The following is a 135,544-nucleotide window of genomic DNA, read 5'->3' as shown; positions in this document are numbered from 1 at the left end:
GACTATGACTGGTCCACCTAGACATCTGGAGATGAAAGTACTGACTATGACTGGTCTACCTAGCTATCTGGAGATGAACGCACTGACTATGACTGGTCCATCTAGCTATCTGGAGATTAATGTTCTGACTATGACTGGTCCACCTAGCTATCTGGAGATGAATGTACTGACTATGACTGGTCCACCTAGCTATCTGGATATGAATGTACTGACAATGACTCGTCCACCTAGCTATCTGGAGGTGAATTTACTGACTATGACTGGTCCAACTAGCTATCTGGAGATGAATGTACTAACTATGACTGGTCCACCTACAGTAGCTATCTGGAGATGGATGTACTGACTATGACTGGTCCACCTAGCTATCTGGAGGTGAATTTACTGACTATGACTTGTCCACCTAGCTATCTGGAGATGAAAGTACTGACTATGACAAATGTACTGACTATGACTGGTCCAGCCAGCTATCTGGAGATGAATGTACTGACTATGACTGGTCCACCTTGCTATCTGGAGATGAATGTACTGACTATGACTGGTCCACCTAGCTATCTGGAGGTGAATGTACTGACTATGACTGGGCCACCAAGCTATCTGGAGATGAATGTACTGACTATGACTGGTCCACCTAGCTATCTGGAGATGAAAGTACTGAGTATGACTGGTCCACCTAGCTATCTGGAGATGAATGCACTGACTATGACTGGTCCACCTAGCTATCTGGAGATGAATGTACTGACGATGACTGGTCCACCTGGCTATCTGGAGATGAATGTACTGACTATGACTGGTCCACCTGGCTATCTGGAGATGAATGTACTGACTATGACTGGTCTACCTAGCTATCTGGAGATGAATGTACTGACTATGACTGGTCAACCTGGCTATCTGGAGATGAATGTACTGACTATGACTGGTCCACCTAGCTATCTGAAGATGAATGGACTGACTATGACTGTGATATGTGGTTGTCTCACCTAGCTATCTGAAGATGAATGTATTGACTATGACTGGCCCACCTAGCTATCTGGAGGTGAATGTACTGACTATGACTGGTCCACCTAGCTATCTGAAGATGAATGTACTGACTATGACTGGTCCACCTAGCTATCTGGAGATGAATGTACTGACTATGACTGGTCCACCTAGACATCTGGAGATGAATGTACTGACTATGACTGGTCTACCTAGCTATCTGGAGGTGAATGTACTGACTATGACTGGTCCACCTAGCTATCTGGAGATGAATGTACTGACTATGACTGGTCCACCTAGCTATCTGGAGATGAATGTACTGACTATGACTCGTCCACCTAGCTATCTGGAGGTGAATGTACTGACTATGACTGGTCCACCTAGCTATCTGGAGATGAATGTACTAACTATGACTGGTCCACCTACAGTAGCTATCTGGAGATGGATGTACTGACTATGACTGGTCCACCTAGCTATCTGGAGGTGAATTTACTGACTATGACTGGTCCACCTAGCTATCTGGAGATGAAAGTACTGACAATGACAAATGTACTGACTATGACTGGTCCAGCCAGCTATCTGGAGATGAATGTACTGACTATGACTGGTCCATCTTGCTATCTGGAGATGAATGTACTGACTATGACTGGTCCACCTAGCTATCTGGAGGTGAATGTACTGACTATGACTGGGCCACCAAGCTATCTGGAGATGAATGTACTGACTATGACTGGTCCACCTAGCTATCTGGAGATGAATGGACTGACCATGACTGGTCCAACTAGCTATCTGGAGATGAATGTACTGACTATGACTGGTCCACCTAGCTTCCTGAAGATGAATGGACTGACTATGACGGTGATATGTGGTTGTCTCACCTAGATATCTGAAGATGAATGTACTGACTATGACTGGTCCACCTAGCTACCTGAAGATGAATGGACTGACTATGACGTGTGGGTCTCACCTAGCTATCTGAAGATGAATGTACTGACTACGACTGGTCAACCTAGTTATCTGGAGGTGAATGTACTGACTATGACTGGTCCACCTAGCTATCTGGAGATGAATGGACTGACCATGACTGGTCCAACAAGCTATCTGGAGATGAATGTACTGACTATGACTGGTCCACCTAGCTATCTGGAGATGAATGTACTGACTATGACTGGTCCACCTAGACATCTGGAGATGAAAGTACTGACTATGACTGCTCTACCTAGCTATCTGGAGATGAATGCACTGACTATGACTGGTCCATCTAGCTATCTGGAGATGAATGTACTGACTATGACTGGTCCACCTAGCTATCTGGAGATGAATGTACTGACTATGACTGGTCCACCTAGCTATCTGGATATGAATGTACTGACAATGACTCGTCCACCTAGCTATCTGGAGGTGAATTTACTGACTATGACTGGTCCACCTAGCTATCTGGAGATGAATGTACTAACTATGACTGGTCCACCTACAGTAGCTATCTGGAGATGGATGTACTGACTATGACTGGTCCACCTAGCTATCTGGAGGTGAATTTACTGACTATGACTGGTCCACCTAGCTATCTGGAGATGAAAGTACTGACTATGACAAATGTACTGACTATGACTGGTCCAGCCAGCTATCTGGAGATGAATGTACTGACTATGACTGGTCCACCTAGCTATCTGGAGATGAATGTACTGACTATGACTGGTCCACCTAGCTATCTGGATGTGAATGTACTGACTATCACTGGGCCACCAAGCTATCTGGAGATGAATGTACTGACTATGACTGGTCCACCTAGTTATCTGGAGATGAATGTACTGACTATGACTGGTCCACCTAGCTATCTGGAGCTGAATGTACTGACTATGAATGGTCCACCTAGCTATCTGGAGATGAATGTACTGACTATGACTGGTCCACCTACAGTAGCTATCTGGAGATGAATGTACTGACTATGACTGGTCCACCTAGCTATCTGGAGGTGAATTTACTGACTATGACATGTCCACCTAGCTATCTGGAGATGAAAGTACTGACTATGACAAATGTACTGACTATGACTGGTCCAGCCAGCTATCTGGAGATGAATGTACTGACTATGACTGGTCCACCTTGCTATCTGGAGATGAATGTACTGACTATGACTGGTCCACCTTGCTATCTGGAGATGAATGTACTGACTATGACTGGTCCACCTAGCTATCTGGAGGTGAATGTACTGACTATGACTGGGCCACCAAGCTATCTGGAGATGAATGTACTGACTATGACTGGTCCAACTAGCTATCTGAAGATGAAAGTACTGACTATGACTGGTCCACCTAGCTATCTGGAGATGAATGCACTGACTATGACTGGTCCACCTAGTTATCTGGAGATGAATGTACTGACGATGACTGGTCCACCTAGCTATCTGGAGATGAATGTACTGACTATGACTGGTCCACCTGGCTATCTGGAGATGAATGTACTGACTATGACTGGTGCACCTAGCTATCTGGAGATGAATGTACTGACTATGACTGGTGCACCTAGCTATCTGGAGATGAATGGACTGACCATGACTGGTCCACCTATCTATCTGAAGATTAATGGACTGACCATGACTGGTCAACCTAGCTATCTGAAGATGAATGTAGAGACTATGACTGGTCCACCTAGCTATCTGGAGATGAATGCACTGACTATGACTGGTCCACCCAGCCATTTGGAGATGAATGCACTGACTATGACTGGTCCACCTTGCTATCTGGAGATGAATGGACTGACTATGACTGGTCCAACTAGCTATCTGAAGATGAATGTACTGACTATGAGTGGTCGACCTAGCTTCCTGAAGAGTAATGGACTGACTATGACTGGTCCACCTAGCTTCCTGAAGATGAATGGACTGACTATGACTGGTCCACCTAGCTATCTGGAAATGAATGTACTGACTATGACTGGTCCACCTAGCTTCCTGAAGATGAATGGACTGACTATGACTGTGATGTGGGTTCTCACCTAGCTATCTGAAGATGAATGTACTCACTATGACTGGTCCACCTAGCTATCTGGAGATGAATGTAGTGACTATGACTGGTCCACCTAGCTGTCTGAAGATGAATGTACTGACTATGACTGGTCCACCTAGCTACCTGAAGATGAATGGACTGACTATGACTGTGATAAGTGGTTGTTCCACCTAGCTATCTGGAGATGAATGTACTGACTATGACTGGTCCACCCAGCCATCTGGAGATGAATGCACTGACTATTACATTTACATTTAAGTCATTTAGCAGACGCTCTTATCCAGAGCGACTTACAAATTGGTGCATTCACCTTATAATATCCAGTGGAACAACCACTTTACAATAGTGCATCTAAATCTTTTAAGGGGGGGGTTAGAAGGATTACTTTATCCTATCCCAGGTATTCCTTGAAGAGGTGGGGTTTCAGGTGTCTCCGGAAGGTGGTGATTGACTCCGCTGTCCTGGCGTTGTGAGGGAGCTTGTTCCACCATTGGGGTGCCAGAGCAGCGAACAGTTTTGACTGGGCTGAGCGGGAACTGTGCTTCCTCAGAGGTAGGGAGGCGAGCAGATGAACGGAGTGCCCTTGTTTGGGTGTAGGGCCTGATCAGAGCCTGAAGGTACGAAGGTGCCGTTCCCCTCACAGCTCCGTAGGCAAGCACCATGGTCTTGTAGCGGATGCGAGCTTCGACTGGAAGCCAGTGGAGAGAGCGGAGGAGCGGGGTGACGTGAGAGAACTTGGGAAGGTTGAACACCAGACGGGCTGCGGCGTTCTGGATGAGTTGTAGGGGTTTAATGGCACAGGCAGGGAGCCCAGCCAACAGCGAGTTGCAATAATCCAGACGGGAGATGACAAGTGCCTGGATTAGGACCTGCGCCGCTTCCTGTGTGAGGCAGGGTCGTACTCTGCGAATGTTGTAGAGCATGAACCTACAGGATCGGGTCACCGCCTTGATGTTGGTGGAGAACGACAGGGTGTTGTCCAGGGTCACGCCAAGGCTCTTAGCACTCTGGGAGGAGGACACAAGGGAGTTGTCAACCGTGATGGCGAGATCATGGAACGGGCAGTCCTTCCCCGGGAGGAAGAGCAGCTCCGTCTTGCCGAGGTTCAGCTTGAGGTGGTGATCCGTCATCCACACTGATATGTCTGCCAGACATGCAGAGATGCGATTCGCCACCTGGTTGTCAGAAGGGGGGAAAGGAGAAGATGAATTGTGTGTCATCTGCATAGCAATGATATGAGAGACCATGTGAGGATATGACAGAGCCAAGTGACTTGGTGTATAGCGAGAATAGGAGTGGGCCAAGAACAGAGCCCTGGGGGACACCAGTGGTGAGAGCACGTGGTGCGGAGACAGATTCTCGCCACGCCACCTGGTAGGAGCGACCTGTCAGGTAGGACGCAATCCAAGCGTGGGCGGCGCCGGAGATGCCCAGCTCGGAGAGGGTGGAGAGGAGGATCTGATGGTTCACGGTATCAAAGGCAGCAGATAGGTCTAGAAGGATGAGAGCAGAGGAGAGAGAGTTAGCTTTAGCAGTGCGGAGAGCCTCCGTGACACAGAGAAGAGCAGTCTCAGTTGAATGCCCAGTCTTGAAACCTGACTGATTAGGATCAAGAAGGTAATTCTGAGAGAGATAGCAAGAGAGCTGGCCAAGGACTGCACGTTCAAGAGTTTTGGAGAGAAAGGAAAGAAGGGATACTGGTCAGTAGTTGTTGACATCGGAGGGATCGAGTGTAGGTTTTTTCAGAAGGGGTGCAACTCTCGCTCTCTTGAAGACGGAAGGGACGTAGCCAGCGGTCAAGGATGAGTTGATGAGCGAGGTGAGGTAGGGGAGAAGGTCTCCGGAAATGGTCTGGAGAAGAGAGGAGGGGATAGGGTCAAGTGGGCAGGTTGTTGGGCGGCCGGCCGTCACAAGACGCGAGATTTCATCTGGAGAGAGAGGGGAGAAAGAGGTCAAAGCACAGGGTAGGGCAGTGTGAGCAGGACCAGCAGTGTCGTTTGACTTAGCAAACGAGGATCGGATGTCGTCAACCTTCTTTTCAAAATGGTTGACGAAGTCATCCGCAGAGAGGGAGGAGGGGGAGGGGGAGGAGGATTCAGGAGGGAGGAGAAGGTAGCAAAGAGCTTCCTAGGGTTAGAGGCAGATGCTTGGAGTTTAGAGTGGTAGAAAGTGGCTTTAGCAGCAGAGACAGAGGAGGAAAATGTAGAGAGGAGGGAGTGAAAGGATGCCAGGTCCGCAGGGAGGCGAGTTTTCCTCCATTTCCGCTCGGCTGCCCGGAGCCCTGTTCTGTGAGCTCGCAGTGAGTCGTCGAGCCACGGAACAGGAGGGGAGGACCGAGCCGGCCTGGAGGATAGGGGACAGAGGAAATCAAAGGATGCAGAGAGGGAGGAGAGGAGGGTTGAGGAGGCAGAATCAGGAGATAGGTTGGAGAAGGTTTGAGCAGAGGGAAGAGATGATAGGATGGAAGAGGAGAGAGTAGCGGGAGAGAGAGAGCGAAGGTTTGGACGGCGCAATACCATCCGAGTAGGGGCAGAGTGAGAAGTGTTGGATGAGAGCGAGAGGGAAAAGGATACAAGGTAGTGGTCGGAGACTTGGAGGGGAGTTGCAATGAGATTAGTGGAAGAACAGCATCTAGTAAAGATGAGGTCAAGCGTATTGCCTGCCTTGTGAGTAGGGGGGGAAGGTGAGAGGGTGAGGTCGAAAGAGGAGAGGAGTGGAAAGAAGGAGGCAGAGAGGAATGAGTCGAAGGTAGACGTGGGGAGGTTAAAGTCACCCAGAACTGTGAAAGGTGAGCCATCCTCAGGAAAGGAACTTATCAAGGCGTCAAGCTCATTGATGAACTCTCCAAGGGAACCTGGAGGGCGATAAATGATAAGGACGTTAAGCTTGAAAGGGCTGGTAACTGTGACAGCATGGAATTCAAATGAGGAGATAGACAGATGGGTCAGGGGAGAAAGAGAGAATGTCCACTTGGGAGAGATGAGGATTCCAGTGCCACCACCCCGCTGGCTCGATACTCTAGGCGTATGCGAGAACACGTAGTCAGACGAGGAGAGAGCAGTAGGAGTAGCAGTGTTATCTGTGGTAATCCATGTTTCCGTCAGCGCCAGGAAGTCTAGGGACTGGAGGGTAGCGTAGGCTGAGATGAACTCAGCCTTGTTGGCCGCAGACCGGCAGTGCCAGAGGCTGCCGGAGACCTGGAACTCCACGTGGGTCGTGCGCGCTGGGACCACCAGGTTAGAGTGGCAGCGGCCACGCGGTGTGGAGCGTTTGTATGGCCTGTGCAGAGGAGAGAGAACAGGGATAGACAGACACATAGTAGACAAGCTACAGAAGAGGCTACGCTAATGCAAAGGAGATTGGAATGACAAGTGGACTACACGTCTCGAATGTTCAGGAAGTTAAGCTTACGTTGCAAAAATCTTATTGACTAAAATGATACAGTACTGCTGGCTGGTGGAGTAGGCTAGCTAGCAGTGGCTGCGTTGTTGACTTTGAACGTGTAGCTGGCTAGGTAACCTCGGTAGTTTCAGTACTACACCTTGTCATGATACAAAGCAACTTTGTAGCTAGCTAGCTAACATAACACTAATCAAGACGTTCCTTGTAGTGTATTTAGTTTCAACAATGCTGCTCGTCGGTAATAGTTGGCTGGGTTAGGAAAAATGGCGTCGCGGGGGACGGAAATAGCTGGCTAGCTAACCTCGATGGCTGGCTAGCTAACAATTATCAAGCTATGACAAAGACAACTAAGTAGCTAGCTAGGTAACACTGCACTAGTCAAATCGTTCCGTTGTAAAGTATTAGTATCTACAGCGCTGCTGGTCCACCTAGCTATCTGGAGATGAATGTACTGACGATGACTGGTCCACGTAGCGATCTGGAGATTAATGTACTGACTATGACTGGTCCACCTAGCTATCTGGAGATGAATGTACTGACTATGCCTGGTCCACCAAGCTATCTGGAGATGAATGGACTGACTATGACTGTGATATGTGGTTGTCCCATGTAGGCATCTGGAGATGAATGCACTGACTATGACTGTGATATGTGGTTGTCCCACCTAGCAATCTGGAGATGAATGTACTGACTATGACTGGTCCACCTAGCTATCTGGAGATGAATGTACTGACCATGACTGGTCCACCTAGCTATCTGAAGATGAATGTACTGACTATTACTGGTCCACCCAGCTATCTGGAGATGAATGTACTGACCATGACTGGTCCACCTAGCTATCTGGAGATGAATGCACTGACTGTGATATGTGGTTGTCTCACCTAGCTTTCTGAAGATGAATGTACTGACTATGACTGGTCCACCTAGCTATCTGAAGATGAATGTACTGACTATGACTGTGTGGTTCGTCCACGTAGGCATCTGGAGATGAATGTACTGACTATGACAGTGATATGTGGTTGTCTCACCTAGCTATCTGAAGATGAATGGACTGACTATGACTGGCCCACCTAGCTATCTGGAGATGAATGTACTGACTATGACTGGGTTGTCCACCTAGCTATCTGGAGATGAATGTACTGACTATGACTGGTCCACCTAGCTATCTGAAGATGAATGTACTGACTATGACTGGTCCACCTGGCTATCTGAAGTTGAATGGACTGACTAAGACTGTGATATGTGGTTGTCTCACCTACCTATCTGGAGCTGAATGTACTGACTATGACTGGTCCACCTAGCTATCTGGAGATGAATGTACTGACTATGACTGGTCCACCTGGCTATCTGAAGTTGAATGGACTGACTAAGACTGTGATATGTGGTTGTCTCACCTAGCTATCTGGAGCTGAATGTACTGACTATGACTGGTCCACCTAGCTATCTGAAGATGAATGGACTGACTATGACTGTGATATGTGGTTGTCTCACCTAGCTCTCTGAAGATGAATGTACTGACTATGACTGGTCCCCTAGCTATCTGGAGATGAATGTACTGACTATGACTTGTCCACCTAGCTATCTGGAGCTGAATGTACTGACTATGCCTGGTCCACCAAGCTATCTGAAGATGAATGGACTGACTATGACTGTGATATGTGGTTGTCTCACCTAGCTATCTGAAGATGAATGTACTGACTATGACTGGTCCACCTAGCTATCTGAAGATGAATGTACTGACTATGACTGGTCCACCTCGCTATCTGAAGATGAATGGACTGACTATGACTGTGATATGTGGTTGTCTCACCTAGCTATCTGAAGATGAATGTACTGACTATGACTGGTCCACCTAGCTATCTGGAGATGAATGGACTGACCATGACTGGTCCACCTAGCTATCTGGAGATGAATGTACTGACTATGACTGGTCCACCTAGCTATCTGGAGATGAATGTACTGACTTTGACTGGTCCACCTAGCTATCTGAAGATGAATGTACTGACTATGACTGTGATATGTGCTTGTCTCACCTAGCTATCTGAAGATGAATGTACTGACAATGACTGGTCCACCTAGCTACCTGAAGATGAATGGACTGACTATGACTGGTCCACCTAGCTATCTGGAGATGAATGTACTGACTATGACTGGTCCACTTAGCAATCTGGAGATGAATGTACTGACTATGACTTGTCCACCAAGCTATCTGGAGATGAATGCACTGACTATGACTGGTCCACCTAGCTATCTGGAGATGAATGTACTGACTATGACTGGTCCACTTAGCAATCTGGAGATGAATGTACTGACTATGACTGGTCCACCTTGCTATCTAAAGATGAATGTACTGACTATGACTGGGCCACCTAGCTACCTGAAGATGAATGAATGGACTGACTATGACAGTGATAAGTGGTTGTTCCACCTAGCTATCTGGAGATGAATGTACTGACTATGACTGGTCCACCTTGCTATCTGGAGATGAATGGACTGACTATGACTGGTCCACCTAGGAGAAGACGACTAGCCTGGTCCACCAAGCTATCTGGAGATGAATGTACTGACTATGACTTGTCCACCTAGCTATCTGGAGATGAATGGACTGACTTTGACTGGTCCACCTAGCTAACTGAAGATGAATGTACTGACTATGACTGTGATATGTGGTTGTCTCACCTAGCTATCTGAAGATGAATGTACTGACTATGACTGGTCCACCTAGCTACCTGAAGATGAATGGACTGACTATGACTGGTCCACCTAGCTATCTGGAGATGAATGTACTGACTATGACTGGTCCACTTAGCAATCTGGAGATGAATGTACTGACTATGACTTGTCCACCTAGCTATCTGGAGATGAATGTAGTGACTATGACTGGTCCACCTAGCTAACTGAAGATCAATGTACTGACTATGACTGGTCCACCTAGCTATCTGGAGATGAATGGACTGACCATGACTGGTCCACCTAGCTATCTGAAGATTAATGGACTGACCATGACTGGTCCACCTAGCTATCTGAAGATGAATGTAGTGACTGACTATGACAGTGATAAGTGGTTGTTCCACCTAGCTATCTGGAGATGAATGTACTGACTATGACTGGTCCACCTTGCTATCTGGAGATGAATGGACTGACTATGACTGGTCCACCTAGCTATCTGGAGATGAATGTACTGACTATGACTGGTCCACCTAGCTACCTGAAGATGAATGAATGGACTGACTATGACTGTGATAAATGGTTGTTCCACCTAGCTATCTGGAGATGAATGGACTGACTATGACTGGTCCACCTAGCTACCTGAAGATGAATGCAGTGACTATGACTGGTCCACCTAGCTATCTGGAGATGAATGCACTGACAATGACTGGTCCACCCAGCCATCTGGAGATGAATGCACTGACTATGACTGGTCCACCTTGCTATCTGGAGATGAATGGACTGACTATGACTGGTCCACCTAGCTATCTGAAGATGAATGTACTGACTATGAGTGGTCCACCTAGCTTCCTGAAGAGTAATGGACTGACTATGACTGGTCCACCTAGCTTCCTGAAGATGAATGGACTGACTATGACTGGTCCACCTAGCTTCCTGAAGATGAATGGACTGACTATGACTGTGATGTGGTTGTCTCACCTAGCTATCTGAAGATGAATGTACTGACTATGACTGGTCCACCTAGCTATCTGGAGATGAATGTAGTGACTATGACTGGTCCACCTAGCTGTCTGAAGATGAATGTACTGACTATGACTGGTCCACCTAGCTACCTGAAGATGAATGAATGGACTGACTATGACTGTGATAAGTGGTTGTTCCACCTAGCTATCTGGAGATGAATGTACTGACTATGACTGGTCCATCTAGCTATATGGAGATGAATGTACTGACTATGACTGTGATATGTGGTTGTCCCACCTAGCCATCTGGAGATGAATGTACTGACCATGACTGGTCCACCTAGCTATCTGAAGATGAATGTACTGACTATGACTGGTCCACCTAGCTTTCTGGAGAGAAATGTACTGACTATGCCTGGTCCACCAAGCTATCTGGAGATGAATGTACTGACTATGACTTGTCCACCTAGCTATCTGGAGATGAATGGACTGACTATGACTGGTCCACCTAGCTAACTGAAGATGAATGTACTGACTATGACTGTGATATGTGGTTGTCTCACCTAGCTATCTGAAGATGAATGTACTGACTATGACTGGTCCACGTAGCGATCTGGAGATGAATGTACTGACTATGACTGGTCCACCTAGCTATCTGGAGATGAATGTACTGACTATGACTGGTCCACCTAGCTATCTGGAGATAAATGTACTGACTATGACTGGTCCACCTAGCTATCTGGAGATGAATGTAGTGACTATGACTGGTCCACCTAGCTAACTGAAGATCAATGTACTGACTATGACTGGTCCACCTAGCTATCTGGAGATGAATGGACTGACCATGACTGGTCCACCTAGCTATCTGAAGATTAATGGACTGACCATGACTGGTCCACCTAGCTATCTGAAGATGAATGTAGTGACTATGACTGGTCCACCTAGCTATCTGGAGATGAATGCACTGACTATGACTGGTCCACCCAGCCATTTGGAGATGAATGCACTGACTATGACTGGTCCACCTTGCTATCTGGAGATGAATGGACTGACTATGACTGGTCCACCTAGCTATCTGAAGATGAATGTACTGACTATGACTGGTCCACCTAGCTATCTGAAGATGAATGTACTGACTATGAGTGGTCCACCTAGCTTCCTGAAGAGTAATGTACTGACTATGACTGGTCCACCTAGCTTCCTGAAGATGAATGGACTGACTATGACTGGTCCACCTAGCTATCTGGAAATGAATGTACTGACTATGACTGGTCCACCTAGCTTCCTGAAGATGAATGGACTGACTATGACTGTGAAGTGGTTGTATCAACTAGCTATCTGAAGATGAATGTACTCACTATGACTGGTCCACCTAGCTATCTGGAGATGAATGTAGTGACTATGACTGGTCCACCTAGCTGTCTGAAGATGAATGTACTGACTATGACTGGTCCACCTAGCTACCTGAAGATGAATGGACTGACTATGACTGTGATAAGTGGTTGTTCCACCTAGCTATCTGGAGATGAATGTACTGACTATGACTGGTCCACCTAGCTATCTGGAGATGAATGTACTGACTATGACTGGTCCACGTAGCGATCTGGAGATGAATGTACTGACTACGACTGGTCCACCTAGCTATCTGGAGATGAATGTACTGACTATGCCTGGTCCACCAAGCTATCTGGAGATGAATGGACTGACTATGACTGTGATATGTGGTTGTCCCACCTAGCCATCTGGAGATGAATGTACTGACTATGACTGGTCCACCTAGCTATCTGGAGATGGATGTACTGACCATGACTGGTCCACCTAGCTATCTGGAGATGGATGTACTGACCATGACTGGTCCACCTAGCTATCTGGAGATGAATGTACTGACTATGACTGGTCCACCTAGCTATCTGAAGTTGAATGTACTGACTATGACTGGTCCACCCAGCTCTCTGGAGATGAATGTACTGACCATGACTGGTCCACCTAGCTATCTGGAGATGAATGTACTGACTATGACTGGTCCACCTAGCTACCTGAAGATGAATGGACTGACTATGACTGTGATATGTGGTTGTTCCACCTAGCTATCTGGAGATGAATGCACTGACTATGACTGGTCCACCCAGCTATCTGGAATTGAATGTACTGACTATGACTGACTTTTCATGTTATTTTCCTGCTAACGTCTCCCTAAAGAATAAATACAAGTTATTCAGTATTATAATTCATTATATTCAGTGCATTCGGAAAGTATTCAGACCCCTTGAGTTTTTCCACGTTTTTTTTTTTTACGGTACAGCCTTATTCCATTTAATGGATTCAATTGTTTTTTCCCTCATCAATATACACACAAAATCCCATATTGACATTTTAATTTATTTATTTTTATGGGAAATTTACATTCACATTTACATAAGTATTCAGACCCTTTAGTCAGTACTTTATGGGACCGGCGGGACGAATTCGTCCCACCTACGTAACATCCACTGCCAGCCTGTGGCGCGATTTTCAAAATCTTCAAAATCCTATTACTTCAATTTCTCAAACATATGACTATTTTACAGCCATTTAAAGATAAGACTCTCGTTAATCTAACCACACTGTCCGATTTCAAAAAGGCTTTACAACGAAAGCAAAACATTAGATTATGTCAGCAGAGTACCAAGCCAGAAATAATCAGACACCCATTTTTCAAGCCAGCATATAATGTCACCAAAACCCAGAAGACAGCTAAATGCAGCACTCACCTTTGATGATCTTCATCAGATGACAACCCTAGGACATTATGTTATACAATACATGCATGTTTTGTTCAATCAAGTTCATATTTATATCAAAAACCAGCTTTTTACATTAGCATGTGACGTTCAGAACTAGCATACCCCCCGCAAACTTACGGGGAATTCGCTAACATTTTACTAAATTACTCACGATAAACGTTCACAAAAAGCATAACAATTATTTTAAGAATTATAGATACAGACCTCCTCTATGCACTCGATATGTCCGATTTTAAAATAGCTTTTTGGTGAAAGCACATTTTGCAATATTCTAAGTATATAGCCCAGGCATCACGGGCTCGCTATTTAGACACCCGGCAAGTTTAGCACTCACCATAATCATATTTACTATTATAAAAATGTCATTACCTTTTGTTGTCTTCGTCAGAATGCACACCCAGGACGTCTACTTCAATAACAAATGTTGGTTTGGTCCAAAATAATCCATCGTTATATCCGAATAGCGGCGTTTTGTTCGTATGCGTTCCAGACACTATCCGAAATAGTAAAGAAGTGTCGCGCTTGGCGCAATTCCTGACAATAAAATTCAAAGTATTCAATTGCCGTACGTCGAAGCATGTCAACCGCTGTTTAAAATCAATTTTTACGTCATTTTTCTCGTAGAAAAGCGATAAAATTCCGACAGGGAATCTCCTTTTCGGCAAACAGAGGAAAAAAATCCCAAAGGCGGGGCGGTCGGGGTCACGCGCATAAGCTAGTGTCTCTTGATGGGCCACTTGAGAAAGGCGATAATGTGTTTCAGCCTGGGGCTGGAATGACGACATTCTCTTTTTCCCGGGCTATGAGAGCCTATGGACGACGTGGGAAGTGTCACGTTAGAGCAGAGATCCTTAGTAAATGATAGAGATGGCAAAGAAGTTCCAGAAATGGTCAGACAGGCCACTTCCTGTAAAGGAATCTCTCAGGTTTTGACCTGCCATTTGAGTTCTGTTATACTCACAGACACCATTCAAACAGTTTTAGAAAATTTAGGGTGTTTTCTATCCATATGTAATAAGTATATGCATATTCTAGTTACTGAGTAGGAGTGGTAACCAGATTAAATCGGGTATGTTTTTTATCCAGCCGTGTCAATGCTGCCCCCTAGCCCTAACAGGTTACACCTTTGGCAGGGATTACAGTATCGAGTCTTCTTGGGTATGACACTACAAGCTTGACACACCTGTATTTGGGGAGATTCTCCAATTCTTCTCTGAAGATCCTCTCAAGCTGTCAGGTTGGATGGGGAGCTTCGCTGCACAGCTATTTTCAGGTCTCTCCAGAGATGTTCAATCGTGGCAAGTCCGGGCACTGGCTAGGCCACTCAAGGACATTCAGAGAATTGTCCCCAAGCCACTCCTGCATTGTCTTGGCTGTGTGCTTAGGGTTGTTGTCCTGTAGGAAGGTGAACCTTCTCCCCAGTCTGAGGTTCTGAGTGTTCTGGAGCATATTTCAATCAAGGATCTCTCTGTACTTTGCTCCATTCATCTTTCCCTCGATCCTAACTAGTCTCCCAGTTCCCTGTAGGGATGGTGGCAGGTTTTCTCCAGACGTGACACTTGGAATTCAGGCCAAAGAGTTCAATCTTGGTTTCATCAGACCAGAGAATCTTGTTTCTCATGGTCTGAGAGTCTTTAGGTGCCTTTTGGCAAACTCCAAGAGGGCTGTCAAGTGCCTTTTACTGAGGATTGGCTTCCGTCTGGCCACTCTACCATAAAGGCCTGATTGGTGGAGTGCTGCAGAGATGGTTGTCCTTCTGGAAGGTTGTCCTTCTGGAAGGTTCTCCTATCTCCACAGAGGAACTCTGGAGCTCTGTCAGAGTGACCATTGGGTTCTTGGTCACCTACCTGACCAAGGCCCTTCTCCCCGATTGCTCAGTTTGGCCGGGCGGCCAGCTCTAGGAAGAGTCTTGGTGGATCCAAACTTTTTCCATTTAAGAATGATGGAGACCACTGTTTTTTAGGACCTTCAATGCTGCAGACATTTTTTGGTACCGTTCCCCAGATCTGTGCTTCAACACAATTCTGTCTTGGAGCTCTACGGTCAATTCCTTTAACCTCATCACTTGGTTTTTGATCTGACATGCAATGTCAACTGGGGGGACCTTGTAAAGACGGGTACATTTGAAATCGGAAGTTCACATACACTTACAGTTGAAGTCGGAAGTTTACATACACTTAGGTTGGAGTCATTAAAACCCAGTTTTCAAGCACCACAAATTTCTTGTTAATAAACTATAGTTTTGGCAAGTTGGTTAGGACATCTACTTTGTGCATGACACAAGTAATTCTTCCAACAATTGTTTACAGACAGATTATTTCACTTATAATCTGTCTGTAAACAATTGTTTTGTCAAAACAGTCTTGTCATGCTCACACACGCAAAACAAGAAACAATCTCCCACTACACCAAACAATTACCCATATATAGGACTCTCAATCAGAGGCAACGAGAAACACCTGCCTCCAATTGAGAGTCCAGCACCCAAACCTAAACATAGAAAAACTAGACAGAATGCAGAAATACAACCTAGAACATACTAACCTATAACATACACCCAAAACCCAGGAACACAAATCAAACACCCCTCTACAACACACACAAAACCCCCACCATACAAAACAAACATCCCTCTGCCACGTCCTGACCAAAATAACCCCCCCTCGGTCCCGGGTCGCAATGCCGATGCCCCCCTCGGTTCTGGGTCGCAGGCCGACCCTCCTCGGTTCCAGGTCGCAGGCCGACCCCCCCCTCGGTTCCGGGTCGCAGGCGGGCTCCCTCGGTTCCGGACTCTCGAGGCTGGGCTGACGCACTGAAAGCCTGATGCGTGGTACTGGATGTGCCAGCCTGGGGACACGCACCTCAGGGCTAGTGCGGGAGCGGGAACAGGCCGAGTCGGAGTGTACGCACTGGAAGCCTGATGCGTGGTGCTGGTACTGGAGGTATCAGCCTGGGAACACGCACCTCAGGGCTAGTGCGGGGAGCGGGAACAGGCCGAGTCGGACTGGGTTGACGCACTGAAAGCCTGATGCGTGGTGCTGGTACTGGAGGTATCAGCCTGGGAACACGCACCTCAGGGCCAGTGCTGGGAGCAGGAACAGGCCGAGTCGGACTGGGTTGATGCACTGAAAGCCTGATGTGTGGTGCTGGTACTGGAGGTATCAGCCTGGGAACACGCACCTCAGGGCTAGTGCGGGGAGCGGGAACAGGCCGAGTCGGACTGGGTTGACGCACTGGAAGCCTGATGCGTGGTGCTGGTACTGGAGGTATCAGCCTGGGAACACGCACCTCAGGGCTAGTGCGGGGAGCGGGAACAGGCCGAGTCGGACTGGGTTGACGCACTGAAAGCCTGATGCGTGGTGCTGGTACTGGAGGTATCAGCCTGGGAACACGCACCTCAGGGCCAGTGCTGGGAGCAGGAACAGGCCGAGTCGGACTGGGTTGATGCACTGAAAGCCTGATGTGTGGTGCTGGTACTGGAGGTATCAGCCTGGGAACACACACCTCAGGGCTACTGCGGGGAGCAGGAACAGGATGTACCGGACTGGGCTGACGCGCTGGAAGCTAGGTGCGTGGTGCTGGTACTGGACGTGCCAGACTAGGGGTTCGCACTTCAGGGCTAGTGCGGGGAGCGGGAACAGGACGAGTTGGACTGGGCTGACAAACTGGAGGCCTGGTGCGTGTTGCTGGTACTATCTTCACCAGACAGCTAGCACGCACCTCAGGACTAGTATAAAACGCTAACTCAGGTGATATCATTAGGACACGCTCTGTAGGGCGAATGTCGTGCCTAATACACCAACACAGTAGCTCTCTCATCCTTTTCTCCTCCAATTTTCCCATCAACTCCTTTATAGTCTCTGTTTCTCTCACCTCCAATTTTACCTCGACTAGCTCCTGTTCCATCCTCGGCTCCGCCGATCTGTCCGTGTGCCTCCCCCCAAAAAATTATTGGGGCTGCCTCTCCGGTTTCCTCGCCAGTCGTGTACCCCGGTAGCGTTCCCGGTCCTCACCGAATTCCCCTTGCTCCTTACTCCGCTGCTTGGTCCATTTGTGGTGGGAGATTCTGTAATGGTTGTCGTCGGGAATGGAGGACCAAAACGCAGCAGGAATGTGGATGCTCATCTTGTATTTATTTTAAAATAAAGTGAACACCAAAATAACAAAAACGAAGAACTCACGAACAACAAAACAGTCTTGTCATGCTCACACACGCAAAACAAGAAACAATCTCCCACAACACTACACCAAACAATTACCCATATATAGGACTCTCAATCAGAGGCAACGAGAAACACCTACCTCCAATTGAGAGTCCAGCACCCAAACCTAAACATAGAAAACCTAAACTAGACAGAATGCAGAAATACAACCTAGAACATACTAACCTAGAACATACACCCAAAACCCAGGAACACATAAATCAAAAACCCCTCTACAACAGACACAAAACCCCCACCATACAAAACAAACATCCCTCTGCCACGTCCTGACCAAAATACTAAACAACTACTCCCTCTGCTGGTCAGGACGTGACAATGGCTTTAGAAGCTTCTGATAGCCTAATTGACATTTGAGTCAATTGGAGGTGTACCTGTGGATGTATTTCAAGGCCTATCTTCAAACTCAGTGCCTCTTTGCTTGACATCATGGGAAAATCAAAAGAAATCAGCCAACGAAAAAATTGTCGACCTCCACAAGTCTGGTTCATCCTTGGGAGCAATTTCCAAACGCCTGAAGGTACCACATTCATCTGTACAAACAATAGTTCATCTGTACAAACACCATGGGACCACGCAGCCATCATACCGCTCAGGAAGGAGACGCGTTCTGTCTCCTAGAGATGAACGTACTTTGGTGCGAAAAGTGCAAATCAATCCCAGAACAACAGCAAAGGACCTTGTGAAGATGCTGGAGGAAGCAGGTACAAAATGATCTATATCCACAGTAAAACCAGTCCTATATCGACATAACCTGACAGGCTGCTCAGCAAGGAAGAAGACACTGCTCCAAAACCGCCATAAAAAAAGCCAGACTACGGTTTGCAACTGCACATGGGGACAAAGATGGTACTTTTTGGAGAAATGTCCTCTGGTCTGATGAAACAAAAACAGAACTGTTTGGCCATAATGACCATCATTATGTTTGGAGGAAAAAGGGGGAGGATTGCAAGCAGAAGAACACCATCCCAACCGTGAAGCACGAGGGTGGCAGCATCATGTTGTGGGGGTGCTTTGTTGCAGGAGGGGCTGGTCCACTTCACAAAATAGATGGCATCATGAGGGAGGAAAATTATGTGGATATATTGAAGCAACATCTCAAAACATCAGTCAGGAAGTTAAAGCTTGGTCGCAAATGGGTCTTCCAAATGGACAATGACCCCAAGCACACTCCCAAAGTTGTGGCAAAATGGCTTAAGGACAACAAAGTCAAGGTATTGGAGTGGCCATCACAAAGCCCTAACCTCAAGCCTATAGAAATGTTGTGGGCAGAACTGAAAAAGCGTGTGTTAGCAAGGAAGCCTACAAACCTGACTCAGTTACACCAGCTCTGTCAGGAGGAATGGGCCAAAATTCACCCAACTTATTGTGGGAAGCTTGTGGAAGGCTACCTGAAACGTTTTACCCAAGTTAAACAATTTAAAGGCAATGCTACCAAATACTAATTGAGTGTATGTACATTGCTGACAGACTGGGAATGTAGAGGAAGAAATGAAAGCTGAAATAAATAATTCTCTCTACTATTATTCTGACATTTCACATTCTTAAAATAAAGTGGTGATCCTAACTGACCTAAGACAGGGAATTTTTACTCGGATTAAATGTCAGGAATTATGAAAAACTGAGTTAAAATGTATTTGGCTATCCAAATAATGTCCAATGAATTGAATTTAACACAGGTGGACGGACTCCAATCAAGTTGTAGAAACATCTCAAGGATGATCAATGGGAACAGGATGCACCTGAGCTCAATTTCGAGTCTCATAGCAAAGTGTCTGAATACTTATGTAAATAACATATTTTTGTTTTTTTATTTAATACATTTGCAGAAAATTTCTAATAATTTGTTTTTGTTTCGTCATTATGGGATATTGTGTATAGATTTAAAGAGGAATTATACTTATTTTATCCATTTTAGAATAAGGCTGCAACCTAACAAAATGTGGAAAAAGGGGGTCTGAAAACTTTCTGATGACAACTGTATTTGCATTTTCCACATTTTGTTACGTTCTAAAATTGATTAAATTAAATGTTTTCCTCATGAAAATACACACAATACGCAACATGCAACAATTTCAACAAATTTACTGAGTTCATATAAGGAAATCAGTAGTTGAAATAAATTCATTACGCCCTAATCTATGGATTTCACATGACTTGGCAGGGGCGTAGCCATGGGTGGGCCTGGGAGGGCATAGGCCCACCCACTGGGGAGCCAGGCCAAGCCAATCCGAATGAGTTTTTCCCCACAAAATGCTTTATTACTGACAGAAATACTCCTCGGTTTCATCAGCTGTCTTGTTGGATGGTCTCAGACGATCCCGCATGTAAAGAAGCCGGATGTGGAAGTCCTGAGCTGGCGTGGTTACACGTGGTCTGCGGTTGTGAGGCTGTTCGGACGTACTCCCAAATTCTCAAAAACGACCTGACTTATGGTAGTGAATTTAAATTTAAATTCTCTGGCAACGACTCTGGTGAACATTCCTTCAGTCAGCATGACAATTGCACGCTCCCTCAAAACTTGAGAAATCTGTGGCTTTGTGTTGTGTGGTCTTTTTTTGTCCCCAATACAATGTGCACTGTGTAATGACCGTGCTGTTTAATCACCTTCTTCATATGCCACACCTGTCAGGTGTATGGATTATCTTGGCAAAGGAGAAATGCTCACTAACAGGGATGTAAACAAATTTGTGCACCAAATTGGAGAGAAATAAGCTTTTTGTGTTATATGGAAAAATTCATGGAATTTTTTTTTTTTAGCTCATGAAACATTGGACCAACAGTTTACATGTTGCATTTGGCCAATAATCTAAAGTGTAATACATACATGCATACAAATACTCAGGCCAGGTTAGCTAACCATGGTAGCTAGCTTGAGTTTATATGTTTTGCAGTGACCTTTGCTCAATTGAATGTCAGCTACCATTAAAGCTACAATATGTCACTTTTTGGGCAACCTGGCCAAATTCACATAGAAATTTGAATTATAGATATGTCATTCCCATTGAAAGCAAAGCTAAGAAGCTGTAGATCTGTTCTATGTGCGCCAGTTCAATGCTTCCTTTTGCTAAGTTTCATTTCTGTCTTTTACTTTCAGTTTTGTACACCAGCTTCAAATAGATGAAAATACAGTATGGGTTATTGAACATATATTTCACAGCGGTTTAGGTGGTACAATGATTCTCTACATTTTCTATGCTTGTCTTGTCATTAGGTGAACTACTGGAATTTTTGAAATGGTGGAGCAATTGCTGCATAGTGCACCTTTAACTTACATAAAGCTACATTTAAGAGCTAACTTTATGGTCTGGTCTGATTTAAAGGGACAATCCGTATGTAAATTATATATACCCATTGATTCTTGCAAAGAAGAGTTTATAGAAGGAACGTCAAAGTTTCAGGCTGCTGCAGAGTCACTATGGAAACTCTAGTCTAGAGTGCCTGGTTAAATTGTAATTAGGATATTTTTTCTCTCCATGGTTAAAGTAGTGAGAAACAAATGGAATTGTTGTAAAAATATGTGAGTGTGCTTAATTTAGTATCATCCTAAATCGAAATAATAAATTATTTTATATAAGGCTAATTTTCCTATGGTGGACAGACCGTTTTACTACAATACACATGTAACAGTTGTTAAAGTACTGTGTGAATTTCACCAGGTTCATATATTAATGTCATGTTGATTTGTTAATATGCATGCCTGCATCCTGGGAGTAGGGGAGTGTGTACTTACATTTTGCCCTGCGTGCTCATACTCAAATCATGTTGATGCACAATGAGAGGAAGGCACGCTTTTTCTGTTGTCTTCAGAAAAGTTTGATTCTTTTAAGCACAAAGTCATACACACAGTGTTTTGTTCATGAATAATGTTGTATATTTAGAGGTTACTCATAAGTGGATGGTAATGTTAAGAGACACTTGTAACTGTGCTTTTTAGGATGATATCAACATTCTGAATGAAATTATTACATTATAATTTCTAAAGTGGAAGTTGTCAAAGTTATATTTGAGTGTTTCAGTGAATGGTTAGTGAAGGAGGCCCTGCTCTCTCGCTTCCCCAGTTGTTTAGTTAACCTGTTAGGGCTAGGGGGCAGTATTTGCACGGCTGGATAAAAAAATGTACCCGATTTAATCTGGTTACTAATCCTACCCAGTAACTAGAATATGCATATACTTATTATATATGGATAGAAAACACCCTAAAGTTTCTAAAACTGTTTGAATGGTGTCTGTGAGTATAACAGAACTCATTTGGTAGGCAAAACCCTGAGACATTTTCTGACAGGAAGTGGATACCTGATGTGTTGTATTACCTTTAAACCTATGCCATTGAAAAACACAGGGGCTGAGGAATATTTTGGCACTTCCTATTGCTTCCACTAGATGTCACCAGCCTTTACAAAGTGTTTTGAGTCTTCTGGAGGGAGATCTGACCGAACAAGAGCCATGGAACGATGATGGCCCATTAGACACCTGGCGCGCGAGTTCATGTTGGGTACCCTCGTTCCAATACGTTATAAAAGAGAATGCATTCGTCCACCTTGAATATTATTCATGTTCTGGTTAAAAAGGCCCTAATGATTTATGCTATACAACGTTTGACATGTTTGAACGAACGTAAATATATTTTTTCCCCTCGTTCATGAAGTGAAGTCCGGCGGGCTTAGATCATGTGCTAACAAGACGGAGATTTTTGGACATAAATGATGAGCTTTTTTGAACAAAACTACATTCGTTATGGACCTGTGATACCTGGAAGTGACATCTGATGAAGAGAATCAAAGGTAATGGATTATTTACATAGTATTTTCGATTTTAGATCTCCCCAACATGACGGCTAGTCTGTATCGCAACGCGTATTTTTCTGGGCGCAGTGCTCAGATTATTGCAAAGTGTGATTTCCCAGTAAGGTTATTTTTAAATCTGGCAAGTTGATTGCGTTCAAGAGATGTAAATCTATAATTCTTTAAATGACAATATAATATTTTACCAATGTTTTCTAATTTTAATTATTTAATTTGTGGTGCTGACTTGACTGCCGGTTATTGGAGGGAAACGATTTCCTCAACATCAATGCCATAGTAAAACGCTGTTTTTGGATATAAATATGAACTTGATAGAACTAAAAATGCATGCATTGTCTAACGTAATGTCCTAGGAGTGTCATCTGATGGAGATTGTAAAAGCTTAGTGCATCATTTTAGCTGGTTTTATGGTTTTGGTGACCCTGTCTTTGAATTGACAAAACATTACACACAACTCTTGTAAATGTACTGTCCTAACATACTCTAAATTTATGCTTTCGCCGTAAAACCTTTTTGAAATCGTAAAACGTGGTTAGATTAACCTGTTGGGTCTAGGGGGCAGCATTTGCACGTCTGGATAAAAAAAATGTACCCGATTTAATCTGGTTACTAATCCTACCCAGTAACTAGAATATGCATATACTTATTATATATGGATAGAAAACACTCTAAAGTTTCCAAAACTGTTTGAATGGTGTCTGTGAGTATAACAGAACTCATTTGGCAGGCAAAACCCTGAGACATTTTCTGACAGGAAGTGGATACCTGATGTGTTGTATTGACTTTAAACCTATCCCATTGAAAAACACAGGGGTTTAGGAATATTTTGGCACTTCCTATTGCTTCCACTAGATGTCACCAGCCTTTACAAAGTGTTTTGAGTCTTCTGGAGGGAGATCTGACCGAACAAGAGCCATGGAACGATGATGGCCCATTAGACACCTTGCGCGCGAGTTCATCTTGGGTACCCTCGTTCCAATACGTTATAAAAGAGTATGCATTCGTCCACCTTGAATATTATTCATGTTCTGGTTAAAAAAGGCCCTAATGATTTATGCTATACAACGTTTGACATGTTTGAACGAACAGAAATATATTTTTTCCCCTCGTTCATGACGAGAAGTCCGGCTGGCTTACATCATGTGCTAACGAGACGGAGATTTTTGGACATAAATGATGAGCTTTTTTGAACAAAACTACATTCGTTATGGACCTGTGATACCTGGAAGTGACATCTGATGAAGAGAATCAAAGGTAATGGATTATTTACATAGTATTTTCGATTTTAGATCTCCCCAACATGACGTCTAGTCTGTATCGCAACGCGTATTTTTCTGGGCGCAGTGCTCAGATTATTGCAAAGTGTGATTTCCCAGTAAGGTTATTTTTAAATCTGGCAAGTTGATTGCGTTCAAGAGATGTAAATCTATAATTCTTTAAATGACAATATAATATTTTACCAATGTTTTCTAATTTTAATTATTTAATTTGTGACGCTGACTTGACTGCCGGTTATTGGAGGGAAACGATTTCCTCAACATCAATGCCATAGTAAAACGCTGTTTTTGGATATAAATATGAACTTGATAGAACTAAAAATGCATGCATTGTCTAACATAATGTCCTAGGAGTGTCATCTGATGGAGATTGTAAAAGGTTAGTGCATCATTTTAGCTGGTTTTATGGTTTTGGTGACCCTGTCTTTGACTTGACAAAACATTACACACAACTCTTGTAAATGTACTGTCCTAACATACTCTAAATTTATGCTTTCGCCGTAAAACCTTTTTGAAATCGTAAAACGTGGTTAGATTAAGGAGATGTTTATCTTTCAAATGGTGTAAAATAGTTGTATTTTTGAAAAATTTGAATTTTGACATTTATTTGGATTCAAATTTGCCGCTCTTGAAATGCACCTGCTGTTGATGGAGTGCACCACGGGTGGCACGCTAGCGTCCCACCTAGCCCCAAGAGGTTAAGGAGATGTTTATCTCTCAAAGGGTGTAAAATAGTTGTATGTTTGAAAAATTTGAATTTTGACATTTATTTGGATTCAAATTTGCCGCTCTTGAAATGCACCTGCTGTTGATGGAGTGCACCCATAGAGGTTAATTTTCATTCCAATCTCCTTTGCATTAGCGTAGCCTGTCAACTATGTGTCTGTCTATCCCTGTTCTCTCCTCTCTGCACAGGCCACACAAACGCTTCACACCGCATGGCCGCTGCCACTCTAACCTGGTGGTCCCAGCGCGCACGACCCACGTCGAATTCCAGGTCTCCGGCAGCCTCTGGAACTGCCGGTCTGCGGCCAACAAGGCAGAGTTCATCTCAGCCTATGCTACCCTCCAGTCCCTCGACTTCTTGGCGCTGACGGAAACATGGACTTCCACAGAAAACACTGCTACTCCTACTGCTCTCTCCTCGTCTGACCACGTGTTCTCGCATACCCCGAGAGCATCTGGTCAGTGGGGTGGTGGCACTGGAATCCTCATCTCTCCCAAGTGGACATTCTCTCTTTCTCCCCTGACCCATCTGTCTATCTCCTCCTTTGAATTCCATGCTGTCACAGTCATTAGCCCATTCAAGCTTAACATCCTTATCATTTATCGCCCTCCAGGTTCCCTTGGAGAGTTCAATGGGCTTGACGCCTTGATAAGTTGCTTTCCTGAGGATGGCTCACCCCTCACAATTCTGGGTGACTTTAACCTCCCTACGTTTACCTTTGACTAATTTCTCTCAGCCTCCTTCTTTCCACTCCTCTCCTCTTTCGACCTCACCCTCTCACCGTCCCCCCCTACTCACTCATCTTTACTAGATACTGTTCTTCTACTAATCTCACTGCAACTCCCCTCCAAGTCTCCGACCACTACCTTGTATCCTTTTCCCTCTCGCTCTCCTCCAACACTACTCACTCTGCCCCTCAACCTTCGCTCTCTCTCTCCTGCTACTCTCTCCTCTACCATCTTATCATCTCTTGCCTCTGCTCCATCCTTCTCCAACCAATCTCCTGATTCTGCCTCCTCAACTCTCCTCTTCTCCCTTTCTGCATCCTTTGACTCCCTATGTCCCCTATCCTCCCGGCCGGCTCGGTCCTCCCCTCCTGCTCCGTGGCTTGACGACTCATTGCGAGCTCACAGAATAGGGCTCCGGGCAGCCGAGTGGAAATGGAGGAAAACTAGCCTCCCTGCGGACCTGGCATCTTTTCACTCCCACCTCTCTACATTTTCTTCCTCTGTTTCTGCTGCTAAAGCCACTTTCTACTACTCTAAATTCCATGCATCTGCATTTAACCCTAGGAAGCTCTTTGCCACCTTCTCCTCCCTCCTGAATCCCCCCCCCTCCCTCTCTCCGGATGACTTCATCAACCATTTTGAAAAGAAGGTTGACGACATCCGATCCTCGTTTGTTAAGTCAAACGACACCGCTGGTCCTGCTCACATTGCCCTACCCTATGCTTTGACCTCTTTCTCCCCTCTCTCTCCAGATGAAATCTTGCGACTTGTGACGGCCGGCCGCCCAACAACCTGCCCGCTTGACCCTATCCCCTCCTCTCTTCTCCAGACCATTTCCGGAGACCTTCTCCCTTACCTCACCTCGCTCATCAACTCATCCTTGACCGCTGGCTACGTCCCTTCCGTCTTCAAGAGAGCGAGAGTTGCACCCCTTCTCAAAAAACCTACACTCAATCCCTCCGATGTCAACAACTACAGACCAGTATCCCTTCTTTCTTTTCTCTCAAACTCTTGAGCGTGCCGTCCTTGGCCAGCTCTCTTGCTATCTCTCTCAGAATGACCTTCTTGATCCAAATCAGTCAGGTTTCAAGACTGGTCATTCAACTGAGACCGCTCTTCTCTGTGTCACGGAGGCTCTCCGCACTGCTAAAGCTAACTCTCTCTCCTCTGCTCTCATCCTTCTAGACCTATCTGCTGCCTTTGATACTGTGAACCATCAGATCCTCCTCTCCACCCTCTCCGAGTTGGGCATCTACGGCGCGGCTCACTTGGATCGCGTCCTACCTGACAGGTCGCTCCTACCAGGTGGCGTGGCGAGAATCCGTCTCCGCACCACGTGCTCTCACCACTGGTGTCCCCCAGGGCTCAGTTCTAGGCCCTCTCCTATTCTCGCTATAGACCAAGTCACTTGGCTCTGTCATATCCTCACATGGTTTCTCCTATCATTGCTACGCAGACGACACACAATTAATCTTCTCCTTTCCCCCTTCTGATAACCAGGTGGCGAATCGCATCTCTGCATGTCTGGCAGACATATCAGTGTGGATGACGGATCACCACCTCAAGCTGAACCTTGGCAAGACTGAGCTGCTCTTCCTCCCGGAGAAGGACAGCCCGTTCCATGATCTCGCCATCACGGTTGACAACTCCATTGTCCTCCTCCCAGAGTGCTAAGAGCCTTGGCGTGACCCTGGACAACACCCTGTCGTTCTCCGCTAACATCAAGGCGGTGACCCGATCCTGTAGGTTCATGCTCTACAACATTCGCAGAGTACGACCCTGCCTTACACAGGAAGCGGCGCAGGTCCTAATCCAGGCACTTGTCATCTCCCGTCTGAATTACTGCAACTCGCTGTTGGTGGGGCTCCTCCCTGCCTGTGCCATTAAACCCCTACAACTCATCCAGAACGCCGCAGCCCGTCTGGTATTCAACCTTCCCAAGTTCTCTCACGTCACCCCACTCCTCCGCACACTCCACTGGCTTCCAGTTGAAGCTCGCATCTGCTACAAGACCATGGTGCTTGCCTACGGAGCTGTGAGGGGAACGGCACCTCCGTCACTCCAGGCGCTGATCAGTCCCTACACCCAAAGAAGGGCACTGCGTTCATCCACCTCTGGCCTGCTCGCCTCCCTACCTCTGCGGAAGCACAGTTCCCGCTCAGCCCAGTCAAAACTGTTCACTGCTCTGGCACCCCAATGGTGGAACAAGCTCCCTCACGACGCCAGGACAGCGGAGTTAATCACCACTTTCCAGAGACACCTGAAACCCCACCTCTTTAAGGAATAACTGGGATAGGATTAAGTAATCCTTCTAACCCTCCCGCCCCCAAAAAAGATAGATGTACTATTGTAAAGTGGTTGTTCCACTGGATATCATAAGGTGATTGCACCAATTTGTAAGTCGCTCTGGATAAGAGCGTCTGCTAAATGATGTAAATGTTAAATTGCTTAAAACAGATCAGAATCTTTGGTTTAGTACCTGTCTGTGTATGTAATAAACACCAATTTGTAGTGGAACTAAGAACGCAGCTGTCATTTTCAGTCCACTGTGGCAGGAAAAAAAAAACATTGATGATGATTCGTTCAAATTATCCAGTCAAAACTTTCCTTTTTCTTACCTCGTCACAAGCCAAAATAAGGTTGTTTTGTTCCAATACAAACATAAACAAACCATTTATATAACTGGAAAATGCAAACGAACCTTTTAGTTTGTCTGCTGATGTTAGTTAGCTAGCTAGCGCCACAGCATCATTTAGCTGGAGTTTGCCTACTTTATACCTAGTCCAGATGTTTTTTATATATAATCATTATAATACTGTAAAATGCCAGCCAACGGGAAAACCAGAAGGAATGCACCCTCTTTTGTTGTTCAATCTGAGCTAGATTGACAGCGCTTTGACCCAATGAGAATGGGGGGCACCAAGGATCGCAGTGCGTCTGAATAGGGTCGGACTAATGCATCTTGGGGCACCTACCTCCATTCTGGCCATGAGGCTGAGATTCGTTTTTTGACAGTTAAAAGCAAATTTACTGCAATTCAACACATTTTACCAGTGCTTATGAAACTTGCATATGCTATCTGGGGGGCCCCAAACTCCAGGGGCCCCCAATCAATATACATTTTTTAAATATGTATTTTTATTTTTAAGAAATTGAGGGGGACGAATCCACCTGTTCTGAATATGGGGGGTGGGAGCAATTTTGCCTATGACGAAAACACACACACACACACAGAAGAAAGAGAGACAGAATACATATTCCATTCGTGTTTATTTTCTCTCTATCACATTTACATCACCTGCCTTATTTTCAACATCATCTTCATGACATCAAGTCATCCATCCACTCGAGGACATGTCACAGACAGACATGAGCAATAAAACAAATCACTCTTCTGCACCACACATAATGAGAGAACATCAATCAATCAACATGAACAAGATAATAAAGAAACAAAAATAAGGTCAGTTTCACTCCAGCCAACAATAAGGCTCAGTAAAGACATGGCACAGCAGGAGAAAAACATTTAGACAGATCAAAGACAGGTAAAACGGTGACAGAAAGACAAACGGATCAAAGACAGGTAAAACGGTGACAGAAAGACAAACAGATCAAAGACAGGTAAAACGGTGACAGAAAGACAAACAGATCAAAGACAGGTAAAACCGTGACAGAAAGACAAACAGATCAAAGACAGGTAAAACGGTGACAGAAAGACAAACAGATCAAATAGGTGTGTCGTTTACGAGTACGATAGAAGAAGAAGCACAGAGTTGAGCGGAGCTGCCATGGCGATGAAGATGAATTACATTTTGATGGAGATCCATTGGCTTTGCTGCTGCTGAGCTGTTGGGCTGGACTCAACAACATCGACATTCAAAAAGCAAACAAAGAATAGAATCACAGAACATATTTCAAGGGCTTGGTTAGCTTAATATACTGGGTAATGACTTGGGACTACAGTACATTTTGAAAGAGAAAGAGACAGGAAAAAATAGAACATTTAATGGAGAGAAATAGAGTAGGAGATAGAGAGGAAGTCACTGAAGTTATGACAGGGAAATGTACAGGTACGGAACAGACAGACACCGAGGCAAGCGGCCTGTTGGAATGGAAACAGAATCCTCAAAGGTAAAACCATGGAACTAGAATTCTATTTCTCTGGGTAACACACTTCCTCATTACATACAACATTACCACAAAAGATAATAACAACAACATGTATTCCGATAAATCCATATTTGGCAGGAAGGGAGACAGAAAAGGTAGGTAGCAGATTTTATGAATCGTGTACAAATCATTATGACTGCATTTATAGCACAGTCGATCACTCCATAGTGTATTATACGACTTGTCATAAGCATTCACAACAGCTCATGGTTCCTTATGACCACCTTAACAAATGCATTACCCCTTCATAAACATATTCATTATATGCATTACACTAAGTGGGAAGAGTGCAGTATATGGACCACTATAAGCATTCATAAAGCCAAGGACTCATTATAACTGCCTAAATAAACGCCTACATGCCAATAAATGCATTCGTAATAGATCACACACAGGTGGCTCAAAGAAAGGTAATCAAAAGGTCAAGTTAGTTCTTGTTCCAATTAAAGCATATCATTGCACAATGTAAGAAGGTGAAGCAATACTGCATGGTTGTGGTATAGATATGATACACAAGTGATAGGTCAACTGTTAGTGTGTATGTTAAATGTTTTTCGATACTGAAGTCAGAGTGCACTAACAGTTCTCTACAGGCAGTAGAAACTAGCCAGCATTACAACAAGAAAGAAAACAAGCTTTTCTTTTTGTAGGTTTAAAATTCATCAAAGTTTTTTCTCCCCTTTTCCCCTAAAATGCAATATACAAGTACGTACATGTTATATTCACTATAGCTTCTCAATTGCCCTTTAAAAAATATGAAGAAAAAAATATTCTGAGCAATTGTACCTTAGAAAGTTTCCTTTTTGTATAACAGAAAAACAACAGCATGAAAATAGCATCACGGTTCTCTTTACGTTGCATATGTACAGGAAAGCCCTGAAACTACAAATCCATATCTAATAATCGTCACTGCTTGACCCACTTCCTCTTTCAACACCTATCATAAAGCCCCAGTTCTCCAAACACACCAAATCCTTCCAAAGCCTCAGGTCTCCTAAAAACATTCTCATTTACAGCAACAACCTGGGGAATAGTTACATCGGGATGAATGAGCCAACTGGAAGCTGGGGATGATTAGGTGGCCATGATGGTATGAGGGCCAGATGGGGAATTTAGCCAGGACACCAGAGTTAACACCACTACTCTTATGATAAGTGACATGGGATCTTTAGTGACCACAGAGAGTCAGGACACCCGTTTAACTTCCCATCTGAAAGACAGCACCTACACAGGGCAATGTCCCCAATCACTGCCCTAGGATAAATATATATTTTTTACACCAGAGGAAAGAGTGCTTCCTACTGGCCCTCCAACACCACTTCCAGAAGCATCTGGTCTCCCATCCAGGACCAACCCTGCTTAGCTTCAGAGGAAAGCCAGCAGTGGGATGCAGGGTGGTATGCTGCTGGCAGGTAACAGTTAAATAGTGTTCCCTTTGCATTAGCCCTGGCCAGTGACCCATAAGGCCAATTTAGTGCAATAAAAAAATATATGCAGGTTTGTGGCAGGGATAGGGATGTGACTGAAATTGAGAACAATGGACTTGATTGGTCTGATGCAAATCAAAAGTATGACTGGTCAATCTGCTGCCAGTCGATTGGTGGAGAAGTGTCAGGTGCTTTGGCTGGGGGATGGATTGAGAGAGAGCTGAGCGGGTGTGTTTAAGTGCTCACTTCAAATCAAAATCAGACAGGAGTCCAAAATAGGAGTCAGTCCGGAAATAAAATCTCTTCTCTCTCATCTCAATAAAATTTGAAAAAGCCACTTGCCATTTATATAAAGGAAGACTAAACAAAATGTTTTTGAAAGCAGTGTATGAGTAGGCTGTGTAGGAAGCCCCATGTCGTTGAAACACCATGATTGATCTGTTCTGAAGACGACAACTAGCAACCATTGATAATGCTGGACCAGCAAAATATTACCACGTTAGGGCAGACTGCCTGAGATGTGACTTCAGGGGTCATCTTGGTGCCTATACACAATAAACAGGTTGCGGGGAAACCCTTACTCACAAAGTACCGTGCTGTACTACACTCTTAACAGAAAAGGTGCTATCTAGAACCAAATGGTTCTTCGTCCCATAGGAGAATCCTTTGAAGAACCCTTATTGGTTCCATGTAGAACCCTTTTGGTTCCAGGTAAAACCATTTTGGGTTCCATGTAGAACCCTTTCCACAGAGACTACATGGAACTCAAAAGGGTTCTACTAGAAAACAAAAAGTGTTCTACCTGGAACCCAACAGGGTTCTCCTATGGGGACAGCCGAATAACCCTTTTGGAAGCCTTTTTTTCTAAGACTGTATCCAGTACCACACTATTCCAGACAACATTGTGGGCCCCATTGGGCTGTGTACACCACACACAGAGAGAACTAGACATACAGGTTCAGAACGTTCTTATGGGGGAATCCAAGCCCCATCCCTGAAACCCCATTTCAACACCATCAGTGATGACCCAAAATAAAACAACCTCAAATTAAATTTCACTTCAAAATCTGTGTATATAAAATCTCCATGTATAAAAACATGTCTTTGTACAGTGCAAGTTAGTGCAATTTCTTTAGGTACATCATTTTTCCTCGTAATGTTATTTTCATTGGCACTTAGTGAAGTTTCTGACCATTAATTACCAGCCTACTCTCCACTCTGACCAGTGAGGTTCTGTAAGACACGGCTTCTCTCTCTGACAGAATGCCTGACAGCAAGGTTACTAGCCAACAAACATGACCCTATTTGTTGGTAATGGTTATCAAGGAAAAGACTGACATGGCATGTACGGGGCTCTATTAAATACGTATCGGGAAAGTTCAGCGTGACAGTGTAATTAAAATTTAAAGGCAACATTCCCTGTTAACAGAGATTGCATTCACTCAAACGCTGCATATGTCGGCTAAATCGGAAATTACCATTACGCAATCTGTAACGATTCAGTGATATGGATGAATAGAGCCCTAAAAACAATCCAGTTGGTTAGATTGTTTGTTTGTTGTACCCAAAAAATAGCAAGACATAACAGTCACGGCCAGCCGTCTTAGAATGGCCTTCTACCGACGTCATGTCAATTAGAATGTGTGACAGCTGAGAGCGCATGTGTTAACATGACAACAGACGTGTAAAACAGCCAAAGACTGGAAAGTCATAGGCTGTGTTCGATAGGACAAAAGACGCAATATATCATGGGTAAATTGTGACTGACTGATCTACAAATAATAATGAGTCGTTATTTATGATGGAAGGTGATTTGTAGATCAGTCAGTCGGCAGGCAGTTGCCTGCAGTAGTTTTGATGCTATCCAACACTGCCACTGACTGTGGCCGTCGAAACAAGTTCAAGGTGAGCTGAGGTAAGAGGCCAGGTGGCACTTCAGGATGTGCACGTGCGTGAGTGTGCGTAGGGCTCTAAAGTGCGCCCATAAACATTTTGCTGTGCGACCTGGATTTTTTTTTTGGGGGGGGGGGTGTACTGTGCTCCTATAAAAAAAAGTATCCTGAATAATAATTGTTGTAATGATCCGGCTTCGCAGTACTGTTGATTCCGAGTCCCCTAGTCGTTAGCGTCATGGTAGAACCATTACTCCAGACAAAATAGCTTGTTCTACCCCAGTTAAAAAGATCTGGCCCATATTATCAGCGCAGTTTTCTTTCTTTCTATAGCCTATCGACAGGACCGCAATTTACGTTAATAAACCACTTCGTGGGCCATTCGAAAACTACTCGCGGGCCCTTGACCATTTGTTTACACTTTGTTCAGTCATGTTACCTCATTGGCTAGTTAGCTAACAACCTGGTAACTTTACCAGTATATCCAAACATTTAGGGGCACAGAAAGGAAAAAGGATAGCTTCTTCAGGACATCAATGATCGTAGCACTGAATGATTGTCAGATTTCTTGCATGTCCTCATCACAAACCTGACGTGCTTAGAGACAGTGTACAATGTTCAATGTAATGCATCTCAATAGGAAAATAGTGATTTTACACAATGTAGAAACCTAACATTCCACGTAATTTCAATGACAGATATTTGTATCAACATTTGAGCTTTTATTATAAACTATCTAAACAGTGTTCATTTCTGGGGCACAGCATATGCTTCAAAAGTAGCTAGAATTAATATAGGCCCAATATAGGCTGCATCTCAATCAGTTAAACAATATATATCATCTGGTGCTCCTAACTTTTTATGTGGTGCTCCTAACTTTTTATAAATTGGGAGCACCCGTTAATTTAGAGTCCTGTTTGTGTGTGCATCCTGCTGATGTAACTTGTGTAATGGCTAGTAGTCAGTGTTGGGAGCAGAAAGAGAGAGAGCCTGTAGAGACTACATTCAAAGAGCTGGCAACAATCAAAACATTAGCTAGAGTAGAAAAATACATCTGTTTAAAAATATACATCTATATCTGCTCTCATGTCTGATCAGGAATCCAGGTACAATTCATGGGAAGCAAATAATGTTGATTTCAACGCCATTAGATACCAGTTAAAAGCTGTAACTGGGAGTGAGGGTTGAGAAGGACTGACTAGAGAACTAGAATGAGATTGTATTCTTTGTCTATGATGATACCCAGAAAATGAACTCTAGAGCTCTGAGTAGCCAGCAGTGCTACAGCAGAGCTTAATGTTGTTGCTGATAACTGTTATCAACAACAGAGCTGATTAATCAAAGCAAGACAAGACTTTCCAAACCCTGGTGATTACACTTTGCAACTACTAGTTGCATTGGCAACTGATCGCTGAAAACACATGTAAGAAATGAGAAGAAACACTCTAGTTACAAAGTTTACAGTGATCTGTTGAAAGATGTGTTGTTTCTGAAAGATGCATATCAGAGGTATAGAAAGGAAGAAAGGGAAATAGATATCTTGAAAAAGCAAGAATCTTATGAGTAGCTATGGATGATTTACTTCCCAAACAAAGTGATTAGAGTTTCTGAGTTGAATTCCCATAAGAGCATGAGATGTGTTATTCCATAACACTTGGATATGACGAGCGTCTCAATAAGCAGCATCTAAATTCTGAGCGAATGGATAGATATTCTGATTAGTTTTTCCTTTGGTAGACTTACTGCCCATTTCAAAAGAGTGACAGTTGAAAATCGAAAACGATCCATTCAAATAAAAGCCCCGAAGTTAATCTGATTTTAGTTATAAAACATTAACAGAGATGCATTGAAAGATGCTGACAAGAGAGCGGTATCAGGATCTTATAAACTCAAGCACAGTAGCTTCCGTGATACTCGGACCAGTAAAAAACAATAAGTTGAGAGTACATAATACCAAAAAGCTTATCTGAAATCTTCAACCACTCCCCTACAGTGAAGGCAGACAAAATTAGAAAATACAAAACAAATCGAAAAGGTTTTGAATAATATTTTTCTTTTTTTGATTACCTAAAAAGTCTCATCATTAGAAAGAAAAACAATTATTCCAAAGCCAAAATAATTTTTCTTTTTTGCCTTTTTCATCAGTTAGTGAGTTCAGCTGTCTGAGGACTAGGAGAAGCGAGCAGAGAGACCCCTGCTGGTCAGGAGGAAGCAGTGCGTGCTCTGAGGGGCTTCATCACGGAGAAACCCCCACATCTCCTCAGTGGAAGATGACACCTCATTGAAGCGCTGGCAGAGGAAGAGTCCATCCCAGTGATGTACTGAGGTTCAGTCAGTGAATCGCTGACAGGCTTTTTTCCAGCGGCAGGCTGTGCACCACATGTCCCTCTTCTCCATGCCATACACTTTCCGGCACTTTTTGGCCTCTCCACGGGGTTTCCTTAGCAACCAATACGATGGCACACAGTTAGACTTTACACTACAATACCATGAAGTTGATAAACACACTCACACAGCAAGGGTCAACACACATACTGTGTACCTGGTTCCTGGTGCTGGTTTGGGCAGGGGGGCTGTAAAGGGGGGTGTCTTGCAGATGGTGGTGTGTGTGTGAGGGGCTGGCTGTCTCTTCTCCCCGAAGCTCACCGTGCGGATGTGAGTCAACGGCCCCTGCAGGGGTAACCACAGGTCAAAGGGCATTCAACACCAACCAATCATAGCATGACAGTCCATCATTAAGGGTTACACCTAATGCGCTGAGATTTTCCTGACCATGTGACATGACCAGAAAGAAGTCTACGTAACTACGGATCTAGATCAGTGTCACCTCTCAGACCGTGTTATTCTTCACTCTGGCTATGTTAGGGCTGAACTGATTCTAGTTCAGCACTAAAGACAATATGTGTACATAGTAGACAACACTCCAGGGCTGGGAGGTAGAGGCAGAGAGAGGTAGAGTAGAAGGAGGAGAGAGATGGGCTAGAATGAAAGGGGAAAAGAGAAATTGAAAAAGAGGTTAGTTGGGGGTGGTAGGAGGTAGGGAGTAGAGAGTAGAGAGTTGAGAGATGGGGTAGTGATAAAAGAGAGAGATATGAGGATGCAGAAAGAGAGGGAGAGAAAGCAGCCTGCTCACCGTTAAGCCTTTAAAAATGACAGGAGGGGACTGCCAGGACACACTGATCCCATCCCTATTCCCAATCCCTTCATTCCCATCAGCCTGCTCCGAACACACAGGAATACTCACAGGAGCAGTGGCCTGGAAAACACAGTACCGCACCACGGTGAGAGACAGAGATGAGAAGGGAGAGAGAGAGAAAGAGGAGAGAGAGTGAGAGAGGGAGGGAGGGCGAGATGAGAGAGGGAGGTGAGGGGGGATGATTAGAGAAGAAGTGAATGAGTGGAGGTAGAGGGAGGTGAGGGGGGAGAGAGAGGGAGGTGAGGAGAGATGATTAGAGAAGAAGTGAACGAGTGGAGGTAGAGGGAGGTGAGGGGAGATGAGAGAGGGAGGTGAGGAGATGATTAGAGAAGAAGTGAACGAGTGGAGGTAGAGGGAGGTGAGGGGAGATGAGAGAGGGAGGGAGAAATGAGAGAGGGAGGTGAGGAGAGATGATTAGAGAAGAAGTGAACGAGTGGAGGTAGAGGGAGGTGAGGGGGAGAGAGAGGGAAAGGGAGAGAGAGATGAAAGAGGGAGGTGAGGAGAGATGAGAGAGGGAGGGAGGTGAGGAGAGATGATTAGAGAAGAAGTGAATGAGTAGAGGTAGAGGGAGGTGAGGGGAGATGAGAGAGGGAGGGAGAGATGAGAGAGGGAGGTGAGGAGAGATGATTAGAGAAGAAGTGAACGAGTGGAGGTAGAGGGAGGTGAGGGGAGATGAGAGAGGGAGGTGAGGTGAGGGGAGAGAGAGAGAGATGAGATGGAGGTGAGGAGCGATGATTAGAGAAGAAGTGAACGAGTGGAGGTAGAGGGAGGTGAGGGGAGATGAGAGAGGGAGGGAGAGAGAGATGAGAGAGGGAGGTGAGGAGAGATGATTAGAGAAGAAGTGAACGAGTGGAGGTAGAGGGAGGTTGAGCGACAAAGAATGATAATGAAAGAAAAGGGCGATAGATACTATGGAAAATGGAGTAAAATAGAGAAGGCCTCACCTAAAGAAATCTATTGATCTGACGTGCCATGTCATGTGCAGCTTTAAGCCTGTGTTCAACTCAGTTTCATGGACATAATGAACTAAACACACACAGACCAGGGGAACCAAAACATTATCTGTCATGCAGTAGAGGACAGCTACAGTACATGAAACTACTGGAGTCTCTATAGCAACAGAGAGTACCATAGCCATTGGAGAATAAGGTGGATGTGGGTGCACGTGTGTGTCTGACTGTTCTTACCTGGTAGGCGTGGTCAGTACGGATATGGCAGAGCGTGGAGGGAGCTGATTGGCTGAGCAGACTGGGGGCATGACCCTGCGGTCCCCTCATGACGATATGGGCGGGCTCAGAGCGGGGAACAAAGGCGGCGTGGGAGAAAGGGGGGAAGATGGGGGGAGGGCCGGTAGTGGTGGGGGAGGTGGGCGTGAGGCTGGACAAGCCCTCTGATAGGCTGTCCATGTTGACCTCGATCTCTGAGTAGTAGAAGTCCTCCTCCCCGTCACTGTAGTCCGAGTCACAGTTCCGCCTGCACCATAGGAGGGTGACATACGTGAAGCAGCTTCTAAGATTCAGCCGTACGTACGGGATACACATGGTATACACCGTCCAACGAAATGCTTACTTGCAGGTTCCTTCTCCATAATGCAACATCAATAAGAAATAATATAATAATATGAAAATAAAGAAATTGGCTCAGTAGAATAGAATAAACATTTTAGCATAAGTATAATAGAGAAAGGCACAATTTATAGTCCATTATTTCCACGTGTTTTGGGGAAGGGAGTATTTGAGGGGTGTTTGAATTGTGCATTATTTAGAAATCATAATACGAGTCTGGTAGCAGCAGTTGTAATGTGTGTGTGTGTAGCATGAATGTACAGTACCAGTCAAAAGTTTCAACACACCTACTCATTCAAGGGTTTTTCTTTATTTTTACTATTTTCTACATTGTAGAATAATAGAGAAGGCATCAAAACTATGAAATAACACATATGGAATCATGTCGTAACCAAACAAAGTGTTAAACAAATCAAAATATATTTTGATGACAGCTTTGCACATTCCTGGCATTCTATCAACCAGCTTCACCTGGAATTCTTTTCCAACAGTCTTGAAGGAGTTCCCACATATGCTGAGCACTTGTTGGCTGCTTTTCCTTCACTCTGCGGTCCACCTCATCCCAAACCATCTCAATTGGGTTGAGATCAGGTGATTGGAGAGGCCAGGTCATCTGATGCAGCACTCCATCACGCTCCTTCCTGGTCAAATAGCCCTTACACAGCCTGGAGGTTTGGTTAAGTGTGCCTTGAATTCTAAATAAATCACTGACAGTGTCACCAGCAAACCCCCACACCATCGCACCTCCTCCTCCATGCTTCACGGTGGGAACCACATATGCGGAGATCATCCGTTCACCTACTCTGCGTCTCACAAAGACATGGCGGTTGGAACCAAAAATCTCACATTTGGACTCATCAGACCAAAAGGACAGATTTCCACCTGTCTAATGTCTATTGCTTGTGTTTCTTGGCCCAAGCAAGTCTCTTCTTCTTGTTGGTGTCCTTTAGAAGTGGCTTCTTTGCAGCAATTCGACCATGAAGGCCTGATTCACGCAGTTTCCTCTGAACAGTTGATGTTGAGATGTGTCTATTACTTGAAATGATCCTCTGCAGTAGATGTAACTCTGGGTCTACTTTTCCTGTGGCAATCCTCATGAGAAACCAGTTTCATCATAGCTCTTGATGGTTTTTGCGACTGCACTTGAAGAAACTTTCAAAGTTCTTAACATTTTCCGGATTGACTGACCTTCATGTCTTAAAGTAATGATGAACTGTCATTTCTCTTTGCTTATTTGAGCTGTTCTTGCCATAATATGAACTCTTTTACCAAATAGGGCTATCTTCTGTATACCACCCCTACCTTCTCACAACACAACTGATTGGCTCAAACGCATTAAGAAGGAACGAAATTCCACAAATTAACTTTGACAAGGCACACCTGTTAATTGAAATGTATTCCAGGTGACTACCTCATGAAGCTGGTTGAGAGAATGCCAAGAGTGTGCAAAGCTGTCATCAAGGCAAAGGGTGGCTACTTTGAAGAATCTCAAATATAAAATATATTTTGATTTGTTTAACATTTTGGTTACTACATGATTCCATATGTGTTATTCCATTGTTTTGACGTGTTCACTATTATTCTACAATGTAGAAAATAGTAAAAATAAAGAAAAAACCCTGGAATGAGTAGGTGTGTTGAAACTTTTGACTGGTACTATATATGTCTGTGGGTGTGTGCGTGAGTGAGTGCTTGTGTGCTTAGGTGCGGAGAATCAGAGTAGGTGATCAGTCCAGTTCAAGTGTTCAGCAGTCTAATGGCTTGTAGATAGAAACTGTCTCTGAGCCTGTTGGTATCAGACCTGATGCTCCGATACCATCTGCCCGACCGTAAGTTAGTGAACAGCTTGTGGCACTGAGAAAATTACCTTTTAATGGTGTCAGACCAAGGCTCGGCATCTGTCCTCATGCTCCTAGACCTTAGTGCTGCTTTTGACACCATCAATCAACACATTCTTTTGGAGAGATTGGAAACCCAAATTTGTCTACATGGACAAGTTCTGGCCTGGTTTAGGTCTTATCTGTCGGAAAGATATCAGTTTGTCTCTGTGGATGGTTTGTCCTCTGACAAATCAATTGTAAGTTTCGGTGTACCTCAAGGTTCCATTTTAGGACCACTATTGTTTTCACTATATATTTTACCTCTTGGTGATGTCATTCGGAAACATAATGTTAACTTTCACTGCTATGCGGACGATACACAGCAGTACATTTCAATGAAACATGGTGAAGCCCCAAAATTGCCCTCCCTGGAAGCCTGTGTTTCAGACAAAAGAAAGTGGATGGCTGCAAATTAATCTTGATGGTTGTACAGTCGTCTCAAATAAAACTGTGAAGGACCTCGGCGTTACTCCGGACCCTGATTTCTCTTTTGATGAACATATCAAGACTATTTCAAGGACTGCTTTTTTCCATTTACGTAACATTTCAAAAATATAAAACTTTCTGCCCAAAAATGATGCAGAAAAGTTAATCCATGTCACTTCTAGATTAGCCTACTGCAATGCTCTACTTTCCGGCTACCCAGATAAAGCACTAAATAAACTTCAGTTAGTGCTAAACACGGCTGCTAGAATCTTGACTAGAACCAAAAAAATGTGATCATATTACTCCAGTGCTAGCCTCTCTACACTGGCTTCCTGTTAAGGCTAGGGCTGATTTCAAGGTTTTACTGCTAACCTACAAAGCATTACATGGGCTTGCTCCTACCTATCTTTCCGATTTGGTCCTTCCGTACATACCTACACGTACACTATAGTCACAAGACGCAGGCCTCCTTACTGTCCTTTGAATTTCTACGCAGAGAGCTGGAGGCAGGGCTTTATCCAATAGAGCTCAATTTTTATGGAATGGTCTGCCTATCCATGTGAGAGACGCAGACTCGGTCTCGACCTTTAAGTCTTTATTGAAGACTCATCTTTTCAGTAGGTCCTATGATTGAGTGTAGTTTGGCCCAGGGGTGTGAAGGTGAATGGAAAGGCACTGGAGTGACGAACCGCCCTTGCTGTCTCTGCCTGGCCGGTTCCCCTCTCTCCCCTGGGATTCTCTGCCTCTAACCCTATTACGTGGGTTGAGTCACTGGTTTACTGGTGCTCTTCCATGCCGTCCCTAGGAGGGGTGTGTCACTTGAGTGGGTTGAGTCACTGACGTGATCTTCTTGTCCGGGTTGGCGCCCCCCCCCCTTGGGTTGTGCAGTGGGGGAGATCTTCGTGGGCTATACTCAGCTTTGTTTCAGGGTAGTAAATTGGTGGTTGAAGATATGCCTCTAGTGGTGTGAGGGCTGTGCTATGGCAAAGTGCGTGGGGTTATATCCTGCCTGTTTGGCCCTGTCCGGGGGTATCGGCGGATGGGGCCACGGTGTCTCCCGACCCCTCCTGTCTCATCCTCCAGTATTTATGCTGCAATAGTTTGTGTGTCAGGGGGCTAGGGTCAGTCTGTTATATCTGGAGTATTTCTCCTGTCTTACCTGTGTGAATTTAAGTATGCTCCCTTTAATTCTCTCCCTCGCCCTCCCGGAGGACCTGAGCCCTGGAACCCTGCCTCAGGACTACCTGCCCTGATGACTCTGTCCACTGGGTCGTGCTGTTTCAACTGTTCTGCCTTCAGCTATGGAACCCTGACCTGTTCACCGGATGTGCTACCTTGTCCCGGACCTCTGCTGTTTTCAACTCTCTCTCTCTACCGCACCTGCTGTCTCTAACTCCGAATGCTCAGCTATGAAAAGCCAATTGACATTTACTCCTGAGGTGCTGACCTGTTGCACCCTCTACAACCACTGTGATTATTATTTGACCCTGCTGGTCATCTATGAATATTTAAAATCTTTGCCATGTACTGTTATAATCTCAACCCGGCACAGCCAGAAGAGGACTGGCCACCCCTCAGAGCCTGTTTCCTCTCTAGGTTTCTTCCTAGGTTCCTGCCTTTCTAGGGAGTTTTTCCTAGCCACCTTGCTTCTACATCTGCATTGTCTGCTGTTTGGGGTTTTAGGCTGGGTTTCTGTATAGCACCTTGTGACATCGGCTGATGTAAAAAGGGCTTTATTAATACATTTGATTGGGGTGTGTGGGGTCTTGATGATGCTGCAGGCCTTCATCAGGCACTGTTTTGAGTAGATGTCCTGGTTCGGTGGGAGCACGGTCCCAGTGATGTACTGGGCTATCTTCACCACACTTACGGTCGTGGATGGAGCAACAGGTAACAATAGTGTTATTAATAATAATAGTTCATAGTGTTACGATATATTCCTCAATGTTGATCGATGAGTCCTGGGTGGATGAATCTTTGAACATATTCCAATCAGTATTCTCAAAACAGTCCTGCAGCATTGAGTCTACCTCCTATGTCCAGCACCTCACTATCTCCTTGTTGGTGGCTCCCTCCCTTTCCCTAATGAAGGCTTATAATAACATTCATAGCACCCTAAAGATGCAGTGATTATACCGCTTCATAATACTCTACAGCTACATCAGTAAAGTGTTATGAACATGTTAATAAGGCATTATAACACATCATAATGAGGAGCTGTTCTGATGCTGTATTCTCTCTAACCAGCAGATGGCAGTGATACCCAGGGCCTCTGAGCCAAAGCCACTGAGTTTATGGACTTCATTGGTCATAGCCCTCACTGACTGACAGAGAGTGCAGGATAGCAACAGGAGGCTATAAAAACACCCCAGCAAAACCTCCTGATGTGTTGATATGCTTCCACCATCCACCCTGCATCCCTTTATGGTACTTTGTAAGAGGATACTAGACTAACAAACCTAATGACATAAAGAAGTCATAATAAACACTGAGAGCCCATGGAGAGGCAGAGCTACCAATGTAGCACATACTCTAAAATACTACCTCCTTAGTAGATATTTTGACAATACTTCAGTAAATTGAGTAAGGTGAACTGTATTATATCTGCTCTCTTATTGGTCCTCAGGAGACCTGTATGCAGTGATTGGTTACAACAATTACCAATTCAACTATTGTGATTGGATACCTATAGCAGTTGACCTATATCTTGCTCTATGATTAGTTGATTGGTGCCTTACCCCAGGTGGACGGTGCGGATGTGTCTCTGGATCCCTGAAGAGGTGCTGAGGACCTTTTCACAGTTCTTCCACAAACACTTCAGCATCACCTTCATAGAGTTCTGAAACACAACAGAACACACAACACAGTGGAGTCAGTGCTATTAGGGGGAAGAACAAGAGTGGGGCTTGAACCAACAACCCTGTGGTTATGGGGTGAGCGCACTACAACCTGTGAGAAAAAGGTTCAGATCTCTCCACTTACGTACATGGGGGCTACACGTATTCTACTATTATTCTAAGTGAGGTAAAAATAAATAAACTAGACCATTACATGACCTATGAGACAAGCAGGCCTGTGAACATAGAAACTTGAGAAGACAGGTTAGCAACACACACACACACCTCTCCCTCGCTGCTCTATATTGACAGATGAGATGCAGTGTCATAATGCCTAAATACATTTTTGGGGGGATGGCCAAGGGCAAGAAAGGGACCCTAATATTCACATGGTCATAATCTCTACAGTCTGCAAAGCACATTTGAGATCACAATTTGAACACCCACACTGTCACGTTTAACACTTCTTTAGTGTGTACTGTATGTAAGCCACAAAAATAGTGTTAAACAAAAAACAATCTAAGTGTCGATAAACTAATACCCCTAGAGTGCAACACCATGGGTGCTGCAAATTCCAACTTAAATTAACACTTTATTAGAGCTGATGCTATTACACATTCTCAGTGTTAGGGAATTAACACCTGTGGCGTTACAGTAACTCTTTTTTGGGTGTTGTTTTAACACTGTAGGATGTAAAGCCTTATTTGCATATTTATTTCCCTGGGTGCCTTTGATTGAATTTTAGAGGTACCTGTACCACCTATGACTGTGTTTGCTAGTGACAGACATGATTGTTGCATTCGATGACTTTCAGTCCTGTAGCCTCCAGTCACATCTACTCCTGCACCCCTCTCCGGCGCTCAATGGTGTACTAACCACCGGTCCTGGCAACCCATCTTTTACGCACACCTGCGTCTCATCATTAGTCACACCTGGACTTCATGACTCTCTGATTACTTACCCTTATATCACACTCTTTTGTTATCAGTTATCAGCTGGCACCACTGGGGGCGGCTATGAAAGAGGTCGTCTGCATTCTTCAACGTCTTGACATTTCCAGGGGGTGTCACGTCCAACAAGCGGAGGATTCTCTACCACAAGTCAGCACCCTAGCCCATCCAACAGTCTGCCCAGGTCAGCAATGACCGTTTGTCCCTCCCTTACAAATATGACGGGTCTCCCTCCAAATGCCTTGGCTTTCTACTCCAGTGCTACCTCCATTTCACTCATCAGATGGTAGCCCCCACCACAGATTCCAAGGTTGCCACGGTTATTTCTCTGCTGACCGGACAGGCGTTGGAGTGGACTACGGCCGTCTGGGACAGAGGAGGAGCTGGGTTCATGGCTCTGTTCAGGGGGGACTTCGACCATCCACTGGAAGGCAGAGAGGGGAGTGAGAGCCTACTCCAACTACAGCAGGATGACCCCGGCGGAGTATGCGCTCACCGTTCGGACAGTGGCAGCATCCAGCGGGTGGAATGAACCGGCACTCTGCATCCGATTCAGAAGAGGATTGCCCGAAGAGGTCCAGACGGAGCTGGGTTGCCGAGACAATCTTACCTTGGACACACTCCCCATGGCTGAGCGACGCCGTCGGAGACAGTTAGGGTTTGTCCCTATTTCGGCCAGGAGGGGCACCAGCTTCAACGGTGTCCGGTACAGCCCAATCAAGCATCACTTTCCACCAAACCTTTTTTAGTATCCATTTCACTGGCTGGCTGTCCCTCACCTACTGTTTGTACAGCTCTAGTGGATCCCGGTGCGGCGAGGGATTTTATTGACCAGGCCCTCGCCTCCTCCCTGCACATCACCTCATACCTGCGACCATTGGGATCTGGCACTATTACAGTGGTTCTTCCTGTAAAAGTTGCATCATACTGCAGCATACCTTGCAGGCTGCCGCAGAATTCTATGGGATGTCATTTAATTGTCAGCCATTGTTGCCATGAATGCTAGTTAGTGCTACGTTGACCACCAGAGGGCATCTTTGAGAAGCGTTTAACTTTTGTATTGGCTGTACTAGAGATATTGGCTGTACTAGAGAATTTAAAACCTTTTTTTGTAAGAACATAGTATATGGGATTAATTTTAAATTTAGCTTAATTAATTAGATTATTATTATGGTCTTTCTATTCCAAGAAAAACGAAACCCTCTGGGTATCCGCAAGGAAAATATGGCGCTGTACTGTTTCCACACCCTAATTGTAGGCTAACCAATACCCAAACGGAGATTCAGTGAAAATAAAAATCTCATTGATTTATCAAGACCAGTCCCCATGCTTGTCTCAGAGCAGCGCAGTGTTGACCTTTGAATACTGTCTTTTCCCCCTTCCACGTTCCAGTAAGCATAATCAGTGCTCTAACTCCCCCTCGCATTGACACAGTGACACAGGGTACCGTACTAAACCATCCCTCGCCGCTGGACACCCAGGTATCACCCACACCACTGAATCCCTTTCTGAGAAATACTGGTGGTCCACTTTGGCGCAGGACGTTGCACACTATGTCCACTCATGTTCAGTATGTGCTCAATCTAAATCTCCCCGGCACGATCCATCATGAAGACTCCTTCCCTTTCCCGTGCCTCAGCGTCCCTGGTCTCATCTGTCCATTGATTTCGTCACTAATCTCCCCTCTTCTGATGGTTACACTACTATTATGGTTGTTGTGGACAGATTCTCTAAATCCTGTCATCTTATTCCCCTCTCTGGTCTCCCTACCGCTCTCCAGGTCGCTAAGGCACTGTTATAGAAGGTCTTCTGGCACTATGGCCTTCCGGAGGACATCGTCTCTGACAGTGACCCTCAATTCACATCACGGGTATGGAGAGCCTTCATGGAGAAGCTGGGGGTCACGGTCAGCCTCACTTCCGGGTACCGGCCTTAGTCCAAGGGGCAGGTGGAGTGGATGAACCAGGAGCTGTGGAGGTTCCTGAAGAGTCACTGCTAGGACCAGCAGGGGGATTGGGCCCGGTTCCTTCCTTGGGCTGAATACCGCCAGAATTCCTTGCGACACTCCTCCACCAGGCTGACTCCCTTCCAGTGAGTTCTGGGTTATCAGCCAGCCCTGGCTCCGTGGACTCCAAGCCAGACCGACGCTCCTGCGGTGGACGAGTGATTCAGGTGCGCAAAGAGGTATGGAACGATTCCCATTTGAGACTCTAGCATGCCGTCCGCCGTCAGCAAGAGCAGGCAAATCACCACCGCAGTGAGGCTCCCGTGTTCCATCCTGGTGATCGCGACTGGCTCTCCACCAGGAAGCGAGCAGGCCTTTCTAATCGACCTGGCCCGGGTATCCTGGAAGGATATTGACCTCATTCCGTCAGTAGAGGATGCCTGATTATTCTTTAAAAGTGCTTTCCTCACCATCTTAAAAAGCACGCCCCATTCAAAAAATGTAGAACCAGGAACAGATATGGTTCACTCCTGACCTGACTGCCCTTGACCAGCACAAAAACATCCTGTGGTGTACTGCATTAGCATCGAAGAGCCCACGCGATATGCAACTTTTCAGGGAAGTTAGGAACCAATATACACAGGCTGTTAGGAAAGCTAAGGCTAGCTTTTCAAACAGAACTTTGCATCCTGTAGCACAAACTCCAAAAAGTTCTGGGACACTGTAATGTCCATGGAGAATAAGAGCACCTCCTCCCAGCTGCCCATTGCACTGAGGCTAAGAAACACTGTCACCACCGATAAATCCGCGATAATTGAGATTTTCAATAAGCATTTTTCTACGGATGGCCATGCTTTCCACCTGGCTACCCCTACCCCGGCCAACAGATCTGCGCCCCCCACAGCAATTTGCCCAAGCCTCCCCCATTTCTCCTTCACCCAAATCCAGATAGCTGATGTTCTGAAAGAACTGCAAAATCTGGACCCCCACAAATCAGCCGGGAAAGACAATCTGGACCCTCTCTTTCTAAAATGATCCTCCGAAATTGTTGCAACCCCTATTACTAGCCTGTTCAACCTCTCTTTCGTATCGTCTGAGATCCCTAAAGATTGGAAAGCTGCCACGGTCACCCCCCTCTTCAAAGGGGGAGGCACTCTAGACCCAAACTGCTACAGACCTACATTGGGGGGGGAAAGTATTTGATCCCCTGCTGATTTTGTACATTTGCACACTGATAAAGAAAGGATCAGTCTATCATTTTAATGGTAGGTTTAGTTGAACAGTGAGAGACAGAATAACAACAAAAATATCCAGAAAAACACATGTCAAAAATGTTATAAATTGATTTGCATTTTAATGAGGGAAATAAGTATTTGACCCCCTCTCAATCAGAAAGATTTCTGGCTCCCAGGTGTCTTTTATACAGGTAACGAGATGAGATTAGGAGCACACTCTTAAAGGGAGTGCTCCTAACCGCAGCTTGTTACCTGTAAAAAAGACACCTGTCCACAGAAGCAATCAATCAATCAGATTCCAAACTCTCCACCATGGCCAAGACCAAAGAGCTCTCCAAGGATGTCAGGGACAAGATTGTAGACCTACACAAGGCTGGAATGGGCTACAAGACCATCGCCAAGCAGCTTGGTGAGAAGGTGACAACATTTGGTGCGATTATTCGCAAATGGAAGAAACACAAAAGAACTGTCAATATCCCTCGGCCTGGGGCTCCATGCAAGATCTCACCTCGTGGAGTTGCAATGATCATGAGAATGGTGAGGAATCAGCCCAGAACTATACGGGAGGATCTTGTCAATGATCTCAAGGCAGCTGGGACCAGTCACCAAGAAAACAATTGGTAACACACTACGCCGTGAAGGACTGAAATCCTGCAGCGCCCGCAAGGTCCCCCTGCTCAAGAATACATATACATGTCCGTCTGAAGTTTGCCAATGAACATCTGAATGATTCAGAGGACAACTGGTGAAAGTGTTGTGGTCAGATGAGACCAAAATGGAGCTCTTTGGCATCAACTCAACTCGCCGTGTTTGGAGGAGGAATGCTGCCTATGACCCCAAGAACACCATCCCCACCGTCAAACATGGAGGTGGAAACATTATGCTTTGGGGGTGTTTTTCTGCTAAGGGGATAGGACAACTTCACCGCATCAAAGGGATGATGGATGGGGCCATGTACCGTCAAATCTTGTGTGAGAACATCCTTCCCTCAGCCAGGGCATTGAAAATGGGTCGTGGATGGGTATTCCAGCATGACAATGACCCAAAACACACGGCCAAGGCAACAAAGGAGTGGCTCAAGAAGAAGCACATTAAGGTCCTAGAGTGGCCTAGCCAGTCTCCAGACCTTAATCCCATAGAAAATCTGTGGAGGGAGCTGAAGGTTCGAGTTGCCAAACGTCAGCCTCGAAACCTTAATGACTTGAGATCTGCAAAGAGGAGTGGGACAAAATCCCTCCTGAGATGTGTGCAAACCTGGTGGCCAACTACAAGGAACGTCTGACCTCTGTGATCGCCAACAAGGGTTTTGCCACCAAGTACTAAGTCATGTTTTGCAAAGGGGTCAAATACTTATTTCCCTCATTAAAATGCAAATCATTTTATAACATTTTTGACATGCGTTTTTTTATTTATTTTTTTTATTCTGTCTCTCACTGTTCAAATAAACCTACCATTCAAATTATAGACTGATCATTTATTTGTAAGTGGTCAAACGTACAAAATCAGCAGGGGATCAAATACTTTTGTATATCTATCCTACCCTACCTTTCTAAGGTCTTCGAGAGCCAAGTTAACAAACAGATCACCGACCATTTCGAATCCCACCGTACCTTCTCCGCTATGCAATCTGGTTTCCAAGCTGGTCATGGGTGCACCTCAGCCACGCTCAAGGTACTAAACGATATCATAACTGCCATCGATAAGAGACAATATTGTGCAGCTGTATTCATCGACTCCTAGACAGTTCTGACCTAGAATATGTGGACAACTACAAATACCTAGGTGTCTGGTTAGACTGTAAACTCTCCTTCCAGACTCACATTAACCTCTTACATCTAGGCGTTCTGCTAGCGGAACCCCGTTCCGCCAGCGGAACCCCTAGCCAACAGCCAATGGGATCGCATAGCGCGAAATACAAAAACCTCAAAAATCCAATAATTTCAATTTTTCAAACATACGACTATTTTACAGCATTTGAAAGATAAACTTCTCCTGAATCCAACCACGTTGTCCGATTTCAAAAAGGCTTTACAGCAAAAAAATCTACTAATAATATGCATATTCCCGTTTCTGGGCAAGAGTAGGAACCAGTTTAAATCGGGTAAATTTTTTCATCCGGCCGTGAAAATACTGCCCCCTATCCATATCAGGTTATGAACAAATTCTTATTTACAATGACTGCCTACCCCGGCCAAACCCGGAAAACACTGGGCCAATTGTGCGCCGCCCTATGGGACTCCCAATCATGGCCGGATGTGATGCAGCCTGGATTTGAACTAGGGACATATAAACATTGGGTCCTGTTTTTTCTGGATCTTTGTAGAATCTCGACTGATTTTGAGTCACACAAAATCATGTGTTCTCTACTAAAACAATGAATTCACAGATAAAAGGGGAAACCTAGTAAGTTTCTGGTAATCTCTCCTCTTTCAGTAGTAGTAGTCTTCTTCATTGCTTCTTACAGGGCAGGTAGGGTGGGAGGTTCCTGGTGGAGAGCCAGACGCGATCACCAGGATGGAACACAGGATCCTCGCTGCGGTGGCAATCTGCCTGCTCTTTCTGACGGCGGACGGCGTGCTAGTCTCACGTGGGCACTTTATATGTAGATTGGCAACAAACTTTAAGGTGCTTTACCCACCACCAACTGGACAGGAGTGTGGACCTCAGATAATCTTTTAATCGCCCATGTGGGTATATGCTCCTTAAAACGAATGAGGAGATGTGAGAGGCGGGATTTAAAAAAAAAAATGTTATTTCACCCTTTATTTAACCAGGTAGGCTAGTTGAGAACAAGTTCTCATTTACAACTGCGACCTGGCCAAGATAAAGCAAAGCAGTGCAACATACAACAACACAAAGTTACACATGGACAACAAACATACAGTCAACAATACAATAGAAAAAATGCTATATACAATGTGTGCAAATGAGGTAGGATAAGGGAGGTAAGGCAATAAATAGGCCATAGTGGCAAAATAATTACAAATATAGCAATTAAACACTGGAGTGATAGATGTGCAGAAGATGAGTGTGCAAAGGAGCAAAATAAATAACAGTATGGGGATGAGGTAGTTAGATGGGCTATTTACAGATGAGCTATGTACAGGTGCAGTGATCTGTGAACTGCTCTGACAGCTGGTGCTTAAAACTAGTGAGGGAGATATGAGTCTCCAGCTTTAGTGATTTTTGCAGTTCGTTCCAGCCATTGGCAGCAGAGAACTGGAAGGAAAGGTGGCCAAAGGAGGAATTGGCTTTGGGGTGACCAGTGAAATATACCTTCTGGAGCACGTGCTATGGGTGGGTGCTGCTATAGTGACCAGTGAGCTGAGATAAGGCGGGACTTTACCTAGCAAAGACTTATAGATGACCTGGAGCCAGTGGGTTTGGCGACAAATATGAAGAGAGGGCCAGCCAACGAGAGCATACAGGTTGCAGTGGTGGGTAGTATATGGGGCTTTGGTGACAAAACAGATGGCACTGTGATAGACTGCATCCAATTTCCAAGAGTGTTGGAGGCTATTTTGTAAATGATATCGCCGAAGTCAAGGATCGGTAGGATAGTCAGTTTTACGAGGGTATGTTTGGCAGCATGAGTGAAGGATGCTTTGTTGTGAAATAGGAAGCCGATTCTAGATTTAATTTTGGAATAGAGATGCTTAACTGACTTGCCTAGTTAAATAAAGGTTAAATAAGTAAAATAATATCTCATGACAAATTGGCCTTCAACAGCAAGCTACTGTAGCTAGCTAAATGTCCATGAATGTTTCATGTGTTTCGACCTGTCCCCAAATTAATATAGTTTGTTCAGAGTTTGTTTTTTGATATTTCAACCTGCATGTCTGGATCGTGTCTGGTGTGGATGTACAAAATCAACACACGCGCGATGGCGCACACGGACGCATGCCCGGTCTAGTCAGCATGTTTGGCTTCTACTTCCATATTATACATACTATACACATTTTACAGCACAGTATATTTTACATTAGTTATCTTGTTTGTTTTTTTGTCCCACCCTTCAGCTCCCCGCAACCTCATCCATCTATCTCTAAACACCATCCAGATATAATGACTGCCAAGGTAGGGAAGATGGTTTCGATTGATAAATCGAAACCATCTAAACTGGAACAACCATCTCAATAACGGGTGAAATATGTCCAACCACTTACAGATTGGATTAGTTTAGGAAAATGTAATATATCTTTGTGTAGTATAAGATCAATTAATCAATCAATGCACATGCAGAAACATAGATATTAAAACAAACTATTCCAAAAAGCAACGTGCAACAAAGCATGATAATGAGGCCCCGCCAATGTCTTCTTCACTCTGTGACGGCACGTTCAAGCAGATCACACGCAATATGGGGATAAAAATTGTCCCACTTGCGCCTTACATGACGACTGCATGAACTTGCATGTGATCAAAGGTCATGCCGTTTTGACCTTAGTCAACTGCACATTTCTGCAGTTGCTCTTCACCAACTTCATCCTGCAGCCATCAACTGCATTGTGGGAGGCTCTATTGTCACCCAATCATTAAGATGTTTTTGTTTGACCCACACGAACGTGACCAAAGACGTGATTGAAACAGGAACCAACTTTGCTGTGATTCATGTACAATTGAATGTGATATTTGAAGCTCTCTTTCACCGATTGATAGTACAATGTATACCCCTATATTTACAGTTTGTGAGTGTGTGATATGGAGGTTGTGTGTTCATCTGCACATGAAAGATCTTAGACTTTATATCCACCAACCATTGGCATTTCTTAAAATACATCAACCCTGACCACTACAGGGATATTTTAAATTGACAAATTCAAGGTTTACTTGTTCTGATGGTCTGTAACAAAATGGTATGTGCCAATATTGCACTGATGCAGCCTTGACTAGGCTACTAGTTACTGCTAACCTCAGACAAAATTTTCAGATTTTTGCATACATGACAAAGTCCCACGTTTTGTTTATCAGTATCACACACTTCCATGTGCTTTCATGTAAAAAAAAAAGGATGTTTATCATCGAAGAAAAATAGGAGTCATGTGGACTATCGCTGTCATCATTGCTTCTCAATGGCACAGTGCTACAGGGGTTAACTTCCACTTGATAGTACACTTTAACCATGGGTTCGAGCCCCCCTCGCCACAAGCTTCTTTGTTGAGGAAAAAATAAATAGAACTGTTCACTGCCGGTCATTGATGTTCGATTCAAAACGCATGTGACGAAGTGGATCATTAAAATAATGAATAGCCTATAAAACACTGTAACCTTACTTGTACGTGTACACGTCCATATCATATGCAACAGCACTGTGTTTGTGTGCAAGGCTGAAGAAAGAGCTAGTTCCTTATTAAATGAATTAATAGTGCTAATGTTCTCACTGTTGGCTGTAGACGTCCATTTTCAACACAATAACAGTGCTTACATTGGGCAGGAGCTCACCAGGGTACCGGCACCTCAAATTCTCAAACACCTCTTATGAATATTAGCTCAAAAGTATTGTACCTAAATATAACCAGTACCCGCACCCAAAATGAGTAACCACACTTATTCTAGTCCAAGTCAAGCACTACACACTATCACAATACATGTAAATCAACATTTCTCAACTCATGTGAGATTCGAACCCTTGGATTAGGCACATTACACAGAGAGCAACTATTTCCTCACATGCACACTCTAATAAATGCTGGTTTAAAAACAACCCAGCGCTGGGTAAATAGTTGACAGAACGAAAATGGGGTTATTTTTGACCCAGCCAGTTGGGTCACTTAGTTGGGTTATTGAGCTATGATCCACCCGGTCAGATCAGAAGACTGGAGGCATGGCTTAGTAGGGGTGTGTTCACGTTCACACCAATCTGAAAGACACGTCCCCAATAGATCACGCCTCCTGACAATAACCTATGGATTTCATTAAAAAAGACCCATTTACTCTCCCGAGTCACCAAAAATAACAATCTGAAAGCCACGCACCTACTAAGCCATGCCTCCAGTCTTCAATCTGACCCGGTGTATCATAGCTCAACAACCCAACTGAAAGAAAACAACTGGCTGGGTCAAAATAACCCAACATGTTATATTTAATATTTACTAAAATTGGGTTGTTTTTAACCCAGCATTCTTTAGACTGCAGAATCTAAAAACATAGAGCTCTGTTTTTTTCAGACTTATTTTCTCATGCAGCATGCAGATCTCAGAGGTAGGCAGTGGAGGGGGAGATGTGTTTGGACCTGCATCAGTACTAATGACAGGTTAGTGGGCGTTGGCTCCCTCTTTATCAACAGCTTCCACAAAGGGAGGGAAAGAGGGATGGGAGAGAGAGTGACTTTAAAATACAAACTATAGAACCAGTTTATCAGCGGCTGATCAATTTAACCCTTTTAACAGTCTATATTCTTATGCAATCCATTATTCCTTGCAGTGAAGACATCACATGCAACATCTCGAATGGCACTGAAACATACTGTATTTAACACTCCCAACAGCAAATCTGCAGCGTTTCAACAAATAATCACAAATAATGCCCAAAGTGTTTTTCTTCCATCTTAACACAATCACAGCCTCTTATAGTACCCTACTCTACACAGTCAGATACACTGCAGCTACTCTAATGTATATCCAGACTTACTGCTGCCTGCAAATCAGGACTTAGTTACCGTAAATTCTGGACTATAAGCCGCAACTTTTTTCCCAGGCTTTGAACCTCGCGGCTTAAACAATGACGCGGCTAATATAGTCATTTTGTCACCCTCATCATGGCAAAGACACGGAGAAATGCATATGATGCAGCTTTCAAGTTGAAGGCGATTGATCTGGCTGTTGGAAAAGGAAATAGAGCTGCTGCACGGGAGCTTGGTCTTAATGAGTCGATGATAAGACGTTGGAAACAGCAGCATGAGGAATTGACTCAGTGCAAAAAGACAACTAAAGCTTACTGCTAATTTTTTATTTTTTGTTACAAGCCGTGTTTCGTTAAAGCCTGTGTAAAGTTCATTTGTTTCAATGTACCAGTAGGCACCTGCGGCTTATAGACATGTGCGGCTTATTTATGTTCAAAAATTCAGTGGGTGCGGCTCAGTGGGTGCGGCTTATATTCAGGTGCGCTTAATAGTCCGGAAATTACGGTAGGCCTCTGGTCTTGGCCTACCACACTGAATCACCACAGTAAACTAACTGCCTGTTAGGTTTTCCCAGGGCAGGTTTATATACAAGTCATCCAAACTGTAATGACTTTATCTATAGCCAGCTATTCATTAATAACCACACATGCATGTCAGTGCAAGCCTTATTCAGATGGCCTCCCAAGGCTTTGCATAATGTTGATTTAATGTTTACTGTGTGTCTAGCATTGCCTAATGTTCTGTCACATCTTTACAAATGAGGTTAGGCTGAAGACGGACGTGAAACATGAAGACAAGACATTACATTTGACAGATGACTTGACCAATAGAGTACAACAAGATTGTGCTCTAACACAGCATAATCATCATTCAGTTCAAGTGATGGGAATGCTATAATGTGTTTGTCCTATTCTGGTGAAGCTAGTCAGTGAGTGTAATCACATTATCTTTCAGGATATTGTATATCTATGGCCTGGCCTCCTGAATACTGTGTGATCTCATGTGTTTCAGCTGAAATGGACTCTGTTACCTCTGGGATAGGCCTACAGGCCAGTGTGTTGGACCTGCACACTCCTATCTGAGCCCATTCCAGTCTCCACACCTCTGTCCACACCTCTGTCCACACCTCTGTCCACACCTCTGTCCACACCTCTGTCCACACCTCTGTCCACACCTGTCAGTGGATTTATGAGATATTCTTCTCTTCCTCTCAGCTTCCTGCAGGTGAAGCCTCACACTCCCCCCTTTCACTCCTCCCCTTACAAACTCCCCTCTCCTCCCCAAGCTCAGTAGTCATTTACCTCCCCTCTCCTCCCCTAGCTCAGTAGTCATTTACCTCCCCTCTCCTCCCCTAGCTCAGTAGTCATTTACCTCCCCTCTCCTCCCCTAGCTCAGTAGTCATTTACCTCCCCTCTCCTCCCCTAGCTCAGTAGTCATTAACCTCCCCTTTCCTAGCTCAGTAGTCATTTACCTCCCCTCTCCTAGCTCAGTAGCCATTTACCTCCCCTCTCCTCCCCTAGCTCAGTAGTCATTTACCTCCCCTCTCCTAGCTCAGTAGTCATTTACCTCCCCTCTCCTCCCCTAGCTCAGAAGTCATTTACCTCCCCTCTCCTCCCCTAGTCATTTACCTCTCCTCCCCTACATCAGTAGTCATTTACCTCCCCTCTCCTCCCCTAGCTCAGTAGTCATTTACCTCCCCTCTACTCCCCTAGCTCAGTAGTCATTTACCTCTACTCCCCTAGCTCAGTAGTCATTTACCTCCCCTCTCCTCCCCAAGCTCAGTAGTCGTTTACCTCCCCTCTACTCCCCTAGCTCAGTAGTCATTTACCTCTACTCCCCTAGCTCAGTAGTCATTTACCTCCCCTCTCCTCCCCTAGCTCAGTAGTCATTTACCTCCCCTCTACTCCCCTAGCTCAGTAGTCATTTACCTCTACTCCCCTAGCTCAATAGTAATTTACCTCCTCTCTCCTCCCCAAGCTCAGTAGTCATTTACCTCCCCTCTCCTCCCCTAGCTCAGTAGTCATTTACCTCCCCTCTACTCCCCTAGCTCAGTAGTCATTTACCTCCCCTCTCCTAGCTCAGTAGTCATTTAACTCCTCTCCTCCCCTATCTCAGTAGTCATTTAACTCCTCTCCTCCCCTAGCTCAGTAGTCATTTAACTCCCCTCTCCTCTCCTAGCTCAGTAGTCATTTACCTCCCCTCTCCTAGGTCAGTAGTCATTTAACTCCCCTCTCCTCCCCTAGCTCAGTAGTCATTTACCTCCCCTCTCCTCCCCTAGCTCAGAAGTCATTTACCTCCCCTCTCCTCCCCTAGTCATTTACCTCTCCTCCCCTACATCAGTAGTCATTTACCTCCCCTCTCCTCCCCTAGCTCAGTAGTCATTTACCTCCCCTCTACTCCCCTAGCTCAGTAGTCATTTACCTCTACTCCCCTAGCTCAGTAGTCATTTACCTCCCCTCTCCTCCCCAAGCTCAGTAGTCGTTTACCTCCCCTCTACTCCCCTAGCTCAGTAGTCATTTACCTCTACTCCCCTAGCTCAGTAGTCATTTACCTCCCCTCTCCTCCCCTAGCTCAGTAGTCATTTACCTCCCCTCTACTCCCCTAGCTCAGTAGTCATTTACCTCTACTCCCCTAGCTCAATAGTCATTTACCTCCTCTCTCCTCCCCAAGCTCAGTAGTCATTTACCTCCCCTCTCCTCCCCTAGCTCAGTAGTCATTTACCTCCCCTCTACTCCCCTAGCTCAGTAGTCATTTAACTCCTCTCCTCCCCTATCTCAGTAGTCATTTAACTCCTCTCCTCCCCTAGTCATTTACCTCCCCTCTCCTCCCCTAGCTCAGTAGTCATTTACCTCCCCTCTCCTCCCCTAGCTCAGTAGTCATTTACCTCCCCTCTCCTCCCCTAGCTCAGTAGTCATTTAACTCCCCTCTCCTCTCCTAGCTCAGTAGTCATTTACCTCCCCTCTCCTAGGTCAGTAGTCATTTAACTCCCCTCTCCTCCCCTAGCTCAGTAGTCATTTACCTCCCCTCTCCTCCCCTAGCTCAGTAGTCATTTACCTCCCCTCTCCTCCCCTAGCTCAGTAGTCATTAACCTCCCCTTTCCTAGCTCAGTAGTCATTTACCTCCCCTCTCCTAGCTCAGTAGCCATTTACCTCCCCTCTCCTCCCCTAGCTCAGTAGTCATTTACCTCCCCTCTCCTAGCTCAGTAGTCATTTACCTCCCCTCTCCTCCCCTAGCTCAGAAGTCATTTACCTCCCCTCTCCTCCCCTAGTCATTTACCTCTCCTCCCCTACATCAGTAGTCATTTACCTCCCCTCTACTCCCCTAGCTCAGTAGTCATTTACCTCTACTCCCCTAACTCAGTAGTCATTTACCTCCCCTCTCCTCTCCTAGCTCAGTAGTCATTTACCTCCCCTCTCCTCCCCTAGCTCAGTAGTCATTTACCTCCCCTCTACTCCCCTAGCTCAGTAGTCATTTACCTCCCCTCTACTCCCCTAGCTCAGTAGTCATTTACCTCCCCTCTCCTCCCCAAGCTCAGTAGTCGTTTACCTCCCCTCTACTCCCCTAGCTCAGTAGTCATTTACCTCCCCTCTCCTCCCCTAGCTCAGTAGTCATTAACCTCCCCTTTCCTAGCTCAGTAGTCATTTACCTCCCCTCTCCTAGCTCAGTAGCCATTTACCTCCCCTCTCCTCCCCTAGCTCAGTAGTCATTTACCTCCCCTCTCCAAGCTCAGTAGTCATTTACCTCCCCTCTCCTCCCCTAGCTCAGAAGTCATTTACCTCCCCTCTCCTCCCCTAGTCATTTACCTCTCCTCCCCTACATCAGTAGTCATTTACCTCCCCTCTACTCCCCTAGCTCAGTAGTCATTTAACTCCTCTCCTCCCCTATCTCAGTAGTCATTTAACTCCTCTCCTCCCCTAGTCATTTACCTCCCCTCTCCTCCCCTAGCTCAGTAGTCATTTACCTCCCCTCTACTCCCCTAGCTCAGTAGTCATTAACCTCCCCTTTCCTAGCTCAGTAGTCATTTACCTCCCCTCTCCTAGCTCAGTAGTCATTTACCTCCCCTCTCCTCCCCTAGCTCAGTAGTCATTTACCTCCCCTCTCCTAGCTCAGTAGTCATTTACCTCCCCTCTCCTCCCCTAGCTCAGAAGTCATTTACCTCCCCTCTCCTCCCCTAGTCATTTACCTTCTCTCCCCTACATCAGTAGTCATTTACCTCCCCTCTACTCCCCTAGCTCAGTAGTCATTTACCTCTACTCCCCTAGCTCAGTAGTCATTTACCTCCCCTCTCCTCTCCTAGCTCAGTAATCATTTACCTTCCCTCTCCTCCCCTAGCTCAGTTGTCATTTACCTCCCCTCTACTCCCCTAGCTCAGTAGTCATTTACCTCCCCTCTCCTCCCCAAGCTCAGTAGTCGTTTACCTCCCCTCTACTCCCCTAGCTCAGTAGTCATTTACCTCCCCTCTCCTCCCCAAGCTCAGTAGTCATTTACCTCCCCTTTCCCTAGCTCAGAAGTCATTTACCTCCCCTCTCAACTCAGTAGCCATTTACCTCCCCTCTCCTCCCCTAGCTCAGTAGTCATTTACCTCCCCTCTCCAAGCTCAGTAGTCATTTAACTCCCCTCTCCTCCCCTATCTCAGAAGTCATTTAACTCCCCTCTCCTCCCCTAGTCATTTACCCCCTCTCCTCCCCTAGATCAGTAGTCATTTACCTCCCCTCTACTCCCCTAGCTCAGTAGTCATTTACCTCCTACTCCCCTAGCTCAGTAGTCATTTACCTCCCCTCTCCTCTCCTAGCTCAGTAGTCATTTACCTCCCCTCTCCTCCCCTAGCTCAGTAGTCATTTACCTCCCCTCTACTCCCCTAGCTCAGTAGTCATTTATCCCTCTACTCCCCTAGCTCAGTAGTCATTTACCTCCCCTCTCCTCCCCAAGCATCAGTAGTCGTTTACCTCCCCTCTACTCCCCTAGCTCAGTAGTCATTTACCTCTACTCCCCTAGCTCAGTAGTCATTTACCTCCCCTCTCCTCTCCTAGCTCAGTAGTCATTTACCTCCCCTCTACTCCCCTAGCTCAGTAGTCATTTACCTCCTCTCTACTCCCCTAGCTCAGTAGTCATTTACCTCCCCTCTACTCCCCTAGCTCAGTAGTCATTTACCTCCCCTCTCCTCCCCTAGCTCAGTAGTCATTTATCTCCCCTCTACTCCCCTAGCTCAGTAGTCATTTACCTCCCCTCTCCTCCCCTAGCTCAGTAGTCATTTACCTCCCCTCTCCAAGCTCAGTAGTCATTTACCTCCCCTCTCCTCCCCTAGCTCAGAAGTCATTTACCTCCCCTCTCCTCCCCTAGTCATTTACCTCTCCTCCCCTACATCAGTAGTCATTTACCTCCCCTCTACTCCCCTAGCTCAGTAGTCATTTAACTCCTCTACTCCCCTAGCTCAGTAGTCATTTAACTCCCCTCTCCTCCCCTAGTCGATTTACCTCCCCTCTCCTCCCCTAGCTCAGTAGTCATTTACCTCCCCTCTACTCCCCTAGCTCAGTAGTCATTTACCTCCCCTTCCCTAGCTCAGTAGTCATTTACCTCCCCTCTCCTAGCTCAGTAGTCATTTACCTCCCCTCTACTCCCCTAGCTCAGTAGTCATTTACCTCCCCTCTCCTAGCTCAGTAGTCATTTACCTCCCCTCTCCTCCCCTAGCTCAGTAGTCATTTACCTCCCCTCTCCTCCCCTAGTCATTTACCTCTCTCTCCCCTAGATCAGTAGTCATTTACCTCCCCTCTACTCCCCTAGCTCAGTAGTCATTTACCTCCCTCTACTCCCCTAGCTCAGTAGTCATTTATCTCCCCTCTCCTCTCCTAGCTCAGTAGTCATTTACCTCCCCTCTCCTCCCCTAGCTCAGTTGTCATTTACCTCCCCTCTACTCCCCTAGCTCAGTAGTCATTTACCTCCCCTCTCCTCCCCAAGCTCAGTAGTCGTTTACCTCCCCTCTACTCCCCTAGCTCAGTAGTCATTTACCTCCCCTCTCCTCCCCTATCTCAGTAGTCATTTAACCTCCCCTTCCCTAGCTCAGTAGTCATTTACCTCCCCTCTCATAGCTCAGTAGCCATTTACCTCCCCTTTCCTCCCCTAGCTCAGTAGTCATTTACCTCCCCTCTCCAAGCTCAGTAGTCATTTACCTCCCCTCTCCTCCCCTAGCTCAGAAGTCATTTACCTCCCCTCTCCTGCCCGTAGTCATTTACCTCCCCTCTCCTCCCCTAGCTCAGAAGTCATTTACCTCCCCTCTCCTCCCCTAGTCATTTACCTTCTCTCCCCTACATCAGTAGTCATTTACCTCCCCTCTACTCCCCTAGCTCAGTAGTCATTTACCTCTACTCCCCTAGCTCAGTAGTCATTTACCTCCCCTCTCCTCTCCTAGCTCAGTAATCATTTACCTCCCCTCTCCTCCCCTAGCTCAGTTGTCATTTACCTCCCCTCTACTCCCCTAGCTCAGTAGTCATTTACCTCCCCTCTCCTCCCCAAGCTCAGTAGTCGTTTACCTCCCCTCTACTCCCCTAGCTCAGTAGTCATTTACCTCCCCTCTCCTCCCCTAGCTCAGTAGTCATTAACCTCCCCTTTCCTAGCTCAGTAGTCATTTACCTCCCCTCTCATAGCTCAGTAGCCATTTACCTCCCCTCTCCTCCCCTAGCTCAGTAGTCATTTACCTCCCCTCTCCAAGCTCAGTATTTTAAAGTCATTTACCTCCCCTCTCCTCCCCTAGTCATTTACCTCTCCTCCCCTACATCAGTAGTCATTTACCTCCCCTCTACTCCCCTAGCTCAGTAGTCATTTACCTCTACTCCCCTAGCTCAGTAGTCATTTACCTCCCCTCTCCTCTCCTAGCTCAGTAGTCATTTACCTCCCCTCTCCTCCCCTAGCTCAGTAGTCATTTACCTCCCCTCTACTCCCCTAGCTCAGTAGTCATTTACCTCTACTCCCCTAGCTCAGTAGTCATTTACCTCCCCTCTCCTCCCCAAGCTCAGTAGTCGTTTACCTCCCCTCTACTCCCCTAGCTCAGTAGTCATTTACCTCTACTCCCCTAGCTCAGTAGTCATTTACCTTCCCTCTCCTCCCCTAGCTCAGTAGTCATTTACCTCCCCTCTACTCCCCTAGCTCAGTAGTCATTTACCTCTACTCCCCTAGCTCAATAGTCATTTACCTCCTCTCTCCTCCCCAAGCTCAGTAGTCATTTACCTCCCCTCTCCTCCCCTAGCTCAGTAGTCATTTATCTCCCCTCTACTCCCCTAGATCAGTAGTCATTTACCTCCCCTCTCCTCCCCTAGCTCAGTAGTCATTTACCTCCCCTCTACTCCCCTAGCTCAGTAGTCATTTACCTCCCCTCTCCTCCCCTAGCTCAGTAGTCATTTACCTCCTCTCGCCTCCCCTAGCTCAGTAGTCATTTACCTCCCCTCTCCTAGCTCAGTAGTCATTTAACTCCCCTCTCCTCCCCTAGCTCAGTAGTCATTTAACTCCTCTCCTCCCCTATCTCAGTAGTCATTTAACTCCTCTCCTCCCCTAGTCATTTACCTCCCCTCTCCTCCCCTAGCTCAGTAGTCATTTACCTCCCCTCTCCTCCCCTAGCTCAGTAGTCATTTACCTCCCCTCTCCTCCCCTAGCTCAGTAGTCATTTAACTCCCCTCTCCTCTCCTAGCTCAGTAGTCATTTACCTCCCCTCTCCTAGGTCAGTAGTCATTTAACTCCCCTCTCCTCCCCTAGCTCAGTAGTCATTTACCTCCCCTCCCCTAGCTCAATAGTCATTTAACTCCCCTCATCCCAAATATGTTTTTTACAACCTCTCTTCCCATTCCAAACTCTCTATTGACACTCTTCCTCCTTCCTCCCCATCCTCTCTCACCCCTTCCTCTTGGAGATGGGTGAGGGGGCTTATGGCTCTTCTTGATAATGAAACCACATTAATGTCTTGGAAGGTTTCCACTGCATAAAAAGACAGGGGAAGAAAAAAGAGAGATGGAGGATAAGATAGAGCGAGAACACACTCCATCATGCTCAGGGGCGTAAAGGTTGACAGACCTTGTTGTCTCAGGGCCAAGCCAGTGTCATAAGATCCTAAATTACATCGGAGCTGCGATTTGAGATCATTTTTCAGAGGGGTTTCAGAGGCCCCCTTGAATTAGGAAAACTGCACACTAGGGCAGCGATTCCTAAATCGATTGGAGCCACTGTTGGCCCATGGACAATTTTTTATGGATCGCAGCTTAGGGTTGGTTGTGGCTACAAATACTGTTCTTATCTGAAGGATCACAAGAAACATGTAACTGGACGAGATAAATCAAATAGCTGTGATCTATGAACTCCTTGGAGATAAGGAGATAAGTACGGAAGGATGTTCAGTAGCATTAGGATGAAGTCTTATCCTAAGCCCCTGACCCCCAGTTGTACCTTCCGCTTCCGGGGTATGGGGTCCTCAAACAAGAAGTGCGTGCTCTCTTTGACGTCGTCGATGACATTATCACCCTGGGAGGAGAGCGGGAAGCTCTTGCTGGTGTCGTTGGAGAGAGGCGGGGACGGTGTGGAGGGCACTGATTGGTCGCTGGTGTCCCAGCTCCAGTTGCCACTGGTGGAGCTGCTGTAGCTAGTTGACAGCACCTCCTTCCACCCTCTGCTGGCTGGCTCCGGAACTGCAGCTGGAGACAGAGGAGGGCCAGTCAGTACCATCAAAACCAGGGAGGCATTATTTCACTTTAATTCACTTCTTGACTTCATACAATAAAAAAAAAAGTCATAATGTTTTTTGCAACATTGTTCATGCAAAATTTGAATTGTGGTTTATATTGAATGTCCACCCATCCATAGGAAAACAGCCTGCCTCTCCAGCAGCGTTGGCCTACAAACCCCTCCAGTGCAATATGGTATTTTGACTGCTTCACTAATACAGATCCTTATACAGATCTTATAAGGCCATAATCACATTGCCTTGTGGTGAAACATAATGAAAAATAAAGCCTTCCAGCAGGATGAGCTGTGTGTTGGAGATGAACTCATATTAATCAATGACTGACTGGTCCATGGGGGCTAGTGTAGATGAGGAGGGACATAGTTCTACATGTTGTCTCAGGGGAGACTAATTATAAAGGTGAAATAAAATAAAAAATAAATACAAATTATGAAAAATGAATACATATTTGCCCTCTCTTCCCACATATTGTACAGTACGCCCCATCCCCTAATATTTTGTGGCTTTGCACATTTTAATTAATAACTGAACTAAACTGTGGAGATGGGGCCAAGAGGGGTTGAATATATGCTGTAGATTTAGGGAAGGGTGAAGAGAACGCACACAATGTTAATGACTGTTAGTCTACAACTGTTGTCTATGAAGCATGTGACAAATAGATTTTATTTGACTACGTTTTAACCACAATGGATTTCGGGCCAGGCTTACATAGGGACTCCTTTTCCAAAGGCACAATAACCCAGCCACACATAACCCTAACGTGTGTTTCAATACAGTGGCTATTTATACCAGCACTCATCTCCTCACCCCAGAGTTGTAACCAGAACAATAATGAACATCAGGTAAAAACAGATGTTGATTTAGTAGTACAATAGGTTTGTAGAGTTGCTTGCCATTCACTCCAAAAGATTGTCCATTTCCTGGCGTGAACCTATTCAAGTAGGCCTAATTAAATACATTTTGAATGTTACAAAACGATGTATTATTAATAGCAAGCTGGCTACAGCAGGCCACCGTGTGTAGGCTAATGAGCAGCCAGCTATCTAGCCAAATCTACATACCATACAGCTAAGTGAACTATCATCAGCTAACTTCAAATTAACTTGATATCTTGATGTAGGTCTATTTATCATTGTAAAGTAAAATAAAAATTCTCCAAACACATTGGAAGAGGGTAAAATGATTTGCTGCTCCAGCTGTCAGAAAATGGAGAGAGTAGGTGTACTATTAAGATAGTTTTGTTGACGTTGAGTGAGCGGTTGTTTTCCTGGCCCCACACTACCAGAGCTCTCATCTCCTCCCTGTAGGCTCTCTCGTCGTTGTTGGTAATCAAGCCTACTACTGTTGTGTCGTCTGCAGACTTGATGATTGAGTTGGAGGTGAGCTTGGCCACGCAGTCATGGGTGAACAGGGAGTACAGGAGGGGGCTGAGCACGCACCCTTGTGGGGCCCCAATGTTGAGGATCAGCGAAGTGGAGGTGTTGTTTCCTACATTCACCACCTGAGGGCGGCCCATCAGGAAGTCCAGGGCCCAATTGCACAGGGCGGGGTTCAGACCCAGGGCCTCTAGCTTAATGATGAGCATGAAGGGTACTATGGTGTTGAATGCTGAGCTACTGTCAATGATCAGCATTCTTACATAGGTATTTCTCTTGTCCAGATGGGGGAGGCCAGTGTGCAGTGTGAGGGCGATTGCATCGTCTGTAGTCCTTTTGGGACGGTAAGCAAATTGAAGTGGGTGACAGGTAGGGTGGAGGTGATATGATCCTTGACTAGTCTCTCAAAGCACTTCATGATGACAGAAGTGAGTGCTACAGGGCAATAGTCATTTAGTTCAGTTACCTTTGCATTCTTGGGTACAGGAACAATGGTGGCCATCTTGAAGCATGTTGGCCACGGAGAAGGAGAGGCCACAGTCCTTGGTAGCGGGCCAGGTCGGTCGCAATGTGTTATCCTCAAAGCAGGCAAAGAATGTGTTTAGCTTGTCTGGAAGCAAGACGTCGGTGTCCGCGACGTGGCTGGTTTGATTGCCTTGCGGAGGGAATGACTACTCTGTTTGTATTCGGCCATATTCCCAGTCGACTTGCAATGGTTAAATGCGGGGGTTCGCACTTTCAGTTTTGCGCGACTGCTGCCATCTATGCACGATTTCTGGTTAGGGTAGGTTTTGATAGTCACAGTGGGAACAACATCTAATATACACTTCCTGATAAACTCACTCACCGTCTTAGTGTATACATCAATATTATTCTCGGAAGCTACCCGGAACATATCACAGTCCGCGTGATCAAAACAATCTTGAAGTGTGGATTCCGATTGGTCAGACCAGCGTTGAATAGTCCTTAGCACAGGTACTTCCTGTTTGAGTTTCTGCCTATAGGAAGGGAGGAGGAAAATGGAGTCATGGTCAGATTTGCTGAAAGGAGGGCGGGGAAGGACCTTGTATGCATCCCGGAAGTTGGAATAACAGTGGTTGAGTGTTTTAACAGCGCGAGTACTACAGTCAATATGCTGATAGAATTTAGGCAGCCATTTCCTCAAATTTTCTTTGTTAAAATCCCCAGGTACAATAAATGCAGCCTCAGGATATGTGGTTTCCAGTTTGCATGAAGTTCAGTGAAGTTCCTTGAGGACTGTCGTGGTATCGGCTTGAGGGGGGCATATACACGGCAGAGATTATAACCGAAGTGTCACGTCCTGACCAGCAGATGGAGCTAGTGTTTTAGTTTTGGTCAGGACGTGGCATGTTTGTGTTGGGTATGTTTGTATTGTTGATTGGGACTTCCAATTGAAGGCAGGTGTGTTGAGTTGCCTTTGATTGGAAGTCCTATATAGGTGTGTGTTTTTCTTTGGGGTTGTGGGTGGTTGTACTTGCACTGCGTTTTGTATGCCTGTAAGACTGTCACTGTTGTGTTTATTGTTTATTCAGTGGATACTTTACTCTTTTTTTTTTTAAATTAAAATATGAGTATCCATATTCCCGCTGTGCCTTGGTCCTCTTCTCTACATGACAACTTCTGTGACACGAAGAAAATGAACTTGGACGGCATTGATAATATAAATAATATGGACGGCATTGAGTGTGAGGTATTCTAGGTCAGGTGAACAAAAGGACTTGAGTTCCTGTATGTTATCACAATTACACCATGAGTCGTTAATCATGAAACATACACCCGCGCCCTTCTTCTTCCAAAGAGATGTTTATTCCTGTTGGCGTAATGAACTGAGAATCCAGATGGCTGGACCGACTGACAGTATATCCCGAGAGAGCCATGTTTCCGTGAAACAGAGTATGTTACAATCCCTGATGTCACTCTGGAAATAAACTCTTGCCCTGAGCTTGTCAACTTTATTATCCAGGGACTGAACAGTAGCGAGTAATATACTCGGAAGCGGTGGGTGGTGTGCGCACCTCCTAATTCGGACCAGAAGATCACTCAGAGTACCTCTCCTTCGTCGGCGTTGTTCTGGGTCGGCCTCTGGAATCAGTTCAATTGCCCTGGGTGGTGTGAACAAAGGATCCACTTCGGGAAAGTCGTATTCCTGGTCGTTTTAGGGCCTTCCTCTGACACCGCCTAGTCCTGGATGGCAGGAAGTTTGGCTCCACGGATGTACTGGGCCAATCGCACTACCCTCTGTAGTGCCTTGCGGTCGGAGGCCGAGCAGTTGCCATACCAGGCAGTGATACAACAAGTCAGGATGCAACCAGTCAGGATGCTCTCGATGGTGCAGCTGTAGGAGAGGAGTTGATCCTGATTCAATAACCCTTACAGCTATTCTCCAATCACAACGATTATCCAAACATTCAAACTATCACTTTTTTTTCTCCACACAACATGTTGGTATCATTTTTTGTTTGTCCAGAAGAAACCAGTCTGTCAAAAGTTGCTAGCTCACGTCTAAATACATACTGCAATTCTACCCACAAAACCAATTCATATTAAATATTAATACATTAACTATTAATGTTATTTCCAACAACCAATGAGTTTTGTTTGTAAACACAAAATTCCATAATGTCAAAGTGGAACTATATTTTTTGAAATTAATAAAATTAATAAAAAATGTAAAGCTGAAATGTCTTAATAAGTATTCAACCCGTTTGTTATGGAAAGCCTAAATAAGTTCAGGAGTACAAATGTGCTTAACAAGTCACATAATAAGTTGCATGGACTCACTCTGTGTCCCAATAATAGTGTTTAACAGTGTTCAAACACAGATTCAACCACAAAGACCAGGGAGGTTTTCCAATGCCACTACTACATAATGCAATGAAAAGTACCTAGTGGACTAAACCCGATATGATGACTTGGTAGATAATGGAAATGGGTGGGGACAGATAAAGTGCGAGAAAGACCAAATGGGCCCACTACATACATACAGTTGATAACTATGCTCATGGAAATGGGAATACTTTGCACATGAACGGCCGCTCATTCGAAAGAATTGCAATGTACATATTTACGTGTGTATGTCTTTGCTGTCTCCCCGTTGAAAACACTCGATCCGTCTGGGGAGTAATTCGACAGAAAGTCTCTGGTTTGTCCACCAGAGATCAGTCTTTCGTAGTTGTAGCTCTGTTATTATGGTTACGTCAGACGTACCAATGGTTGATAGTCATTTAGAATGGATCTTTCAGAGTACCACCCGGTGGTTCTCGGTCGAGGTTACTAGACTAAAGTACTTAAACAGCTGCTGACTGAATGTCCCTATGTAGTCTTTATCTTCTTTTTTTGCCAGAAGTGTTTTTTATCCACTCTGGGAAAAGGGGGCGTTCCCTCCTTTTGTCGTAATGTCTCTGCTCATGTGGGTGTGGCCAATGACTTGGTTAAGACTTCATATGAAAAACAAGTCTCTCATTTAGAAGGCGAACATCACATCCTCTCACAAATAGTTTCATATTTAATCATATCAGTTCCCCAACATTGGATGTGAATCTGATCACTGGGAAATATACACATTCAAAAATACCGTTATGTTGTTCTACTGTCCTTAGTTACATCACCAATTAGTAATGAATTCAACGTGATTGTTCTTTAAGTACCCACGAGCTCTTCCAACTGTTTGAAATACAGAAATATTGTTTCATTGCCAAATCCAAAGTTTCTACACAGTATTTACAACCGGTCAAAAAACTGGTGCTGGAGAGATGGGGGTGGATCTGGCACCAATGATCCTCACCCAACAGGACAAGTATGACGGTGTCCTTCCTAACTCAGTTGCCAGAGAGGAAGGAAACCTCTAAGATTTCTGCATGAGGCCAATGGTGACTTTAAAACAGTTACAAAGTGCCCCCCAAGTGGCACAGCGGTCTAAGGCACCACTACAGCCTTGGGTTCGATCCCAGGCTGTGTCACAGCAGGCCGTGACCGGAAGTCCCATAATAAAAAAATACAGAAATATCGAATTTACTTAAGTATTCACACCCCTGAGTCAATACATGTTGGAATCACCTTTGGCAGCGATTACAACTGTGAGTCTTTCTGGGTAAGTCTCTAAGAGATTTCCACACCTGGTTTGTGCAACATTTGCCCATTATTCTTTTATGTCAAATTGGTTGTTGACCATTGCAAGACAACTATTTTCAGGTCTTGCCATAGATTTTTAATAAGATAAGTCAAAACTGTAACTCTGCCACTTAGGAACATAAACAGTCTTCTTGGTAAGAAACGCCAGTGTAGATTTGGCCTTGTGCCTTGTAAAATTGAGGTAGGACTCTGATTGTCTACTAACGTTGTCCCGGCGATGAGTGCCACGGTAACGGGCAGCTCCGGAAACAACAGACATGGTGATGTGTCCAAGGCCAGGCTGTTGGCAGGGTGAGGTTGGTTGCGGGGTAAACATTAGCTCGAGAGGTAGACACTAGAGACTGGCACTACAGACCTGAACCTCTGTGCATGTGTTTGCAGTCTTACCTGAGGCTGTCTGGGTATGGGTGAGGACCAGAGGGGAGATGGACAGTGATGTCAGGACAGTAGCAGCCATTACCTCCTTATCAGCAAGACCTGAAGGTTTCCTGGAACACACACACCAGAGGCCAGGTCACACACTATGTACACACACATGCTATTCCTGCACAGAAAGTGGGAGGATTCTATATCAAATCAGCGGACCTGTAACAGTCATGCTACAATACAAGCATAGTAGCATAGTAAAATGACCCTTTGCCCACTATAGTGTCCTCACAATGAGATTGCCCCACTACAGACCGGCCAATTGCTTTGTTTGCCATTGCAGACCAGCCATTCACTGAGTCTGCCACAGCCAAACTGACCCATCATGTGAGTCTGCCATAGCCAAACCGACCAATCACGTTTTCCAATCATAACCAGGAAAAAACCTAACCCTATACCAATTTCAGCTCTGAAATATTCCAGCCATGCTTTCTTTAGACAGAACAACAAACTGTGTTAAAGCATTTCATGGAAAATTCCAGTCCAATAATAAATACTGTGGTTACATCCCCTGCGAGGGCTGAAGATTCTCCCTTAGCACAGAATGCTGACCAGACTGACATTTGTATAACGTTCAGATAACCAGAACACTCCTTTGGCAGTCATATGAGTCTAGCAGTGTTTCCAACAGGGTGGGTAAAGGCTAAAGACACTGGCGGGTTCCGACTAATTGACTACAAGTATTGTTTTATTTATTCATTGGTTCATTGCTATTTGTATAGAGGAAATTCCCAAAACCTGAGATGGGTCACAGCACAAGTTTCTCTAGCTGCCTGTATAAATATTAGGGTCCTCTGATAGATGAAAGCTGACAATGTTTAAGGCATATGTTCTGGGAGAGGCTATTCGGACACTCCTGTCGCACAAATCAATTACATATTGCGTGCAGCTGAGAGTCAGGACGAACAGATTTCGGTTCAGTCAGTTCATTCAGTCATCCTGATGAGCCCTTTCCAGATGAGTCACAAAAAAATATGGGTTAAAACAGTGGTTCCCAAACTTTTTATAGTCCCGTACCCCTTCAAACATTCAACCTCCAGCTGCGTACCCCCTCTAGCACCCGGGTCAGCACACTCTCAAATGTTGTTTTTTGCCACACACACACACTAAACGATACATTTATTCAAAACTTCTTAGGAATAGGCGTCCCGTCAACAGGACAGTTGTAAATCATGCAGCGCCTTGTGTCACGATCGCAGATGTTAGAGAAACAACAAATGTCGGTAGATACAAGTGTCTTATATCGGCTGAAAGCCTAAATTCTTGTTAATATAACTACACTGCCTAATTTATAGTAGCTATTACTGCCAAAAAAGTAATGCTATTGTTTGAGGAGATCTCCTAACAACAAAACACTTTTTTCACCGCGATAGGTTTGAAAAATTCAACTCTGAAGGTGAAATGTGTACTTACATTCTCAAATCTTGCTCTGATTTATCATCCAAAGGGTCCCAGAGATAACATGAAATGTGGTTTTGTTAAAAAAAAAAAATTCCCATATCCTAAAAAGGTCTATATAGAATGCATGATCGATTTTGTATTTTCACTCGTTCAATTTGCAAAGAAAGGAATCTGTGAAAATCTAACCCTAAACGTTGTTTCAACCAGTCAAATCACGTACATATTTATTCCTCAGAGATCCTAGAACCAGACTTCACTATATCATTAGGGGTGTAGTATATCCTATAGGACACCAAATTTGGTCAGAGAGCGACGCCTTGGTCTTCACTTGATCGACTTTAACTTTGTCAAATAAACACTAATCGGGGCCAAACAAAGCTAGGTAGATAGCCAATGAGCTGGGCTTTATGGGAGTATCGGGAAACCCTGTATCTGTCGCAAAATGTAGCTGTTAACCTTGTGTGACAGCAAGCGTTTTCATTTTGGACCAAAATTATAAGAATATGGAGAGTTATGAAGTTCTGAAACTGGGTGTTTTGCAAATGTTGAACTTATAATATGGCTACTAATACTGGAAAAGCTAAATCAAAGTCCAAGTATACAGACTTGATGATATTCTTGCAGAAAAATGCAATGTGAATGTAAATGTCTCCTTCACGATTTGCCCAAATGTACCTGGGTGACTTCACACTAAATGTCATGTAGTTTGCTCATACTTCAGGTTATCCATCTGAAACTTTGCACTGCTGTCATCTTGTGGACACCATCGGAATTAAAACCAGAGTGATGGCTAGATATGGGACCTTTCTGTTATATTTCAAAGATGGTGGTAGAAAAAAATTATAAAAGTTGTTTTTTTCTTTGTATTTTCTGCTTCTATTGTGTTATATTCTCCTACATTAAATTCACATTTCCACAAACTGTGTTTCCTTTCAAATGGTACCAAGAACATGCATATCCTTGCTTCAGGGCCAGAGCTACAGGCAGTTAGATTTGGGTATATCATTTTAGGCGAAAATTTAAAAAAAGGGGGCTATCCCTAAGTTAAACATGAGAATGAGTTTGAGTTTTTGTCACAACCCGGCTCATGGGAAGTGACAAAGAGCTCTTATAGGACCAGGGCACAAATAAGAACATAATAATAATCAATAATTTAGCTCTTATATATATATATATTTTACCCCTTTCCTCCCCAATTGGTAGTTACAGTCTTGTCCCATCGCTGCAACTCCCATACGGACTCGGGAGAGGTGAAGGTCGAGAGCCATGCGTCCTCTGAAACACAACCCAACCAAGCTGCACTGCTTCTTGACACAATGCCCACTTAACCCGGAAGCCAGCTGTATCAATGTGTCGGAGAAAAGGCCATACACCTGGCAAGCGTGTCAGCATGCACTGCACCCAGCCCACCACAGGAGTCACTAGTGCGCAAAGGGACAAGGACATCCCTGCCGGCCAAACCCTCCCCTAACCCAGACGACGCTGGGCCAATTGTGCCCCGCTCCATGGGTCTCACGGTCGCAGCCAGCTGCAACAGAGCCTGGACTTGAACCCAGAATCTCTACTGGCACAGCTAGCACTGTGATACAGTGCCTTAGAACCCTGCAGAGCATTAGACCCCTGCAGTGCCTTAGACCCCTGCAGTGCCTTAGACCCCTGCAGTGCCTTAGACCCCTGCAGAGCATTAGACCCCTGCAGTGCATTAGACCCCTGCAGTGCATTAGACCCCTGCAGAGCATTAGACCCCTGCAGTGCATTAGACCCCTGCAGTGCATTAGACCCCTGCAGTGCATTAGACCCCTGCAGTGCATTAGACCCCTACAGTGCATTAGACCCCTGCAGAGCATTAGACCCCTGCAGTGCATTAGACCCCTTGCAGTGCATTAGACCCCTTGCAGTGCATTAGACCCCTGCAGTGCATTAGACCCCTGCAGAGCATTAGACCCCTGCAGAGCATTAGACCCCTGCAGTGCATTAGACCCCTGCAGAGCATTAGACCCCTGCAGAGCATTAGACCCCTGCAGTGCATTAGACCACATAATTTTCCAATCACAGTCGGTGAATGTATTTAGTTTTCATGCTAGTGATGGCCGAGAATCACCTCTCACATACAGTTCAAGTCGCAAGTTTACATACACCTTAGCCAAATACATTTAAACTCAGTTTTTCACAATTCCTGACTTTTAATCCTAGTAAAAATTCCCTGTCTTAGGTCAGTTAGGATCACCACTTTATTTTAATGTGAAATGTCAGATTAATGGCAGAGAGATTTATTTATTTAAGCTTTTATTTCTTTCATCACATTCCCAGTGAGTCAGAAGTTTACAGACACTCAATTAGTATTTGGTAGCATTGCCTTTAAAATGTTTAACTTAGGTCAAACATTTCGGGTAGCCTTCCACAAGCTTCCCACAATAACTTGGATGAATTTTGACCCATTCCTCCTGATAGAGCTGGTGTAACTGAGTCAGGTTTGTAGGCCTCCTTGCTCACACACGCTTTTTCAGTTCCACCCACAAATTTTCTATAGGATTGAGGTCAGGGCTTTGTGATGGCCACTCCAATACTTTGACTTTGTTGTCCTTAAGCCATTTTGCCACAACTTTGGAAGTATGCTTGGGGTTATTGTCCATTTGGAAGACCCATTTGCTACCAAAATGTAACTTCCTCACTGATGTCTTGAGATGTTGCTTCAATATATCCACATAATTTTCCTCCCTCATGATGCCATCTATTTTGTGAAGTGCACCAGTCCCTCCTCCAGCAAAGCACCCCCACAACATGACAACATGATGCTGCCACCCCGTGCTTCATGGTTGGGATGGTGTTCTTCGGCTTGCAAGCGTCCCCTTTATCCTTGTTACGTTCCCCAGTTTCTGTGTTGTGGTTTGTATGTGTGTGTTTCAGGATGGTTTCCTGAAATTCCCCCAAGCAGCTGATTGGTCGGCCCATTGCTAATTGGAGAGCTGACCCCGCCCCCTCGTCAGGATACAGCTGTATCACATTAAAGACTCCTTCTCCAGCTATATAAGTCAGTGTTCCTTTGTAAGAAAGAGAGCTGAGGGTGATATCCTGTGGTGGTGGTTGTTGTTAAGAGAGAGCTGAGGGTGATATCCTGTGGTGGTTGTTGTTGAGAGAGAAATGAGGGTGATATCCTGTGTTGGTTGTGGTGGTTGTTGAGAGAGAGCTGAGGGTGATATCCTGTGGTGGTGGTTGTTGTTGAGAGAGAGCTGAGGGTGATATCCTGTGGTGATGGTTGTTGTTGAGAGAGAGCTGAGGGTGATATCCTGTGGTGGTGGTTGTTGTTGAGAGAGAGCTGAGGGTGATATCCTGTGGTGGTGGTTGTTGTTGAGAGAGACCTAAGGGTGATATCCTGTGTTGGTTGTGGTGGTGGTTGTTGAGAGAGACCTGAGGGTGATATCCTGTGGTGGTTGTTGAGAGAGAGCTGAGGGTGATATCATGTGTTGGTGGTGGTTGAATCCTGTGTTGGTTGTGTCTCAGATCGAGCTGAGGGTGATATCCTGTGTTGGTGGTTGTTGTTGAGAGAGAGCTGAGGGTGATATCCTGTGTTGGTGGTGGTTGTTGAGAGAGAGCTGAGGGTGATATCCTGTGGTGGTTGTTGAGAGAGAGCTGAGGGTGATATCCTGTGTTGGTGGTGGTTGTTGAGAGAGAGCTGAGGGTCATATCCTGTGTTGGTGGTGGTTGTTGTTGAGAGAGAGCTGAGGGTCATATCCTGTGGTGGTTGTTGTTAGAGAGCTGAGGGTCATATCCTGTGTTGGTGGTGGTTGTTGTTGAGAGAGAGCTGAGGGTGATATCCTGTGGTGGTTGTGTCTCAGATAGAGCTGAGGGTTTTATCCTGTGTTGGTTGTGGTTGAATCCTGTGTTGGTTGTTGTTGAGAGAGAGCTGAGGGTGATATCCTGTGGTGGTGGTTGTTGTTGAGGGAGAGCTGAGGGTGATATCCTGTGTTGGTTGTGTCTCAGATAGAGCTGAGGTTTATATCATGTGTTGGTTGTGGTTGAATCCTGTGTTGGTGGTGGTTGTTGTTGTTGAGAGCGAGCTGAGGGTGATATCCTGTGTTGGTTGTTTCTTAGAAAGAGTTTATTGTTATATCCTGTATTGGTTGTTTCTCAGAGAGAGCTGAGGGTGGTGTTGGTCGTGGTTGTTGCTGAGATAAGAGAGCTCAGGGTTATATCCTGGGTTGGTTGTTTCTCAGATAGAGATGAGTGTGTCCTGTGTTGGTTATTGCTGAGAGACAGGTTTTTGTTAAGTACTTTGTAGCTGCTGGATCTGAAGTATGTGTGTCCCATATCAGGCAGTGTTTTTGATTATTAAAATGGTTTGTGTTATTCTGTTACATTTGTTCCCAAGGGGGAAGGGGAAGGCACCTAGGGAGTGCTTAGGCAATAGGCCCGCGGGCATACATAACCCGTAGTATTCACTGTCTATGCACACTAGGTAAGACCTGGGCGGACCACCCCCTGTATTTTGGTTAGTGCACCAGGTGGTGCTAGATAGGTAAGTAGTGGGTAGGCAGGTAAGGTAGGAGAGGGGGCTTTGACATTTACTCTTTGCTTTGGTTCCATCTAGCCCCTTTTCCCCAACATTGAAGGAATAAATTCCTAGTAAACATTAAATTCTCTGCCTTTTGTCATCTTACTCGCACCTACAGTCCCATACCTCTTTCACTCCACGGGTTCCCTCTTCCTAGAGGCGTACGTAACAATCCTCCAAACATAACGATGGTCATTATTGCCAAACAGTTCTATTTGTTTCATTAGACCAGAGGACACTTCTCCAAAAAGTACAATCTTTGTTCCCATGTGCAGTTGCAAACCGTAGTCTGGCTTTTTTATTAAGGCGGTTTTGGAGCAGTGGCTTCTTCCTTGCTGAGAGGCCTTGCAGGTTATTTCGATATAGGACTCATTTTACTGTGGATTTAGATACTTTTGCACCTCTTTCCTCCAGCGTCTCCAAGGTCATTTGCTGTTGTTCTGGGATTGATTTGCGCTTTTCGCACCAAAGTACGTTCATCTCTAGGAGACAGAATGTGTCTCCTTCCTGAGCGGTATGACAGCTGCGTGGTCCCATGGTGTTTATACTTGCGTACTATTGTTTGTACAGATGAATGTGGTACCTTCAGGTGTTTAGAAATTGTTCCCAAGGATGAACCAGACTTGTGGAGGTCTACAATTATTTTCTTTCTGACGTCTTGGCTGATTTCTTTTGATTTTCCCATGATGTCAAGCAAAGAGGCACTGAGTTTGAAGGTACGCTTTGAAATACATCCACAGGTACACCTCCAATTGACTCAAATTATGTCAATTAGCCTATCAGAAGCTTCTAAAGCCATGACATCCTTTTCTGGAATTTTCCAAGCTTAAAGGCACAGTCAACAGTGATTTTACGCTGGATGTTGATCCCGCATACGGGATGGAGAACATTAAGAAATGTGTGGAGTGGTTGAAAAACTAGTTTGAATGACTCCAACCTAAGTGTATGTAAACTTCCCACTTCAACTGTAGGTACGTGGTTGCAAAGGGCATCAGTCTTAACAGCGCGATTTGCCAAGGCAGGATACTCTGAGCGCAGCCCAATCCAGAAATCTGGCAGTGGCCTCTGATTAAATTACATTTTCACAGAATGTCTTGTTGTTCAGATATCGGTAAGTGGACTGGAGGCAGGGCATGAAAGGGATAACGAATCCAGTTGTTTGTGTCATCTGTTTTGGGAAAGTACCTGCGTAATTGCACACCCAACTCACTCAGGTGCTTCGCTATATCACATTTGACATTGTCCGTAAACTTAAGTTCATTTGCACACAAAAAAATCATACGATGGAAAGACCTGTGTTGGCCTTGTTAATGTAGACAGAAAAGATCTCCAACTTCTTAATTCATAGCCTAAATTTTGTCCTGCACATTGAATATAATTGTGGAGAGTCCCTGTAATCCTAGATTCAGATCATTCAGGCAAGAAAAAACATCACCCAGATAGGCCAGTCGTGTGAGAAACTCGTCGTCAGACAAGTGAAAATAATGGTCATTAAAGTAAACTTTACACTCGTCTCTCAATAAAAAAAAAAAAGCGTGTCAATACTTTGCCCCTTGATAACCAGTGCACTTCTGTATTTTGTAAAAGTGTGACATGGTCGCTGCCCATATCATTGCATAGCGCAGAAAATACACCAGAGTTCAGGGGCCTTGCTTTAACAAAGTTAACCGGCCCCTGAACATTGGACACTATAGTGCACAAAACGTAATTCAAGCTGTCAGGCATTCCCATGGCAGCAAGAGCCTCTCGGTGGATGCTGCAGTGTACCCAAGTGGCGTTGGGAGCAACTGCTTGCACACGCGTTACCACTCCACTATGTCTCCCTGTCATGGCTTTTGCACCATCAGTACAGACACCAACATGAGCAGCAGCTACATTGGCTACATACAGACCGTTAGTGGAATTCCCACGAGAGAGTAACAGTTAATGTGATTGGATGTTAATTATTTGACTAGGCTATCTGTATTTTACATTGTGTTGTTATTTCACTGAACACTAGATGGTTTAATGTTATTTTTGTCAGTGAAACGAGGCTACTCAGGCGAGGGGGAAAAAATCCTCACCCAAATATATTGCCCTGTTGGAAAATATCAATGGACTGGTAAAAAAAAAAAGAGAATCACTTTTATTTGGCGTACCCCTGGGGGGATTAAAACAACCCAATTTAGTTTTTGTTACCCCATCGCTGGATACATTTTGGACAGAACACACGCTGGCTTATTTTGACCCAGCCAGTTGGGCTGCGTGAACAACCCAACATTAGTTGTGTATTTTTTACTCATATTTATTCATGTTCGGTTGATTTAGCTGCTGGGTCTTTTTGAACGTTATTTCCATGGCCTTCAACCAAATCTTATTGGCTGAGAGTAAATGTAATTCCTGTTCATTATGTTAAGTTTACATACTGCAAGTAAAACATTTCCTTAAATGTTTTAGCATTTTACACCTTCTATAATATTAAGATTATTTATTACGTAAAGTGCCTTCGGAAAGTATTCAGACCCCTTGACTTTTTCAACATTTTGTTACGTTACAGCCTTATTCTAAAATGGATTAACCTGTTGGGTCTAGGGGGCAGCATTTGCACGTCTGGATAAAAAAAATGTACCCGATTTAATCTGGTTACTAATCCTACCCAGTAACTAGAATATGCATATACTTATTATATATGGATAGAAAACACTCTAAAGTTTCCAAAACTGTTTGAATGGTGTCTGTGAGTATAACAGAACTCATTTGGCAGGCAAAACCCTGAGACATTTTCTGACAGGAAGTGGATACCTGATGTGTTGTATTGACTTTAAAGCTATCCCATTGAAAAACACAGGGGTTTAGGAATATTTTGGCACTTCCTATTGCTTCCACTAGATGTCACCAGCCTTTACAAAGTGTTTTGAGTCTTCTGGAGGGAGATCTGACCGAACAAGAGCCATGGAACGGTGATGTCCCATTAGACACCTGGCGCGCTACTTCATGTTGGGTACCCTCGTTCCAATACGTTATAAAAGGCTATGCATTCGTCCACCTTGAATATTATTCATGTTCTGGTTAAAAAAGGCCCTAATGATTTATGCTATACAACGTTTGACATGTTTGAACGAACGGAAATATATTTTTTCCCCTCGTTCATGACGAGAAGTCCGGCTGGCTTACATCATGTGCTAACGAGACGGAGATTTTGGACATAAATGATGAGCTTTTTTGAACAAAACTACATTCGTTATGGACCTGTGATACCTGGAAGTGACATCTGATGAAGAGAATCAAAGGTAATGGATTATTTACATAGTATTTTCGATTTTAGATCTCCCCAACATGACGTCTAGTCTGTATCGCAACGCGTATTTTTCTGGGCACAGTGCTCAGATTATTGCAAAGTGTGATTTCCCAGTAAGGTTATTTTTAAATCTGGCAAGTTGATTGCGTTCAAAAGATGTAAATCTATAATTCTTTAAATGACAATATAATATTTTACCAATGTTTTCTAATTTTAATTATTTAATTTGTGACGCTGACTTGACTGCCGGTTATTGGAGGGAAACGATTTCCTCAACATCAATGCCATAGTAAAACGCTGTTTTTGTATATAAATATGAACTTGATAGAACTAAAAATGCATGCATTGTCTAACATAATGTCCTAGGAGTGTCATCTGATGGAGATTGTAAAAGGTTAGTGTATCATTTTAGCTGGTTTTATGGTTTTGGTGACCCTGTCTTTGACTTGACAAAACATTACACACAACTCTTGTAAATGTACTGTCCTAACATACTCTAAATTTATGCTTTCGCCGTAAAACCTTTTTGAAATCGTAAAACGTGGTTAGATTAAGGAGATGTTTATCTTTCAAATGGTGTAACATAGTTGTATTTTTGAAAAATTTGAATTTTGACATTTATTTGGATTCAAATTTGCCGCTCTTGAAATGCACCTGCTGTTGATGGAGTGCACCACAGGTGGCACGCTAGCGTCCCACCTAGCCCCAAGAGGTTAAATAAAAAATGTTCCTCAACAATCTACACACAATCCCCCATCATGACAGAGGCATAGATCTGTACCAAAACATTTATGTAGCATTGAAGATCCCAAGAACACAGTGGTCTCCATCATTCTTAAATGGAAGAAGTCTGAAACCACCAAAACTCTTCCTACAGCTGGCCGCCCGGCCAAACTGAGAAATTGGTGGAAAAGGGCCTTCGTCAGGGAGGTGACCAAAAACCTGATGGTCACTCTGACAGAGCTCCAGGGTTCCTATGTGGAGAACCTTCAAGAAGGACAACCATCTCTGCAGCACTCCACCAATCAGGCCTTTATGGTAGAGTGGCCAGACGGAAGCCACTCCTCAGTAAAAGGCATATGACAGCCCGCTTAGAGTTTGCCAAAAGGCACCTAAAGGACTCAGACCATGAGAAACAAGATTCTCTGGTCTGATGAAACAAAGATTGAACTCTTTGGCCTGAATGCCAAGCGTCACGTCTGGGGGAAACCAGACACCATCCCCAAGGTGAAGTATGGTGGTGGTGGTAGCATCATGCTGTGGGGATGTTTTTCAGCGGCAGGGACAGGGAGACTAGTCAGGATCGAGGGAAAGTAGAACGGAGCAAAGAACAGAACCTGCTCCAGAGTGCTCAGGACCTCCGACTGTGGCGAAGGTTCACCTTCCAACAGGATAACAACCCTAAGCACACAGCCAAGACAACCCAGGAGTCGCTCCACCTGCCTAAATGACTACAGACCTGTAGCACTCAAGTCCGTAGCCATGAAGTGTTTTGAAAGGTTGGTAATGGCTCACATCAACACCATTTTCCCAGAGACCCTAGACCCACTCCAATTTGCATACTGCCCAAACAGATCCACAGATGATGCAATCTCTATTGCACTCCACACTGCCCTTTCCCACCCGGACAAAAGGAACACTTATGTGAGAATGCTATTCATTGAACGCTGAGCTGTAGTCAACACCATAGTACCTTCAAAGCTCATCACTAAGCTAAGGATCCTGGGACTAAACACCTCCCTCTGCAACTGGATCCTGAACGTCCTGACGGGCCGCCCCCAGGTGGTGAGGGTAGGCAGCAACACATCTGCCACGCTGATCCTCAACACAGGAGTTCCACAGGGGTGAGTGCTCAGTCCCCTCCTGTACTCCCTGTTCACCCACGACTGCATGGCCAGGCACGACTCCAACACCATCATTAAGTTTGCAGACGACACAACAGTGGTAGGCCTGATCACAGACAACGATGAGACAGCCTATAGGGAGGAGGTCAGAGACCTGGCCGTGTGGTGCCAGAATAACAACTTATCCCTCAACGTAGCCAAGACTAAGGAGATGATTGTGGACTACAGGAAAATGAGGACCGAGCTCGCCCCCATTCTCATCGATGGGGCTGTAGTGTTGCAGGTTGAGAGCTTCAAGTTCCTCAGTGTCCACATCAACAACAAACTAGAATGGTCCAAACACACCAAGACAGTCGTGAAGAGGGTACGACAAAGCCTATTCCCCCTCAGGAAACAAAAAATATTTGGCATGGGTCCTGAGATACTCAAAAGTTTCTACAGCTGCAACATCGAGAGCATCCTGACTGGTTGCATCACTGCCTGGTACGGCAATTGCTCGTCATCTGACCGCAAGGCACTACAGAGGGTAATGTGTACGGCCCAGTACTTCACTGGGGCTAAGCTGCCTGCCATCCAGGACCTCTACACCAGGCGGTGTCAGAGGAAGGCCCTAAAAATTGTCAAAGACCCCAGCCACCCCAGTCATAGAGTGTTCTCTCTACTACTGCATGGCAAGTGGTACCGGAGTGCCAAGTCTAGGACAAAAAGGCTTCAACAGTTTTAACCCCAAGCCATAAGACTCCTGAACAGGTAATCAAATGGCTACCCGGACTATTTGCATTGTGTGCCCCCCCCCCAAACCCTCTTTTTACACTGTTGCTACTCTGTTTATCATATATGCATAGTCCATTTAACTATACATTCATGTACATACTACCTCAATTGGGCCAACAAACAAGTGCTCCCGCACATTAGCTAACCGGGCTATCTGCATTGTGTCCCACCAACCCCTCTTTTACGCTACTGCTACTCTCTGTTCATCATATATTCAGTCACTTTAACCATATCTACATGTACATACTACCTCAATCAGCCTGACTAACTGGTGTCTGTATGTAGCCTCGCTACTTTTATAGCCTCGCTACTGTATATAGCCTGTCTTTTTACTGTTTTTATTTCTTTACTTACCTATTGTTCACCTAATACCTTTTTTGCACTATTGGTTAGAGCCTGTAAGTAAGCATTTCACTGTAAGGTCTACACCTGTTGTATTCGGCGTACGTGACAAATAAACTTTGATTTGGGACAAGTCTGTGAATGTGCTTGAGTGGCCCAGCCGGACTTGAACCAGATCGAACATCTCTGGAGAGACCTGAAAATAGCTGTACTGAGTAAAGGATTTGAATATTTATGTGAAAGTGATATTTCAGTCGTTTTTTTAATTCTAAAAACCTGTTTTTGCATTGTCATTATGGGGTATTGTGTGTAGATTGATGAGGAAAATAATCAATTTTAGAATAAGGCTGTAACGTAACAAAATGTGGAAAAAGTCAAGGGGTCTGAATACTTTCCAAATGCACTGTATTATGGTATGTTATACCACCTATTGTATCCCAACAATGGGATTTACATAGGCTTTTAGGGCACTTCTGTAAGCCTCATTGAAGATACAAAAATGTCAATGTTTGACCTTAACATGTGATAACTATACAACAGATGTACAGGAATTACATTTACTATAGGTGGCTAAAAATAACTATCTGAAAGCCATACACCTTATAAACTATGCCTCCAGTCTTCTGAACTGAGCAGCTGGGTCATATCTTAACGCAGCACCCAGCATCAATAACTAAGTGCCTGCAACCCAGCAGTTTGGTCAACCAAACAACCCAGCATTTTTTTGAGTGTAGATTATGCTTGTGGCTATAAACGCCCACGAGAGTTTGAAAGTTGTTTGCCAAAGTTGGGACCTGGGAGAATGTTTGGAGTAATTCAGTTTGACTATTAGTTAATACAAATAAACCAAAATGTATACGTTAAAGCCAGAGTTGTACATTTTCAGTGAAAATCACTACAAAAGGGGACTCCCGAGTGGCACAAGGCACTGCATCGCAGCGATAGCTGTGCCACTAGAGATCCTGGTTCAAGTCCAGGCTCTGTCACAGCTGGCTGTGACCGGGAGACCCGTGGGGTGGAGCACAATTGGTCGTGTGGGTTAGTGGAGGGTTTGGACGGCAGGGATGTTCTTGTCCCATTGTGCTCTAGCGACTCCTGTGGTGGTGCAATTCACGCTGATACGGTCACCAGGTTTCCTCAGACACATTGGTGCAGCTGGCTTCCGAGTTAAGCAGGGGCATTGTGTCAAGAAGCAGTGCGGCTCGGCTGGGTTGTGTTTCGGAGGACGCATGGCTCTTGACCTTCGCCTCTCCCGAGTCCACACAGGAGTTGCAGCAATGGGACAAGACTGTAACTACCAATTTTTTGGGGGGGAAAATCACTACAATAAACGTGCTTCACCCTGTCCTGATATTGGCTACATAGCTTTAAGGAAAACCTACTCTTCTGTTAACCTTACTAAAGCAACAAAAGTGTCAGTGTTCAACCTTAAAGGTCTCATAGTCATTCTGATTCCCATGTAGCTACCTCAGTGAATGTCTGAACATTGCATCCAAAAATAAACTGGTCACATTCAGGACATATCTTTGTAAGAAAAATGTTTGTGAAAAAACAGTGTGGCCAGCTCAAATGCTGACTGTTGTGTCAATCGAAACTGGACGTTCTAAATAGGCGTTCTAATCCCATCGGTTTGAGCGTACGCTGCAGGGACCACTGTAGAATGATCACACCCGTTTGTTGGTACGTGTGAAAAGGTTAATAATCCCGCTTCTGGAATCCAAGTGTTTGACATGGCGGAGGGGACCAGTAACTTTATGATCAAACTTTATCAATGTAGAAGCAACAATAATTGTTCATACTTCGGTCATTATACTTTGATCTGGTTTCCTTCAAATATCACACAATTTCCCGAAAAACTATTTTTACTGTTCATGAACCTTTAACATGTGTTGGCAATACAACAGAACAGATTAACCGGAATTACATTTACTCTCACAGCTGGCCAATTGTTTTTGGCTGAAAGCCACAGCCCTACTAAACCACGCCTCCAATCTTCTGATCTGACCCTCTGATCTGACCCCTCAATAACCCAATATCAACAACCCAACTTAAAGAAAACCATGTTTTTTTTTGACCCAACTGGCTGGTCAAAATAACCCAACATGTGTTATGTCCAATATTTACTCAAATTGGGTTGTTTTTAAGACAGCATATTTTGAAGTGTGGGAAAACGGTTGTTGGACATGACGAGAGCAGTAGAGAGCTTGCATCGTCACAGTATGTCACGTTGACATCCTGATGGGGATCAACATTACAAGTTCATCTTCCCTCACCCATCATAAACTAGTTAGCCAGGAAGGGCTCATCAGGAAGACTGTTCGTCTCAACTCGGTTTGGGCACCAAATATATTATCCTACATCTGCTTTAGAGAAGGAGGTGAAGTGAAAGAGCAACAGGAAAAGAGAGGGACAGAAAGAGAGAGAGCGAGAGAGACGGTTGGCAGTGTTGTTATAACCTCCCTGTACCAAGCTCACCCCTTGTATTTATACTGCCCACTTAGACTGGCACAGAGAGATCTGCTCACGCACACGCACAGACACAGTCACAGAGAGAACAGGGTAGCATTTGAGGGAGGGTAATATATTAACAAACAGAGAGCCTGCAGTAATCTGTGTCATTGTGTTGGAAAGACCAAGATCCACGCTGCTCTCTTTTCTTTCCTCTTTTCCTTTCCCTCGAGGCTTAGAGTTCACCGGACTGTTTAAAACCGAGCCAAGGAACACACACACACACTCATTTATACAAAATCTCAGACATAAAAAGTTCTGTCACACAAGGAAATGGTGAAGCAAAAACCCACACACCTACTCACCACACACAAATTAAATGAAGTGTAAACACAAACTCACAATAATAATAATAATAATAATAATAATAATAATATGAAAAACACACAGACAAATAGTCTGCAGCTTTAAGAGGTCCTCCCTCCCGCCTCCAGACTGCTCAACTACACAACCAGAGTAAACTGGTTTGAGGAGCGCTCTCAGCCAAGCCGTAAGCCCTGGCAAAGCTCCACCACAAACACGCCACCAAAATGTCTGCCTTTAGTAAACACACAACCAAAACTTCTCCTGCATTTCTCTTCTAACTGGGTGGACTCCCAAACATGAGAGAGAAACAGTGCTGGATGGGAATGCATCAACTATGAAGCACTCTCTCTTTATAACACACAGACCAAAACAACAACAGAGAGAAGAGTAGAGGGCAACAGACACTTTACACATCGCTGTTTTCACTTGCTCAGACAAACCTCGTGTTTGACCAAGTCTAACATCTGGAAATATGTTGTGTGGTGTGTGTGTGTGTGTGTGTGTGTGTGTGTGTGTGTGTGTGTGTGTGTGTGTGTGAGAGAGACTTTACCCTTGAGTGCACCTCCCTCTATGGTCAACCTACTGTCGTTCATCAGATAACTTTATATCAATGTTTACACAAGAGAACAGAAAAAGACAGATGGCCTACACATGACTAGCAGCCTAGCTACTTATAAACACACTCACAAGGTCACACATACATATACACACATCATGTACTATCAGATATGTACTGTATGGCTTTAGGTTAGTGTGTGTATAATCTGGTGAACATTCAGCTGGGATTGAAACTATGTCACTTGTGGATTAAGATGTTGTATATTGCGCCAAGGCAGACATTCTATATCCATTCTTACGAGTTCCAAATTAACTGAGGATCATTTAAGACAGCTACTAAAAGTAGCCATGATTTATTCACATCTAAAATAAAATATATGAGTGAGTGAGTGAGTGAGTGAGTGAGTGAGTGAGTGAGTGAGTGAGTGAGTGAGTGAGTGAGTGAGTGAGTGAGTGAGTGAGTGAGTGAGAGTGAGAGTGACCTGGAGCAGATTTGAGCTAGTAGACAGTTCTCTTTTCCAGGATGCCGATATGTGTCACGCTGTCTGCCAACTATAGGATGAGAGAGGGAAAGACAGATGGAGAGGTAGAGAGCGAATGTGAAGAGCATCTCACCAGCCTAAAAAAGAGCTATAATTTCACCAGAAGGGTGTGTCTGTGTGTGTGCGTGTGTATACGTGCGTACGCGTCCACGCATGTGTGTGCATCATCCAGGAAACCAAGGGGCTATTACTAGAAGTTCACCAGAATGTTGTTTTAGTAACTTAGCCTTTCTTTGGCCTATCTATAAGGAAGTTACCACCACAGAGAGGCAGTGGGCTTACACAGTGGGTTTACATAGACACTGGACACTAAGTCAATGAGGCTCCATGATCACAATCACACTGATATAAATAGCATCCATCCTCCCATCCATTCATCTGTCTTTTCGTCCGATCCACAACGTGGGTACTTATCATGTAACTCTGTCATTTATGGGAAGACAGAGGGAAAATACTGGATTCAGTGCTTGTGTCTATCCTCACTTGGCAGTGCTGCAGCCTCTTGTTCAGACTGACATGAAATCTATAGTGACCTTGGCTGGGTGAGGAAAGGGGGTGAACAACATCACCTTTTCCATAGAGAATACACACACACACACACACACACGCACACGCACAGTAACATTTCCCTGGGCAGAGCCTTTCATTCACTCATGAAACCTTTATTTAACCTGGCAAGTCAGTTAAGAACAAATTCTTATTTACAATGACGGCCTACCCCGGCCAAACCCTAACGACGCTCGGCCAATTGTGCGCTGCCCTATGGGACTCCCAATCACAGCCGGTTGTGATACAGCCTGGAATCAAACCAGGGTCTGTAGTGACACCTCTAGCACTGAGATGCAGTGCCTTAGACCGCTGCGCCACATGTTCCATCTCCAGTTTGCACCCGACTCTCCCCTCCCACCCACACCCACATATTTGTCACAGGTGTGGTTTGATATTGGTCCAGTTCTCTGTAGAGGGACAGAAGGGTTACTCCTCTGAAATTTGGACAGCAGGCCACTGGCCTTTGGTCTGTGTCAGCAGTCTATTCCTCTCTCTCCCTCTACCTGCCCTGCCCTGTCTCAATAGCCTACTGTCCCCTCTACCTGCCCTGTCTCAATAGCCTGCTGTCCCCTCTACCTGCCCTGTCTCAATAGCCTGCTGTTCCCTCTACCTGCCCTGTACTGTCTCAATAGCCTGCTGTCCCCTCTACCTCCCCTAATAATAGTAACCCTCGGCCTCGCCCCTTTCTCCTCCCCCATCTTTCCTCCACCCATCCTGGCTTTCCTCTGCCACGTTACGTAATGGCCCCTGCCTCCTCTCTATCCCCCCCTTTCTCTTTAGACAGTGGGATGTGAGCAGCAGTTTACAGCAGTGATATACACTCATCCTCCTCCTCTCTTTACTTCTCCCATCTGGTATTCTCTATTGAATGAGTATCTCTCTATCAGACGACTCTTACATGCATAGCATTAAAACAGGGGCCCTGACTAACATTTCCCCTGGTGGCACCAGTGGCACCAGCCCACCAATGTTAGTAGCATCTTATAAAGTCATTCATAGTGCTTTATTAAAAAGTGTAATAGACAACTGAAATGGTATTCAAGAAAATATATTTTTTATTCTAAATATTTCAATCTAATCTAGTGATTGTCATGCATTTTGGGTTGACAATTAGGCAATTTTTGTTATATTTTACTGCAATAGGTCACCAGATTTTTATTTTCTTTTGTTTAATAGAGATTAATTTGTTTGCATCTTTATGTGCACTATATCATAGGCTAATTTATTTGGGGCTAATTCACCACTTGAGTAAGTGAAAACTCAAAACACATTAGCCAGAGCGCTAGCGCCAAAGAAAATGCTGGGATAAAAACAATCAAATGTGGATAAATATTGGTCCGAACAAACACTTGGTTATTTTGACCCAGCCAGTTAAGTCACTCAGTTGGGTTGTTGGGTTATTGTCCTGTTTCTACCGTTGCAATTAATTTGGAAACTGTCCCAGCTTGGTTACTAATCAGCTAACATTGGGGAACTCTGTAGTTAAGTCTGTCAGGCAAGAAAGCAAGAGTTGATTGGAGGAGTGTGAGTGCAAGAAAGAGACCCAGAGAAAGAAAGAGAGAGAGAGACGGAGAGAGAGACTGTGTGGAATCGGAGGCGTGTAACTTTATCACACCGTTTTTTATGGAAACCCCTTATTAGGAAGAGTGTACATGTATGGTTGAGAAAAAGAAAGAGGAAGGAAGAGAGAGACAGTGTGAGAGGGAGAGATTATGTTCCTGAACACAATTGTATACTATTTGTTGCTCCTCTCCTCTCCCTCTGTTACTCTGTTCCTTTAGGACAGTGTAAGTGATGGAAGTGATGTGGAGAGTCAGGGTGCAGAAGCAAAAGGCAGGGAGGAAGAGGAGTTGGAGAAGATTGGAGGGATAGAGATGTAGAGCGAGGAGGGAGGAGTGGAGTAAGCGGATAGTGGAGGGAGAGAGGAAGAGGAGAGTGGAGAGGAGAAGAACATGGAGAGGAGGAGAGAGAGGAGGAAGAAGAGGACAGACAGGACAAAGCAAAGGGATAGGAGGAGGAAGAGGAAGGGAGAGCACACATGAGTGTGTCTGCCCCTAGTCCCACCATTCACACTTGTACCACACAACCTGGGCCTAAAGTAACAGTGGCAGGGGTTTTGGAGTTTTTTTTTAAAAGAGGTAGGAACTGTTCCAGAGCTTGTAATGGATTACAACAAGAAAATGGGCAGGATTGACCATCTTGACCAACTGGGGAGCTATTACAGTGTTGGATGCACAGGCAGAAAATGGTGGAAGTATGTGTATTGGGGAATGCTCAACATTTCCATTATAAATGCATACATTCTGTGGGGGACCCTGTAAAGGCCCCTTCCCAGAAACCACAGGCACTGAAGGCATTCAAAATGCAGCTTGTCCATTCACGTTGTGATATGGCCACAGTGGCAGGAAGAGGGGAGACAAGACTGTGGCACCAGGGCGTGTGGACCCTGTAACTCATCTGAAAGCAGGTGAAGTTTGAATGGCGCAAGAGAGGGTGTGTGGTGTGCATCTGGAGTAGATGCAGGGCAAAGAGTGGGAGATGTGTAAAAACCTCCTTTGGGTGCTCTATGTGTTCCATGCCACTTTGCAGGATGGGGCCGTGCTTCCAGATGTTGTAGGCTAAATGCAAACACTAAAATGACAGTGTGAAATATGAATTTGTCCTACAGATCTTTTATTGTCTCTGAACAGTTGTGTTTTGTATCTTCTCTCTTTATCGATGTAATACTTGTTGCATTCACTGAGTGTTTGTCAAAGTAGGCTACCATTTCTATATTTTGTGTCAGGCCTGGTCTGTACTTAATCTTATTGAGAGAGGTTACTTACAATTTGAAATAGCCTCTGAATAGTTTACATTGTTACAGAAGTAAGAATCGTTGTCAATCAAATAGCCAACTTTGTGTGGGATTTGCAATACTTTCTGAATATTGTCCTATGGACACATTGGATAATTTAATTAATAAGTATAATATATTAGGTACATTTTGAGTGAGTAATTTAGTCAAATTTACTACAATTTAAATACTCTAGGATTTTTTGTAGTGTTAAGTGTTAATCGTTTTTGATAGTGAGTGTCTTTACACAATGGACAACAAAATGAGTGTTATTCCTATTGACATGAATGTGGTATCATATTAAAGAAGAGGTTGTGCTCTTTATAAGTAAGTTAACTTGTAATTGTAATTTGTTTTTTAGCAGTTTGTTTGAAATGTGTGAGAAAATTAGCTTTACTTATAATTTTCAAGATAATCTGCAAAGTTAAAAAATATTTTAATATAAATGTAAGGGCATTACTATTTAAATATTCTAACAAAGTGGTAACTGTCCCAACATTGGCACTTGAGGAACTCATACTCTTGGGTAAGCCTCAATAAAGCCATACAACACTCCTTCCGTGGCCTCCAACTTCTCTTAAACACTAGTAAAACCAAATGCATGCTTTTCAACCGTTCACTGCCCGCACCCGCCCGCCCGACTAGCATCACCACCCTGGACGGTTCTGACCTAGAATATGTGGACAACTATAAATACTTAGGTGTCTGACTATGCTGTAAACTCTCCTTCCAGACTCACATTAAACATTTCCAATCCAAAATCAAATCTAGAATCGGCTTTCTATTTCGCAACAAAGCCTCCTTCACTCACGCCACCAAACTTACCCTAGTAAAACTGACTATCCTACTGATCCTCGACTTCGGCGATGTCATCTACAAAATAGCCTCCAACACTGTACTCAGCAAATTGGATGCAGTCTAGCACAGTGCCATCCGTTTTGTCACCAAAGCCCCATATACCACCCACCACTGCGACCTGTATGCTCTAGTCGGCTGGCCCTCGCTACATATTCGTCGCCAGACCCACTGGCTCCAGGTCATCTATAAGTCTATGCTAGGTATAGTCCCACCTTATCTCAGCTCACTGGTCACGATAACAACACCCACCCGTAGCACGCGCGCCAGCAAGTATATCTCACTGGTCATCCCCAAAGCCAACACCTCATTTGGCCACCTTTCCTTCCAGTTCTCTGCTGCCAATGACTGGAACGAATTGCAAAAGTCGCTGAAGCTGGAGACTTATATTTCCCTCAATAACTTTAAACATCAGCTATCTGAGCAGCTAACCGATCGCTGCAGCTGTACATAGTCCATCTGTAAATAGCCCACCCAATCTACCTACCTCATCCCCATACTGTTTTTATTTACTTTTCTGCTCTTTTGCACACCAGTATCACTACTTGCACATCACCATCTGCTCATTTTTCACTCCAGTGTTAATCTGCTAAATTGTAATTCTTCGCTACTATGGCCTATTTATTGCCTACCTTCTCATGCCTTTTGCACACACTGTATATAGACTTTATTTTTTTCTACTGTGTCATTGACTTGTTTATTGTGTTATTGGCTTGTTTATTGTTTATTCCATGTGTAACTCTGTGTTGTTGTATGTGTCACACTGCTTTGCTTCATCTTGGCCACGTCGCAGTTGTAAATGAGAACTTGTTCTCAACTAGCCTACCTGGTTAAATAAAGGTGAAATAAAAAAAAATTAAAAGCTACAAATGTGTCTTCATTCAAATTTAAAGGTCCCAAACAGTCATTCTGATTCTCATGTAAAATAGTGACTCATTGAGTGACTCATCCATAATGTTTTCTGAGGATAGAAATGCTAAAGAATGGAGATAAAAGTACTCTTTCTCTCATGGCTAACTACCAGGAAGTTGGAAAAGACTGAGTGGGCAGGGAGTCTATATTCATGAGCTTGCCTTGACTGACAGCTCTTTGAAACGCCAACGTCAAGAAATGTGGATGCAGTGAGCAACGTTGCAGTCAAATCATCTCAAGCAAATATGGTGACACACAACGTAATTATAATTGCTGTCACCCTACAGTCAAATTTTGGCACCAGTAGATTAGCGATCTAGCTATTTAAACCACACCCCTCTGCAAAACACGCCTTCTCCGATGCAGGTTACAAGGCGGTACTTATTTCAATTAGGATAGAGAATATCATGTTACCATTGGTGTATTAAAAAGGAGCGTTAGGGTGACGTCACCCTATTCCCTTACTAATCATGCCTCCTGAATCCAAGTGTTTGACATGGTGATGGGAGCAGTAACTTCTTGATCAAACTTTGTCAGTTTAGAAGCAACTGTAATTTATCACACTTAGATGTGGTTTCACCCAAATATCGTCACATTTTCTGTTTATGACTTTCAACAAGTGATGACAATACAACAAAACAGATGAACTGGGATGACATTTACTCTCACAGGTGGCCAAAAATACCTATCTGAAAGCCACACCCCTAGTGAGCCACGCCTCCAATAAAATAAAATAAACTAGAAAAAACTAAGTGACACAACATCTGTTCTGTCCTATTTACCCAGCGCTGGGTTGTTTTTAATCCAGCATTTTTTAGAGTATAAATATAACACCCATTGCTAGTAATCCGTTCATCCACCTCTGGCCTGCTCGCCTCCCTACCTCTGGAGGAAGCACAGTTCCCGCTCAGCCCAGTCAAAACTGTTCGCTGCTCTGGCACCCCAATGGTGGAACAAGCTCCCTCACGACGCCAGGACAGTGGAGTCAATCACCACCTTCCGGAGACACCTGAAACCCCACCTCTTTAAGGAATACCTTGGATAGGATAAAGTAACCCTAAAAGATTTAGATGCACTATTGTAAAGTGGTTGTTCCACTGGATATCATAAGGTAAATGCACCAATTTGTAAGACATTATACACACTCCGTATCTCAAAGCCATATTAAATATCTTGGTTGTAAAATAGTTGCTATTGAACTCAAAATTGTTCAGAAAGTTGAGAAATAAAATAGCTATATTTTATTATAGCTACCAACATAAAGCTGAGAACCTCCTCTCTTCAATTGTGACAACATGACAGCTGTGTTTTCCACATAATTGGACTTTTAAACGTTATGCAATCAAACACTTTTTTTCTTCCTGAGCTTTTTTTCTGTCGACACAGCAGCAGGCCCCAGCGAAACAGGTACAGGGGCAGGGAGACACTTTCATTGCAGTAATCACGATGAGGATCATGTACTTTACTGTTTGACTAAATCTGTCTGAAAGAATATGACGTTTTGAGTGAGGTGACCATGTAGAATGAGTAGCTTGCACAGCCAAGTCAAAGGTTAGAAAAATGAGAGTAAATGGTCGCAGTCTGGAGCCCCGTTAGAACATATTTTGTATACATATTGCAGCCTTACAATCTCTTCCTACATGCCTCCACTGTTATAAAAGCACCATACCATACAAATGGTACAGAGAGAGAACATTTTGAGTTGTACAGAGAGAAAGTAGTAAGTCTATGCAGAACTGTGTAAAGTGATGCAGAGCTGTGCTCTTTCTTTAATGTGAACCATGACTGTAATGGCTATTCAGTCCCCAGACAAAAAGCCTCTCTCCCTTTCAATCCTAGAGAGCTCTCTATAGGCTCAGGGCCCAGCACAATAATAGCTTTAAAGGTAGACTCAGCAAAATGGCGTTGCCACGAGCAGCACCACAGATATTGAGATGAGCGAGATGCAAGACTTAGCTCTCACACAGTCACACACAGTATCTGGTTAGATTCAATGTTCTTAGTTGTTGCGGAAATTGACCAAATATGCTCTTTACGTTCTGCATCTACGTCATGTTGCTGAGTTTACCTTTATCAAAAGATAGCTTTGTATGGCCAGAAAACTTCCCGACACACACAACTGGCAAACAGTCGATTCATTGCCCCACGGTCACACTGTGGGCTTAGCTGTACCCTAGGGGCCTGAAACTCATAGACATCCCTTTAAACCAAAACTATGCCCATCCTTATCATATTTCCCAGCATGCTCTACTGCAGACAGATTTGTTTAAAATACTTATTTTTAATGTGTTTTTTTTGCATGTACATTGATTGATTGATTCATCTTATGCTACACAAAGATAAATATCATAACATTTTCTAAACTTATCCAGTCAGTTGTTTTCACCGTTGCTCAAATTGCTGTTCCAGTTTGAATGGCTAATGTAGTCTCCTCACAATGATCAAATTGCTGTTCCAGTTTGAATGGCTAATGTAGTCTCCTCACAATGATCAAATTGCTGTTCCAGTTTGAATGTAGTTAATGTAGTCTCCTCACAATGATCCTAACTGTGGTAGTCATTCTGAAAGCAAGTTGCAGATGAATAAAAATACAAATTGTTGGATAGTTTATCTCTAGGTGGATTCCAATAGAGGGCTTGCAGTTGTGTCACAAATCACCTACCGACCGCACCAGGCGCCATGTTGGAAGAGCAAAGTCAGTCTGTTGGAAGTCTTCCAATTGTCCACATGGTTGGCTACATTTTGCTACCACCGGAAGATTGACCATTATTTAGTTTGTCTATGGACCCATAAAACGGAGGCAGTGGGAGAACATATTCAAGTAAGTAAATACATTTGGAAAACGATCAAATAGTATGTATTATTAGCTAGCTTGCTACAGAAACTTTGTGTGCAGGGTAACTCAAATGAGCTTCTAACGTAATGTTCCTTAGTTAACTAACTTTATATACCGCATAGCTAGCCAAATGAATTAAATATCACCAGCTTTCTAAATTTATATTAGCTAGTTAGCTAACTATCTTGATGTATTTATTTGTGTAACTCTAAATGCATTTGTAGCTAGGTAGCTAGCTAACAGCCATGAAACTGGGTGAAAGGATTAGTTCCAGCTGTCAGACAAGGGAGAGAAGGCTACTCTGGATAGGGCAGGTACCTTTATGGGAGGACATTATGAAAATAGTCTCCAGTTCCCGTCCCTAGTGAGAAAACCTGAGGACAGAGATATAGCAACACAATATTCAGTGCTGTCTAATTTGAGTAGAATGCAGCCTGTTTCTTTGTGATGTTTTCTGTCCTCAGATACAGAGAGCTGTTAAACCCTGTCTGCAGATGTAGAGGTCCCAATGAATGTCCCAAGAGAATAAGGGTACATCGTTGCATACCATGGATTATCTGTGTACCTATGTTAGCTAATTTTGTGAACAAATATACAGTTTAAAAGTCACACACACAATGTATAAACCTATTACAATTGGAGCAGGCCAACCCTGCTGGGTGTGCAGGCTTCTGTTCCAGCCCAGCACTAACTCACCTGATTCAATGTATCCAACCTAATAAGTTGATAGTCAAGTGTGCTATTGCTGGAACAGAACTCTGCTCACCCAGTACATCAGGGATCAGTGAATATTATGTTGCTATATCACTCTGTCCTCAGTTTTTTCCACTAGCCATGATTGGCTGAGATAATGAGTGGGCTGGACATGCCGAGAGATGAGTTTGGATTGGTCTGCCATATAGAAGGCTTTTGTCTATTGAGCTGGTCAGTCTGTGTTGGTAATCCTGTCGAACGCGGCTTTTTTTATGTAGCTGCATAAGTGTTGCTCTCCACTTTCTGGAGGATCGAGTTTTGAAATCAGTGGAATTAGAGTATGATAGCTAAAGAGATGGAGAAAACACCTGTCTCCGGATTACATCTTCAAACTAAGGGCAACAGTGGTATGGCATTCCTGACAGGGAGTGCATGATTATGTATACGGGTAAGCTAGTCTAGCTAGCAAAATTTTCTGATATTACACATTTTTTATTTTAATAGAAAGGGGTTTCATTTCAAGCTAAAGTGTATTGTTAGCTACCGTTAGCTGGCTGGCTCCCAAACTAACGTTAGGTGGCTGGCTCGTTAGCTAACGTGACGTGTGGGATCTTACATGTTGTTTACCTAGCTAGGATAATTGTTTACCTAGGTAACTAGCTACATGTCTTAAGCTAAAGTGTACAACACCTGTTGAATATGGCCGAGTGGCGCAGTGATTTAAGGCACTGCATCGCAGTGCTAGCTGTGCCACTAGAGATTCTGGGTTCGAGTCTAGGCTCTGTCGCAGCCGGCCGCGACCGGGAGACCCATAGTGCGGGGCACAATTGGCCCAGCATCGTCCGGGTTAGGGGAGGGTTTGGCCTGCCGGGATGTCCTTGTCCCATCGCACACTAGCGACTCCTGTGGCGTGCTGGGCACAGTGCACGCTTACACGGTCGCCAGGTGTACGGCGTTTCCTCCGACACATTGGTGCGGCTGGCTTCCGGGTTAAGTGGGCATTGTGTCAAGAAGCTGTGCGGCTTGGTTGGGTTGTGTTTCGGAGGACGCACAGCTCTCAACCTTCGCTGTAACTACCAATTGGTTACCATGAAATTGGGGAGAAAAAAAAAGGGGTAAAATAAATAAATACAAATAAATTGAAAAAAAAGAATATGGCCAGTATCAGTACACGTCAGCAAAAAAGCATAATGAAATTGTTGCCAGCAGAGCTGGTTAGGATATTTTCATGTTATCCAGAGGTAAACAGATCATCGGCCAGAGCGTCAAGTGTGTGCTCTGAATGCAAGGAGATGGGTGGGGCTAAAGCTTAAGAGGGTGTGAGCTAGGGTTGCTACCCAAGCCGGCTGGTTGTTTGTTCTATTAGTTCGGGTGCCAGAGAGGCGACCCATTTGTTCAGTCTTTTTGTTCTGTATCTATGCATGCGACCTAGTCGTTTGTTCCTAATGTTCCATTGCCATATTGGCTGGCAACGTTCTTATTCCTTGCTTGCTAGCTAGCTAGCCAACTACGGCTAACTTACTGTCACATAAAACAGTGCAGCCAGAATAACGACGTAGCTGCATTTGCATTTGCTTAAGCTGTTTTCTAGTGACATTTAGCATAAAAAATAACATTAAAAAAATGTGCTCTCTCGTCAGGACACTGTTCTTCGAGAGCTAGCCAACACAGCTAACACGATCACTTCAAATTGAAGCTGGAAAGATTTCAAACTAACTGCACTTAATTTCATTTTACCTGTTTTCTATTGATAGTTCTTTGTATACATCCATACAAATTATGATGATTCATGAATTCGACCAACTGAGAAAAGCTGTCTACCTGTTTGTCTCATCCCAACACCTTCATTACTATGAGACAGCTGGAGATCGAAATTGTAATAAACAAGGTTGCAAATGTTGAAGAGACAGAGAGCAAGGGTTACACAAATAGCAACTCGGCTGTTGTTGTCGGTTTAATTAATGTGGTGGTCTTCCAATATGGCCGCCATGAGGCGTCGTACGTAAACTCCAAGCCCTCTATTGGAATTTTTATTTTTAATTTAACTAGGCAAGTCAGTTAAGAACAAATTCTTATTTACAATGACGGCCTTGAACAGTGGGTTAACTGCCTTATTCAGGAGCAGAATGACAGATTTTTACCTTGTCAGCTCGGGGATTCGATCTAGCAACCTTTCAGTTACTGGCCCAACGCGCTAACCACTAGGCTACCTGCCGCCCCGAATTACACATTATTATTGTTATTAATATACAGTTTGCATTGTGGAGTAGAAGGCCAGCAACACATTCTGGGACTATACAGAGTCCCAGAATGGCACCATATTGTATATACAGTACCAGTCAAACGTTTGGACACACCTACTCATTCAACGGTTTTTCTTATTTTTTTAAAAACAAGTCATCAAAACTAGGAAATAACATGGAATCATGTAGTAACCAAAAAAGTGTTCAACAAATCAAAATATATTTACCATTTTAGATTCTTCAAAGTAACCAACCTTTGCCTTGATGACAGCTTTGAACACACTTGGCATTCTCTCAACCAGCTTCACCTGGAATGCTTTTCCAACAGTCTTGAAGGAGTTCCCACATATGCTGAGCACTTGTTGGCTGCTTTTCCTTCACTCTGTGGTCCGACTCATCCCAAACCATCTGAAATTGGTTGAGGTCAGTGGATTGTGGAGGCCAGGTCATTTGATGCAGCACTCCATCACTCTCCTTCTTGGTAAAATAGCCCTTGCATAGCCTGGAGGTTAGAGGTCGACCGATTAATCGGCATGGCCGATTAATTAGGGCTGATTTCAAGTTCATAACAAATCGGTAAATCTGACTTTTTGGATGCCGATAATGGCCGATTACATTGCAATCAACGAGGAGACTGTGTAGCAGGCTGACCACCTGTTACTCGAGTGCAGCATCAAAAAGACATTGTACCTGCAAGGAGCCAAGGTAAGTTGCTAGCTATCATTAAACTTATCTTATAAAAAACAATCAATCGTCACATAATCACTAGATAACTACACATGGTTGATGATATTACTAGGTTAACTAGCTTGTCCTGCGTTGCATATAATCATTGCGGTGCCTGTTAATTTATCATTGAATTACAGCCGACTTCAACTTCACCAAACGGGTAATGATTTAACAAAAGCACATTCGTGAAGTCGGAAGTTAATATACACCTTAGCCAAATACACTTAAACTCAGTTTTTCATCATATCTGACGTTTAATCCGAGTAAAAAATTCCCTGTCTTAGGTCAGTTAAGATCACCACTTTATTTTAAGAATGTGAAATGTCAGAATAATAGTAGAAAGAATGATTTATTTCAGCTTTTATTTTTTTCATCACATTCCCTGTGGGTCAGAAGTTAATATACATACATGAATTAGTATTTGGGTGCATTGCCTTTAAATTGTTTAACTTGGGTCAAACGTTTCGGTTAGCCTTCCACAAGCTTCCCACAATAAGTTGGGTGAATTTTGGCCCATTCCTCCTGACAGGGCTGGTGTAACTGAGTCAGGTTTGTTGGCCTCTTTGCTCACACACGCTTTTTCAGTTCTGCCCACAAATTTTCTATAGGATTGAGATCAGGGCTTTGTGATGGCCACTCCAATACCTTGACTTTGTTGACCTTAAGCCATTTTGCCACAACTTTGGAATTATGCTTGTGGTCATTGTCCATTTGGAAGACCCATTTTCAACCAAGCTTTAACTTCCTGACTGATGTCTTGAGATGTTGCTTCAATATATCCACCTAATTTTCCTCCCTCATGATGCCATCTATTTTGAGAAGTGCACCAGCCCCTCCTGCAGCAAAGCACGCCCACAACATGATGCTCCCACCCCCGTGCTTCCCGTTTCGGATGGTGTTCTTCGGCTTGCAAGCCTCCCCCTTTTTCCTCCAAACATAACGATGGTCATTATGGATAAACAGTTCTATTTTTGTTTAATCAGACCAGAGGACATTTCTACAAAAAGTATAATCTTTGTCCCCATGTGCAGTTGCAAACCGTAGTCTGGCTTTTTTATGAAGGTTTTGGAGCAGTGGCTTCTTCCTTGCTGAGCGGCCATTCAGGTTGTCGATATAGGACTCGTTTTACTGTGGATATTGATACTTTTGTACCCGTTTCCTCCAGCATCTTCACAAGGTCCTTTGCTGTTGTTCTGGGATTGATTTGCACTTTTCGCAACAAAGTACGTTCATCTCTAGGAGACAGAACGCGTCTCCTTCCTGAGCGTTATGATGGCTGCGGGGTCCCATGGTGTTTATACTTGAATACTATTGTTTGTACAGATGAATGTGGTACCTTCAGGCATTTTGGAAATTGCTCCCAAGGATGAACCAGACTTGTGGAGGTCTACAATTATTTTTCTGAGGTCTTGGCTGGTTTCTTTTGATTTTCCCATGATGTCAAGCAAAGAGGCACTGAGTTTGACAGTAGGACTTGAAATACATCCACAGGTACACCTCCAATTGACTCAAATTATGTCAGTTAGCCTATCAGACGCTTCTAAAGCCATTACATCATTTTCTGGAATTTTCCAAGCCGTTTAAAAGGCACAGTCAACTTAGTGTATATAAACTTCTGACTCACTGGAATTGTGATACCGTGAATTAGAAGTGAAATAATCTGTCGGTAAACAATTGGAAAAATTACTTGTGTCATGCACAAAGTAGCTGTCCTAACCGACTTGCCAAAACTATAGTTTGTTAACAAGAAATTTGTGGAGTGGTTGAAAAACAAATTTTAATGACTCCAACATTAGTGTATGTAAACTTCAGAATTCAACTGTATATACACAAATCGGCCGATGAATCGGTATCTGCTTTTTTTTTTTCTCGTCCTCCAATAATCGGTATCGGTATTGAAAAATCATAATTGGTCGACCTCTACTGGAGGTGTGTTGGGCCATTGTCCTGTTGAAAAACAAATGATAGTCCCACTAAGCACAAACCAGATGGGATGGTGTATCGCTGCAGAATGCGGTGGTAGTCATGCTGGTTAAGTGTGCCTTGAATTCAAAATAAATCACTGTCAGTGTCATCAGCAAACCCCCACACCATCACACCACCTCCTCCACGCTTCACGGTGGGAACCACACATGCGGAGATCATCCGTTCACCTACTCTGCATCTCATAAAGACACGGCGTTTGGAAACCACAAATCTCACATTTTGACTCCAGACCAAAAGGACAGATATCCACCGGTCTAATGTCCATTGCCCGTGTTTCTTGGCCCAAGAAAGTCTCCTTATTATTATTGGTGTTCTTTTCAAGTGATTTCTTTGCAGCAATTCAACCATGAAGGCCTGATTCACACAGTCTCCTGTTGGGTTCTGAGAATATGAAATATACTTATATCACTGAGGGAAAGCGAGTAATGTAGAATGTTTACATTATGTCAGGATATATTATTGTTAGCCATCAGGGATCCTATGGGGGGGGATCCTATGGGGGGGGATCCTCTGGGAGAAAAGACACAGTCTGGTACCAGTCAACATGACAGCTGTGAGTTGGGGAGGACTAGACTTTGTGTCAGATGAAGTGAGGAAAAACAGATATCACTCTGTCTAGCAACAGAGATGCATTGGCTGTTCAGATGTGTAGGAGGAGACTCAAAATATGAGAAACGGTTAAATATCAGTGTTTGTGTGAATGTATTTATCGATTCAGCTGCTCAATCCTTTCGGAAGAATAAACTTGGTTTGAGCTTTCACAGTGTCCTTCTTACTCTAATAATTAGAACCTAACACTCCTCTGAACAGTTGTTGAGATGTGTCTGTTACTTGAACTCTGTCAAGCATTTATTTGGGCTGCAATCTGAGGTGCGGTTAATTGCCAATTTCTGAGGCTGGTAACTCTAAAGAACGTATCCTCTGCAGCAGAGGTAACTCTGGGTCTTCCTTTTCTGTGACGGTCCTCATGAGAAACCAGTTTCATCATAGCGCTTGATGGTTTTTTGCGACTGCACTTGAAGAAACTTTCAAAGTTCTTGAAACTTTCCGTATTGACTGACCTTTATGTCTTAAAGTAATGATGAACTGTTGTTCCTCTCTGTTTATTTGAGCTGTTCTTGCCATAATATGGACTTGGTATTTTACCAAATAGGGCTCTCTTCTGTATACCTCCACACCTTGTCACAACACAACTGATTGGCTCAAACGCATTAAGAAGGAAATTAATTCTACAAATTATTTTTTAAGAAGGCACACCTGTTAAATGAAATGCATTCCAGGTGACTACCTCATGAAGCTGGTTGAGAGAATGCCAAGAGTGTGCAAAGCTGTCATCAAGGAAAAGGGTGGATATTTGAAGAATCTCAAATATATTTTGATTTGTTTAACACTTTCTTGGTTACTACATCATTCCATATGTGTTATTTCATAGTTTTGATGTCTTCACTATTATTCTACAGTGTAGAAAATAGTAAAAATAAAGAAAAAGAAAAACTCTTGAATGTCTGGTAGTGTATATATTTTTATTTTTATTTTTGCCAGTCAGCACCACAGAAAAGCTTTTGTGCAGTGCAAGTGGGGACAATTCAGGCTGAGGAGTGAGTTTCAAACATCCAGACAGCTCATTTTCGACTGCAGTCGAAAATGTCAATACAGACAGACAATGAGCACATATAGAGCAACTAATGACAAGCAACACTTTTTATTTTGGATTTTATTAACCCCCCTCTTCGGAGGACACATACCTTTTTTGTTTTTTTTCACAGGTTTTCTGCTACATATACATACATTTTACATACATGGTACTTTTATATACAGCAATCACATAATAATACATTACCGAACATAAGCTCTTTAATATCAACCGTCAGCCCATTCCACCTATCACCATAGACCACCCTTGTTTGGTTTATGTATATGTGCCATATATTTTTCAATTGTGCTGTGATGTTTTACATACATTTTGAACCTTTCTAATCATATATAGTATCCACAGTTCGTTAGCTAAAGATGAAAACCTTTCCTACGAGTGTTATTATATTATTTATTGACTGACTATGGCTTTCCAAATCGCCCAACACTGCTATTTGTTAGGTTAATTTGAACCTTTGCATACGTGAGTTCCAAATATCTCTAACGGTCGCCCCAGTGTGAGTTGTTTTATGCACGTGATGTCAGAATGCACTCAATGTCCCAAAATTTCATTATTATGCAACAGGACAGTTTACACACTGTCTGTTAATTATCTTTTGGCTATGTTTCAACTTGCCAACTTCAAATTATTTTCTAACAAGTTGTATTTTCTAACAACAGTTTGAATTGAGGTGTGTTCCGCCTCTTCATTGATTCACATAGTAGCAGCCCATTTCAGCTTTGCGGACAATTTACCTTTGAGGCTTTACTGAGCTGCACAAACTTCTCTCTTCGAGGAGAGCCCCGGCACTTCACCAATGTTTGTGCAGATCAAATATGCAGACATTTGCGCAGTCTTGCATGAATTGGAACATTTTGTACGTATGGAGCATAATGTATTTACCATTTTTTTCACTTTTTCAAGTACTGGTGACAAATAATGCATTCTGATTAATGCATAGATTGTAATGGACACATATGATGTCTGTAAAATACTTTTAAGGTTGTACTGGTTATAATGCGCTAATGCTAAGCTATTTTCCAGCTATGTGTGGCGTCATGTTTGTTGACATTATACAATGCATTCTGGGTGTCACGTAAACATCTGTCAGACCTAAGATGTTATAATGAGGTGAAGGAATGATTCACTCATCTTTCGGGTAAACTTCTGGAAGTGAATGAAGGGCAGTGAACGATCATAGACAACACATCCCCTTCAACATGCACACTGCAAACAGATTGGTCGATGTGAAAAAACAAAACATTGCGGCGCACACAAACTACCCATCGTCAGATAACTTTAGATTTCTAGAAAGTGTAACTCAAATATTTCGATCAATGGTCAGCTCACCCGTGATGTGATTAATTATAAATAGTAATTGTTATTAGCTTATTTATATTGTAGTTTCTGTCAGACGAGAGTTATCTAAATATGACCGCTTGTGTTACATCAATCTTTCCTCAGTCAGCGGTAGGTTTAATGTGGCCTATATTTTGCAGTTTGGATGATTGTGGGATGCTGTAGCTACTTCTGTGAATGTCTGAACATTGCTTCCAAAAATAAACTGCTCACATTCAAGACATAACTTTGTGAGGACTGTGTTTGTGCAAAATGTTTCTGTGAAAAAACAGTGTGGCCAGCTCAAATTTAGATTGTTGCATCAATCAAAACTAGACATTCTAAATAAGCGTTCTAATCACACCAGTTTGAGCATACGCTGCAGGGACCACTGTAGAATGATCACACCTGTTTGTTGGTACGTGTGAAAAGGTTAAGTGCATGTTGTGATTTTTTTTACCATTCCTGAACCTATGATCAGAAACAAGCTACATAGTGGCAATAACAGAATAAATGATCAAGTGATTCTCTCTCTTCACAGCAAAATCTACAGAGCTGAGATTGTTGCATGCACTATATATATATATATATATATATATATATATATATATATATATATATATATATATAAAATTCCACAAATTCACTTTTAACAAGGCACACCTGTTAATTGGAAGGCACATATACATATATATATATATATATATATATATATATATAGCATTCTGTTGGTGGCAAGAATTTTGTATAATAATTTAAATTTAAAAACTCCAAGTCTTGAATCAAGTGTTTTTTTTTTGTTGTTTTTTTTGCATCAGTTCATAAACCATGTGCCATGGAATCAGTACATCAAAAATCTCTTCCCATTTATTTTGCAACCTGTATAGCACAGCTGTCAATTTTTTGTCCTCGAATTTATGCCAATTCCTTTCAGGCAATTTGCATCTTTAATATATGGCAGACAAACAAGTTCCGACCTTCTCCCTCTTCCACTTGCCTCCTCCATTTTTGTGGTAATGCTGCAATCACTTGGTTATAAGTTTGGATTGAGCAGACATTCACATCTATTTTCGATAGCTTCATATGTGACATAACTCAGCCGTATCTATTCATATTTGGCATTACTAATTATAAAACAAATGTAATTTATTTTCTACAATAAATAATATATATATTTTTCAAACACATTAAGAAGGAAAGAAATTCCACAAATTCACTTTTAACAAGGCACACCTGTTAATTGGAAGGCATTCCAGGTGACTACCTCACGAAGCTGGTTGAGAGAATGCCAAGAGTGTGCAAAGCTGTAATCAAGGTAAAGAGTGGCTATTTGAAGAATCTCAAATATAAAATATATTTTGATTTGTTTAACACTTTTTTGGTTACTACATGATTCCATGTGTTATTTCATAATTTGATGTCTTCACTATTAAATCTACAATGTAGAAAATAGTAAAAAATAAAGAAAAACCATTGAATGAGTAGGTGTTCTAAAACTTTTGACCGATAGAGTATTTGAGTTTAACCATAATATTTGGTCTATCTTTTTTGGAGGATAAAACTTAAATTGTAACCAGCATTGTATGGCTTGTTTAAGAATGGGTGATACTTTAAACAAAATTTCATTTTCAATTAGTTAGAAATTAGAAATTGTAGTCTGTATAAAAGTCAAAAGGCAATTTTTGAACAAAGGATGTGCCCTTCTTAATTACCTACTGTCTGGACCTCTGGCAGTCTCTATGGGGGTACCACAGGGTTCAATTCTTGGGCCAACTCTTTTCTCTGTATACATAAATGATGTCGCTCTTGCTGCTGGTGAATCTCTGATCCACCTCTACGCAGACGACACCATTCTGTACACTTCTGGCCCTTCTTTGGACACTGTGTTAACAACCCTCCAGACGAGCTTCAATGCCATTCAACTCTCCTTCCGTGGTCTCCAACTGCTCCTAAACACAAGTAAAACTAAATGCATGCTCTTCAACCGATCGCTGCCTGCACCTGCCCGCCTGTCCAGCATCACTTCTCTGGACGGTTCTAACTTAGAATTTGTGGACAACTACAAATACCTAGGTGTCTGGTTAGACTGTAAACTCTCCTTCCAGACTCACATCAATCATCTCCAATCCAAAGTGAAATCTCGAATTGGCTTCCTATTTCGCAACAAAGCATCCTTCACTCATGCTGCCAAACATACCCTCGTAAAACTGACCATCCTACCAATCCTCGACTTCGGCGATGTCATTTACAAAATAGCTTCCAATACCCTACTCAACAAGCTGGATGCAGTCTATCACAGTGCCATCCGTTTTGTCACCAAAGCCCCATATACTACCCACCACTGCGACCTGTACGCTCTCGTTGGCTGGCCTTCGCTTCATAATCGTCGCCAAACACATTGGCTCCAGGTCATCTACAAGACCCTGCTAGGTAAAGTCCCCCCTTATCTCCGCTCACTGGTCACCATAGCAGCACCCACCTGTAGCACGCGCTCCAGCAGGTATGTCTCTCTGGTCACCCCTAAAGCCAACTCCTCCTTTGGTCGTCTCTCCTTCCAGTTCTCTGCTGCCAATGACTGGAACGAACTACAAAAATCTCTGAAACTGGAAACACTTATCTCCCTCACTAGCTTTAAGCACCAGCTGTCAGAGCAGCTCACAGATCACTGCACCTGTACATAGCCCATCTATAATTTAGCCCAAACTACTACCTCTTCCCCTACTGTATTTATTTATTTTATTTATTTTGCTCCTTTGCACCATATTTATATTTTATCTCTGAACTTTCTTCAAACTACAAATCCACCATTCCAGTGTTTTTCTTGCTATACTTTATTTACTTTGCCACCATGGCATTTTTTTGCCTTTACCTCCCTTATCTCACATCATTTGCTCACATTGTATATAATCTTATTTTTATTTTTATTTTTTTCTACTGCATCATTGACTGTATGTTTGTTTATTCCATGTGTAACTCTGTGTTTTTGTATGTTGTCGAACTGCTTTGCTTTATCTTGGCCAGGTCGCAATTGTAAATGAGAACTTGTTCTCAACTTGCCTACCTGGTTAAATAAAGGTGAAATAAATAAAAAATAAATAAATAAAAATCTACTGGAGAACCATTTTGGGTTTAAGTATAACTTATGTATGAATGAAGCTTTTAGTGAGAAGTTTAAAGCTTTAATATTTAATCATTTTAGCCCCCCCAAAATCAATCATTATATAATTAGGCACATTTAATTTTGTCTGGCTTAGCATTCCAAATAAAATGTAATATTTTTTGCTCATATGATTAAAGAAATTTGTTGTCTAGACTAGGCAACGCCATTAGTAAGTAAACTGTGATAGGACCAAAGAGTTTTTCCATAAATAGACATGTATTTACCTATCCATGGTTGCAGAATCGTAATTATTGAAGTTAATTTATATTGTTTGAGATATGAACACCAAGTAAGTCTACTTCACCTTCCGCCCATTTTATTGGTAAACTACAAGGTAGTGTAAATACTTTGTCTTTTAACGATCCAATATGTAATATGGTACACTTGTCATAATTAGGTTTTAGTCCAGAGAGGCTAGAAAAATGATCAAGATCTTCAATGAGACTGTGCAGGGATCCAGATTGCGTATTTAAGAAAAAACAAGAGTCATCGGCATACATTGACACTTTAGTTTCTATTCCCTGGATTTCTAACCCATTGATGTTCTTGTTGGATCTAATTTTAATAGCTAGCATTTCGTTGGCCATACTAAATAGATATGGAGACAACAGAGAGCCTTGTTTTACTCCTGCTGCTAATAATGGATGTTTGAGTACATCAAAAAAGGTCTGATATACCTCTACTGGTAGGCTATCAAGCCCTGGTGTTTTTCCAGATTGAAAATATTGAATTGCCTCAAAGTTCCTCCTCTGTAAGTTGGCCTTCACACATGTCTTTCAATTAATTTGTTCATTTTACATTATTAGTATTATTATTAGCAAATAAATTATTACAGTGGCGATGGAGGAGACTGAAAAGAAAACATAGGCCTAAAATATGTTGCTGCTTTTTTCAAAATATAATTTGGTGAATCATGGATGACTCCCTTTGTAATCAGTTTCTGTAAATTCTTTTTGGTAGCATTTCTATGTTGAAGATTCAAATGTAGTGCTTTTTTTATTCCATCCAACTCGCTTTATTTTTGAAATAAATTACACTTTGATCATTCTTGAATAAGTTCCTCTAATTATTTTTGTTTTTCCTCTAACCTATTTTGTGCCTCTATAGTAGTTTCCATTACCATCAACCTGCGCTGTTACTTCCTCTATTTCCTTTATTAGTCTAATCTCTTTTGACCTAAACTGATTTTGGTTTAATGATGAGTATTGTATTGAATGGCCTCTAAAAGTACATTTAAAAATGTTCCATACAATAACGGGATCTGTTGCCCCTATGTTGTGCAGAAAAAAGTATGAATTATTTTGTCTTTGATAAGAACAAATTGTCATCCAGTAGGCTATGATTATATTTCCAATATCCTCACGTGGAAATTCTGTAGTTATATGGAGGTGGTCCGATCGTATTCGGTCTTTACATTGTTCATCTAGGAACTCACTTGAAGGCCACATGATTGAAAATGAATAAATTCAACTAAAATGTCTTTGACACAAACAAATATAGTCATGGTTGGTAATTCTACAATTCACTCGAAAGGGAAAGGGAATACCTAGTCAACTGCACAACTGAATGCATTCAACAAAAATGTGTCTTCCGCATTTAACCGAATGCTTGGAAATTATATTGGAGGCATGGCTTAGTGGGGGCGTGGCTTTCAGTTAGTTATTTTTGACCAACCGTGAGTGGAAGTGTTGTACTAGTTTAACTGGTCTATGGTAGTAGTCCATTGTTATCACTTACAAGGAACACATGGCTTTGTCACTGTGGTGGTACCCTATGTATGACCCTGGTTTCTCTTCATTATGCACAACTCTGTGTGGTGGAGATTTTCTGGGCTTGTGTCGGTCTCTCTACCTTCTCTCGCACTATGTCTTTCTTTGGATGGACCAGGAGGCAGCAACGGTAACTGTGGATTGACCGCAACTGGCGTTGTCTCTCTGGTCCATCGGACAAGGCCGGAATTGCTGGAAGGACTGGGGAAGATGGAAGGGCTTGACCGTGCCTGACCCAACCTGACTCCCCAATCGACGGACATCCCCCAGCATTCAGCACCAGACCAGCTGCCTGAGGAGGAGACGAGACACTGCAGGCCTAGAGGTGAGCCTTACAGCTGATTTATGCTTGATCTGGCAATGCTGTCTGGAGGCTCCGTACGGAGGGTGTGATGCAATTGCAGAGCCTGCGGAGGCCAAATCGAGCTCCCAATTTTTGTACCAATGTGGAGGGCTCCGTATAGCTCCACAGTGACATGATTGGTTGACGGTAGGTGGGGGTGGGAGGTCCTGTATAAACACAAACTCACTTCCTTGACAACAGCTTTGCTCCATGAAGCACAAGAAGTATAAATACCCTGATTTCTAGAGAGGCCGTATCGCAGTAAATGCTGTACCATCACTGCAGATGTCGGATTGGCCATGCAGAGCTTTTTACTCACTCTATCCTTGGCCTGCAGCCCTCCTCCCCTGCCTTTCCATGACCTGCCTGGAATTCAGCAGAGCTGTTCTCCAGAGAGTTATGGGTTTGTGCCATTTGACCTTAACTGCCTGTGAAACACCCAGGGCCACAGGAATCATTTAAAGTCAGTTTCAAGGTCCCCCAGTTACTAGATCAGCTTTGGTTAAAATACAGAAATTGCATACAGATACAGATATCCTGTTTAACAGACTCTGAGCATAACCCCTTTCTGACACAGAATCCAACGTAGTTACAGTACATCGTCACAATGAATGCATCCAGGACAATGACATACAAGTTTGGTTTAGCAGGTTCGCCAACCTCAAGTCAGCGGCTAGGAGGGTCCTGGACGAAGACAACTTCTAGACTAGGGCACAAAAATGGCTGGTCCACTTAAGACCGGAACCAACTTGAGTGGGCGGAGTCCAACACCATCACGCTGGGGAAATACAGGGGCTCCGTCCACAACTATGGCACGCCCAAACTTTGCAGACTGCACAGCCATCATCTGTAAGATCTGTAAAGACAAGCATCCAAACTCAGACTGTACCTCATGCCCCTACAACTGGTGCAGGAAAGGGTGCCACTTCTTGCCCTAGTCCCGACACCGGCAGGGCAAGGGCCAACACCACCAACTCCAACCCCAGGCCCACTAACCCAAATCCCAAACCCAACCCCTCCACCAGACAACATGAAGACCCAGTCCCAGAACCAAACCCAGACCTTTCCACAGGCACAGCCCAACCCACCACCCAAGATGTCCAAGAAACAGCCACCACCATTGTCGCCCCTCCACCTCTGCCCCCCCCAACACATCCTTTCCTAGCCACCTCCACCCCTTCCAAACCCCTGGTCAAAGGGGAGCCGGTTTTGAAAGGCCATACAACCGGAAGAACACCTCTTTTGGGCAAATTAGCCTATTTGATCAGGCCAACTTATATTATGGTTATCCTCACTGATTTTGGAAACATGGGTTGTAGAGTGGCACCTACACAGCAAATTCGGCAGTGTTAAATCAACACTGACAGTGGGACATTTAACACTGGGCAAGTATCTGTACCAGTCCAAACTTGTCAGTGTTAAATAAACACTCTGCTTAGTGCTCATGCTGTTACACTTTGTCATTGTCAGCAGTAAAATCATCTCAAGCTAATTTGGTGATACACAAAGCAACCAACATTGAAATTGCATCAATTTTTTTTATATATACCTCTCCCGTTTGGCATGTCTCTTACGATGCGGTTCACAGCAGCACTGACGAATGTGTTGACATGTGTTGACAGCGTTTTGAAGCACCCTTCCCCTCCCTTTTATTCCATGTTGATTGTAGACCTAGCTAGTTGTGATTGGGAAACGAAGCTTCTTGAAGCGTTGGGGCTTTTCATCCAATTGTGTCGAAAATAGGTTAATTATGGGAGGCTTTGATCAACACAGTGTACACTAGTGGCATTATTATAGATGATGTCCCACACGCTGTAGCATGTGTGCAGACTAGCCTTTCTGTCTTCTACCGAAACCAATATCAAACCAATTAAGTGGTTGTTTGCCGAAATGAAGCATCAACACAATTGTCTGGAAAACCTCAATGCTTTAGGAAGCTTTGTTTCCCCCTCATTGGTTTACAGGCCACATCAGGCCTGTACGTCACATTATGCTGGCTTGCAAAGTGATGTGTAATTCCTATTGGAATCTCGGCTGTGTTAGACCATCCAACAGTTGGAGTTTCAAACTTCATTCAGACTGTCAGGGTTAAACACTGAGGAGACTACCTAAATCACAGGAACTGGAACAACCTTTTCAGTAACAGGTGGAATAAATCCAAACTGATTGGATTAGTTTCTAAAAACATTGTTATTCATCTTTGTGAAGCACAAGACTAATCAATCATGTACATGCAAAAACAGAGATATTAAAAACAAATCAAACATTTTTACCTGCCGGGGCGGGGTTTTGATGGGAATGTTTTACTCTCCACTGAGTAAAACTGACACAATCACACTCAATACTGGTTATTAACAACATTAAGTGTTAATTTATCTCCTGAATCAACAAAAAAAATTGGCACTGAGAAATCATCACTAGGCAACACTGGAGAATTTACTGTGCGCGCACACACACACTTTTTATGTACAGCAAATAACACTTTCCTTTATTTGGTGGACGTTGTAGGTTCCATATTTTTTGCCATATTTAGCAAGGCATGTGTCAAGGCATCAGGCAACAAAACTCCACCAGGCAGGAACAGTTCTTCGACTCTGCTTGAAAAGCATTTGCCTCTGACATTCATTCAAATCATATTCAAATCTATTTACATAACCAAAACCATTGGAGCCTTGAGGTGTTTTAGTTTTCACCGAGACGTGGTGGAGTCAGTCATTTCAAAGGGCTGATGAATAATTGAAGTGTTTTCTGTTCTCTAGATGTTAAAGAAAACCTTAACAAAATGGAGATCCCAATATCATAGACAACTCATTTTGCATGTCGTTAACTAAGAGGGCTGTGCTGTGCTGTGCACAGTACTACTCTGACTGGGGAGTTGGAGGAGTACAAGAGGAAAGGAAATAGATTGAGACAACAAAAAACAACCCTGGAGCAGGAGAAAGAGTCTAGGATCACAACACAGGGCCGGAAGAGGAGAGGGTGTCTTGAAACAAAAACACATGGAACCAAACCTCTCCTCCAAACCAACTCTGCACTTTCATTTCATGAAGCCAAGTATCTGCAGGGCAAAGAGTAAGACACACATACACACACAGGCCCAGAAAATGCTGATTATTAACTTTTCATAAAGAGTGAGAGAGGGAGAAAACTCAAAAGGAAAGCTAGAGGGTGGGGGAGAACAGAAAGGGAGAGTGAGTTAGAGATAAAAGAGAGAGAAACAGCAAGCAAAAGAGGGATGGCAGCCACTTTTGTGGTGAGTGCAGGCATGGCCCATCGCCCACACGCCTTAGGGTTGTTGAGGGATCTCTCTCTCAACAACAAACAGCCTACCGGGGCATGAGCCAGTGTGTGTGTGTGTGTGTGTGTGTGTGTGTGTGTGTGTGTGTGTGTGTGTGTGGCGTGTGTGTGCATGCGTACATGTGTGACAGAGCATGCAAGTGTGTGTGTATTAGTAGGAACTCTTAAGAGGCTCCAGCGTAGAGCCCCATAGTGTAAACATGCAGCTGCAATAAATAGTGATGAAAACATGTGAAGCGAAACAGCTGAAAGAAATCCAACTAACAGGGCGTCAGTAGAGCACTGTGAACCCTCGGCAGTCAGCACTCTCACTCACAAAGAGAGAGACAACTACAATGAAGAAAGAAAAAAACATTGATAAAGAGAATAAAAGTACTTAAGAGACATTAATATGACATAGTTATACACATTTGAGAACATAACACAGAGAGCGAGAAAGTGAGAATCAGAGAGCTAACAGCTTGAGCTAACAACCAGCGTTTCCCCTATATGCATTTAGCAGCACAGCCCTCTCCACAGTCACATCAAGGTTTCAGAAATGCCAATGCACGTGCACCATAGAAACATCATTGTAGACATACAGTACCAGTCGAATGTTTGGACACACTTACTCATTCAAGGGTTTTTCTTTATTTCTACTATTTTCTATATTAAATCAAAATTATTTTAGATTCTTCAAAGTAGCTACCCTTTGCCTTGATGAAAGCTTTGCACACTCTTGGCATTCTCTCAACCAGCTTCACCTGGAATGCTTTTCCAACAGTCTTGAAGGAGTTCCCACATATGCTGAGCACTTGTTGGCTGCTTTTCCTTCACTCTGCGGTCTGACTCATCCCAAACCATCTCAATTGGGTTGAGGTAGGGCGATTGTGGATTCCAGGTCACCTGATGCAGCACTCCATCACTCTCCTTCTTGGTCAAATAGCCCTTACACAGCCTGGAGGTTGAAAAACAAAATCCCACTAAGCGCAAACCAGATGGGATGGCGTACCAGCAAAGCACCCCCACACCATCATACCTCCTCCTCAGTGCTTCACGGTGGGAACCACACATGCGGAGATCATCCGCTCACCTACTCTGCATCTCATAGACACGGCGATTGGAACCAAAAATCTCAAATTTGGACTCATCAGACCAAAGGACAGATATCCACCGGTCTAATGTCCATTGCTTGTGTTTCTTTGCCCAAGCAAGTCTCTTCTTATCGGTGTCCTTCAGTAGTGGTTTCTTTGCCTCAATTCGACCATGAAGGCCTAATTCACGCAGTCTCCTCTGAATAGTTGATATGTGTCTGCTACTTGAACTCCGTGAAGTATTTATTTGGGCTGCAATCTGAGGTAACTGTGGGTCTTCCTTTCCTGTGGCGGTCATCATGAGAGCAAGCACTTGCAGAAACTTTCAAAGTTCTTGACATTTTCCAGATTGACTGACCTTCATGTCTTAAAGTAATGATGAACTGTCATTTCTCTTTGCTTATTTGAGCTGTTCTTGCCATAATATGGACTTGGTCTTTTACCAAATAGGACTATCTTCTGTATACCCCCACACCTTGTCACAACACAACTGATTGGCTCAAACACATTAAAAAGGAAAGAAATTCCAAACTTTTAACAAGGAAAACCTGTTAATTTGAATGCATTCCAGGTGACTACCTCATGAAGCTGGTTGAGAGGATGCCAAGAGTGTGCAAAGCTGTCATTAAGGCAAAGGGTGGCTACTTTGAAGAATCTCAAATATATTTTGATTTGTTTAACACTTTTTTGGTTACTACATTTCATAGTTTTGATGTCTTCACTATTATTCTACAATGTAAAATAAAGAAAAACCCTGGAATGAGTAGGTGTGTCCAAACTTTTGACTGGTACTGTATATCTCTATGATGTGCGCACAATAATTCACACACACACAGCGATGTGCACACACAAATGCAATGCAATGCAATGCAATGCAATGCAACACACACACACACACAGACCGCTTACATTTATAAGGCAATATAACACTTCATGAGAAGTTGTTCCAAGTGAAGTGTTACCAAATACTTTTTGGAGAGCAGAAAAAAGTGAACACGTGAACAGCGGGCAAACCTGGATATACTTTTTTCCAGCTACAGTGTTTTTAGATGGATGCCTTTTCCTTAACCACTAACTAGCCAGGCCTCAGGGGCAGTATGTGGTGGGCTAGAGTGACTGGCTCCTATTGTTTATTGTACATTCAGAACAGACCTAAACCAACCGGTTGAAAAGTAGACAGAATAAAAGCCCAATGGTGAAAAAAGCTTTTCCGGTGGGAGGATTCTGTAAAATGTAGACAGAAATGTTTGGTGGTTTTCTTCCTCCCTGCTGTTGACAGTAGATAGAGGGGGTAGCTGCTCTTAAAAAAAAGGTAGTGGAAGAGAAATAATGATTAAGATGTGGGGGTGGATTGGTAAGCAGTCGGAGGAATTAGGTAAGACACGCCTACACAGCACAAGCATATGCATGCACGTACACTATCAGCTTCAATGAGATGTATCTAGATCATCCACCATGGGGCATTTTCATGTTCAAGTATTGCCATGGTGGTATCATTAGTGATGGGGGGGGGAATTCACCAACATATCGCAATATTATTTTTTAACAAAATGATATCGATATTTGACAATATTGTTTGATATTTGAGTATCAATTTGTAAAAAATATCTTAAAATCTTCTTTTTAAGTAGTGAACCAACATGTTTTCAGCACTTTTATTTCCCTGACTGATCAACACTTGTTTTCTCCTGCTCTCTGCAGAAGACATGTAGTGAGCAACATGTTTGGAACATCAAATCGCAATACATATACTGTACATGTTAGTCATTTAGCAGACGGTCTTATCCAGATCAACTTACAGGAGCAGTTTGGGTTAAGTGCCTTGCTCAAGGGCACATCGACAGATGTTTCACATAGTTGGCTCTGAGATTCAAACCAGTGACCTTTTGGTTACTGGCCCACTAGGCTACTGTGAGAATCACAATACATATCGTATCATCACCTAAGTATGGTGATAATATCCTATCATGAGGTCCCTGGCAATTCCTAGCCCTAGTATGCATGCAGACTAGTGAGAGGATGACAGGGCTTTCATAGGACAACTCAGTCCTCTCTCTCTGCACTGACAGACACCCTCACTCAGGTCCTTGTGGTTTGCTCTGGTGTGTTGGTTCTAGAACACACCAACAGAGCTGACCTTTCCACTGCAACGTTGTGACTGTCCTTCTGCCAGAAAGCTCCATATTATCTTGGCAGAAGTGCAGGAGTTAACCCACTAATGTTCAAAATGACCCCCCCCCCCCTCTCCACAGAAGCCAAGGTAATGGCTGAGTAAACACAGTGTAGGATGTATAACAAGCTAAAGTACACATTTAATGCCCCCCTCTCACTATGTCAAGAATAGTTTGAGTGACATCTTTGAAATAGACTAGGAAACCATACATGTTGAATGTGGAAAGTTGAGCCTGATTCAGCTGGGGTTATAAATACCTCAGCACATGTTGCCTAACAACAGTGGGGAGAAAATAAGATAAATATTGACATCTATGTTAAATTAACTGTGACAGCTTCACTATGTTCCCTTATAGCAGGGTTTACCAAACTCAGTCCTGGGCCCTTTGATTTGTACAGCAGCTTGTACAAGCTGGACGGGGTCGACAGTTGATCACGCATGCATCGGTACTGGATGGGTAATTTGTGTGTGTGTGTGTGTGTATGTGTGTACTGTGAAAAGTGCTGTGGCAGCATATTGAAATAAATGCAAAGGTGAAACAAATGAGTCACTCCAACCGGTCAGCTGTGATCTGTGACCTGGAGAGAGGGGGAGGGGTTAATGGGAAGGGGAGAGGTCACAGAGATGGAAAGGGAAGAGGGTTTGGAGCAGCTTTCAACCATGAAATATCCTTCTATATCAGCCAAACAACTCTTACTGCCCTTGCTTTTTCTTCTGCTGTGAACTTTTCACATAACTATAATTCAAATCACTTTCAACTGAAACATGTTTATAAGCAACTTCAAATAAGACAACAAAGATGAGACAGACTGAGACTGTAGAGACAGACAAAACAGGGAAAAGAGGAGTAGCTGCATCTGGTCTGAGAAGGGGTGGGAGGACAGAGAAAGAGAGAGAGCTGTGGTGGTGGTGATCAGAAGGTCTTATGTAAGTGTATTATTGTGCACTGCAAAGGGGTTGCCATGAATTTGACAGTATCTTACAGGCAGCTCAGTGGCGAGCGAAGTTCTGTATTTCATATTGCAATTTTTTTTGGTAAAATGTACTATATTATACTGTAAAAAAGTAAAATGTACTATATTATACTGTAAAAAAGTCAATGCTACAGTAATCAAATGAATAAATGGATGGATGAATTACATTTATTGAGAGGAGGGGTTTGTATTTTACAATATTTTACTTTAATTACAAGGGATTGGTGCAAGCAGTTTGGCTGCTTGATAAAGTGTTTACACATTACAGGTAGTGATAGGGAAACTAAGCTTCCTGAAGCCTTGAGCATTTCCAGCCAATTTTGTTGAAAATAGATTAATTACTCAAGGCTTTGATCAAGACAGTGTACACAAGTGGCACCTACCGGTCAAAATAATTTAGAACAGGGAAAATATTATAGATAACGTCACACACGCCGTAGTGCGCCCAGTGTAGCTTTTTTGTCTTCTACCGAAACCAAACCAAACCAATCAGCTGTCTGTTCGACAAAACGAGGCTTCAGACGTCATTCATCACATCCTTCTGATAAAGCGATATAAGCACCGGAACAGTGCTTTGAAATAAACTGCTTAGCAATTTCAATGCATGCCTCAGAGCTCCGGTATCGAACGTAACATTACTAGTTACAGCACATTATTAAATATTTCGTGCTTTATATCACTTGCAAATCTAGAGTAGTTAACAAAGGCTCCCAAACTGTCACCAACCAAAACGACACAGCAAAAACATTTAAGGTTTAAGATTTGCTGCCTGTTCTAATCTGTCCCCTATACATTTTAAATTGATGGGGTACTTTAACCACATAGGAGTTAAATTGGGACAGCATTCTCACTCATGGGTGCAACAAATATAGCCTCTTTCAAGGCACGCCAAAAAATATGTTAATGAGCTAGATACAACAATACCATGCACCCATTAGTTAGGTACAGCATTCTGTATTCTGTGGGGTGGAATTACAGTACCATATGAAATACAGCAATTTTCCCACAATGCACCATAATATACAGCATGCTGCAGTTAAACATGTTGATAATACCTAAAATGACCATATAAATTACAGTTTTCCATTACAGTGTCGGTGAGGAGGCTATAAAACACGTGTCCAACTCATTCCACGGAGAGCTGAGTGTCTGCGGGTTTTTGCTACACCCTTGTACTTGATTGATTAATTAAGGTCACTAATTAATCCCCTTGATTTATCCCCTTGATTGTGCAGGAGAAGAAGAACAAAAATAATATTGTGAAATAATGCCTTTTAGCCGATTCATTGATGTAAATACATTTGACTGGTCATGCTTATCGGTCTATAGTTTCATTTGCATAATTTTGTGGAATTGGCGCGTGTAGGCTACAGTATATTCGCTATGAATCTTATTTATCACACCCGTGCAGCATACAGATACAGAGCCTGCTGCAGCATCTCAAACGCATCAGAAGACAGGTTTCATCAGCACATCACACACCACTTTGCAATGAGCTGGAGGCAGTAGGCTATGCATTTTGAAAACATATACTTACAGTTTTGTCTGATTGCTTAGGCACTACTTTTGAAACTATAGGCTATTTTTGCAAAACTCTACACTAACCACAAAACCTTACACCAAACCAGCAAAACATTATACATCTCTTGCAATAGAAAACAATTCTTGCAAAACTCTTTAAAAAAATTACAAAAATTGCGTCAATACAGTACACACAAACCATCATTTGAATAAGCACACGAAGCAACAACCACGCACGGATAGTATAAATGAAAAACACTTGTGGCTTTTGCTTTTTCTGTGTGCAGGGCAATCATGTTTTGTCATACATGTAGTAAACACACATGCACACAGGTATCCAAATATGTAAAGTATGGATGTGTATTCCGAACAAAACACAATATCAATACAAATAACGGGGGGAAACATTTTTTTTTTCTCAAAATGTTCTAACACTCCTCAAACAACAAAAGCGCAGTAGAAGAAAACAAAAACATTTGTGCTTGATAAAAAAGAACAGACAAAAAAATGAGGCTACATCTCACCTTTGTGGGTCTGGCCATAAGACCTCATCCACATCACATGCAATGTTTTCTTGAGCGAGGCAGCGTGGAAAGTACTGTACCAGTAAGACTACAGCACTTAGGTTCTCATTTCCAAATACCTCCATTGTTGTCCAAGCCAAATGTTTACCTGTGGCCTATTTATAGTGCTCAAGCTCTGATTTGTAAGTGAACTCATTATCTAAGTGTTTTCACATGTGTCAATGTGGAAAGGCAATTGGCGAAATAGTGTAGCAATGTAGAGACCAATGTTGACAGTTTTGCTTGAAGTGTGTTATTAAATTGCAAACTGAGTGTAAAGCAGTGAGTTGTGTTTAACAGTTTTGCAAAAAGTGTGTTATAAAATTACAAACTGAGTGTAAAGCAGAGAATGTGCATTCAGTTTGGTACACTTGGTAAATGCATTGGCTACAAGTGTTGATGGTTTCAGAGATAGTGCTTCAAGAATCACTGTTAGTGTTTAAGCATTCAGAAAAAACTGTAATTGTTTGAAACCTGAATGTTAACGCATGTCTTACCCTGCTTCAAAGTAGCCTATTAGAACCCCTCTCTTCCTAAATTTCGAACGGATAATTTCATGTCACATGAAACCGCTCGCATGTGAGGTGCCCTTTTGACAATGGTGTTTTATTCGGAATGCCGTTTGGGTCTTTACGTGTCAAAAAAGATACACGTCAAATAAGCTTGTTGACCAATCAGGACCTGAAAATGACAGCACGTCACATAATAATTTAACACGTTCATACATGTTTTACTTAGTTATTTTTGCATCAGAATAGTTGCTTATGAAAGTTAATTTTTATGTAGCCTTGGTCTACTGGTTGTATGAATTTGGGCTCTTTCTTCGCACAACTGTCCCAGTGTCTGTTTGGAATAGGCTATTTGTCGATAAACTGACCAATAGAATAGATAAACTACTACTAGGGAGAGTAAACTCAGCAAAAAAAAGAAATGTCCCTTTTTCAGGACCCTGTCTTTTAAAGATAATTCGTAAAAATCCAAGTAACTTCACAGATCTTCATTGTAAAGAGTTTAAACACTGTTTCCCATGCTTGTTCAATGAACCATAAACAATTAATGAACATGCACCTGTGGAACGATCGTTAACCTGTTAGGGCTAGGCGGCAGTATTGACACGGCTGGATAAAAAACGTACCCGATTTAATCTGGTTACTACTCCTGCCCAGTAACTAGAATATGCATATAATTATTGGCTTTGGATAGAAAACACTCCAAAGATTTTAAAACTGTTTGAATGGTGTCTGTGAGTATAACAGAACTCAAATGGCAGGTCAAAACCTGAGAAGATTCTGTACAGGAAGTACTCTGACCATTTCTTGAACTTCTTTGCCATCTCTATCAATTACAAAGGATCTCTGCTATAACGTGACACTTTCTACGGCTCACATGGTCTCTCAGAAGGCGGCAAAATGCTGAATCGTGGCTTTGCAGGCTCTGGCTGAAACAAAGTAGCGCGTTTGGGTAGTGGCTGGTTACAGTACTGTGAGACTCAGGCTCGTGCCCGCGTCGACCGAAAGCTTTCTTTTCCTTTGTCTGTTTACCTAAAAGGAGATTCCCGGTCGGAATATTATCGCTTTTTTACGAGAAAAATGGCATAAAAATGGATTTTAAACAGCGGTTGACATGCTTCGAAGTACGGTAATGGAATATTTAGATTTTTTTTGTCACGAATTGCGCCATGCGCGCGACCCTTATTTACCCTTTCGGATAGTGTCTGGAACGCACGAACAAAACGCCGCTATTCGGATATAACGATTATTTGGGACCAAACCAACATTTGTTATTGAAGTAGAAGTCCTGGGAGTGCATTCTGACGAAGACAACAAAGGTAAGAACATTTTTGTTATAGTAAATCTGATTTTGGTGAAGGCTAAACTTGCCCGGGTGTCTAAATAGCTAGCCCGTGATGGCTGGGCTATGTACTTAGAATATGCTTTTTTATATATGCTTTCACCAAAAAGCTATTTTAAAATCGGACATATCGAGTGCATAGAGGAGTTCTGTATCTATAATTCTTAAAATAATTGTTATGCTTTTTGTGAACGTTTATCGTGAGTAATTTAGTAAATTGTTAGTATATTCCCCGGAAGTTTGCAGGGGGTATGCTAGTTCTGAACGTCACATGCTAATGTAAAAAGCTGGTTTTTGATATAAATATGAACTTGATTGAACAAATCATGCATGTATTGTATAACATAATGTCCTAGGGTTGTCATCTGATGAAGATCATCAAAGGTTAGTGCTGCATTTAGCTGTCTTCTGGGTTTTTGTGACATTATATGCTAGCTTGAAAAATGGGTGTCTGATTATTTCTGGCTGGGTACTCTGCTGACATAATCTAATGTTTTGCTTTCGTTGTAAAGCCTTTTTGAAATCGGACAGTGTGGTTAGATTAACGAGAGTCTTGTCTTTAAAATGGTGTAAAATAGTCATATGTTTGAGAAATTGAAGTAATAGCATTTCTAAGGTATTTGAATATCGCGCCACGGGATTCCATTGGCTGTTACGTAGGTGGGACGATTTCGTCCCTCCGACCCTAGAGAGGTTAAAGGCAATACTACCAAATACTAATTGAGTGTATGTAAACCTCTGACCCACTGGGAATGTGATGAAAGAAATAAAAGCTGAAATAAATCATTCTCTACTATTATTCTGACATTTCACATTCTTAAAATAAAGTGGTGATCCTAACTGACCAAAGATTAGGAATATTTACTAGGATTAAATGTCAGGAATTGTGAAAATCGGGTTTAAATGTATTTGGCTAAGGTGTATGTAAATTTCCGACTTCAACTGTAATACCACATAATGGCAAAGCAAAAACAGGTTTTAAGAAATTTTAGAAAATGTAAAAACAGAAATACCTTATTTACATACAGTTCGAGTCAAAAGTCTGGACACACCTACTCATTCAAGCGTTTTTCTTTTTTTTCTCTACATTGTAGAATAATAGTGAAGACATTAAAACTATGAAGACAACGCAGAAGTGGCTTTGGGACAAGTCTCTGAATGTCCTTGAGTGGCCCAGCCAAAGCCTGGACTTGAACACGATCTAACATCTCTGCAGAGTCCTGAAAATAGCTGTGCAGCGACGCTCCCCATCCAACCTGACAGAGCTTGAGAGGATCTGCAGAGAAGAATGGGAGAAACTCCCCAAATACAGGTGTGCCAAGCTTGTAGCGTCATACCCAAGAAGATTTGAGGCTGTAATCACAAAATGTAGAAAAAGTGAAGGGGTCTGAATACTTTCTGAATGCACTGTACATACGTGCGTGCGTATGCATGGAGTAGCCTATGCTTCATCCTGCTTCCCTAAACACAGTGCTGCTGACCTATGTTAGCTGGCTGAGCTAAAGCTAGGTCAGTCAGCCTATCATGGAGTGGCAATCTCTCACAGCGTTGACATAGAGAAATTAGGTCGCATTGGCCTTGTACAAGCAGGCTTGGGCAGTATTCCATACACTTAAACAACTACCTCAGAGCCAAAACCTGCAGGAGCAGAGATAAGAAAAGAAAGCATTTCACAACAAACCAGCCAAAAAACTAGACTGAGTACCTTGTCATTGGCAAAGAGACTGGCATTTCGGTAATCTCAACGTTCCATAAATGCTGGATTTACGGCAGAGTTGCTCATTGGTTGTTGGAGATAACATTAATGTTTTCCAGGAAAACATGCGGCGCATCGAAAATAGAATTAGAATTTGTAACAAAGTCAAAAACAAACATTTAGCTGTTAGCTAGGCAAGTTGTTGTATTCTCGAGGCTTTAAATCAAAACGAACTGTTCTGTGGTTGAAATTGCAGTATGTATTTAGTTTGAAAATGTAGACATGAGCTAGCAACTTCAGACAGACTGATAATGTCTGGACAAACAAAAAATGGTTGCTTAGCAAGCAGATACCAATGTGTTCTGTGGAGAAAAAAAGTTCCAATATTTGCATAATCATTGTGATTTGAGGATAGCTGTTAGGGTGATCGAATAAGAATCTGATCCTCTGTTTTTCTCAAGGTCAATAATGATTCAATGTTCATGTAGGTAATTATCAATAAAATGTAGAGTGTTCGATTTTTCTGCTGGGGGGGGGGGGCAAGGAGACTCACAGGTCCGCTAAAACCATTGACAACTGGGTGTCGTTTTCAAGGGATTGTTAAATAAATGTTAACTATTTGGTTGTAATATCATCACATCTTGAAGAGCATAGTCAGAACTACAAATGTCCAAATATTCCATGCAAAACAATTGCGCACATTTAGCTCTATCATCATCAAAGGCTAGAACAAGTAACCGCATGCTTTTCATGACCAGTAAACATCAGTTGATCATGTCATTTCAGATACGTGAGGGTAAAAAGTAGAAACCCGCACACTGGTTTCTTCATTTCTCTCTCATGTTATTCAATTGTTACAATGCACCTGCAGCAAAGATAGCTCAGATGTGCCAGTGCCCTTTGAATGTTGCGATACGTCAGGGTAGCCTCATGATATCTCTCAATATTGGCCACCATTAATTGACTGATATAAAATAACAATACCTGACAAGTATGAGCGATTTTGGTTAATTTCCCATCCTTTGTGGGGTCTGACTGTCAAGCAGCAGAAAGGTGCATTTGGCGATGTACTGTTAGCTGATAATGTTTACTTTGCTAGCTGATCGTAGAAACTTGGCTAAACAGTGGTAGGTAGACCTAATGAACTTTTTTCTCCAAACAACATAGGCCAACCTAGCAAAGTTAGCTAATATTATCCCTTTTTCAACATTGGTTTTAAGAATATATATATATATCTCTTCTTCATTGGTTTTAAGAGTGTTTAATCACAATTGCTGCTGCCAGACATGATAGGCTACATTGATTTATTAGCCAATTTGATGTGGCCAGCTAGCTAATAACAGATCACGTCAATATGGCTAGTTAACAAACTAACTAGATAAACTAGGTGGCTATATCCAAATATTGTTTGATTTGCTTGCAATCTATAGTGATGACAGTAGTCCGACTGACAACTTTACCACCAAGAGGACTTGCCAATGTCAAGCTCTTTCCAAAAGCCTAATCTCTGATGAAGCAAGCTAAATGACATGTTGTTTGCTCACATGCAAAATAAATAGGCTACCCTCACATATTTAAACATGTATGCTTAATTGAGGTTTACTGATCATGAAAAACATGCAGTTACTTGCTCTATAACTCTGACGATAGAGCTAAATGTGGAATAATCGGACATGTGTAGTTCTGACAATGCTCTTCAAGAGGTGATATAAAATTGTATTTAACAATCCCTTGAAAACAGCAGTTGTCAATGGTTTTAGCAGAGAAGCTGCCAAATCGAACTCCCTGCATCATATTGTGACGTTTTATTGATAACGAATTTGAAGATAGCAGAAAGGCAAGTCTCTTAGTCACATGACATGAAGTACAGGGAGTGGATTAGCTAAAGAGACTGGTACTCAGGCTACCAAAAAGCTGCCCCAACCCAAGTCCCTCCTCTTTTAGGTGCAGAGAAGCTTGTCTGGGCTTGTCTGCAGGACAAACAGTAACACAGTGATAAAGCCCTGAACAGAACACATTGCTCAACTTTATAAAACACTGCCTCTTAAAGAGTGCCTGGCTAGGGTGTGAATGGTGAAACAAACACACACACACACACACACACACACACACACACACACACACACACACACACACACACACACACACACACACACACACACACACGTGTGACAGCTGAGAGGTGAAACAAGGCAAATGCTCGATTACACTGTGAAGAAGTAGCCTACAACAAGAAACTGTCTATCGTCAGACCATAAAACTATACAACTGACAGTAGCATTAAACTGTGGGACAGATGGACACTAGTGGACTGTCCCACTATTTATTTTCTGTGCTTATTTGAACCTTTTCATCACGGAATGAATACAGACAAAGCCATACAAACTACCAGATAAATTATGGAATTATAGAATCTATTTGACTGTAACTGATCCTTATGCTCCTGCTAAGAGAAACTGTCCCATGTTTACAGGGGGCAACATAGAGCAGACCCATTTGAATGTGAGCAGGGTGAGACAAGGAGATAATCTAAACCTTTAATGTAGCCACAAGGGCCTCTACAAATATGACCAAATCATTAGGCCTATGTAATGTAACATTATTCAAACTCTGTTAGCAGCCCTGGCCAGTGTGTTTAATGTGCTGAAGGATAGAGCAGGGTAGTAAGGTAGTCGTCAACCCAGACTGAGGGAAAAAAGTAATTTCAAGTCAGAGGTGAAAGGTGAGGATGGCAGCTGTTGTGTTGGCTGGCTCTCGCAAACACATGCGTGCTGCGCACACACACACACACACACACACACACTCAAATTCATTTCTCACCCACATACTTACTCACCCAGTGACACACACACAGAAAACGCACACACAGCAACTGTCAGTACTTTGGAAAGCAAGCATGCTCAATCGTGCTGCATGCTCCCCGGGAGGACACTTTCATCACACATGATTTCCTGCACATGAACTTCACATGATCCTGATATAAGAGAACAGTGATTTTAAACCAACAACACACTCATCAGGTCATCGTTCTCCATTGATCCACCATATTGGATTTTATCAAGACCTCATTGCAACTCTCTACTACCGCAGGGAATTTTGTTAATGTATAACCACATTGCAACTGCTCCCCCTCGCACACAGAGACATACAGACACAGAGTTCCCCCCTCACACAGACACAGAGGTCCCCCCTCACACAGACACAGAGGTCCCCCCTCACACAGACACAGAGGTCCCCCCTCACAGAGATACAGAGTTCCCCCCTCACAGAGATACAGAGTTCCCCCTCACACAGACACAGTTGTTCCAACCTATCAATGGTTGTAAAAAACTGTGAATAAAAAGGCTTAACTAGCGTCTGCCTGCAGCCGTTCCCAGACCTCTTGTCTGTTATGTAACAGTGTTATTTATTAGAGCGCTGGCTGGCCATGTCCCTCGACAGACACAGCTCTCTCTCCCTCTGACTGCTGCCTGTGTCTGGACCGCTGTGTGTGTGTGCTTCTTCAGTCGATCCCTATCAGAGAGAGTGTCCTGCACAACACACCAGTGTGCGCGTGTGTGTGTGTGTGTGATTCACAGGGAAAACAGCCTTGAGCTTCTCTCGCTCTGCTAGCCACTGAGTCACACACAACAGTACAAACTACTGACAGAATAACATATAAACAAACACAGACACACGCTTACTGACACTGAGTCTGGATAGACACAGAGAGATTATAGAAAGAAAAGGGAAAGCGTTAACACTTTCATCTGAATATGAGACATGGATTAAGTCGCAGGAGTCAATCTCGCCTGGACATAATAATAATTTTTCAGATTAGAAGGGGGTGGGGATTTTAGGGATTCGATAATTCCACAGCATTGCATGTCCAATCCATGACAGATGCTTCAACACAATGTCATCTAGTATGAAAGATCATACGCTCAACAATGTGGAACATGGGTATTCTTCTGTAGCGTTAAAATGTGTGAGATACTTGAATCTCAATGTTAAGGTAAAAAAATATAACATTTGTGTGGTTAGCCATGGTGTGCAAGGCAGTGACACAAGCCATTGACATCTTGTGCATTGATTTGTGCATTGACTAATCTTGCAATTGGTTCATTGGCTAGCGGTGCACAATCACAGTAAGAACAGTATTGGTTTAGGTTTATCAGTCAACAGCAACATGACAATCATATATCCCATTTTCACTCACATGATTGGGCAATCTTATTATAGAACTTTGACAGTCTGAAGTATTTTCTAAAGTCTTGAGAATATTCCAGAACTATTCTGATTCTGGAACACTCAAAAGCATTCTAAGAATCCAACAGCGGTCATCTGACCAAGCCTCCCCCACAACATTTATACCCAAACCATAGGATAGCTTGAACCACTACAAGGTTAGAGTCAATTCCATTTAAACTCTGGTTTATTCAGGACTGTTTTGGGATTTGTTTTGGGATTTGAGGTGAAAACACCCAATTGTGTTTTCACTTTTTGAAATTCTATGCCAATTCTTGGAGCTATTTTAACTTTCTGAAATTCTATGCCCCATTCAATGACTGTATCATCTGGACCTGGAATGGTATAGAGCCAACTATGGGTAAGGCAGCAACCATGCTACAGGTAATAACCATAACGTTATCCATGCCTTACTAGGTAATAACTGTTATTAGCCATGTGGTCCCTACCTGCGTCGGGGGACAGGTATTTGGGAGGAGGGATGAGGGTATCTCTCCTCAGGTGGAACATGCTGTCCATTTGTTGCCTGGCAACCGCTGGGCACCAGTGGGGTCCTTGCCTCTGAGTGCATGTGTCTGTCCGCCTTCTGCCCTTTCCGGATCAGGCAGTGTGTGGGACTGCCGTTAGTAAGGATCCCAGTCAGACCACTGTTTCGTTCATCTGCCTCCCCACCACAACCTGCCTGAAGGATGAAGAACAATACACACACACAGAGAAATGATCTAAATGTTGGAGTCTCAGAACTGATATGTTAGTGCTTTTTGCTTCCAAGGCTTCTAGTAAAAATAGATAATATAAGGTTAATTACATAGTCCACATGATAGTTTTAGGCACCATTTAACAGTTGTGTTTGGCTACATTGTTGGGAAGGGGACATGTGTTGGAGATTTTGTGTGTAAGGAAATATAGAAGGTGTGTGACTGAATCTGAACGACTGAAAAGCAAAGTCAAAAAGGTGTGTTTTAAGATCTTCTTTAAATATGTTCACAGTTTTGGTCGCCCTCAGGTTCTCTAGCAGGATATTCCAGAGGCTGGGGGCATAGTAACTAAAGGCTACCTCTCCATGCCTCTTGGTCCTCGGCTTTGGGATAGTTAAAAGGCCAGAGGACCTGAGGGACCTACTGGGTACATAACTTAAAAGCATGCCTGACATGTATTGGGGTGAACAATCATGGATTGATATAAAACCCAATAGAATAATCTTTAAATTAATTATAAAACTCAAAGGCAGCCAGTGCAGAGACCTTAAAGCCGGTGTAATGTGTGCCCAGGACAGTACCGTATCTTTGGATCGCCAAAAACCTTTTGACCACTAGTGGGTGCATGGTATTGTTGTTTCTCTCACATTAACATATTTTGAGGCATGCCTTGAAAGAGGCTATATTTTGTTGCACCCGTGAGTGAGAATGCTGTACCAACTTAACTCCTATGTGGTTATAGTGCCCCAAGATAAAAAAAAATGTATTGGAGTGGCACCAAGTCTTAAACGGTTGAGCATTTTGGTCTGTTTTTTCTGAACAGTCATTCTGATTCCCATGTAAAGTAGCCTCTAGTGTGTCTAAAACATCACCCAAAAAATGTATCCTGATAAAAATGGAGAAAAAAAACAATAATTAATTTCTCTCTCATGTCAAACTACCAGGAAGTCTGAAAAAACAGACTAAACTGAACAAAACATGTTGATCCCATGTTTCATGAGCTGAAATAAAAGATCCCAGAAATGTTCCATACGCACCAAAAACATATGTCTCTCAAATTTTGTGCACAAATTTATTTTCATCCCTGTTAGTGAGCACTTCTTATTTGCCAAGATAATCCATCCACCTGACAGGTGTGGCATCAAAAAGCTGATTAAACAGCATGATCATTACACAGGTGCACCTTGTGCTGGGGACAATAAAAGGCCACTCTAAAATGTGCAGTTTTGTCACACAACACAATGCCACAAGTTTTGCGGAAGCGCGCAATTGTCATGCTGACTGCAGGAATGTCCACCAGAGTTGTTGCCAGATAATTTAATGTTAATTTCTCTAACATAAGCCGCCTCCAACGTCATTTTTGAGAATTTGACAGTACGTCCCATCTGCCTCACAACCGCAAAACCCGTGTATGGCGTCGTGTGGGCGAGCGGTTTGCTGATGTCAACGTTGTGAACAGAGTGCCCCATGGTGGCGGTGGGGTTATGGTATGGGCAGGCAAAAGCTACGGACAATGAACACAATTTAATTTTATCGATGGCAATTTGAATACACAGAAATACCGTGAAGAGATCCTGAGGCCCATTGTCGTGCCATTCATCTGCCGTAATCACCTCATGTTTCAACATGATAATGCAAGGCCCCATGTCGCAAAGATCTGTACACAATTCCTGGAAGCTGAAAATGTCCCAGTTCTTCCATGGCCTGCATACTCACCAAAGATGTCACCCATTGAGCATGTGTGGGATGCTCTGGATCGACGTGTACGACAGCGTGTTCCAGTTCCCGCCAACATCCAGCAACTTCGCACAGCCATTGAAGAGGTGTGGGACAACATTCCACAGGCCACAATCAACAGCCTGATCAACTTTATGCGAAGGACATGTGTCGGGCTGCATAAAGCAAATGGTGGTCACACCAGATACTGACTGGTTTTCTGATCCACGACCCTACCTCTTTTTAAGGTCTCTTTGACCAACAGATGCATATCTGTATTCTCAGTCATATGAAATCCATTGATTAGGGCCTAATGAATTTATTTGAATTGATTGATTTCCTTATATGAACTGTAACTAAGTAAAATCTTTGAAATTGTTGCATGTGGCGTTGATATTTTTGTTCAGTAAAGACTGTGTGGGCAGGGAGCAAATAGTTTTATGCAAAGCACACTTTCTGCACTGTTCTTCAAATATTTAGTATAGTATAAACTTTTGTCTTAAGCATTCTAAATAATGCCATAGATTCCTTTTTTGAAAAATAGTAAACCTGAAGGCAAAAAAGGGACGGCCATATAAAATCCACAGAAGAAGACTGAACAAGGAGAGATTACTAGAAACAAACTAGGTTTCCCCTTGTATCTGTGGATTAATTGTTGGAGTAGAGAACACATGATTTTGTGGGACTCAAAATGAGTCGAGATTCTACAAAGATCCAGAAAAAAAAAGGACCTTTTACATTTCAGGTAAAATAACAACCCAAAGTTTATATCCCAGGAAAAATTTGCTAGCAACAGCAAGCTAGCTAGCTAAATGTTCATGAATCTTTTGTGTGTTTTGACCTGTCCCCAAATTAATACAGTTGGTTCAGAGTTTGTTTGGCCAGTCAACCTGCGTGTCCTGATCGCGTCTGGTGTAGACGGCCAAAATCAACATACTTTTTGGGCGACCCGACCAAATCCATATAGAAATGCGTTTTATAGATCTGTCATTTGCATTGAAAGCAAGCCTTAGCCGTATATCTGTTCTATGTCCACTATTTCTATTCTTCCCGCTCTCAAGTTAAGTTTTTGCATCTTTTACTTTCGGTTTTGTACACCAGCTTCAAACAGCTGAAAATACAATATTTTTGGTTATGGAAATACATGTCACAGCGGTTTAGATGGTACAATGATTCCCTGCACTATACTCGCTTGTTTTGTCACAAACTGAAATTAGGCAAACTATTATATAATTTTAGCAATCAGCAAATGGTGAAGCAGTTTCTGCACCCCCTTCTGTCCTCAAAACAGCCTCAGTTCGTCGGGGCATGGACTCTACAAGGTGTCGAAAGCGTTCCACAGGGATGCTGCCCCATGTTGACTCCAATGCTTCCCACAGTTGTGTCTCAGCCTCCAGTATTTATGCTGCAGTAGTTTATGTGTCGGGGGGCTAGGGTCAGTCTGTTACATCTGGAGTATTTCTCTTGTCTTATCCGGTGTCCTGTGTGAATTTAAATATGCTCTCTCTAATTCTCTCTTTCTCTCGGAGGACCTGAGCCCTAGGACCATGCCTCAGGACTACCTGGTATGATGACTCCTTGCTGTCCCCAGTCCACCTGGCCGTGCTGCTGCTCCAGTCTCAACTGTTCTGCCTGCGGCTATGGAACCCTGACCTGTTCACCGGACGTGCTTGATTATTATTATTTGACCATGCTGGTCATTTATGAACATTTTAACATCTTGACCATGTTCTGTTATTATATCCACCCTGCACAGCCAGAAGAGGACTGGCCACCCCTCATAGCCTGGTTCCTCTCTAGGTTTCTTCCTAGGTTTTTGGCCTTTCTAGGGAGTTTTTCCTAGGGAGTTTTTCCTAGCCACCGTGCTTCTTTCACATGCATTGCTTGCTGTTTGGGGTTTTAGGCTGGGTTTCTGTACAGCACTTTGAGATATCAGCTGATGCACAAAGGGCTATATAAATAAATTTAATTTGATTTGATTTGTGTCAAGTTGGCTGGATGTCCTTTGGGTGGTGGACCATTCTTGATTCACACGGGAAGCTGTTGAGGGTGAAAAACCCAGCTGTGTTGCAATTCTTGACACAAACCGGTGTGTCTGGCACCTACTACCATACCCCGTTCAAAGGCACTTAAATGTTATGTCTGCCCATTCACCCTCTGAATGGCACACATATACAATCCATGTCTCAATTGCCTCAAGGCTTACAAATCTTTCTTTAACCTGTCTGCTCCCCTTCACCTACACTGATTGAAGTGGATTTAACAAGTGACATCAAAAAAGGGATCATAGCTTTCACCCTGGTCAGTCTATGTCATGGAAAGAGACAACATTCATATAGCATGCATATCAACGATATCAAAACGTTCCATTTGGCATGTCTCGTGTAGCAGTTTTGGGCAACCCTTCCCCCGCTTTTGTTCCATGCTGGCTGAAGACCTTGTTAGCCATTACTAGGGAACACCAGACACAGATGAAAGGGGTTAAGTGTCTTAGACAGTAGGTGAAAGCTCTTATTATATTTGTTGACATGCTGCAGTCAAATTTTGGCACCAGTAGACTAGCTACCTAGCTATGTAAACCACGCCCCTCTGCAAACACACCTTCTGGTTTGTTGGTTAAAAGGCAGAATTTATTTGAATTAGGTAAGATAATAAACATTACCATCGGTGTATACAAATGTGGCTTTTTGTAAATTAGGCTTTTTAATAATCCGGCCCCCATCCCACCTCCTGAATAAGTGTTTGACATGGGGAGGGGACCAGTAAATTTATGATCAAAGTTTATGAATGTAGAAGCAACAGATATGTTCATACTTTGGTAGTCCTACTTTGATATGGTTTCATCCATATGACCCAATTTCATGAAAACATGATTTTGACTGATCTGGACATTTAAACTTTGAACATGCAATGGGCCGCCATCTTAACAAATTACATTCGTCATATATAGCCTACTAGTTGTAATTAATAGGCTAACAAACTTGGGTTAGTCGCATGCCTGACCTATATTTTCACTTGAAAACATAACCGATTCACGTCGTCAGCAAAGTTAGCCTCTTCGCTCCGGGAGACCCGTAACCTTACTGGGCGCACAATGTGTGGGCTACAGGTCTTCCGGAGCGAAGAGGCTACAGAAAAGTCAGAGCGGACTGGTTCTGTATTACGGGTGAATGCAAAAGTAGGCTTTTCGGCAACAATGTAACTTAATGTGAATAATTTAATAGGGTGGAATGAATAACTAACCAACTCACTGTTAGACCAAAAAATATTACGTCCAGCATGCAATGGTTTTGACCGTGTAATATAACCTACTTTATTCAGGAGGTGGTATTTTTCTCTCCCTGATGACAGGTCATTCACATTGAGGACGGTGTCCTGTCTTGTACATTCTCTTAAAGATCCATCATCCAACACGAATTTGTAGAAAACTGCTCCTGTTGCGGGACCATTCTTGCACGCCAGAATGACACCGCTGTCCGCAGTGGAGGCGACAGTCATTTTGCGTCCTTTGGAACCCTCTGCATGCTGATCAATACCGGCTTGTTTCGAAGCGCCCCCGACCCGTATTCCAACAGCAGACATGTCAAGCAGACGTTTAGAATTCATCATTGGACGAGAGAAAGATGACCCGCTTTCTATAGATTTTCGTGCAGATATCTGTAATAAAAGACATTTATCATGATTGTCTGGAATGGATCTCCGTCTGTTACGGCTGTTCTAGGGTATAGTTAAAGATTGTTTAGTTTTTCAGTAAAACAAAATGCCACGCCTCCAGTCCCCTGCGTGTGCAGCCCACTGGTGCAGCCTAGTGAGATTCACAGGGTACCTCCTTCAGTTCACTCATATTGGTCCTCAGAATACACAAACACTCCGCTTCCGCACGCAGCCATCGGAAGCTAGCTGCCCATTGGCTAGTTTGGACTGTGTCACTTTTTGTCAGAGAAGATTGTGGGGGTGTGTCGCTCCAGCTTGCCCTTTGCCGGCCGGCCGTTGGAAAAGGGAGAAATGAAAACAACAAGTAGGCCGAGACTTGGTTGAAGTCGAAACAGTAGCCTTATGTCTGTGGAGATCAAGTGTATCAGCCTATTCACAACCTGAAAGAATATCCCAAAGCGTGGAATTAATCACTCATTTTATCACCAGATGATAACAAAAATAAGCCTATGCCATTTTATCAGTGTTTCAAAAGCCAAAGTGGCTGGGTTTACATTAAAGGGATAATCCACCCCAGAAAAAAAACTAGGTAACTCAAGTATATTTTTCGCTCAGTGGGTAAAATAAGCATTTTCAACATCATTAAACTTCTAAGTGGTTCCGTCTTAGCCTTGGCAGCCGATAGTTGGTGCTAAATCTGCACTATCTAGGATTGATGTGCATTCCCGGTAATACATGGACAGCTCATACATAAAGCATCCTCCATGGAGGCTGCAAAAGCATCCTTTTCCTCCTTAACCAGCTTTAACGGTGAGTCCCCCCCCCCCCAAAAAAAAGGAAAAATATGTGTACTGTCTTAATAAATCACAATTTTCCACCACCAGTTTACTATGTTGCACACTGCTTTCACCCAAAATAGTAAATTGTCAGTAAATCTGAAAATGGTGGTGCTCTCTTAACCTGCTGCAAAAAGTCACTTCCGGTCGTAGTTGTACTCGTTCTGGTCACAGAAAGTGGTGTAAAGAACTTAAGTAAAAATACTTTAAAGTACTACTTAAGTCGTTTTTGGGGTATCTGTACTTTACATTACTATTTATATATTTTTAAACTTTTACTTTTACTCCACAACATTCCTAAAGAAAATAATGTACATTTTACTCCATACATTTTCCCTGACACCCCAAAGCACTCGTTACATTTTGAATGCTTAGCAGGATAGGAAAATGGTCCAATTCACACACTTATCAAGAGAATATCCCTGGTCATCCTTACTGCCTCTGATCTGGTGGACTCACTAAACACACATGCTTCTTTGCTGATTATTTCTGAGTGTTGGAGTGTGCCCATGGCTGTCCGTAAATAAACAGAAACTAAAAAGATTTGTGCAGTTTGGTTAATAATTTGCAATTTGAAATAATTTATAGTTTTACTTTTAAAACTTAAGTATATTTTTGCAATTGCATTTACTTTTTACACTTAAGTATATTTAAAAGCAAATACTTATATACTTTTACTCATGTAGTATTTTACTTAGTTTAATGGTCTGGGGCTGTTTTCATGGTTCGGGCTAGGAGAACGCTACCTGCCCCAATGCATAGTGCCAACTGTAAAGTTTGATGGAGGAGGAATAACAGTCTGGGGCTGTTTTCATGGTTTGGGCTAGGCCCCTTAGTTCCAGTGAAGGGAAATCTTAATACTACAGCATACAATGACATTCTAGAGGATTCTGTCCTTCCAACTCCATGGCAACAGTTTGGGAAAGGCCCTTTCCTGTTTCAGCATGACAATGCCACTGTGCACAAAGTGAGGTCCATACAGAAATGGTTTGTCGAGATCGGTGTGGAAGAACTTGACTGGCCTGCACAAAGCCCTGACCTCAACCCCATCGAAACGCAGCCTTCCCAGAAGAGTGAAGGCTGGTATAGAAGCAAAGGGGGGACAAACGCCATATTAATGCTGATGATTTTGGAACGAGATGTTCGACAAGCAGTCGTGTAGCATGACAGGCCAAGGCTAGTTCCTTAGCTCAGTATTTCTCTCCCTCATATGATTTTACCCTTGGGGGTTAAAGTACTACTATACTCCCTATACTTACCATTAGACATACACTACCGTTCAAAAGTTTGGGGTCACTTAGAAATGTCCTTGTTTTTGAAAGAAAAGCAAAAAAATTTGTCCATTAAAATAACATCAAATTGATCAGAAAATAATAAGATGGGCAAAATAACACAGACACTGAACACTTAAGGCCAGCATCCCGGAGTCATCTCTTCACTGTTGATGTTGAGACTGGTGTTTCGCTGGTACTATTTATTAATGAAGCTGCCAGTTGAGGATTTGTGAGACGTCTGTTTCTCAAACTAGACACTCTAATGTACTTGTCCTCTTGCTCAGTTGTGCACCGGGGCCTCCCACTCCTTTTAGTTAGAGCCAGTTTGCGCTGTTCGGTGAAGGGAGTAGTACACAGCGTTGTACGAGATCTTCAGTTTCTTGGCAATTTCTCACATGGAATGGCAGCCTTCATTTCTCAGAACAAGAATAGACTGATGAGTTTAAGAAGAAAGTTATTTGTTTCTGGCCATTTTGAGCCTGTAATCAAACCCACAAATGCTGATGCTCCAGATACTCAACTAGTCTAAAGAAGGCCAATTTTATTGCTTCTTTATCAGAACAACAGTTTTCAGCTGTGCTAACATAATTGCAAAAGGGTTTTCTAATGATCAATTAGCCTTTTAAAATGATAAACTTGGATTAGCTAACACAATGTGCCATTGGAACACAGGAGTGATAGTTGCTGATAATGGGCCTCTGTACACCTATGTAGATATTCCATTAAAAAATCATCCGTTTCCAGCTACAATAGTAATTTACAGCATTAACAATGTCCACATTGTATTTCTGATCAATTGGATGTTCAGTGAACAGGTCTGAGTCCAAACAGTACAAGGGGATAGGCAGGCTCGAGGTCAGAACAGGCAGAGTGGTCAGGCAGGAGTTCAGTGAATAGGTCTGAGTCCAAACAGTACAAGGGGATAGGCAGGCTCGAGGTCAGGCAGGTGGATTCGGCATCAGGACAGGCAAGGGTCAAAAACCAGGAGGGCTAGAAAAAAACAAAGACAGGGAAAAATAGGAGCTAGGAAAAACATTGGTTGACTTGGAAAAACAAGATGATTTGGCACAGAGAGACAGGAAACACAGGGATAAATACATCGGGGACTAATGGGAAAAACAGGTGACACCTGGAGGTGGGTGGAGACAATCACAAAGACAGGTGAAACAGATCAGGGTGTGACACGTAGTGTATGTTCTTATAAGTTTACCTAAGCATGTTTAAGAAGTGTATTGTTCCAAAATCTGTTAAATGTACATTCTATTTTATTGTTTAACAGTAGACTAAATTCAATTAACAATAATTGAAAGCCACATTCACACTGCTTTTGGTGTACTGCAAATGTAAGTGAATAAAAACATGTATTTTACATAAGCCAGTTTAGTCTAGTGATATGTCTGCTGCTGGTGTCTGACGTCCTTTTATGGCTTGGACAAACTGTCGAAATACAGACAGCTATAAAGCTGTTGTTAAACAAGGCGATCTGGGCCATCTCAGCCGCCCTGGATGCCATGTCTGCTGCACTGGCTGCTGCCTCATCTTCACACAGCCGATTAAAGTGCTGATCCTACTGCTTATGCTGGGCCTCAAGTGTCTCCAGGTATGAGGCCTCGCTCTCCCTCATGAAATGCAGGTATTCACTGGTTATGCTCGCAGTGTGTTTTCCCTTCCTTGGGAAAATATATAGGCAGAAAAAATTACATATACTTATGTACATGTACTGTTAAGACACTAACTGTGAGAACTGTTAAATCCCCCTGGGTTGATGATAAATTGAAAAATTGTATGGTTAAAATAAATTATGCGAAAGAGTTGGCAAACTTCAGCCTGTAAATTGATAAATGTTTTGACTAAACTTAACAAAAATAAATGATATTACCAAACAAAGATAAATTACATAAAACACAATGGAAAAATACTTTGGGGTACCTTAAGATGATATCATTGGCATAAAACCCAATTCATCTCCATTGTTCATTAAAGTTGATGGGTCATTTATAACAAAACCTTTCAGTATTGGCAGTCATTTCAATGACTATTTCACTAATAAAGTGGAAAAACTCAGAAGTGAAATTACAACATTGAACAGTGAACCATCATGTTTTTCTATAAAATATCTAATAATGAAAGACAAGGATTGCTGTTTTGAATTTGGTCAAGTTAGTGTGGGAGAGGTTGCATTTTCTTTTGTTATCCATCAATAATGACAAGCTACCAGGTATAGACAAACTTGATGGAAAACTATTGACAATGGTAGTAGACTGTACTGCCACCCCTAATATCTTTAATCAAAGCTTAAGTGTGTGTGTCCACAGGCATGGAAGAAAAGTAATGTAATTCCACTGCCTAAAAATAGTAAAGCACCCTTTGCTGGCTCTAACAGACGCCCAATCAGTTTGCTGCATGTTCTTTGTAAACTGATGGAGAGGATTGTGTTTGACCAAATACGATGCTATTTTTCAGAGAACAAGTTACCTACTGACTTTCAGCATGCAGTTAGAGAAGGGCACTCAACTTGTACTGCACTGACTCAGATGACTGATGATTGGTTAAAATAAATGGATAATAATATGATAGTTGGAGCTGTATTGTTAGATTTCATTGCAGCCTTTGTTATTGATCAAATTATTGTCATTGAAAAAACACACTTGCTATGGCTTTACATCACCTGCTATCAATCACATGGTTGGAGAGTTTATCCAATAGAACCCAGACAGTGTTCTTCAATTGAAGCTTCTCTAACATCAGATATGTACAGTGCGGTGTCCCTCAGGGCAGTTGCCTTGGGCCGTTACTCTTCTCTATTTTTACAAATGATTTGCCACTGGTACCTTACACAAAGTTAGAATGACTATGTATGCAGACGATTCCACACTCTGCATGCCAGCATGCACCCAAAGCCAGTGATCTCACTGAAATTCTAAAGGATCTGCAGTTAGCTTTGAATGGGTGATTAATAATAAACCGGTCTTAAACACATCTAAAATTAAAAGCATTGTATTGGGTTCAAAACATTCTCTAAGACCTAAACCTCAACTGGAGTTGTACATAAAGGGTGTGACCATTAAGCATGTTGAGGATGCTAAACTCCTAGGTATAATGGATGGTCAATTATCATGGTCAAGTCATATTGAAAAAGTTGTTGTGTACATACCCCACAAGACATTCCAGCAGGGTCTCTTCACAGTTCTCACTCTCACACTCTACAGCTAGTTACGCTGAAGATCTTTGATAGCTAGCTAGATAGTAATTTGACTGAAAACAATGTATTACCGTGCTGATCCTTGCTGCTCGTCGTCATCATGGCTTCAAATATCGCTGTCCGATCCACTTTTGTTGTTGTGGCCTTCTATCTTTTTATATTTTTGTTTAAGTTTCTTAACTTTTTTTGCTGCAGTGTTTTACTGACCAATGTCTTCCATTTCTGATAACGTATCCAATATGTTTTGGAAGACCTTTTCATTCTGGTGGAAGAACCCAATTTTCTCTGGATGCTGGAGTCTGCCCAGATGCTCAAAAGTGTTTGGACATCTCCAAATAAGCAATTTTCTGCTTCCATGATTTGTTTTCAGCTTTAGCATTATTCGTTACTGTAGCTGTACCATTCGTAGTCAGATTTTCCTTCTCTTA

At 43.4% G+C, this 135,544-nt stretch overlaps 1 protein-coding gene across 3 annotated transcripts; it reads right to left on the bottom strand.

The window, feature by feature from the left end:
- Positions 1–28,810: 28,810 nt before the first annotated feature.
- On the bottom strand, positions 28,811–129,958 carry LOC106600542 (zinc finger protein 704). 3 transcript variants are annotated; one of them, XM_014191968.2, is made up of 9 exons: positions 129,463–129,958; positions 124,186–124,418; positions 68,340–68,440; positions 62,130–62,374; positions 42,852–42,952; positions 37,430–37,715; positions 36,180–36,302; positions 35,589–35,716; positions 28,811–35,486 (listed from the first exon to the last, which is right to left on the bottom strand). In XM_014191968.2, the coding sequence occupies exons 1-9, from the start codon at positions 129,757–129,759 to the stop codon at positions 35,375–35,377; spliced, it is 1,626 nt and encodes a 541-aa protein (XP_014047443.1). In that variant the 5' UTR covers positions 129,760–129,958; the 3' UTR covers positions 28,811–35,374. The 3 variants fall into 3 exon arrangements, with proteins under 3 accessions (XP_014047443.1, XP_045570854.1, XP_014047444.1); XM_045714898.1 differs by lacking the exon at positions 68,340–68,440; XM_014191969.2 differs by lacking the exon at positions 36,180–36,302 and having other exon boundaries at positions 129,463–129,956.
- Between the last annotated feature and the right edge of the window lie 5,586 nt (positions 129,959–135,544).

The sequence above is a fragment of the Salmo salar genome, chromosome ssa03 (genome assembly GCF_905237065.1).
Source record: "Salmo salar chromosome ssa03, Ssal_v3.1, whole genome shotgun sequence".
Lineage (NCBI taxonomy): Eukaryota > Metazoa > Chordata > Actinopteri > Salmoniformes > Salmonidae > Salmo > Salmo salar.
The sequence above is the reverse complement of the archived record's forward strand: the minus strand, read 5'-3'. Positions and strand labels throughout refer to the sequence as shown.

Excerpts from the sequence above, each read along its gene's own strand:
- LOC106600542 (XM_014191968.2), bottom strand. The coding sequence starts at position 129,759 with ATGATGAATTCTAAACGTCTGCTTGACATGTCTGCTGTTGGAATACGG. Across the intron at positions 124,419-129,462 it reads AATACCACCTCCTGAATAAA|GCAGGTTGTGGTGGGGAGGC; the intron begins GTAGGTTATATT and ends TTCATCCTTCAG. Across the intron at positions 68,441-124,185 it reads ATACCTGTCCCCCGACGCAG|GAAACCTTCAGGTCTTGCTG; the intron begins GTAGGGACCACA and ends TGTGTGTTCCAG.